Source organism: Castanea sativa, chromosome 4 (assembly GCF_040712315.1).
Source record: "Castanea sativa cultivar Marrone di Chiusa Pesio chromosome 4, ASM4071231v1".
NCBI lineage: Eukaryota > Viridiplantae > Streptophyta > Magnoliopsida > Fagales > Fagaceae > Castanea > Castanea sativa.
Genome location: NC_134016.1, coordinates 16,228,979 through 16,373,157, shown reverse-complemented (window position 1 = coordinate 16,373,157; position 144,179 = coordinate 16,228,979). Strand labels below are relative to the sequence as shown.

General features: G+C 34.5%; 6 protein-coding genes across 11 annotated transcripts in view; 5 read left to right on the top strand and 1 right to left on the bottom strand.

Annotated features, from left to right (window-relative positions):
- LOC142632280 (aspartic proteinase Asp1-like) overlaps window positions 1–7,126 on the top strand; it is an 8,167-nt gene extending 1,041 nt beyond the window's left edge. Inside the window, exons 2-8 of the mRNA XM_075806707.1 lie at window positions 2,680–2,803; window positions 4,251–4,471; window positions 5,468–5,692; window positions 5,797–5,935; window positions 6,303–6,500; window positions 6,602–6,668; window positions 6,770–7,126. Of these exons, the coding sequence (XP_075662822.1) occupies window positions 2,680–2,803; window positions 4,251–4,471; window positions 5,468–5,692; window positions 5,797–5,935; window positions 6,303–6,500; window positions 6,602–6,668; window positions 6,770–6,882 (1,087 nt within the window). The 3' untranslated portion in view covers window positions 6,883–7,126. The remainder of the gene's footprint in view (window positions 1–2,679; window positions 2,804–4,250; window positions 4,472–5,467; window positions 5,693–5,796; window positions 5,936–6,302; window positions 6,501–6,601; window positions 6,669–6,769) is intronic.
- A 23,670-nt stretch (window positions 7,127–30,796) lies between these two features.
- LOC142631875 (aspartic proteinase Asp1-like) lies at window positions 30,797–42,342 on the top strand. Of its 6 annotated transcripts, none has more exons than XM_075806209.1 (9): window positions 30,797–31,209; window positions 33,782–33,900; window positions 34,164–34,281; window positions 34,817–35,037; window positions 40,639–40,863; window positions 40,964–41,102; window positions 41,452–41,652; window positions 41,766–41,835; window positions 41,963–42,342. In XM_075806209.1, the coding sequence occupies exons 2-9, from the start codon at window positions 33,800–33,802 to the stop codon at window positions 42,070–42,072; spliced, it is 1,185 nt and encodes a 394-aa protein (XP_075662324.1). In that variant the 5' UTR covers window positions 30,797–31,209; window positions 33,782–33,799; the 3' UTR covers window positions 42,073–42,342. The 6 variants fall into 6 exon arrangements, with proteins under 6 accessions (XP_075662324.1, XP_075662327.1, XP_075662325.1 ...); XM_075806212.1 differs by having other exon boundaries at window positions 30,846–31,209; window positions 33,785–33,900; XM_075806210.1 differs by having other exon boundaries at window positions 30,846–31,209; window positions 33,765–33,900.
- Window positions 42,343–60,233: 17,891 nt separating this feature from the next.
- LOC142631659 (NAC domain-containing protein 2-like) lies at window positions 60,234–62,660 on the bottom strand. The gene is made up of 3 exons (XM_075805886.1): window positions 62,348–62,660; window positions 61,593–61,867; window positions 60,234–61,194 (listed from the first exon to the last, which is right to left on the bottom strand). Exons 1-3 carry the CDS (start codon window positions 62,505–62,507, stop codon window positions 60,751–60,753), a joined length of 879 nt encoding a protein of 292 aa, XP_075662001.1. The 5' UTR covers window positions 62,508–62,660; the 3' UTR covers window positions 60,234–60,750.
- A 13,421-nt stretch (window positions 62,661–76,081) lies between these two features.
- On the top strand, window positions 76,082–86,738 carry LOC142632527 (beta-galactosidase 6-like). Its single transcript, XM_075806911.1, has 18 exons — window positions 76,082–76,249; window positions 78,839–78,934; window positions 79,009–79,121; window positions 79,920–79,986; window positions 80,678–80,770; window positions 80,862–81,005; window positions 81,180–81,274; window positions 81,732–81,837; window positions 82,000–82,084; window positions 82,168–82,286; window positions 82,404–82,568; window positions 82,970–83,151; window positions 83,269–83,360; window positions 84,156–84,262; window positions 84,347–84,451; window positions 84,682–84,786; window positions 85,411–85,556; window positions 86,621–86,738. Exons 1-18 carry the CDS (start codon window positions 76,082–76,084, stop codon window positions 86,736–86,738), a joined length of 2,106 nt encoding a protein of 701 aa, XP_075663026.1.
- Window positions 86,739–88,394: 1,656 nt separating this feature from the next.
- LOC142632526 (beta-galactosidase 6-like) lies at window positions 88,395–98,665 on the top strand. The gene is made up of 18 exons (XM_075806910.1): window positions 88,395–88,568; window positions 90,883–90,978; window positions 91,130–91,242; window positions 91,936–92,002; window positions 92,497–92,589; window positions 92,676–92,819; window positions 92,953–93,047; window positions 93,436–93,541; window positions 93,684–93,768; window positions 93,838–93,956; window positions 94,073–94,237; window positions 94,795–94,976; window positions 95,103–95,194; window positions 95,729–95,835; window positions 95,925–96,032; window positions 96,226–96,333; window positions 97,220–97,365; window positions 98,548–98,665. Exons 1-18 carry the CDS (start codon window positions 88,395–88,397, stop codon window positions 98,663–98,665), a joined length of 2,118 nt encoding a protein of 705 aa, XP_075663025.1.
- A 7,120-nt stretch (window positions 98,666–105,785) lies between these two features.
- LOC142631601 (beta-galactosidase 6-like) lies at window positions 105,786–142,405 on the top strand. The gene is made up of 18 exons (XM_075805805.1): window positions 105,786–106,023; window positions 108,426–108,521; window positions 108,596–108,708; window positions 128,020–128,086; window positions 131,737–131,829; window positions 131,917–132,060; window positions 132,209–132,303; window positions 132,818–132,923; window positions 133,078–133,162; window positions 133,244–133,362; window positions 133,441–133,602; window positions 134,026–134,207; window positions 134,329–134,420; window positions 134,895–135,004; window positions 135,083–135,190; window positions 135,390–135,497; window positions 140,269–140,414; window positions 142,048–142,405. Exons 1-18 carry the CDS (start codon window positions 105,853–105,855, stop codon window positions 142,166–142,168), a joined length of 2,118 nt encoding a protein of 705 aa, XP_075661920.1. The 5' UTR covers window positions 105,786–105,852; the 3' UTR covers window positions 142,169–142,405.
- The last annotated feature ends 1,774 nt before the right edge of the window (window positions 142,406–144,179 follow it).

The window sequence follows — 144,179 nt, the reverse complement described above, 5'->3', positions numbered from 1 at the left end:
GAATGTGAGAAGAAACAATTAATTCAAGAGGGTGGCAAATGGTGGGAATCTGAAACAGAGTAACAATAGGAATTTGAATTAGAAAATAAAGAATTTTTTTTTAGAAGAATGAAAAAAAATGGGAAAATAAATAAAAAAAGGAAAAAAATAATATGGCCGCTGTTGTGGCTCAATTGGAGTGTAGCAACAATAAATACTACTTTTCACCTTTAGACATATATAAATATAGACTAGTAAGCCAATGTGATGCACAAATAATGTTGTAATGTTTTATGTTAGATGAATTTGAAGAATGTTTTTCATATATTATTGCATAATTACTATATAACTTTGTTAGTAATAAATTTATCATAAGAAGCAACAATTATAAATTGTATGCACATATCCATTATAATTTTTCGGTTTAAGTAATGAGCAATAAAAAAAAATTTGGAAGAATATTGTAGAATAAAAGTTGACATTGAATCTATCTTTCTCTTTCTCCTTAATTATCTTAAAAAAAACACTTATGGCTTTCCAAGATCCCAAACACCCACAGTCAATTACAACCTTTAAAAAACCTCCAAGTCCACAACATTCGACCTCAATATCAAAATCGTAATTGCTATTGTCACTCAAAATACACTTATGGATTTTCACCTTTTGCATTTCTATTCCCTGGTTGTAGCCAACTTATGCGAGTTAGTATTAAATGGAATAACAATGTTGGAGCTAGGTAGGTGTCGTTGAAATATTGAAGGTAAATAATATCATTTCTTGTTTGAGCATATTTGACATGGAATGACATGAAGGGCTATGGGTAGGTGTATATAAAGGAATAGAAATGCAAAAGGTGAAAATAGTTGGTTGAAATGCAAAACGTTTTGTGTGTATATTTAAGGAAGGAAAAACCTTGAATCATTGAATCAAAAGAAACAAAGAATCTTTATTTTTTTCAATTAGAAAATTCTTGAAAAATTGAATCAAATGAAACAAAAAGAAAATATTTAATTTGTTATTATCTTCGATGTGGCACTTGAGGATTTGCAAGGAATGTGCCACATAGCAAAAACTCATACTCTACCATATGCGCCCTTTTTTTAATACATACATACATACATACATATATATATACACACACACACACACTAGTAAGTTGCTCGTGTAATGCATAGATAATTTTGTAATATTTTATGTAAAACGGTTTTGAAAAATGTTGTACATATATTATGAAGAAAAAGTAAACTAAATTAAATTAAAGAAACATATATATATATATATATATATATATATATATATATTGAGAGAGAGAGAGAGAGAGAGAGAGAGAGAGATTAAAAATTAGTTTAGTAGCTTCACTGCACATTTGTAGCATTTTCAAGATAACATTATTTTTTTTTTTTAAAATCATGAAACCAAAAATAAATGCAAAAGAGTAATAGGACCATGAAAATCAACTAATTTGTATTGTGTTAATAGATTGCGTACCATTAAATGAAGGTATACCTGTTAAATTACCGATTGTCCCAAAAGCTTAATACTTCCCCTCACTTGTGGGTTTAAACTTTCCCTTTATAAGTAGGGGCCCAACAAGTGGGAATTTAAAATTTTAAATGGGAGGTAGAGTAAAACCATGGATCGAACTTAGGATCTCCTGCTCTAATACCATGTTAAATTACCGATTGTCCCAAAAGCTTAAACTGTTAGGAAATTGTGAATTTAATCACTTAACCATAAGTCTAACAATACCCAACTATCTCACCATCTTCCATTCATCGATAGTGCGGCATTAAGAAATAGTGTGGGCAAGTGTGTATGCATATGTCTTATAGATTATTTGAAACCATGGTAGAATATGGCTTTACATTGTGCACAAAATATTCTTTCTACTTATATACCCAAAACAAAAACTATCCAACCAAATTCCCCAAAGCTAAATCATTTTTAAGCTCCTATTTTTTTTTTTTTTAAATCTACCTGTAGGGGTTTAGGCAGCTTGATGGTGGTGGGAGACATGTATGATGGAGGTGGGGGCCTCTTAGATTCCTCATTCTCTCTCTTACAAATACTTTGTCAATCTCATGTCTTCTATTTTGGTGATAGTGAAACAATGCGTTTCATTTAACAATCCACAATATTTTCGTGTCTCTCTATCTCTCTAAAGGCCTTATTTAGTTAGTTATTACTATTAGTTCTTAATTAGTCTTAGTATTTTGCTTTTGTTTTTAATACTAAAGCAATGGATATGTTAAAAGACTTGAAGAAGAGATAAATGTGTGGTATAAGCTCGGACAATTAATAAGAGATTAACAAGATAACAGCAAAAATAAGTTAATGTCAACTTTTGGGTAACAACAAAAAAAATTTAAAGAAAAGAGGTAAAAAATGGTTAAATGCAAAATTAGAACGTCACATGGTAGGATCTCATGCACTTTCACATGAGGTCTATTTCTTCATTTCCTCCTATGTGACTTTTGTCGAACTCATTTAAGTTTTGTGCGTGGTACATAGTTCATGATGCGGAACTCTTTTAGGTCATCCTAATCCTAATTGTTTTATTTTATCCTTTTTATTTCTATTTTTTATTGTTTCTATTTTTTTATATATTATATATTTATTTATTTGAATAGAAACAAATATCTTTTTTTATTCTATTTATTTTGTATTATTTATTTGTATTTAACACTTGGATTTTTGTAGGTTCTTTGACGTTACCCTCAACATAGGCCAGCCTTCAAAGCCATACTTTCTTGATCCTGACACCGGTAGTGACCTCACATGGCTCCAGTGTGACTTTAAAGGTCCCTGTCAGCGTTTCACCAAGGTAAATTGCTATGACAAGATCTCTATCTTGTTTTCTTCTAATTTTGTACATTGCCTTTTCTTATAAGCATGCATAATTAAGTTTATTCTCTATGCAGTAATGCTAATGGTTATATTATGGAAAAGAAAAAGGAAAAAGAGAGAGAATATAGTCAAATGACTCATATCATGGAAACATGCATTGTAGCTCCCTGTTAGAAAAAGATGAAACATGACCCTGAAAACATAACTCTAATACCATTTAGAAAAGTTGTGACAGTGACATAGCTTTGATACAATTGTAAAGTGTGAGGAAAAATGAAGAAGAATTTAAAGAAGGCATAGAGAGAGAAAGAGAAAGAGAAAGAATAACAAATTAACGTGATTCAATTTTAGATGTCTACATCCATAGGAGAAAGTCTTTGATGACACATCTTCATAGTTTTGTGTTATAATGAACTCATTGATGGATATCCATGGTATCCTAAAATCCTAGAGTAACAATACTAAACTACAAGTAGAATTATAGTTATTCTGCTTATACTTCAAGACTTTAGGTTGCTTAGCTTATACTCTAAGTAGGATAGATAGTTTGAACCTAGACAACAGACTTGGGATTGTCTAGGATTGCAACTTCATATATTTAACTCTCTCAATCTATGATAATTTAAATAATTAGGGAAAATTAAAAATTTTCACCTTAAACTATATTCTATTTACACTTAACCCCTTGGACCATTGAAATGCATGATTGAGCCCCCCTCTCCCCACCCAAAGTTATAAATAACTCCATTTTAATGCCCCCAACGTCTATTTTGGTGTTAAGTATGACAAAATTAAGTATTAAAAAACCAATTTACCTATCTCTCCAAAACAGAGATAGATGGGTACATTTGTCTTATAATACTAAATTTTGTTAGACTTAACAACAAAACAAATTGCAAGGGGTTATGTGTTATGCAGTTTTTACTTTAGGGGGTCGATAGTGTATTTTGATAGTTCAAGGAGCAAAGTGTAGCATGGATATAGTTTAAGGTTGAAAAATGTAATTTCCCCAAATAATTATCTTGATTCATTGCTTCCACCAACCCAGATATCCCTCATTTCATGTTATTCTAAATCTCGTGTCTTTTCCTAATTTCCTGTCAAATTTTGCCCCTATCATTGCCTTCTCTATGTTTATGCTATCCTCTTTGTTATTAGAAAGTCATGTTATCCTTAAGGCTTTTTGGTTTCTAAAACTCATATATGTTGGTGACAGTAACTAGTATTAATGACAAGGATAAAAAGTAAAAACTGTTACACACACTATTATACACATTTAAAAAAAAAAAAAAAAATTGAAATGGTGAGTTGAAGTTTGAAATCGTGTCTTTAATTTATGATTTCAATTCAAAAATGGGTGTATGACAGTGTTTGTGTAACAAACACTACCCGAATGACAATACGTTAATATGTTTTCTTTGCAGGCACCTCATCCACATTACAAGCCTAGCAACAACCCGGTACTCTGTGGGGATCCTCTTTGTAAATCCTTACACCCTCCTGAATACAAATGTGAAACAACAGAGCAATGTTACTATGAGCTTTGGTTTCAAGATGGCAGTTCAACCAGGGGTGTCCTTGTCAAGGATGCTTTTTCCTTCAACTTTAGAGATGGAAAACAATTGGAACATTCCCTAGCCCTTGGGTTGGTCACTGTGTTTGCTTCCTTGATCTCAATTACTTTTACATGCTCTCGATTCTCAATTTCATTAAACTTGTTTTGAGAGCAATCTAAGAGAAAGAAGCTTTTGAATAGAATTTTTGTAGTAAGCTTTTCATATTGTCTTTTTATGAAAGTTCTTATACGAAGCTGAAAGTTGTGTGAAAGCAGCTTAAGAACAAATTACTCCCAAATGGTGACCAGAATAATTTGAATCACATATTTTCTTTGAGACTTTTACTCCATATGGTAGCAATATTTGCTGAGAACTTCTCTTTTGACCTTTGTAACACTATGATGGTTCTCTTAAACTCCACACCAAAACAAAGAGGGAAAAGAAAGGCTCTTTTCAACTTCTAAAAATCCAGCCGGTACCTGCCTATTTTTTACTATATAGTTGCTGGGACTTCTCATCTTATATATATATATATATATATATATATATATATATATATATATATATATATATATATATAATTGCAAATTTTGTATTTTCTTTTCCTGGTAATGCGGTCCATCAATGGATCAGGCTGTTCATATTTGTCATTTAAGAACCAGAAATGATGAAATTGAAATGAAGCTGGAACTTGAATGTAACTATGTCAGGAGAAAAGCACAAGAAAACTTGTTAAGCTGAAAAGAATGCATTTCGAAGTATGCTGGTCATGTTTTAACATGGTAACCAAGCATTACATACATAAAACTGCATTATTGTCTCATCTAACTAAACTAACCATACCCACTACATTTTTAAGTGGACCTATCCATGATAGGTCACAATCATTATTTGATACTGACATGTAATTTTGTATTGCATATATGCATGGTGATTGTTGATTATAACTAAGTGTTGCTATGGATGAATGAAAAGTGCTCTTATCCCGCTACTCAGGTGTATGATTTGTAATGCATATAAGCATAAATAGTTAGTCATAAGTTGCTTATGCAAACTGTTACTCATGAATTTTTTCTTGTCTGCAGCTGTGGATATAATCAAACTCCTGGTCCCTTTCCAAATCCCAATGACGGTGTACTTGGCCTTGGCAAGGGAAAGTTGAGCATTGTATCGCAGCTTAGTATGGATGGTTTGGTGAGAAATATCATTGGTCATTGTATGAGTGTCCGAGGCGGAGGATATCTCTTTTTTGGGGACGACCATTATGATTCTTCACTTGTGCAGTGGATATCAATGTCAAGTGACCTTCCGTAATTAGCCCCTCTGGATCACTTCTATTCAATTTAAACAGTCCTCGTTATAGTTCTTATTTTTCTCTTATTATAGTAAACACTCTATTTGTGATGTGTGTCAGTGAATATTACTCACCTGGGTGGGTGGAACTCAAATTTGGAGGGCAGCCTACTGGAATTAAAGACTTACTCACAGTGTTTGACAGCGGGAGCTCCTACACCTACCTATATCCTCCGGCTTATGAATCTTTAATTACTTTGGTGAGTGAAAAGCATTCTGAATATTTGTTTTCCAAACTATAGTGTTAAAAATGCACCAGAAATTGTACTCACAATATGGATAAGGCACTGGCACCAGTTTTCTCAAATTATTTCTGAATTGTTTTAAAATTTTCCGAATTACTTGCAAAACTCCTAAATTGCTAAACGATAATAGATGCTTCATTTCCTCTTCCATCATAGTTTATGTTGATCTCAAATTCATTCTTCATTTCTATTTTCCATTCACCAAAGCCTAGGAAATATTTTCCAACATTGGTGTTTTGCTTACCACAAAAATTTCAGAACTACTTGATTTATAGATATACGTTACAGATTTTTTAAAAAAAATTGTGAAATGTATTTGTAGGTGGAGGAAGAATTAATTGGAAAGTCCTTAAAACAAGCATTGGATGATGAGACTCTCCCAATTTGTTGGAAAGGTGAAAGACCTTTCAAAAGCCTAGACGATGTTAGGGAATACTTCAAGCCCATAGCATTGAGCTTCGCCAATGATGAGAAAGATACTCAGTTTGAACTGCCCCCTGAAGCTTATTTAATTATTTCAGTAAGTTCCACCCTAATTCTCTCCCCTTGTTCTTTTCACTTCTGCCTCTGTTTGCAAGTAAATAACATACTTTCAAAACACTAACAAACATACTATTCCAGCACAAGGAAAATGTTTGCTTGGGAATTCTAAATGGAACAGCAGGGAGGAATTTGAACATCATTGGAGGTAATTATTGGTACATATTGAGCACAACCATGAACATAATAATATCAAACATCCAAAACTGAAACCCCCCTTTGGTCCCCTTTGTTTTTGGTTTTTGTAAGACATATCAATGCAAGATAAGGTGGTGATCTACGACAATGAAAAGCAGCGGATTGGATGGGCTCCTGAAAAAAACTGCGATCAGCTTCCAAAATCTAAAAGTACTAGCATTTGATGATAATGTCAACTACTCGTCCATGTCAATCCATCTTTGGTATCATCAAAGAGCACCTAAGCTATGATTTAAAGGAGAATAGACTGAATAGTTGTTGTATGTATCCTCTTTGTATATTATACACACGTAAATATGCCTAAGCAAAGTGTGGGTTTTACCATTTGATATGTATTGGGTATAAACGGTAAAAGGTTATACACAGTTAACATTTAAAAAATATTGCTAATTGCTTAAAAGGAATTCACCTTGTAATACTGCTCTGAGTCCTTTCCTGCAAAATTTCTATTTAAAGAACCAGAAATGTGAAATAATATACAAATTTGTGTGGCAATCATTTCTTAACTTTTAGTTTCTATCATTATGTTATTGTTTTTGTTAGGATATATGTGGAACTTGTTAGAACATATGTTATTGTATATTGGCTAATCCTTTAACAAACGCATTTTACTTGTAATTGGATAGATTTATGATGAGTTTAATACTTCAAGAAATAAGAGTTCAAGTCTAGCATTGAAGCCATGCAAAACTGTCCAAGAAACAAGTGAAGAAAGTGTTATTCATTAAAGCTCGACATATATTATCTATCGAGGTTTAATGCGTGTGCTCGACAGTAGCTCGACAGAAACTGTATCTATCGAGAATTACGAATTTCAGATTTCTAGATCTGTTTTCAAGCATATCCAAGTGTATTTGTGTAGGGTTTCTTTTCTCACAATCCTAAACATATATAAAGATTATTTTAAGGGCCGTCTCAGATGATGCAAAGTGATTATTCATACATATTGTAATCGGAGACAATTTGATCTAGTTCATCATATTTTTTGAAGAAGCTACTACGTCTGTGCGCCAAGTGTTTTGTAACTAAGGAACTTCTTGATCTTCATCATTTGGATGAACTGAAAAATTTTGCAGCCTACATCTTTCTCAAGTTGGTGTGTTAGTTATGTACTGGGATTCGTACGAAGAGTAAGTCACGTACTTGGATCCGTACATCAATTGGTTAGTCACGTACTTGGAGTCATGCATTGAAAGGAGAGATTGTCACTACATTACAAGTCCAATTGTATATTAGGGTAAGTGTTCAACTGTAGGTTGGTATAAAGTACTGAAATTCTTTTACTTGTAACTGTTTGTTTTGATAATAGTGGATTCTCGGGAGTGGTGACCTTAAATTAACCCAATGGGGTTTTGCCTCGGTGGTTTTTCTCATTCATAAACAAATCACCTGTGTCAAATTTATTTTCTGCTGTATTTAGTTATTTGGTGATTTATTTGTGCTACCACGCTTATTGCATGTAATTGAATTTAATTAATTTCACTAGGCTAAATTAATTAATTAAGTTACCAAAGGGGGTCAATACATTCTTGGCTTATCAAGTGGTATCAGAGTGGGCACATTCTGATTAGGGTTAATCTTTGTTGTGTGATTCATGGATCCCTGTTTATCATGGATAGAGGACAATTTCTTATTATACCTCATTTATTTGATGGCACTAGCTATGCATACTGGAAAGTACGAATGAGAGCTTTCTTGCAGTTTTTAGATGAAAAAGTGTGGTAAGCTGTGGAGATTGGTTGGACTAAGCCAAAGGAAGCGCCAGCTGATTGGGATAATGCCAAGCAGAGAATTTCAGTGGTCATCAATGAGGAATTCAATAAGATATCCTCTACTAAAACTGCTAAGGAAGCATAGACCATCCTCCAGACAACCTATGAAGGGACTAAGGCTGTCAAGGATTCAAAGTTTCAAAGGCTTGCTATGAGCTTTGAAGAAATTAAGATGGAGGAGGATAAGTCGTTTGATGAGTTCTATGCTAAGCTGAAGGACATAGTTAACTCTGCCTTTAATCTTGGGGAAACTATTCCCGAATCCAAGGTTGTAAGAAAGGTGCTCAGATCTTTGCATGAGAGATTTCATACCAAGTTCACCGCTATTGGAATCAAAGGACATTGGCAAAATTACTTTGACAGAGCTGGTTGGCAACTTGCAAACCTATGAACTGGGTTTAACTAGATTAGGAAATCAAGTGAGGGAAAGAGCATGACACTAAAGGCCAAAAGCAGTGATACAGATAAGTCCTCTGATGATGAAGATTCCATGATGAAGTCCTACATCACAAGGCAATTCAAGAAGTTCATGAAAAATGCTAATGTGAAAGGCTTCGACAAGGACCATAGGCAATCTAGTTCCTCTCAATTCAAAAGTCAAGATGGAGGAAAAAAGGATGCTAAAGATGGCGGTCTACATTGTTCCCTCCGGACCAAAGTACTTTGGATGTCAAGGTTTTGGACATATGAAACAAGAATGTCCAACTTATTTTAAGACTATTGAGAAAAACAAGGTCCTTGCTGCTACCTTGAGTGACACCAAACCTGATAATGAGTTAGAAGACAATGATAACAAGGGAATCTTGAATGCCTTTACTGCCACAGTAAATCCTACTGAGGGGATTGTTAAAGAGGTGGATGAAAAAGAGGACTTGGTGGAATCTAACTTTGAGAAAATGGATGAACAAGATGACATCCATCCTGGCTATGCGAAGTTGTACAAGGTTCCTGAGAAGCATGAGAAACTATATAGGTTGGCCACCAAGAAGCTCAGTGATATAGAACTAGACCGAGAAGAAAGCTCTACAAAGGTTGATAAAGTTAATCAAACCATTGGAGTACTGCGATTTGAGAACAATTTCTTGGTTGAAAGGACCAAAAAGCTTGAAAAGGAGTCCTTCCAAGATAGAGCTCAATTGGAGAGGACTTCTAGTGCAAAACTCAATGAGATGCTGAGTTCCCAGAAATTTACTTCTAATAGAACCGGTTTGGGTATGATTTCTCTTCTACTCATATTGCTTCTTCTAGTAGTACTGTTTTTGTCTCACCTGCTAATGATGTTAATTCTGAGAACAATGAACTTAAATCTGAAATAGCTAGTGAGAACTTAGACAAAGGTAAATCTATTCTAAGAGCACCCCCTAAGATAGAAAAGAAAGAGACTAGAAACCTTAGGACTAAGAAGGTTAACAACAAAAAGTCTCAACCGAAGAAGCCGCGTCTCTGTTATCACTGTGGAGCTTTAGGGCATACTCTTCCAAATTGCTACAAGTGGTTAGCCACTCAACAAAGTAATAGTATGATCTCATCTGGAAACCAGAATTAGTTTTCATCCTCTTTGGCCCCTCTTGGAGATCTTTTAAAGGCCCTTATGTTCCTTTCGAACTTGAATAGTTTCAATTCTTCCCTTTTACCTCTAGTTCAAGAGTTTGCATAAAGAAAATGTTCTTCCAAGGTGTGAAGGAAAGGTTTTTCCAAGGTGTGGAAGGAAAAATGCTCAAAGTGATTTAGTCACTTTTTTTTTCTTTCTCTCTCCCTCTCCCTCTCCCTCTCCCTCTCCCTCTTTTTGGTTATGCATTACTTGTGTTTTGCTGTTTTTTTTAGCCAGTCTAGTTTTATGCTATGCTTTGTTTTAACATATTTTTGTTTGTTAGTTTTCAGTTTTGCTTTATTTTGTTTTTTATAAAAATAAAAAAAATTTTGAAAAATCAGAAAAATACAAAAATTGTATGTTTTGTGTACTTTGGTACTTGTGTATCTTGGATGGCCATTGAAATAAAGTTTACTAGACTTTGTATTTTTTGTAACTTAGATGAGCATCTCAATGCACAACTAAGTAAATGAGCTTTGTGGCTCATGTTAGTAATGACTATGATTAATTAATCTTTTATAGTTAACACTCATATCACTCTTTTTTACAGGAATGACTAGAAAATCCTAAAAGAAATGCATAAATAACGATCTCACCACTAAAACCTATCAATCATGAAATAACATCGATATGCTTCAGTATAGCAAAATTGTGATGTTTTTAGCTTAACATAATTGAGTATTTCTTTTCTCTCTATATATGCCCGTGCATAATATGCTCAAAAGAAAAATACTTGCAAAGAACAATCAAAAGAAAAAGAATCAAAATGCTTGTAAATATGGTTGCAAGCGTGTTTCTAAGAGATGTGGGAGTTATAGGATGTACCTCGAAGGTGATAGTCTTCATCAAGCAGTTATAATTGTGTGTGAGTTAAATTGATTTTCTCATATCTTAAATTGTCATAATATGAGAAAACTGTACAATCTTACGATGTTTTCACACACAACACGCATATTCTTTGCTACTTTTGATACATGTGTAGGTACAATGTGATTTGGCTATCACAAGGGATACATGTATTAATGAATGTTCACTAAACTGTCTTGACTTGTTTTTGAAATATAAAATTGGTTAGACTTGTTTAGTGTGTGTGTGTGTGCGCGCATGTGTGTGTGTGTTTTGGAATCATGAATGCTTTACATATTTTTGTTGAGAGATGTTTTGAGAGTTTAACATGTTGTTTGGATCTTTGGTTGAGTAGTTTGCTTGATTGCATTCATATCTATGTTTTTCCTCTTTTTGAAAAACTATTTTTTTCAAGCTCGATAGCTTCTCAACGGACCCTTGACAGCTAGCTATCTATCAAGACCCTTGGACTTCTTTTCTCGACAGATCTTATTGCAACTTCGATCCATCGAGCTATCTGGAATTTGTCTTGATAGCTTCTCGACAGATTCTCAATCCATCGAGAAAGTTTATGTCTGGCCGATAGCTTCTAGATAGATGTTCGATCCATCAAGGTATTTTGCCGTTGACGGATTCTCGACAACACCTCGATAGATTCATATCTGTCGAGTTTTAGTGCTCGACAGATCTCGATAAATCCTCGATCCATTGAGACGCGTTTTGTTTAAATTGCTTTAGCGCGAAATCAGATTTCATTTCTCTCGACAGAAATCCTTTTTCTCTCGACCTAAAGACTTTTCTTTCACTATTCACTTTCCCTACTTGGTTTTCGGCCTACTCATTGCTTTTCTCCTCTGGTATGATCTCTCTAACCTTCATTCTTCATGCAATTCAAGCATTTAGACCTAGGTTTTGGTTTTTCTTGAATTGTTTTGGGGTTTTTGAAAATTGTTGAGTTTTCTATGAAATTTTGGGTTGGGTTTTGCTTATTTGATGCTATATGATCATGCATTGCATTCCATTAGCATTTTCACAATGTTTCATGCATTTAGATGCGTGTTTGTATGTTGAAAATTGTGTGCTGTTAGGATTGGATTGGGTTAAACCCATGATACAATTTTTTTTGCACGTCACATGTTCATGCATTGTTCATGCATACATACCCTCTCTTTTCTTCATTTGGTACTCTATTGTGATGATGTTTCTCTTTTTCTCCCTCTCTCTCTCTCTCTCTCTCTCTCTCTCTCTCTCTCTCGCGGATAGATTACGCATGGCTCCTAAGTGCAAATCCATTCCATCTTGCAACCCTCTTTGCTCCTGGACATCTTCTTCTGATCCTACCCCCTCTGACGTTCGGTTCCGTAATGAGAAGGCCTTTAAGGACTTCTTGGAGAAATTTTCTAAACGTGGCATTCATTCGGAGCGCCACGTGATTCTATTGGATTTTTTCAATACTGCTCTTCCCACTGTCATTCATAGTCGGGAATGGGAATCTCTTTATGAGAAACCCTTGAGTTGTCCTATCGTGATCATATAGGAGTTTTACTCCAATATGCACGGTATCAATACCTCCATTCCTCAGTTTGCTATGCATATTAGAGGTACACGTATCGTAGTCACTCTAGATCTTGTATCCGAGATACTACACATTCCGCAAGTAGCGCATTCTGACTACCCCGCTCATCAGCGTCTAAGGACTGTGTCCAAAGATGAGCTCTCTTCTATCTTCTGTGAGAAACCTTCCATATGGGTTGGTCATTAAAGCACCCTCTAGGACTTTGCAAAAGGTTCGAGATTCCTTAACATGGTGATGACTTTTGTTCTTTATCCATTGTCTCACTATAACTCCATTACAGAGCCTTGTGCTCAGATTTTGCTATCCCTCCTTGAGGACCTCTCTATAGACTTTCCCTGTCATTTCATTCTCTCTCTTATCGATGTCTATAGAGATACAGCAACCCAATAAGCTCATCTTTCCATCAGCTATCACGCGGATTCTTCACCATTTTTCTATCCCTCTTTTTGATTCCTCCTTCTATCCTCTTAAAGGAGCCATCAGCGCAGCGTCTGTTCGACTGAGTGAAACCCAGTTTCGACCAAAGAGGCCACTGACCGAGACGACAACTCCTCTAGCCCCTTTCATTCCATCCACTTCCGCTCCTTCTTCTGCGGGTGGTGTGACCCTTGCAGCCATCATGGCACAGCTTGAGCGCATGAATGCTCGCCTTGATACTCTTACTACTGAGTTATATCAAGTGAACACTCATGTGAGCCGTATCGCTCGACGACAGGCTTAAATGGATGGATTTGTTGCTTCTCCTTCTCTAGAGGCTTCTAAGGATGAGGATGCTGATGATGGTATTGCTAATGAGGATGAGAATGCTAGCTCTTTCGATGATGATAAGACGACCTCTTAGTGATGACTTACCCTTTGTTACTCGTGACAAAAAGGGAGAGTAGTTTTGAAATGAAAGTAGTCATGTATTTAAAGGGAGAGTTAGTATATGATCTTTTTGTTAGGGAGAGTGTTTATTTTTTCTTAGGGATGTAGTGAGGATTTATATGTACTTTTCTTTTCTTTATCTAGTTACATTATCCTCTTGTACACAGGTCTTGTGATCATTTTTTTTTTAATAACATACATTATACTTATTTCTCATTTATATATATGATGATGTATGTTGTCTCTCACTTATCTCTCCATGTGTTGTTTATTTTCTCTCTTTATACACATGTTTCTTTATGTATGCAATCTTTTATTTCTATTTCACACTAAGATACCTTGATAAGTTTTGTTTAAAGTGTTTCAAAAAGACAAATTGTCAAAATCTATCATGCCATGAACTCTCTTCTTGCAAAGTTTTTCAAGAGTTTGTGATAGGATTAGATTTTATTATATTCAACAACTGTTTATGAGTTTAGTGATTTATGACTTCTCTCATACTTCGTTTGTTTGTTATGGTTTTGTCATGGATTGCCAAATGAGGAGATTGTTAGGACATATGTGGAACTTGTTAGAACATGTGTTATTGTACATTAGCTAATCCTTTGACAAAACACACTTTACTTATAATTAGGTAGATCTAAGATGGGTTTAATACTTCAAGGAACAAGAGTTCAAGTCTAGTATGAGCCATGCAAAACTGTCCTAGAAACAAGTGAAGAAAGTGTTGTTCATTAAATCTCGACAAATATTATCTATCGAGGTTTAATGCGTGTGTTCGACAGCAGCTCGACAGAAACTGTATCTATCGAGAATTACGAATTTCAGATTTCCAGATTTGTTTTCAAGCAAATCCAAGTATATTTGTGTAAGGTTTCATTTCTCACAACCCTAGAAATATATAAGGATTATTTTAAGGGACGTCTCAGATGATGCAACTTGATGCAAAGTGATTATTCATGTATATTGTAACTGGAGACAATTTACCCTAGTTCATCATATTCTTTGAAGAAGTTACTGCGTATGTGCGTCAAGGGTTTCGTAACCAAAGAGTTTCTTGATCTTCATTGTTTGGATTAATTGAAGAACTTTACAGCCAACATCTTTCTCAAGTTGGTGTGTTAGTCACGTATTGTAATTCGTGCAAAGGAGTAAGTCGTGTACTGGGATTCGCACATAAATTGGTTAATCAAGTACTTGGAGTTGTGCATTGAAAGGAGAGATTGTCACTACATTACAAGTCCAATTGTGTATTGAGGTAAGGGTTCAACTGTAGGTTGGTATAAGGTACTAAGATTTCTTTACTTGTAACCGCTTGTTTTGATAATAGTGGATTCTTGGGAGCGGTGACCTTAAATTCACATGGTGGAGTTTTGCCTCAATAGTTTTCCCTATTCATAAACAAATCACCCGTGTCAAATTTATTTTCCACTGCATTTAGTTATTTGGTGATTTGCTTGTGCTACCACGCTTATTGTATGTAATTGAATCTAATTAATTTCACTTGGCTAAATTAATTGATTAAGTTACCAAATGGGTCAATACATTCTTGGCTTATCAATTTTATCTTTGGTTTTCAAATTCTCTATAAAATGACAAAAATAAAAATTGGTGTTTCACAGAGATGAATGGGCTCACCAATTGGATTCAAGTGGAAGTTCCTTGGTGTATGCTTTTGCTGATGATATATGTTAGGGTTATATTTTCTATGTAATTGGCTAATCATTTGGCAAAACGTACCTTACTTGTAATTGGGTATATCTAACTTAAGTTTAATGTATCAAGAAATATATTGTTCAAACGTATCAAGTGGTTTCATTAAAGATATGAAAGTTAATCCAAGAAACAAGTGAAGAAAAACTATTTCATTAAGTCTTAACACACACTCGACAAATGCTGCTATTGAGGATTAATGGAGAAGCTCGACACAAGCTTGATCTATCGAGATTTGCGATTTTAGAATTTACAAATCTGAAATTTGACCCATGAAGTCTGGTTTGATTGGGGTTTCTTTTCTCACAAATCTAGTCATATGTAAGGCTTATTTTAAAAGTCATTATGTACGGAAATAGAGACCTAGAACTTATATACTCTGTATGAAGCAATTGGGTTTGAACGCTGTGGGGGGCAAAAAGATCCTGATGGGAACGTGGGCCTTTTGGGCCGTGTTAAGGAAGGCCAACCTGATCCTGGGTTTAGAAATTGTTAGTACTATGGGTCGGCCTATACGCCGAGGATCCGAGGATCCAGCCGAGGGTGACCTTATCCTCGGATGAACATTGAAGAACTCGGGATTTCATAGTAAAGATTAGGGGATGACATGGTTAAGGCCAATGGTTAAAAGGGGTGAACCCTAGAACGCCCCAGAAGTACCGATGTTGAAGAAATGTCAAAGATAAAGGCTGCTACCTCCACATTAAAAACCCTGCACCTACCACCACGGCCGCATTTATGGGGAAGTGACACTGAGCAGGTAGAAGAGAAACTTCGTTTACTATTCAAAGGCAACGAGAAGGGAAATATCTAGGCTAAGGGGAGGTGGGGCAATACGTGTACAAAGTGTTCAAAGAGGAGTATTTAAGGAGAAACACGGAATAGAAAGGAGGGGGACTTTTTGTAACCTAAAAAGAAAGAAAAGACTAAGAAAGGGATATAATATAAGAACGGCTCTCGGCTTACGTCGAGAGGCCAGATTTACAATATTCCTTATTGTTTCCAAGTATTCGAAATCCTTAGTTTGTCATTTAATCCCCACATTACTTCTAACACAGGTTTCAAGCCCACACTCTACAAATTCATATTGTTTAAGGCTCGTTGGAGCTGGGCCGTGCTTGTTCTTGGGGCCGAGTGCAATTGTGCACTTAATTGGCGCCGTCGTGTAGGAAATCTAATTAGAAGAGAGGTAGGGATATTATGGCAGGCTTAGGCTCTCACCATGCGAGTCACGGGATCACAACGGAAGATCATTTCCAACGTCTTGAACATCGTAGGGATCGTGAGGAAGCGTCCATACGAATACCGGGTGCTAGCCATACTCGTGGAGGGTAGCACTACCCATGATGAGGGTTCTAAATCCATGCGAGAGGGAAATCAATCGTTTGAAGAGGAAGTTACGCCGCGCGAAGCGTAAGGTTTCCCCGTCCTCGTCTAGTTCTTCCTCGAGAGAAGGATAGGGGAGTTGGGTACGGTTCAAGGTCATGTTCCCCCGCGGCGACATCCTCCGGTGAGGAGGACGGCCAGGCCAACCCGCGGACGTAAGAAGCTTCGTTCTAGGGGCTTAGGCAACGATACCATGAGTAGGGCGTTGCACCAACTCTCTCTAAATCTCCGTTTTCACGGAGGATTGAGAGGAGGCTTCCCGGGAGGTTCACCCGGCCCACCTTTACCATCTATAATGGCCGGGGCCCGTGGAGCATGTGAGTCACTTCACCAAAGGATGGCGGTGCACTCTCACAACGAGACTTTGATGTGTAAAGTCTTCCCCTCCCGGCACCTTGGGACACTGTGGCTATGAGATGGTTTAACGGTCTCGAATCGGGATGCTGTAGGGTCATTTGGGGAGCTAACTAGGGCATTTGCTTCGCGGTTCATTACGTGTAGCGAGTCCTTCGGCCATTGGACTCGTTGCTATCCATGGTCGTAATGAAGGAAGGGGAGACACGAAAGCATACTCAGAACGGATGCGGGAGATGTTTAATGAAATAGACGGCGACTTTGATAAGGTGGCGCTTAATACCTTTAAGGTGGGCCTCCCTGCGATCACGACACGAGAAAGTCTTTGACGAAAAAGCCCGTCCGCCGTGTACGCCGTCTTATGGATCGTATTGATGAATATAAGAGGGTAGAGAGGAAGACCGACGGCGGGGAAAGGAAAGGAGAAGGTTATCCCGCGGGGAGAGAAGGGATTTCGGGTCGGACGAGATATCACAACAAGCGGGGAGGGATTACTTCGGACAATCGGCTCGGCGGCACCCTGAGGGCGCTGTAAATGCGTGTTCGAGAACCGGTGCATCGGTCGTAGAAAAAGTTCGTAAAGAGCCCTTCTTCATATGGCCCGGCAAGATGGCGAGGGGACCTGCTAGAAGAAATCAAAAACCTTTTACGTCGGTACCATCGGGATGTGGGCCACGCTGCGAAGCCCATCGGACCTGTGGAACCATCTAGAGCGGCTCGTCGGTGAGGGAAAGTTAAACGGCACTTGTGTCGGCCCACGGGCAGGGTCGATCAAGTTGGTTCAAACAATCGGAGGAGCAGTTCATCTCGGCGACGGCATTGGGAACAATTAATGTTATCTTCGCGCACACTTTGGTAGGACCGGCTCGGGTCCCGCTAGGGTTATGGCGGTTTCCCATCCGCGGGCCGAGGATGTGGGTAGCGAGCCGAAGAGATTAAAGAGCACTTTACATCTTGGGTTTCTCAGGAGGATAAGGTAGGGACTCTCCGGCCCCGTGACGATGCTGCTTGTGGTTACCCTCGGAATAGGGAACTATGATGTGAGAAGGGTGATGATAGATCGGGGCGGCGGTGCGGATATCATGTACCACGATCTATTTAAAGGGCTAAGATTGGAGTTGGAAGATTTAACCCCTTATGACTCCCCACTTATAAGCTTCGAAGGAAGGGCCGTTATGCGAAGGGACGGATCCGTTTACCGTTCAATCAGGCCAGAAACGGTTGAGGTAGATTTCATTGTGGTTGACGCGTACTCTCCATATACGGCCATCCTCGCCGAGGCCATGGTTGCACGCCTTGGGAGTCTCCTCACCTTACATGTTAAGGTGAAATTCCCCTCGGGGAGCATGTTGAGGAAATCCTCGGCGGCCGGGTAGTGGCTAGGCAATGCATATCGAGCTGCGGTGCTTCGTCGGTCGGAAATTGAGTCATCAACCTTGCCCATCCGGGAGTCATAGCAATTAACGGCTCGGAGGCCACTGGAGCGATGACGGGAGACGAGGCTATTTGTGAGGAGTTAGAGAAGTTTGTAATAACGGATGATCCGAGAGAGGTTTTCCAAGTTGGCATACTTTTGCCACACCGAGAGAAGATGGAGTTGTTGAAATTTCGAAAGATAATTTAGATGTTTTTGCGTGGGACCCCCATGAGGCTCCGGGCGTAGATCGAACTTTATTTGTCATCGTTTAAACGTCAATCCTGCCATTGTTCCGAGGCAGCCACCTCGGCGATCTTCCCGAGAACATTCGAAGGCATGAAGGAAGAGATTCTTAAACTCAAAAGGGCGGGGGCTATCAAAGAGGTTTTCTACCACTGAATGGTTGGCTCATCTTGTTGTTGTTAAGAAGAAGAACGGCAAGTGGAGAGTATGTGTGGACTTTGCTTGTCCGAGACAAGGCTGTCCTAAAGATTCGTTCCCGATGCCACGGATTGATCAGCGGTAGATGCTACTTGTTGGACATCCTCGGATGAGTTTCTTGGACGCCTTCGAGGGTTACCACCAAATTCCGCAGCGTTAGAGGATCGGGGAGAAGGCCCTTTCATTACTCCAACGGGAACTATCATTATAAGGTCGTATGCCATTTGGATTAAAAAATGCGGGGCTACTTATCAAAGAATGATGACCCGAATGTTTGAACGACAGCGGGGAAAACCATCGAAGTGTACGTGGATGATATGGTGGTGAAGAGTAAGACGGTACCTTCACACATGACGGATATCTGGCCGACACCTTCCGGATGCTAAGGAAGTATAAATTGCGCCTTAACGCCTCCAAGTGTTCTTTTGGCGTGGGATACGGGAAGTTCTTGGGATTTATGATTACTCGTAGGGGCGTAGAGGTAAACCTAGTGCAAGTTAAGGCTATTCGAGAATTTGCGGCCGCCTAGGAACCCGAAAGAGATTCGAATTGTTGGAATGATTGCTGCGTTGAATAGATTTATTTCTCGGTCAGGCGATCGGTGTCGTCCTTTCTTTTAGTTGTTGCACAAGTGGAAAGGGTTTCAATGGGCCAGGGAGTAGCGAATTAGCTTTCCAACGGCTTAAGCAATATCTTTCTCGGCCACTGTTTTATCTCGCCACGAAGTGGACGAGGTTTTATTTGCTTATCTGGCCGTGGCTATTCACGCGGTGAGCTTAGTCCTTATAAGGAATGAAAGCGGGGTACAGAGACCGATCTACTACGTTAGTAAGTCCTTGAATGAGGGAGGTGCGCTATACGCCCTTGGAAAAAGCACTTTATTAGTCCACGCCACGCGCAAACTTCCTCATTATTTCCAATCTCATCGTGGTTGTTTTGACCCGATTGCCTCTTAAGTACAATTTGTGTTGCGTAGTGCTGATTACTCTGCGGGGGTGGCAAAATGGGGAACCATTTTGGGAGCCTTTGATGTTAAATACGAGGCCTCGCACGTCGGTAAAGGGACGGAGTCCTCGGCTGATTTGGTGGCGAGTTTGCGAACCATTGTTAGAAGAAACTTCAAAAGAAGCACACATGGGTGAAAAATCGGTTGGTGTGATCACGGACGTATCGCCCTCGGTTTGGAGAGTTTATGTGGATGGGGTTGCTAATCGAAAAGTGCAGTGTTGGACTTGTTCTAATGTCCACGAAGGAATTGTCTTCGAAAAATCTTTGAGATTGGCCTTCTCGGCTACTAATAACGAGGCGAGTATGAAGCGATCTTGGTAGGCATGCAAATGGTACATAAGATGGGTGGCAAGGAAATCCACGTGTTCTCGGACTCTCGGTTAGTGGTCGGCCGAGGTCATGGGAACCATGGAGGCTAGAGACCTCGGAATGCGGGAATATTTGGCCCGGGTCGAAACGCCGGCGGGCGGGTGGACTCCTTTGCCTTAGCTCACGTTTCTAGGAGTGGAAACACTCATGCGATTCCTTGGCTATGTTGGCAACATCCTCGGCTCAAGGTTTACCAAGGGTTATCCTCGTTCGGGATTTGGTAGAACCTTCTCTTGCTTTAGCTAACGCACCTCGCATCCATCTAATAAGGCACTGGTCCTAGTTGGATGGATTCGATCATATCTTTTCTTAAAAATGACATTCTTCCCGAAGCCAAGGCGAGGAAAGCGGAAAAGTTACGTCGAAAGGCGCGCGTTTCTGGTTTGTCCAGGGACCACGAAGCTATACAAACGATCCTTTTCGGGACCGTACTTGTTGTGTGTACAGAATCAACGAAGCATTGTTGGAGGAATTGCATGAGGGAATTTGTGGGAGCCACAGGGGAAGGTCCTTAGCCCATAGAGCCACGACTCGGGGTTATTGGTGACGATATGCGAGAGGGAGGCTCGAGGACTATGCTAGAAAATGTGATCAATGTCGAGGAGGTTCGCCCCAATATCCACCAACCTGGAAGGGTTCTTAACCTACTCTCCGGCCCTTGGCCTTTCGCACGATGGGGCTTGGACATTATAGGGCCATTTCGAAATTTCTTGGCAATAAAAGATGGCTGCTCGTGGGAACGAGACTACTTCACTAAATGGGTTGAAGGCGAGCCCTTAGCCAATATACGAGATGTTGATTCCAAGAAATTTATATGGAAAAATATTGTCACTAGATTCGGAATACCACACACACTCGTCTCGATAATGGTGTCCGGTTCGATAGTAGGGCTTTTAGGAAGTATTGTGGTGACATGGGTATCATAAACGGATATTTCACCCCGGTTACCCTCGAGGAAATGGACAAGCCGCGGCGATTAACAAGGTCGTAGTTAACGGGCTCGAAGAGGTTGGACGATGCGAAAGGCGGATGGGTAGAAGAGCTCCCTCGTATCCGGCGTGGACATATCGGACCACACGCGCGGGTCCCTTTGGAGAGACGCCATTCTCTATGACTTATGGAGCGAGGCGGTGATACCGCTAGAATGCGGTTTTCCTACTTTAAAGACAAGTTCTTTTAGCCCGAGAGAATAACCGGGGACTTCTAGAGAAAGATCTTGATTTACTTGAGGAACGGCGTGAGGCGGCTATGGTCCAATTGGCTTATTATCGGTAGAAGCTAAAACGAGGATATGATGCCCACGTGAAGCTGGAGCCACTTGCACACAGTGATCTTGTATTAAGGAAAGTTGTAGGCAACTTCTAAGAACCCGGCATGGGGTAAGCTAGGACCTAGCAGGAAGGCCACATCGCATTGTTTCGGTAAACGAGGCATAGGGTCGTATAGGCTAGGCGATCTAGACGAACGAATTGTTCACGTCCATGGAATGTAAATAATCTTAGAATGTATTATTATTAATGAAATGAGCTTTTGTCGGTTTGTATTTCAAAGTTATGAGTAGCTCGGCGACGCTCGCAATTATCAATTTTAAGAATCAAACGAAACTTGGTTAAGTGCGGTCCTCGGACCACAAACCTTGTGGAAATTGATGTCTTATCATTTGTTAAATAGAACCTTAGTTATGCCGGGTCCTCGGACCTCCTACTTTGGGTAAATTAACATTTGAAGTTATTGTTCTAAAGAATCAAACGAAACTTGGTTAAGTGCGGTCCTCGGACCACAAACCTTGTGGAAATTGATGTCTTATCATTTGTTAAACGGAGAACCTTAGTTATGCTTAGGGTCCTCGGACCTCCTACTTTGGGAAAATTAACATTTGAAGCTCTTGTTCTTAAGAATCAAACGAAACTTGGTTAAGTGCGGTCCTCGGACCACGAAACCTTGTGGAAATTGATGTCTTGTCATTTGTTAAACAAAACCTTAGTTATGCGGGTCCTCGGACCTCACTACTTTGGGGAAATTAACATTTGAAGCCTCTTGTTCTTAAGAATCAAACGAAACTTGGTTAAGTGCGGTCCCTCGGACCACGAAACCTTGTGAAAATTGATGTCTTATCATTTGTTAAAGCAGAGACCTTAGTTATGCGGGTCCTCGGACCTCCTACTTTGGGAAAATTAACATTTGAAGTTATTGTTCTAAAGAATCAAACGAAACTTGGTTAAGTGCAGTCCTCGGACCACAAACCTTGTGGAAATTGATGTCTTATCATTTGTTAAACGAGAACCTTAGTTATGCTTAGGGTCCTCGGACCTCCTACTTTTGGGAAAATTAACATTTGAAGTTATTGTTCTAAAGAATCAAACGAACTTGGTTAAGTGCGGTCCTCGGACCACAAACCTTGTGGAAATTGATGTCTTATTATTTGTTAAACAGAACCTTAGTTATGCGGGTCCTCGGACCTCCTACTTTGGGAAAATTAACATTTGAAGTTATTGTTCTAAAGAATCAAACGAAACTTGGTTAAGTGCGGTCCTCGGACCACGAAACCTTGTGGAAATTGATGTCTTATCATTTGTTAAAACGGGAATCTTAGTTATGCGGGTCCTCGGACCTCCTACTTTGGGAAAATTAACATTTACAGTTACAATTTTTAAGAATTAAACGAAAGATTGCTTAATATTTATCTTCGGACTACGACTTTGATTAAAGTTAACTTCTGATTGTGTCTGGATGTTAATACGTTACTGTTTATTAACTCGGATCGTAAAGTTAACTTCTGATTGTGTAAGGAATGGTCCTCGGATCTTACATCTTACTAGAAACAGAGCTACGCATTACAAGGGTTTAATCGTTATATGAGGCCCTCTCTTCTTCTTATGAGGCCCTCTCTTCTTCTTAATCGAGGCATTGTTCAAATGAATTAACCATGTCATCTTGTATTAAATCTTTAATAATATACGCATGATTATGCGGAAGTTATAATTGTGCAATCCTTGGAGTTAGATTTTTATACTCTGAGAAAATTTTGATATGACTTAATGGGAAACTTTTGTAATAAGTACAAAAAGAATAAAGTAAAAACAGATACAATCCAAGTGAAAAGTAAACGAAATCGTTCTTCATTAATCAGTTGAGTATGCATTACAATATATAATTCAAAAACAAAAAAAAAATGGAAAAAGAGAAGCCCTAAGCTAAGTCCTAAGGCTGTTGGAGGAGGATCTTCTTTGAGAGGTACTAGTGCCCTCGGTCTTTCTCAACTCCGGGTCAAAGGAGTCATAGCTTTTGCTTTCCTTTATCCATTGTCTTTGTTGGAAGGACGTTGGGTTCCTTGTCTGGTTCGGAAGTCCTTCTCTGCATCCACTCCTCCTTCCTTTTCTTTATTGGAACCGAAGGTTCGTAGGATCGAGGAATTTCTTTGTGGGACCACGGAGGTAGAGCGGGGAGGAGTTGTCTCGGGGATAGGAGTAGCGAGCGGGAGCCTCTTCCAATCTCTGTATTTCTAGGGGAAGCCAAACATTCTCGGACTTCCTCGAAATCCGAAGATTGGGGAACTCCTGCTACGTTTAAAGCTTCCCCCATACTTTTGACGGTATTCACGGCATAAAGCCGCGAACTCCTCTGTCGATTTGCTCTCTGTGGCTGCTACCCCTTCATCGAAACTTGCACAGCTTGGCGGCTTGAAGAGAGTTGGAAGGAGGCGGCTTCTTCCTTCATCGGAAACCGGTTGCTTCTTCGGAATCAGAGCACTCACTTTGAGCTTGGGAGAGTTCTTCATCTCTTTCATGAAGGAGCTTGCCTTTGTCCTTCTATGCGGGTCTTCATGGTCTTGAGTTTGACTCGACCCCATTTTCTCTCTCCTCGGATCAGCCACCTCCAGGGTCGACTTCTCTCATTCGCGGCAAGGGCATTGCCCGAGGACTTCTCGGTTCCATCCTGATTTCGAGCTCGATCTGGCTATTTTCCAAGTGTCTTCAATAAACTTCTCGGCTATGAAGACCTCACTGAATAACTTGTAGTAAAGTATGATGGAGTTAGGAATAATAAGAAACAAACTTACCTATAAATATTATTAAAAGTGGAATCTCCCTAAAAAAGGAGAAAAGAAAAACTTACCAACGCTGAAGTCTCTTTTTAGTGAGAGGAATAGTTGTGGCTGGCCCATCTTTTCCAAGGTCTCCATGTCCTTGGGCGGCGGAAAGAGGGCGTTCCAAGACCTCGGCCGGTGGTGGGCGTGGCCTTGTTGAGCTGCCACCTCTTTGGGCGCGGGGAGATGGGTGCGCCGTCCGGCCTTAGATCGGGGGACCGGGTGGTCGGTGCTCGGCGCACTTCGGCCTCGTCCACTGAATTCCCCGATTTCAACCGAACGGAGCTCTACCCTTGCCCTTGTCCGGCTTCCTGGTGGGCCGGTGGGAGTTGTTGGCGTGGTTTCTTGGGGTCTTTATTAATCGTCCCCTCATTATCCTTCCTCTTCTTCTTGGGATCCTCGGGCGCGGTTTTGGCTCGAATTTGGAGGAGGAGGAGGAGGTAAAGTTGGGGGAACTTGGGACGTCCCCGTTTTCTTTTTCTCTGCAACCTTAGCGACCACATTGGTGAGGAGACCCTCCATTCTTCCCATGTCTTCTTCTAATTCGTCTTCGGGAAGGGCAGCCACGAAACCACTGCAATTCCGGAGGCCTCGGTGGCTTCTTCCTCCTCGTCGGAAAGTACCTGGCGGTTCCCGCGAGGTCTCTCGGTGTCTTCGAGATGGAATTGGTCTATCTCGTCGTCAAGTGTGTGTGAAGAAGACACTGCTCTTGCGAACGACGAGTTGCTTGTGAGTGCACGGCGAGGGGGCTAACGCTATCGGCCGGTTGTACAAAATGGTGTTAGGAGCGTCCAGGGAGGTCACGGTCGTCCAAAAAGTGGGGCCGAGCTACGTTTATCCTCTTTCGTCTTCGGTCGCCCGCAATTATGGCGTTCTCCCATCTCACAGGAAGTCTTTGGAAAGGGGTGTACCCGAGAATAAGGTGAGCAGCCCGGAGTTGTAGGTCTTCACTAACGAACACCTCGGAGCGAAGTACCGGTTTAGATCTGCAACGATATTACGGTGACTCGAGACGAGGACGCACGTGTTGCTTATACGCAAAAAAGACGTCAAAACAAACAAACTTGGTCGGCTTTACATAGATGTTTAACAAATTTAAGTAAGTACGAATACGCATTTACGTGTGTGTGTTAGGAGAAGTTGTGTTGTGGGGAGATTAATCCTACGGCGTCGCACCTGGATCCCCCCGCTCCAGCGGGGCGATGGAAGCCGTCGTGCCGGTTCCCGAGACATGATCAAGTAGTCGTCCTTCATGCCTTTGTTTGATTTGGGCACACGGAGATTAGCCTAACGGTCTTTGGGAATGAGATTTAATGTAATAACCTACTTTAGAAAGTTTATGGGACTCATATAGGAACACGACATCATGCCATGTGAGGTTTAAACCCATACTGCTCGTTTAGAGCATCTACCTACCTAGAACTCTAAAAACGTTTGGGAGGCATTGATCGGGACACAACCGGTGGTTGCGAAGGTACTCCTAGTTACGGGTTTCATTGGAAGGGTCATCCCACCCCTCAGAAAGGCTATCATAGGAATGATAACCTCTCCCTCTTTCCTAGAGCCGGCCACGGCTATTGCGGGCGGTATTTTAGTCCTACATCGGCAGGAATACGGTATTTGGCCACTAAAGCCTTCCATCCCCGGCGGCGGTATCAACTAGACACTTAAACTTACCCATTGGAAAAGAACGAAAGGTTAAACTCTAAAGGGGAGAGTGTTTACGAAGACGGCCGAGGAGCGTATCCGAGGAGAAAAGGGTTAAGAATAGAGAGAGCAAGAACTTACAAAGTTGAAGGTACGATTTCCACGGTTTTCTTTGGTAAAGGATGATTGTTGGTGTTTTGATGGGATTGATCACGAGGAATTAAATGAAGGCGCGAGGTTCCGAAGCGTCACGACGTGCGAAAAGGCGGCCCGAAATTATATTTGTCCCGCCTAAAATTTCGTGGAGTAATGAGGGCGTTGGATGCCCGTCTCTCATAGTTGAACGTGAGGGACAAAGTGTAGCGATTATTAAATACGCGCGTTGTTCAAAATAAAACCGCCAAATGGCATGCGGGACGCGAAACGATTTCCACGCGTGCCATTACTCACAAAATGATTGGAGTAGGTTCTCGTCGGATCAAAACCCTATTTTTCTCCTCGGACGTTGAAAATTAGAGTTTTGAGGGGCTATTGTGGGGGGCAAAAAGATACGATGGGAACGTGGGCCTTTTGGGCCGTGTTAAGGAAAGGCCGACATGATCTTGGGTTTAGAAATTGTTAGTACTATGGGTCGGCCCATACGCCGAGGGGATCCGAGGATCCGGTAGAGGTGACCTTATCCTCGGATGAACATTGAAGAACTCGGGATTTCATAGTAAAGATTAGGGGATGACATGGTTAAGGCCAATGGTTAAAAGGGGTGAACCCTAGAACGCCCCGAAGCAGGTGTTGAAGAAATGTCAAAGATAAAGGCTGCTACCTCCACATTAAAAACCACCGCACCTACCACACGCATTTATGGGGAAGTGACACACGAACGATGAAGAGAAACTTAGGTTACTATTCAAAGGCACTGAGAAGGGAAATATCTAGGCTAAGGGGGAGGTGGGGCAACACGTGTACAAAGTGTTCAAAAGAGGAGTATTTAAGGAGAAACCTGGAATAGAAAAGAGGGGGACTTTTTGTAACCTAAAAAGAAAGAAAAGACTAAGAAAGGGATATAATATAAGAACAGCTCTCGGCTTACGTCCGAGGAGGCCAATTTACAACATTCCTTATTGTTTCCAAGTATTCGAAATCCTTAGTTTGTCATTTAATCCCCACATACTTCTAACCTGGGTTTCAAGCCCACACTCTACAAATTCATATTGTTTAAGGCTCATTGGGCCTGGGCCCGTAACTGTTCTTGGGGCCAGGTGCAATTGTGCACTTACAAACGCCATAGGATCTTATAACCAAGTGATTCCTGATCTTCATTATCGATGAAGTGAAGAACTTTCAGTCAAAAACAATCATTCAAGTTGTTGGAGTTAGTCATGGATCGGGATCTGTGCCAAGGAGTTAGTCATAGATTGAAGATTTGTGCAACAAAGGAAAGAATGTTACTATAATATCAAGTTCAATTGAGTATTGGAGCAAATGATCAACTGTAGGTTGGTATTTTGGGATAGGCCAGGGTAGTTGTAAGATTCATCATACTCATAACTACTTAATTATTGATTAGTGGATTTTTAGGAGTGATGACTTTAAATTCACCCGGTGGGGTTTTTGCCTTGCGAGAGGTTTTCCCTATTTGTCAACAAATCACCATGTCAATTTAATTTCTGCTGTATTTAGTGTATTTGGTGATTTGTTGGTGCCTCCACGATTTACATGTAAATTGACATAATTAATTAATTTGGGTAATTAAATTAATTAACTAGGGTCAATCTATTTTAACCCAAAAATATAGTTTTAGTAAATGAAACTAGAGGTGAAGTTGATGTCAAGCTAATGCTAGGTTGGGAGGATGAAGATAGAGGATAGAGTAACTAATGATTTTCCATGATTTGTGTTTAGCAAGAGCGATGAGGAAAAAATGGTAGAAAGAGGAGAATGTACGTTTTTAGATTCCTGTAAACTAGATTTTTAAACCTAATTAATTAACCAAGTGAATACTTATATTTATTATTCAAATCTAGGTTAAAACAAAATAATCATATAATGTAAAGCAGCAGAAAATATAAAGAACACAAAAATTTGATGACCTAGGAAAACCAAACCGATAAAAAATCTGGGGAGGATTTAGCCTAGCTATCCTCAAGGTAAAAAGCAAACCCACTAGAAAGAATTGAAGTTTGTACAATAAGACTTAGACTACTAACACCCTATTGCTACCTCAAGTAGAAAACTTACTACCACGACCACGTGAAAACTTCGAGTCCACGGACTACTTCTTTCTTTGATCTGCAGCAACCACAAGTTCTCCTACTTGCGAATCTTGATCTTCTTGAATGTTCTTTATGTAGCAACTGAAACAACCATTAAGTTCTTGATGTGAATCTTGATCTTAATAGTTCAAAGTGTGTGTATGAAGGTAAACACCTTTAGATCTCACAAAAGATTAAACACACAACACATCAAAGACTTTAGAGAGCTTTTCTTCTATCTCTAAAAAGCCTTTTTACAACGTCCTTAGGGTTTCCTTTATATACTAGAAGAAGTAGATCTGAAACCCTAATCCTTAATGGGCTTGAACTACTGTTTGGGCCAAACTTAAAATTTTGCAGAAAATTCTTAATCCACAATTCTCGATTGATCGAGTCTATTCTTCAATCGATCGAGCCTTGCAGAAATAGAACATTAGTTTCCTGAAATTACTTACATTAAACCAAATTTTGAGCAAGTCTAAACCTAGACTAAATGTTTTGATTATAATTTGCCAACATAATACATATTGAAGTTCTAATACATTAGTTCCTAATTTCTTAAAATCTAACAGAGAAGAAGGAAGAAAATATGAAAAGAGTACTTGTAATTTTTTTTTTCTTTTCCACCATAAACCATTTTTGATGAAAATGATAATATCAAATATCAAGAGGATGAGTTGTAGTAAATTAGTATAAAGTACAGACACATCACTTCTCATCCTCCCTCCCATTTCCTCTTCTCCTTAAGGAAATATTAAAAGGGGCAGATGCAATTGGATTATCATCATACTTCACCTCCCCCATTTCTATCCTACCAAATATTTAAAATAAAATAAAATATATAAAAAAGCACACAATCTATCCTTCATTTTTCTTCCTGCCCTCTCCATTCCTTGCATTTTCTTTACGTACCAAATGAAAATGAATTTTGTATAATTAATTAAAAAATGGCTCTAATTGTCAATTCAGTGAATTAAGTAGGTGTTAGAAACGTATTGCTTTGAAGTCATCTTTTATTTATATGTTTTTGCTCTTGTATATACTACAGCTACAAACTCTCTTTTTTTACTTTGCACAAAGCAATTAATTGAGATCGTCTCTACAAACATGTCAGAATGAAACATTTTTTTTGTCTAAGTTAAATCAATCTCGCTTGTTTAAGACCTTAGCTTTTGACTTGGGCATTGCACATCTGGAAATTGAGCTTGATTCTTAGTAGTGGCCCAGCTTAGTAGGATGAATGCAGGTGGCTAATTCAGAAGTTTGAGTAATCACACCTCCAACATGTTTACAAGGAAATCGATAGATGTGCAGGTACTCTAGCTAAAGCTCGATGCAGTCAACAGCTGGATTTCCCGCCAGCTAGGGGTGACATTCGTATTCGTGTGTTGGGTTCATGTCGTGTCGAGTCATGAATATTAGACTATATGGGTTAACCCTAATCCAACATCTTTATTAAACGGGTCAAGATTTCTTAACCCTAACACAATCCATTTATTAAACGAGTCAGTCATGTCGACCTGTTTATAAAAAAAAAAAGTATTAAACAAATTGATATGATTTATTCAAAACCAAATAAATAAATATTTTAATATAAAATTTAGAACTAGCAAGTAACTGCATCACAAATGATAATTCAAAACTAAAACATATCTCAATATTACATATAATCAATTATAATATGTCAAAGAAAATAAAACCATAACAATTAATAAGTTTATATGCTTAGAGTTTAAAAGGTATAGTGGTAAAATTTCATTTAATTAAACGGGTCAAATAGGTCAAACGGGTTCCATGTAATAGACACTAACCCAACCCATTTATTAAATGGGTTTGTCATGTCAACCCAAATATGACACGAATCAATTAAGTTTCAACCCATAACTTACTGATTTCGTGTTATGTCGTGTTGGGTTCGCGGGTCGTGTCCAATGTTGCCACCCCTACCACCAACACAAGTGCTTGCCAATTGCGAGTTGTGACCCCTAATTTTGATTGTTCAAATGGTAATTCTTGTTGCACACAGTTTATTACACATTACCATACACACTAGATATCGTGTCATCAGTTCAAATTGTAAAGCGGTGAAAACATGATTTCACAATTTGAATTGAAAGTGTATTACACCATGTAATAATCATTAGTTTATTATCCCGGTTCAAATTCTACTTTTTTTTTTTAAATTATTTTATATAAAGAAGTGGTGTCCTAATCTTTTGGTTAGACTATTACACTCCATGGTCATGAGAGGTAGTTATAAAACCTATATCAACTCGGCTGGTTGGACTATTGATCTAATGAACTGATACTTAGGCTGATCTAATTGTTTAATTGGACTACTTCTGCAATTTAACTTGTAATATCTAGAGGGTATTTTGCAATCGGTGTAACCTAGGCGGGTTGTTTTCACCAAACCAATTTTTTTTTAATTTAAAACAAAATTACCTTTATAGGTCCATTTTGCACGTTTATGTACGAGGAGCATAACGAAAATAGATGTATTTTATAATGAGTTGAAGAACAAAGGATATCATACTGTTTCTGGACTTTCAATGAAGATAAAGCTTAGAACGTAATCCATGAGAGCAACTAATGAGATATATAATATGCATAAAATGTGACTTTAGAGTTTGAGATATGATTTTGTTACTGTCATTTTAAGTAATGTGATAGGATTTTATTTAACAAAAATTTTATGACACCCTCTTATTTTATGTTTTCTACTGTTGCTACCTGTGAAATGTGGGTACTTTTTTTTCTAATAAATTTTAATAACCAATAATCGAATTCCTAGACCTAGTTTGAGTTTAACAACCACCGAATCCAATAGTATAGTTAATGGAATTTGAAAATTTCGAGTTTACGGTAGTTTTTCAAGTCCATTAAACGCAGCACTCGGGTGTCCTTTGGATTAACGTTTGATGTTATTTCCCTTCTAACAAAAGAAATTTAAAACAAAAAACAAAACAAGACAAAAAATGCCAAGCCCTTTGGGCTGTGGCTGCCTACCGGGGTTTGTCAATCAGCAAGTAGTTTTGGATTCTGACAACCCAAACAACATTGCACCATATCGAGCAGATAGCACACGCCAGCACAGGAGAGGAGGGCACGACCTCACTTGAACAGGATCTGAGCGTGATTAACGGTCCTGAAGCCTCTCTGATTGAGGTACTAGTTGGGATGGTCGCATGCCTGTCTGACGGGCTCCAAAAAACTTCTTTTTGACTACTCTTCACAATTTACACAGTGAGTTTTTGAACTTGTTTTTTTTTTCCACAATTTACAGTGAGTTTTTGAACTTATTTTTTTTGAAGAATTTTTGGGGGCAGATTTATCTTAAAGATTGCAAATGCACACAAGGTGTTTGATGAAAGTCCAAAGTGATGTTTTGTCAAATTTTTTTTATTTATTTATAAATTACAACGTAAATAAGTTGCTTGATAAAATTCCTGAGTGATGATTTCTGTAAGTCCTAAATCCTAATACATGAAAGAGTGGTTAGTAGGAAGAGAAATAAAGATACGGATGCTGAGTTGTTGTTTTGATGGGTTTCAATAAATTATTTGGATATTTTGATTTTGTTGTTGTTCTTGCTGAAAGAGTAATTGAATTGTTTTTAGGTGGGTTCTTATTTTTGGTTTATTCGTTGTTTATGAATTATGACATGCGTGTTAGTTGTATTAGTTTTATTTTTATTTTTATCTATATGCTAAGATTTGGATTTTGTGAAATTTAAACTAGGGTGCTTGGTGTGTTATTCTTATTCTACTTTGACTGGTTTGAACATAGCCTGGCTCTTGTTTTGGTGAAAATGCATGATTAGAAAATATGTCATCGGGACGGTTCATCACCAAATTATGTTAAACAGCTAACGAAATTAGATCTCATATACCAAGGTAATTTGTAGGCTAGCATGCATTTGGGAGACAATAGCAGTAGTTAGCATGCGTTAGAAATGATTTAGTAAAGTAGCATCTCGAGTTTTATTGGCTTGAGTTCAATATGAAACTCGAGTCTCAAAGACTTGAGTTCCACTTGCTGATCTAGAGGTTTTTTGCCACATAGATCTCGAGTCTTATAGACTCAAGTTTGTAAAAAGTAAACCTGAGTCTATAGGACTCGATTTCTATAAATGAAGATCTAGAAGACAAAAGAAGAAGAATAGATGAACAGAGGACCAGATCAGGAAGGAAGGAAGAAGAAGAAGTTGAGGAGAGGAAGAAGAACAGAGGGCCAGATCGGGCAGGAAGTTGAAGAATCAGATCTGAAGGAAGAAGAAAAGAACTAAGGAAGAAGAAGAAGAAGAGGTTTGTTCGTGGAATGTGAAGAATGGGGAACTCGAGTTTTAAATACTCGATTTTCACGAGGATTTTTTTCCCCATCAGACTGCCTACACATGCAACTCGAGTCTTAGAAACTCGAGTTCAACCTTTGAACTCGAGTTCAACCTTTGAACTCGAGTTTCAGAGTCTCGAGATGCTAGTTTGCTATATTGTTTTGCATACATGACAACTAATTAAAATATTTCAAAAATAATGTTAAATGCAAAAAAAATTCCTCATATACCTTTACATAAGGTTCATTTGGAATTTGGTAGGAATAATGCTTTACATAGAAGGTATCACAAAAACTGCCATAGCAAAACTGCAACAAACCTTAGATGCCAGAATTTTGAAAGCCCTCTTTGATTGGATCGATTCTCTGTAGCTGAGATTGCTCAAGAGTTGACTCACTTGGCCTGAAAGAGCTGACCGTAACTGAGGCGTTGTGACAGGAGCTGAAAGAGCTGCCCTGACCTTGGGTCAATTGCCAGGAACTTACTTGAACCAACAAGGACTGAAGTGTCAGAAGAGAAAAGACGGGCATGTGGCAGCTAGTGATTTTTCTGCTGAAGTAGAGGCTTTGAGAAGATGGCTGGACAGTGATGCTTCATGTTAGACTATCTAAGCTTGCCCACTGCAATTCTTACACAACCATTCTCTTTTGTCCAGTGCAATATTCTTACCCCAACCCTTTTCTTCTGTTTAGCATTCAGAAGTGGCTGCAACAACATTGAAATCTTTGTTCTTTCTTTCTTTTTCGATTCTACAAATTGTTTCTACCATTCTTTCAGTGAGAAGGGGGGAAGTGGAAGACATTGTCAATACATTTTTTATTCCTTCATTAAATCTTATGTATCTTGTAGTCTGCAACCACATAATACTGTCATCCTGTTGTGTAGACATAGACAATCATGGATTTACCAAATATTTTCATCCCATTAGAAAGAATGCAGTGCATATAAATTCACTTCAATCAAAATTTAATATTACTTTATAATTCTTCTTAACACCAATTTTATGATTTATCATCTTGTTGTGTTTGTTTAGGAAAGTCTGATGTCATCTTTTATGATAGTGAAATGAATTTAATGGAGCCTCTTACTTTTGTCTATTGTTTACTGAAAGAAAAAAATTTGCTCAAATCAGTATTCACCTTCCACAATGCGTGATTTCCTTTTCACATTAGAAAACTAAAACTAAGTAGGAAAATAATAAAAGAAAAATTTTGAATATCCATCACCTTTTCTTTTTTCTCTGTGTTTACCAGTTTGATATTCTCATTGTTGGATTTCTTAAAAAAATAAAATTGCAAAGGTTACTTTGTTTTACCATTCAATTTCTATGTGATATGTTAAAATGCATTAGACTATTCTGTTTATCCTCACTCCTCATGGTTATCAGCTTCATAATTTGAACAGCAGAGGCAGAATAAGAGGATGTCTATGCTGCCAGTATTAGCGCAAGTGACATTACTGATGCTTAACCGAGTTGGGTCCTCAATTTTGTTTCCTCTTCATGGGAACGTGTATCCTATTGGGTATGTATTCTTGTATAGTATATAATATATTATTCTTACCCACTTGTACATTTTATGGATCACCAAAATATATATATGTGTGTGTGTATATATATAAAATATTCTGTATTCACCTTCTACAATGCATGCTTTCCATTTTAAGGTATATTTCTAAAAATAAGGAGGAAAAGGATAAAAGAATTTAATATTTAAATTACCAGTTTGATATGTCCAAACCCATTGGATATATAATGTGTTGAATCTAACACTTCGATTTTTTTCAGGTTCTATAGTGTTACCCTCAACATAGGCCAGCCGTCAAAGCCTTACTTTCTTGACCCTGACACTGGTAGCGACCTCACATGGCTCCAGTGTGACGCTCCCTGTGTCCAATGCACTGAGGTAAATCACTGTCACAAAATCTCTATGTTGTTTTCTTCTAATTTGTACATTGCTTTCTCTGAAGCTCTGCTTATTGTTATATCATGAAAAGAAAACAAGAGAGAATATACTAATATAGTTATATCATGCTATAACTTTCATGTAGCTCCAAATCATAGCCACTTTGAATAATTTTTCTGATGCATTGCTTGGTATCCCTCCTGCACTGTCATGATATTCTAAATCTTGGTTATTTTTCCTGTCAAATTGTGCCACTACCACTGTCCCCTGTATTTTATTTAGAAACTCATATTGTCCTAAATGCTATGTATATAGTATATCTGTTTGCCACAGCATATTTTCAAATTATTCAGCTTATTTGGGTTATGTAAAACTTATTAAAACTCTAATTTTCTTTTGATACAACTATATTTTTTCTAAACTTATAGTTTTCTTCTCACACAATAAACTGATGAAAATAAGCTTTCTCATACAAACACAGTTACAAGTAACAAACTGTTCATGACAATGTGATAACTTCTTTTTTTCTTTGCAGACACCTCATCCACTTTACAGGCCCAGCAAAAACCTGGTACCTTGTAAGGACCCTCTTTGTAAATCCTTGCACCTGCACGGATGCAAATGTGAAACACCAGAGCAATGTGAATATGAGGTTCAGTATGCAGATGGCGGTTCATCTTTTGGTGTCCTTGTCAAGGATGCGTTTTCCTTCAACTTTATAAATGGAGAACAATTGAAACCTCATCTAGCCCTTGGGTTGGTGACTTTGCTCATCTCAATTACATTTACGAACTCTCAATTTCTGGAAATTGTTTTCAAACCAATCTAAGATAATTATGCTTTTGAATTGAATTGTTGCAGTAAGCTTTTCATATTAAAGTTTTGTAATTTTTCTCATACTAATTTGCAAATTGTCATGTCAAAGCAGCCTAAGAACAAATTGCTTCCAAATGATGATGAGAATATTTGAATCACATGTTGTCTTTGGGACTTTTACTTCCATATGGTAGCAATATTAACTGAGAACTTCTCCTTTGACCTCTGTAACACAATGGTGACTCTTTTCAACTCCACACCAAGTGACTGACCCGAGAGGCAAGGCCCAGAATGGGCTTTCTTTTCATCGTGGAGTGGGTGTGCGTAGTCTCCATATTCAGAGTGCGAGGGAGGTGGGCGAGTGTTCTAAGCCACCGATGAAGCTATCGGCTTTATCGGTGATGCCTGAGGGTGCGTCGGCTGGGTTACCGCCGGCATCTACCCTTGGTTCTTCTTCGGAGCATCTCGTCTCAAACCCATCAAGAGAGTTGGGTGCTCCGGTGACCGAAACTCCATCGGCGCTACGGTGCAGCTCCGCCGCGGTCTCTCTCGACTCCGGTAAGGCTGTTCCTCCCTTGGACACCCTCTTCGATGCTGTGGATTCTCATGACCTGGCGGTTTGCTCGCCGTCGGTGGTGCGTGAGGCGCCGATTCTGAAAGGTGTATCGCCGATCCTTGATCAATTTCCTTGGGTGATTCAAAATCGTTTCTCTCCTCTCTCAGAGCTGGGTAATGGGATTGATGAAGGGTTTGTGGAAGGGGTAGAACATGAGGGTCAGTGGGAGACCAGTGTAGTGTATGACCATAGCTGTGGTAGTGGAGAGAAAGATTATGGGGTGATGAAGTGTGACCCTTTGTCTTCATGGGATCCTAATGAAATCAGAGATTTGGTGCTGGTTCAGAATTCTGCAGAAGGACCTCAAGTCACAGAGTCAGGGACACCTTCTAATTGGGTGTCCCAGCTGATGAAAAATTTCTGTAACCTGGTGGGGTTCCCTATTGTGAAACATGAGGATCAATGTCTGGCTTTGTTTCGCCTTTTGGAGCAGGAGTGTCTTAAGGTGGTTGTTGAGGGGGTGCCCAAGCAACCAGCAAACTCAGGGTCACGTGGACTCAGGGAACTTAAGGGGCTTATCTCTAATGTTAACTACGATGGGGTATCTTCTAGGAGCAAGAGCAGAGTCTCTTTGACTGCTGCAGGGGTTGTTGGTAGTTGTAAATGAGTTTACGACTACTCTCTTGGAATGTAAGGGGGCTTAACAATCCCCGGAAGAGAGAGGTTTGTAAGAATCTCCTAAAGGAATGGAAGTGTGATATTGTATGTCTTCAAGAAACTAAAGCATCTTCTTCTGATGCTACCTTTGTTCGAAGTTTGTGGGGAAGTCCTTTCACTGATTGGGCTGTTTTGGATGCTGTGCAGACTTCTAGTGGGATTTTGTTGATTTGGGATAAGAGGGTTTTTGAGAAATTGGATGTTATTGCCGGTCAGTTTTCTATCAGTGTCTTATTGAGAGGTGTGGTGGACGACTTTGTTTGGGCTTGTACAGGTGTGTATGGTCCCCATGAGGATGGGCAGCGTGTTACCTTGTGGGAGGAGTTATCACAGCTGCGTGTCAGATGGCCCATGGCATGGTGCTTAGTAGGTGATTTCAATATCATTAGGTTCCCAAGTGAAAGACTTGGTTGTGAGTCGTTTTGCTATGTTTGCTTTTTCTGGACTTTATAGAGAGGAATTCCTTAGTTGACTTACCTCTAGAGGGTGCTTCATTTACTTGGTTCGAGATTCTGGCCTTCCCTCTATGTCTAGAATTGATAGGGTTTTGGCTTCCCTAGGTGGTGGATCATTTCGAGAATGTTTCTCAAAGTGGTGCTTCCTCGTTATTTCGACCATTGCCCTCTTTTGTTGGAAGCCGGAAGCCTTTGTACGTAGGGGGCGTAGTGCTTTTAAATTTGAAAACATGTGGTTGAAAGTTGAGGGTTTTGTTGATAGAGTGCAGCAATGGTGGAACGGGTATAGTTTTGTGGGTTTACCAAGTTTTATCTTGGCTCAAAAATTGAAGGCTTTGAAAGCAGATTTAAAAAAGTGGAACAAGGAGGAATTTGGTGACTTGGCACTCAAAAAAAAAAATTTGCTGACTGAATTGAGGGGTCTTGATGTTAGAGAGGAGCTGCAAGATCTCTCGAATGAGGATCACCTTTATCGTATTCATCTCAAAGCTGACATAGAACAGTTGGCTTCTCTTGAGGAAATTTCCTGGAGACAAAAATCTCGTGCTTTGTATGTGAAGGAGGGGGATAAGAATACTCGCTTCTTTCATAGATTAGCAAACTCTCATAGAAATGCTAATCATATTAAGAGGATTGAGGTGGATGGTGTCCTTTATGAGGTTGAGGCAGATGTGCGCTCTCAGATAGTCCGTTTCTATCAGGGGTTGTATGAGGAATCTGAATTGGGTCGCCCTTCTATGGATGGATTAGATTTTGCTTGCATAGAAGAGGAGGAGAGGTTGTCCCTAGAGAAGGCGTTCTCAAAGGAGGAAGTTTTACACGTCTTAAGGGAGCTGGAGGGAGATAAAGCCCCTGGTCCTGATGGGTTCACCTTGGCTTTCTTTCAAAATTGTTGGAGTGTGGTGGAAAAGGATGTCATGGCTTTCTTTGAATTCTTTCATCGTCATTCTGGGTTTGAACGGTCTTTGAATGCTTCTTTTCTCATTTTAATTCCTAAAAAGAGTAATGCTGTTAACATTAAAGATTTTCGGCCTATCAGTTTAGTGGGCAGTGTGTACAAGTTGTTGTCCAAGGTTTTGGCTAATAGGTTAAGGGTGGTTTTGGATAAACTCATCTCTGAGACTCAGAATTCGTTTGTTGGGGGGAGGCAGATTTTGGATTCTGTGCTCATTGCAAATGAGTGTCTGGATAGTAGGTTGAAGAGTCGGTTACCGGGTGTGGTTTGCAAGCTTGATATTGAAAAAGCTTATGACCATGTTAATTGGGAGGCCTTGTTTTATTTGTTGGACCGGATGGGGTTTGGGTCGAAATGGAGGGGGTGGATTAAGGCTTGTGTTTCTTCTGTCCGTTTCTCTGTCTTGGTAAATGGCTCCCCTGAAGGCTTTTTTGAAAGCTCCCGTGGGTTGAGACAAGGAGACCCGTTATCCCCGCTTCTTTTTCTCTTGATTATGGAGGTTTTAAGCAGAATTTTGAAGAAGACAGAGGAGAATAACCTTATTCGGGGGTTTCATGTGGGAGCAGTAAATTTTGTTGGTGTTCAGATCTCCCATTTGTTGTTTGCGGACGACACTATCTTATTTTGTGATGCCTCTAGGGATCAGTTGCTCTCCATAAGATTGGCGATGTCTTGTTTTCAAGCTTTTACGGGTTTGAAGGTGAATGTTGGGAAAAGTGAGATTGTTCCTGTGGGGGAGGTGAGTAATATAGATGCATTGGCTAGCATTCTTCAGTGTAGAGTGGGGAGCTTGCCTATGAAATATCTGGGGATGCCTTTGGGAACTTCTTTTAAGACTGCTTCGATTTGGAACCCTATTTTGGAAATGATGGAGAAGAGACTCTCAGGGTGGAAACGTCTTTACTTATCTAAGGGTGGTAGGCTCACTTTACTAAAAAGTACTCTATCGAGTCTTCCTACGTACTTTTTATCTCTCTTCACTATCCCTAAAGGCGTGGGTCGCTAGAATGGAAAGGATTCAGGAGGAACTTTCTTTGGGGGTCATTGAGGGGAGTTTCAAATATCCTTTGGTGGCTTGGGATAAAGTGTGTTCTCTGTTAAATTGGGGGAAATTTGGGGATAAGGAGTGTGGCGTCGTTTAACCAAGCTCTCTTAGGGAAATGGTTGTGGCGCTTTGGGCAAGAAGTTACTCATCTCTGGCGGAGAGTTATCTCCACTAAATATGGTGAGGGTCAAGGGGGGTGGTGTACCAAAGTATGCAGGAGGACCCACGGTTATAGCCTTTGGAGAAGCATACATGAAGGGTGGGAGAGTTTTTCTAAGCACCTATCGTTTGTAGTGGGTGAAGGCACTTGCATCTGCTTCTGGCATGATAGGTGGATTGGGGATTATATCCTAAAAGATCTCTACCCTGAGCTCTATGTGTGTTCAGTTGCCAAGGATGCTTGCATTTCTGAAGTTTTGTGGCTTCCGGAAGGAGGTTCTACTAGAGTGTGGAATTTAAGGTTTTTTAGAGCCTTTGAAGATTGGGAGCTTGTTGCTTCTTTTTCTCTTCTTCACTTTATCCAACCTCATATCCCCTGGGGATAGGAGGGATTTTTCTTTGTTGGCGGCTCAAAGGCAATGGTATGTTCGACACTGCTCTTATTACCAAGCTGTCAAGGGGTTCCTCGGATTTTTGTTTCCTTGGAAGGGTATTTGGAAACCAAAGGTTCCTAAGCGAGTAGCTTTATTCTTGTGGACAGCCGCTCATGGTCGGAGTCTCACTTTGGATAATCTCATGATTAGGGGTCTGCGTCCTTTGGCAAATCGGTGTTGTATGTGTTGTTGTGATTGGGAGTCGGTTGACCATCTTCTTCTTCATTGTACGCTTGTTCTCATTCATTATGGTCTCTTATGCTTCGTGCTTTTGGTATCCACTGGGTTATGCCTAGATCAGTGTCGGGGTTGTTATCTTGTTGGCATCAGTGGTTAGGGAAGCACAACTCGAATATTTGGAATTTGATTCCAGGGTGTTTATTGTGGATTATTTGGTTGGAACGAAATCGTCGCTCCTTTGAGAACATGGAGAAGACATTGGATGAGTTAAAGGTGTTATGTCAGAGAAGCCTTTTCGAGTGGTCTCGTTGTTGGGGTTTTACGGATTCTCCGTCTCTTTCAGAGTTTATGTTTTCCCTTAGAGGTTCCTTCCCTTAGTTTTCTTTCTTTGTATCTTTCTGTTCATCATCATGAACATCATGTACTACTTTTCCTATTAATATTACTTCTTTGATTACCTATCAAAAAAAAAAAAAAAAAAAATGAGGCAGGTACCTGCCTTCTTTTCTTTCTTTTTTTTTACCAAATAGTTGCTTGGAATATATGTATTTGAGAGAGAGAGAGAGATGTAATTCAGCAGTTAGTTGCAAATTCTGTATTTCGTTTCCTGGAAATGCAACCCATCAATGGATCAGGCTGTTCATATTTGTAATTTAAGAAGCAGAAATGGTGAAATAAAAAGCACAAGAAAACTTGTTAAGATGAAAAGAGTGCATTCCAAAGTATGCAGTTCATTTTTAACATGGCAACCAAGCATTACTCTATACTGAATTACTTCTCATCTAACTTAACTGACCATTCCCACTACATTTTTAAGTCAAACCATCTGTGATAGATCACAATCCTTATTTGATGCTAATTTGTAATTCAGAATTGCATATTTGCGTGTGACTTTTGATTATAACCAAGTGTCTCTAGTGCTGGATAAAAAGTGCCCTTATTATGCTCTCAGGTGTATGATATGTGATGTATATAAGTACAAATGGTTAGTCATGAGTTGCACTGTTATTTATGTGCTCTAAAATTCTTCTTGCCTACAGATGTGGATATGATCAAAGTCCTGGTCCCTTTCCTCATCCCTTTGACGGAGTACTTGGCCTTGGCAAAGGAAAGTCCAGCATTGTATCACAGCTTAGTAAGCAGGGTTTGGTGCAAAATGTCATTGGTCATTGTTTAAGTCTCCAAGGTGGAGGATATCTCTTCTTTGGGGATGACCTTTATGATTCTTCACGTGTTCTGTGGACATCAATGTCTCGTGATCATCCGTAATTACTCATTCTGGATCCCCTCTATTCAATTTCAACAGTCCTCATTATAGTTCTTATTTTCTTCTCATTATTGCAAACACTCTTTGTGAAACGTCAGTGAACATTATTCACCCGGGTTTGCGGAACTCATATTTGGAGGGAAGACTACTGGAATTATAAACTTACTCACAGTTTTTGACAGTGGAAGCTCCTACACCTACCTAAATTCTCCTGCTTATCAAGCTTTAATTTCTTTGGTGAGTGAAAAGCATTCTGATAGTGTTTTAAAATGCGGCCAGCATTTTTACTAATAAGATGGATTTTCCTCAAATTATTTCTGAATTGTTTTAAGAATTGTTAAATTACTTGCAAAATTCCTGAATTACTAAAATTACAATAGATACTTCCTTTCCTCTTCCATCATAGTTCTCTTGTATTCAAATTCGTTCTTTATTTCCATTTTCCATTCACCAAATCGTTGCAAAATTTTGATACTGTCATTATTTTGCTTACTACAAAACTTTTAGAACTTCTTGATTTAAAGATTTACACTACAGATTCAAAAAAAAAAAAAAAAAAGTTATAGAATGTCATATGTATTTGTAGGTGAAGAAGGAATTAACTGGAAAGCCCTTAAGAGAAGCATTGGATGACAAGACTCTCCCACTCTGTTGGAAAGGTCAAAGACCATTCAAAAGCCTACAAGATGTCAGGAAATACTTCAAGCCCTTAGCATTGAGCTTCACCAATGGTGGGAAGGGTAAAACTCAGTTTGAACTGCCCCCTGAAGCTTATTTAATAATATCAGTAAGTCCCATGCTTGTTTTCTCCCCATGTGCTTTTCATTTGAATCATTTCTGACTCAGTTGCAAGTAGATTAGGCTCTTTGTATCAAAACATTTACAAACTTACTATTCCAGCGCAACGGAAATGTTTGCTTGGGAATTCTAGATGGAACAGAAGCAGGGCAGGATGTGAACATCATTGGAGGTAATTGTTTGTACATACTGAACATCGTGGGGCACAATCATGAACATAGTATCAAGCATACCATGCTGAACAATACTTCCCCCCCCTTACCAAATATTCTGGTCCGCTTTGTTTTGTGTTTTTGCAGACATATCAATGCAAGATAAGGTGGTGATCTACAACAACGAAAAACAGTTAATTGGATGGATGCCTGCAAACTGCAATCGGCTTCCAAAGTCTAAAACTACTAGCTTTTGAAGATAATGTCAACTTCTCATCCATGTCAATCTGTCTTTGTTATCGTCAAAGAGCTCCTTAGCTACAATATATAGAAGAATAGTCATTGTATCCTCTCTGCATATTACACTCGTAAATATGCCTATAAGCTGTGTGCTTTGTATTCCTATTTGATATGTATATGGTAGAAACTGTAAGAGGTTATATACTGTGGCGGCTGCAGGAATTCTTTCTAGGGTCAATAAGAAACTTAAATTATATATAATTTAATAAAAGAAAAATTACAGTAAACTCACTTGTGGTTAGACCCGTTTTCACCTTGCTTATCCATTGTTTAAAACTTAACAATTTGCCCACATGAGGTAATTTTTGTTATAGATTTGTTATCCACCTCTCCCTTTGTCGTTAGAAAAACATACTTTTAAGGAAAAACAAACATAACAAAAATAAAATAAAATAAAAGTTAAGGTTTTTGATTGCTTAAGAACTTCTATGAGAACAAATTTTCTCAATGCAAAATGAATTTTTAACCAAGCCCCATGTTAAACAAAAGATATATTAAAGCAAATAACAACAAAAACAAAAATAAGGACAAGGACAGCGACAGCGTTGTCAAAACTGGCCTCTCCTGGTTTCTTCCTCAACCTAGTTTCTCAATTCCATAGTCTTCACCATCACTCCTAGACCCAAAAGTTGAACTCGAATTCAAATTCAAATCCGCACCACTTTCCCAAACCCCACTTCCTTCCAATCCCATCAAACGTGCTTTGAGTTTTTTCTTATACTCAACGATCACACACCCCATATGAAACAAACATTGCACCATGTATCCAACAACCCAACACCACCAACCCGACCCCAATAAATGCAAAGTTCCAAAGCATATCCAAAACCAAAATCGACTTCGAGTATGCTCAGTCGCTCTGCCTCTCCTCCAACTGCTTCACCGCGTTCTCCCTCACCCGAACTGACAGCTTTCTAGTGGCGCCGCACAAAGGCGATAGCATGCGCATGATGCTCGACCCACAAGTGGATTTACTAAATTTCTTTGAAGATTTTTTTGGGTATTTTTTGTTTTCAAGTTCTGAGGTTATTCTTTTCTCTTGAAGTCCCGTAGATTTTCTGAGACTCGTGGGTTGCTGTGGTTCTAAGTGTTCTTATGGTGGAGAAATCTCGGAGATCTGTGGAGACTCCTAGGTTGCTTGGTGCTGACAATCGGGATTCTTATTGGAGATCTTGAAAGACAAGCACAAAGAGCTGTGTATGAGGCAGCTAATTGGGTTGGTGAGAGAAGCCAATCTCCACTTTGTTTTCATAGAAGACCCTACCTTTTTTATTTTCGTTATGTTTGTTTTTCCCTAAAAATATATTTTTTTAACGGCAAAGAGAGAGGCAGGTAGCAGATCCCTAATGGAAGTTACCTGAGGTGAGCAAAGTGTTAAATTTTAAACCACATGTATGCAAAGTGAAAACAGGCCTAACCACAGGTGGGTTTACTGTAATTTTCCCTTTTTACCCCTTAATAAAAAGAGAACTTGAATATATGGAAATCACAAAAAAAAAAAAAAAAAAAAATCTAATATGTGAAATTTTACAATTACCATTTACAAGGTTTCAATAGTTGCATGATACCTTCTATGCTTCTTACCAGCTACATCTCATTCAATCTACACTACCAAACAATCATTCTTTTATTTAACAGTTCAACTCAACTTTGACAACTTATTTCCTTTTTGGTCATTGTAATCATAATTTTCACTATCGTATGATACATAACAGAAAGTTTTGTATCTTAGGGTGAATTTGTTTTAGCGTTTTCAAACTATGCTTTTTGAAAAAGTGACGATTTTAAAAAAGTGCTGTATAAATTTGGGCTTTTTTAGAAAGTATTGTTTGGTAAAAATTGTCAAAAAGTATTTTTTGAAAAAGTGGCGGTTTTAAAAAGTGCGGTATGAAGTTGAATTTTTTTAAAATAAAGTTCTTGGTGAAAATTGTCAAAAAGTACGTTTTTTAAAAAGAGGAGCGTTTGGCCAACACTTATAAAAGTAGCGGTTTGAGTTGTAAATTACCAAAAATGACAATATATATATATATAGATAATTCTTTGTTTTAACTACCTCTCTTGATGCAAGTTATAGACACAACATTTTTACAAAAATTTCACAATAAAGTCTTTGAAAAAGCCACTTTGGGACAACGCATGATGACAATAATTTACCAAACACGCATTTTGGGTTTTAGGCATGGAAAGTGGAAACACGTGTTTTAGGCTCTGAAAGTGGAATCAAACACACACTTAAAGGCGTTTCGTAAGTGCTCATAAATCATACGATACATAGGTGCATATTCTATGAATCATTTGAATTATACGATACATAGACATGTAAGTCTAAAATGAGGTTTTATTTGATTTAAAATAGTTGTTAGACTTTTTCTTTTTAAGGGAAATGTTAACAAATGCCCTAAGGGTATTGGATTATGAACCATTTTAAAAAAAAAATTTATGGAAAAGCGATAAAATAATTAATTTTTTGACAGCTTTTTATATTTTCCATGAAAGTGGTGTTAAAACTTTTTAAATATGATTTATTAACAATTGCCCTTAAGGCACCTGTTAACATGACCCATTTTTCAATACAAAATTTTTGGGATACTTATTTGAGTCCAATAAAATAACATGTCCATGAGTTTTTCTCCCTTTTCTCTTTCCCCTACAAAATTTGAACTACACACTTGACACTTCACTTTTATATTTGCAAATTTCATTTTTACACTACAAATAATGTATTAAATGAATATATAATTATTTTAATTTTTCCTATTATTGTTATTAGTCTTTTGTTCCATGACACTAAGGACGTACGACATTCCTATTATTGTTATTAGTCTAAGAAGCTAGAATGCGAAGAATAAATATAAAGAATAAATGAACAAGAAAAGGGATAGTAAATGTTGATGATGATAAAGAAAATGTAGATAAAGAAATAATTTTGCAAGATAATGAACATGATGAAAATATTGATTTAGATGATTTTTTTTTTTTTTTTTTTGAGCAGAAGATTTAGATGAATCTTTTTTTTTTTTTTTTGCTAAACAGATGAAGTTTATTAGGCAAGATGGCGAAAATAAATTATTATTTAGACTCATATATAACGTATTATCACTAGTTGGAAAATCAAACACAGGCAATCGGATTACCTACGCCGCGTACATAGTACTACTTCCCACGATCGGGATGCCAACTATCACCACCTATTTGTAGGAGTAATTAATTATCAGCCACAAAAGAATTGTCACCCACATGTGCACAAACACAGACAAGGATTGCCTGACCCCACATACTAGAATATTTGGTAGTATTTTGGTGTATATGTAGACCTACAATTGAATTGAGCAACACGGATACAGCTGTAAACCAATTAAGCTGTCAAACAAACTTTCATGAACTTGCTCATCAAATTTTGAATGCTGAAAATCTCTCTCTCTCTCTCTCTCTCTCTCTCTGGGTTGTTATATTCTATTTGATAAATCATAATGCCAAAGAAAAGAATAAGGAATCGTTGTATCTACCAAATAGACCAGATAAATGGTTTTTTTAATGTGAGTTCTTATTAGTTTAACTGGTAAAATTTTTAATGGTTAAATGAGAGACCTAAAATTCAATCTCATTTACACCAAAGACCGATTGGTGTGTTAGTTTGATGATAAATAGCTATCATTAAAAGCGAACGTCATAGATTGAAATTCTCTAAAAAAATATTTTTTTAATAGTAATTATAAATATCAATATATTAAATCTAGGGATGAAAAATCTTGTCACCACGACACCACCCTAAACACAAAAAAGCACTAGTTTGGTCCTTCATCACCCCAAGTAACTCATTAAACACTGCTTGATAAAATTATACCTATAGAAAACCAAACAAGAAATGCTAAAAGTACTGTCAATTTTACTATAAAAGGTTTATAAATTTATATGATAGTATATAAAAAATCAATTTTTTTTTTATAGCAAATGAGATTAGATCCCCCAATAGTCCTAATTGTAAATGATGAATTATTATTATTGTTGTTGTTATTATTATTATTATTATTATGTCAGTGTTTTATATTGAAATACCCCTTGAAATCACCAAATTGACCCCATATTTCACCAAAGTTACTAGAATGCTCCAAGAACACTAAAATGACCAAAATGTCCATGAGCACTGTAGTTAAAGTTTGTTCTTATGCTAAAGCTAGGTAGCTTAGAGCATCAGCATTCATTTTTCTTAATTCTATCCTATTTTACCATCAAAAAGCTACTTTATTATTTATACCATACCATTTTTCAACATACCCAACATCAAAACTTTTATTCTTCCACTCTACTCTTTAAAATAATATATCTACCCAATAAATTAATATATTTCATTCTCTCCCATCTCTCTCCTCTCTCTGATTCTTAACTCTCTTCCTCTGTCTCTCTTCCACTGAAACCACGAGCACCTCCACCTCCACTTGCTTCACTGCCCATCACCCACCACCGCCAAAACAAAACCCACAAATAACCAACAAAAACCCAGCAAAATCTCACACCGATCTCCAACAATAACCAACAAAATCTCACACCGCCAAAACAAAAACCCACAAATAACCAACAATAACCAACACCGATCTCCATGACGAACAAAAACCCAGCAAAAACACCGATCTCCACATCCCATGATCTCCATGCCCAACGGCGATCTCCACATCCCACACCCAACGCCGATCTCTACGCCCAACACCGATCACCACGCCCATCGCCGATCACCACACCACAGCAAACCCACTTCCACTGTCAACCCAATTGCCACAACTCCACCAATCTCCAAAGAAATCCAAGAAATCGTGGCCTACCCAGCGAAAAAACCCAGCCACCACCACGCAAAACCACCACGGCATCAGCTAGCAACCACTACCCAATCACAGTACCCACCACCATTCCAACCACCAAAACCCACGCCGACAACCACCAAGAAAAACCCACGCCGATCCGAACCCATGCAACCCACGGCAAACCCAAACAAAACTCACGGCAAACCCACAACCCAACGCCGATCTCTGCACCACACCCAAATACCGATCTCCGCGCCAAACCCCAAACGCCGATCTCACGCCACCACACTGATCTGCAACGAGAGAGAGAAGAGAAATAATGAGTGGATGTGGCTTGCCATGGCCGGTGACAGTGGGTCAGGCCATGGTGTGGTGGCTGGGTTGAGTCTGAAGAGAGGAGAGCAGAATGAGAGAGAGAGAAGGAAGATAGAGAAATGAACGGAAAAATGAGGAAGAGAGGAGAGAGGAGAGAGACAATTAAATACTAATTTTTAAAAATACAATTGAGCTACAGTAGCATCTTATTAATAAGATGCTACTGTAGCTCAATTGTAAATTTTTTTACAATTCTGATAGTTTACAATTTTCATTGCTGGGTGTTTTTGGCTCTAATGGCAAAATATTCCTTACATTTCCCATTTACCATTTTCAATGCTGATGCTCTTATGTGCTTATGCAATTTAATTATTTTGTAATAAATTTATTGCTTTCCTAGAATGAAGTGTTATAGATAACTTAACATGCCTCGGGCAAATGGTGTCCCTAGCCTAAGCGGTAATACCGTTTTAGATTAATAGAAATGGACGACAAGTTCTTTGCATGCATAAGTGATTTAAGCCATGGAGTCATGCTAAGGGTCTTAAAATGTATCAAAATATTTGTTATTACATAAATGAATAAACTATGTATATCATATGATATATTTCATTATGATGCGGATCATCAAAGACGAGTGTGTGGTGCTCATAGAGAGACAACGATGCCAAAGGATTCTATATATAGACTATGATTATCCTCAACTCGTGTATGTTTAGACTCAAAGTCTCACACATACGTATGTTGCACACCGCACTAGGGATGAAATTGGTCAGTTTCGGTCGGGGTGAAGGGACATTTTCCCGCTGAACCAAAATTTTCATTTTTTCCATATTTGGCATCAAAGTCGAATTTTAGGGAAGGACACTAAACTGAACTAACTGGATTTCAATCAGTTCAATTTGGTCAGCTTTCCGTTTCTACTAATTTCTTAGAAACCATATAGATCAAAGGAAAGAAAAACTTATTTCCTTTTATTTTCCCACATTTTCTCAACACCCAAATACCAAAGAAAAGAAAAACCTATTTCCCTTTATTTTCCTAAATTTTCTCAGCACTCAAACGCCAAGTACCAAGCAACACAACAACAACTACAACAAAACATTCAAAATCATGTATTTTTAGCAAACAACCAACACAAAAGCATGAAACACGTGTCCTTACCACAAAGCTACAAGTACAATCTTGAAATAATCTGTATATATTGATATTTAGCCTCCATTTGGATACCAACGAAAATGGAAAATATATCATTATTCAGCTTATTTTTGCTACTATTCATGGACTCCACTGCACTTTTTGTACTATTCATGGGCCCCATTGTACCATCTCAGCTAATTTTTACTTTTATTTACAGTACTTTCAGTAATAAGTTTTCAATTTCAGTAAAATAAGCAGTATTCAAATAGATCCTTAATACATATCGGTCAGTTTTGTGCAGTTCAATTTAATATTTTCTGAATCTAAGATTAAGCCTAATTGATAAAAAATTGGAAAAACTTAGATTTGGTTCGAGCCTGTTGTCCATTTGGTTTGTCGGTTTTTATATTTAATCCCTAAACCACACAAGATGCTATGGCGCGCCCTAATACACCATACGCAAAATGTTGATGATGGATTTGTACGCGTAAACACCAACTCTACATGTTTTCCACCGCGAAAATAAGGCGAAACTCTAATTGATTTTTGTAGCAAAAATTTCATTCCAACAATGCATGGTGACAATATAAATAAGATAAACCCTCACTCCTTCCCCGTAGAAAACGAAAAACAATTTTCTGATTTATTTTCCAAGGGTAGTTACAACAAAGTTAGCTAAAAAGGGGCAACGATGTCATACAAGCATTGTGGGGTGCCTAAACTTCTCCACGTGTAATTAAACTTCCAAACTCATATTGCTGGTTTTAGACATGGTTTTGATTTACACTTAATATGAGGTGATTTGTGACTTCCCCTTTGCCCTAGATTTGGTAGTTCAATTCAATTAGACATAGGTACGTAACTCATCACATAGAATTGTACTGATAGTTGGCAATTTCATAAATCCTGAGATTCCACACTTCCCATCAATTCAATCTCCATGTACACACGCAAAGTCATGTGAGGAATCAATCTCCATGTACACAAGAAAGGGAAATTTTGGGTATTAAAACTCATCAAGAAGGGAATAAGGCAAGAAAACTTTAACATAAGATTTTACTTGTAATTAGGCAGATGTAGGATGGGTTTAATACTTCCAGGAACAAGAGTTCAAGTTTAGTATTGAAGCCATGAATATCTGTCCAAGAAACAAATGAAGAAGTGTCAATTTTCTCCTTCTGTTACAATTAAGATTCCTAATGCTAGTGACAGTGCCTACTCTTATTTTCATGATGAAGTTTGCTTCTATGAGGCTAGCTTCGTTAGTGGCCTGAAGTTTTCCTATTCATCCCTTTATTAGAGAGTTATTCCTTTGTCTAAAACTCGCTCTTGCTTAGCTTGTCCCCAACTCATGGAGAATGGTGTATGGTGATGTGGATGTCTGCCAATGAAGGTGATATCCTTAGGGTTAGGGTTAGGGTTAGGGCTATCCATGGGTCGGTCTGAGTTGGGTTTATGCCCAACCCAGAACCGGCTTGACAGAATCAGGTGGTGGAAAATCTCACCCGTAGCCAACCGACGGAGTAGACAAGTCGGGCGAATTATACCTTCATGGGTGGCGGACGGGTCGGTCGACATCATAGGTCTAAGAAAACATCAAGAAAATGGCGAGGAAATTGCGAGAAAACGGTGAGAAAAACCCACATCTGAGGAAAATCTCATCGAAATCTATGAGATTTCACTAGATCTAGCGAAAATCTCACCGAATTTGATGAGATTTCGCCATATCCAGTCAAAATCTCACTGGATCTACGTGAAATATCGACAAAATCTAGGTTTTTTAGCCAAGATCTAAAAATTTTGCCGAAATCTAGGTTTTTTTTTTGCCAGAGTCTAGAAAATTTTCGTTAGAATTTGGGTTTTTCGCTGGAATCTGGGTTTTTGTTAGTCAGTTCAGGTTTTTTGGGTTTTGGGGGGAGGGAAACCAAAACCAACTCACCAGATTCGGTTTCTGGTGGAGAAGACCCGCCACTGATTGCCGAAGTAATCAGGTCGGCCGGTGTCGAATCGGATCCGATTGGTTTCTTTGAGTGGGTCGAGTCTTCGGATGGGTTTGGACAGCCCTACTTAGGGTAGAAGAATTCTTACATCTTTATCATTTAGGACAGGTCCGAGCTTCCTGGTTATTGGGAATTTAAACCTTGGGACAAAATTCAAGGTTAGTTTTTGATTCCCCTACTTCCCTTTGCGAGTGGAAAACTAACTTCTTCTTCTTTATGTCTGGTGATGGTTGGGAAACCACTCTAAGTGAAAATTCAGAAGATGCTCCCAAATTGCTTCATAGGTAGGGCACTCTTATGTTTGGTGCGTCCTTCATTTTCTTTTGTTTTTGTGTGTGTGTGTGTGTGTGCGCGTGTATGCATCTGCGTATGCATGTGCTTGTTACGGACATAAGAGGTTTGGAGTTGCTACCTAGTTTTTGCAATGGTCTAGGAACCATATATATAATGTCCTCTCGAGGAAAGACCTTTGATCTTACTACCAAATTATGAGTTCAGAGTTTAGGTATGCTCTTGAGAAGGTGTTAGGCACCCAAGATCGCCCAACCCTAAGGTTGGCCTCCCATCATCGTGTCTTATATCTTAACCCTATAAAAAACTAATTCAACACATGTATTCTAAACTCACACACACACAGACACACACACTAATCATGCATCTAACACATAACATGACATCTTTACCCTAGACAAGCATACTTATCTATCCACAAAGCAAAAGAGAGCTAAACACACATAAGAAAACCCTAGGATTCATCTAACATGTGAAAACCCTATCAATCATCTAAACAAGGCAGTAGCCCAAACATGGCAGCAAGCATTAACATATTACAAACCCTAATCATACATTTAAGCATGTTCCATCATATCATCAAAGTAAAATCACAACATAAATGCATGGGCATTTCTAATGCATGACTTACCCTTTACTTACCTTTCAGCAACACAACACCTATGGCATTGATGCATGGACATGTGAATGAATGGCATAGCATCAAAAGCAAGAAACAAACATAAAAACCCTAATCTAAACATGTTAAAGACAACAAGCATATAAGACAAAGGCACAAATATGTATGAATATATGAAAAGGCTTTAAAAAGGGGCAAAGCATGTGAAACAAACCAAGCAAACAACATGAGAATTTGGATTAGGGTTTCTGGGCAAGTGCCTATGTACGCAACCAGAGGCCTGCGTATGCAAGATTTAACCTGTATACACATGCTGATGACATGCGTGAGTGGGACTTGTTCAAGAACCCTAACCCAGAAACTCGAACAGAAAATAGAGCACAAACAAAAAACCCTAATTCTAACTATCTAGCATGCTCAGACCACAACAGAATTATAAAACTAACCTAAGCAAACATATAAAAACCTAAACTATGCAAAGAAGTAGGATTAAAACTAAAAAGAAAGACAGAAAATAAAAAAAGAAAGAAAGAAAGAATACTTTAAAGCAAAAACTCCTAGGCTTGAATTTTTGACCATTCTCCTCAGTCAAATCTATCACAATTCAATAAAACAGTGATTAGAAACTTTAAATTCAAAGGATTGGGGCCAGAAAATGTCTCAATCAAATAAAAATTACTTGAGAATGTTTTGTAAAAAACTTCTTTTTGATTCATTATTTTCTAGTGAATCTTAGGTTTTTCTCGTGGGATTTCTTTGAAAATGTACCATATAAAGCTTTTTATAGTAGAAAAAATAGGGTTTAGAACGGCTCCTAGACGATGTGAAATTCATTCCAAACATCAGCCATTATTGCAAAAAACTTACCTTTCTTATGTTTCTGAAACCCTAGCTACGTACGCAAGCTTTAACCCATGTATGCAGGCCGCAATCCACATATGTAGGCCGAGAGCCACTTTGGTCATTTTATTTCCAAAAATAGATTTTTGCTAATTTAAAAGGTTACATTTTCCATTTTAACACTCCTTAAGTCAATTTGATATCTAATTGGACTCTAAACTAGCCTTGGGCCTTAGAGTTTGAGCATCATTGGGGAACGGGAGTCCAAATCGTAAGGGGTACAACATGAGGTGTCTACACTTGTTATTTCTCAACCTTGTGAAAATTCTTTACATATATGTAGGGTCAGTTCATCCTCATCTGAAAAAAAGATATCACCATCGACTGAAGAATGCCAGGGGATATATTAAGAGCGTCTCTGATTTTTATGAACTCATATCTCCTCAATCTCCTTTTCTTCACTTTCTTGGACCTAAACCTTCTAATTACATCCAAAAAAACATTGAGGTTGTTAAAAAGAGTGAGCATATAGATCTTTGCAAATATCACGTTGCCTTTGGGTACCTTCCCTTTCTGATCATCCCCCCCTTTTTTTAGGAATGATGACTAGATTTAGCAAACGAAAATTGGTTGAAGTCTAGGAGAAAAAGGCCAAGATGGGGTTGAGGGAGGGTCTCTTATTAAAAAAATGCCGTAAAGACGATGAATCATCCAAGGGGAAAGATCCTGTGGTTACTTCCCCCATTTTTCAGCCTACCTTCCTACGTCTTACTTCACCCACATCGTCAATAGAAATGATTACGCCTGTTAATGAGGTGACCTGAAGCAGAGGGTAAAATTGGGCAGTGGTTGGCACTTTTTGGGACGATGTTGATTGTGTTGTGGTAAAGGCCCACGATGCCATTTTTGTTGAGGACTTGAAACCACCGACGACAAAACTTTCAACTGAACTGGTGTCTTCTCATGTTCACAAGGTTATACAGGTATGCTCTTTACTCTTGTGGTATGTTTGCATGAAGGTTTTTATTTTGATTTCTTTTAAAATTTTATGCTCAAGGTGTTGGGTGAATCCTTGTGTCTTTCTGCAAAATGCTTGGACAATGAGGAAAAGTACGTAGTTGCCTAGTCCAAGGTGGATGCACTTTCTACTGAGAATGAAGTGTTAAAGGCTAAGGTTATGTCTCTTTCTAACGAGGTGAATTAGGCTCAGGATTGTGTGAAAATTCTAGAGCAGGATGTGAAGACTGAGAAGGCTTTCTCTGAGCTGAAAGATTTGCAGATTGAAGATGCTGAACTTATTCTTCAAAAAGCTGACTTTAAGGCATTTGAAAAGTTTAAGAAGTCTGACGCATATTCTGATAAGCTGTGTGACTATTATGTGGAAGGTTTTGAACTTTTTTGCAAGTACATGGTTGAACATCATCCAGGTTTAGACTTTTCTACTCTTGACATGGAGGCGGTTGAGAAGGAGATTCTGGTGAATCATCCTTCAATTGATGGGGCAGTTGGTAATGTAGATGACAGAATGGAAGATGATTTTGTTGTCACTGTTGAGGCTCTAGTGGATCCGTCTCCTTCTAATCCTGCTTGAAACAATTCTTTTTATATCTAGCTTTTGAAAAACAATTCTTTAGCGTAGTTTTTTTGTTGAGCAAGTTTATATTTCCTACTTTTAGTCTCTAAGAAACAATCTCTTGGGCCCACTTGTTTTGAGCATGTTTATTTTATTTTCTTCGGCAGTATTTTGCTTCATGTTCGAATATTTTGACGCTATATTTCTTAATTTCTTCATCCTTGACGTGTTAAATTTCCACCATTTTTGTGGTCATTATGTTATGCTTTCAACCATTTTTGTGGTCATCATGTATCAATGACAGATTAGTTATGTGTTAATAACTTTTTAGGTCATGTATTAATGACGATTTTGTTATGTATTAATAACTTTTTAGGTCATGTATTAATGACAATTCATTATGTGTTAATAACTTTTAAGTCATGTATTAATGACGGATTCGTTATGTATTAATAACTTTTTAGGTCATGTATTAATGACGATTAAGTTATGTATTAATAACTTTTTAGGTCATGTATTAATGACGAATTCGTTATGTATTAATAACTTTGTAGGTCATGTGTTAATGACAACTAAGTCACGTATTAATAACTTTTTAGGTGATGTATTAATGATAATTTGTTATGTATTAATAACTTTTTAGGTCATGTATTAATGACGATTTGTTATGTATTAATAACTTTTTAAGTAATGTATTAATGACGATTAAGTTATGTATTAATAACTTTTTAAGTCATGTAGTAATGATGAATTCATTATGTATTAATAACTTTTTAAGTCATGTAGTAATGACGAATTCGTTATGTATTAATAACTTTTTAGGTCATGTATTAATGACAATTTCGTTATGTATTAACAACTTTTTAGATCATGTATTAATGACAAATTAGTTATGTATTAATAACTTAGGTCACCACCGCACACCCTTAGTGTGATGATCACTCGACAAGTATAAGTGCTTGTGGGGTGTGGGGGGCAAGGGCCCAGATTCAAGTCTCCAGGAGGGAGCTTCACACACATATACACTTAGATTAGGCTAGAGTAGAATTCTATCTTGTATAAAAAAAAAATAACTTAGGTCATATATTAATAACTTTTTAGGTCATGTATTAATGACGATTAAGGTATGTATTAATAACTTTTTAGGTCATGTATTAATAACGATTAAGTTATGCATTAATAACTTTTTAGGTCAATAGTGACGTTTGATAACAGTAATGATTGTTTTTGGTCACATGGCTAAAAGAAAAAATAATGACAATGGTATCTGCTGAATAATACTGTTCTTCATGCTATATTTGTGAATGATAGAAATCCTGGCTAAAATGGGAAATAACAGAAATGGAAATACACTTAAAGTGAAAATGAAAATTCTTCAAAGTTTCTTACTAATAGTACTTTTCTAAGTACTTTATGTCTCATGGACGAGCATAACTTCATAAGGTCCTCCCCATGTTAGCCCCAATTTTCCTTGAATATAACTTTTTGGGAGATTTTGAGGGTCCACCTACTACTAACTCGTTTGCTATCATTCTTATTTCACCTATGGGAGCCTTGGTATTGTCTGTCTCTTGCTCTTGATTCTTTTCGTTTCTCTGCTGTTGTCTGTATGAATCCGTCTTTCGCACGAATTTTTGCAGCTTTCCTTGACGAATCAAGGTCTCTATTTGTGTTTTTTAAGTTTCTGCATTCATCGGTGCAATGTCCGTGATCTTGATGAAACTTCCAATACTTGCTTTTATCTCTGCCTTCTGCCAGAGTCAATACAAGGTAAGGCCATTGCAAAGACGATTCATCTTTTATTTGCATTAACACCTATTCAATAGGTATTATCAAAGGGGTAAAATTAGTAAACCTTGACCTTTAATTTGGAAGGTTTCTCTTTCCATTCGAAGTCTGCTTTAGGCTTTGTGTTTCCTTCTTCTTCTCAAGGTGATGGTTTGTTCTTTCGTCTATCTTCCTTTTACAGGTCATTTCTTTCACAATTACTGCATCTTCTGTGTTCATACACTTCTGGCCTTTGTGAAGTAGCTCTGCTACCGACTTTGCTGGGCTTTTGGCGATTGAAAAGAGAAAGTCTCCACGTAACAAACCTGCTTGGAAGGTTGTTGGGATAACTTGGTCTTTTGTTTCGTCCACCTATAGCAGCTCCTTATTGAAGCGAGTGACATATTGCCTCAAAGATTCTTCTGTTCCTTGCTGAATGTTGAGAAGATGCCTAGTTAGCTTCTTGTGTCACTGTACTCTGATGAAATGATGAACAAAACTCCCGCCGAGTTGTTCAAAGTTTGCAATAGTACTTGAAGGTATTTCGCTAAACTAGACTTTGGCTACCCCCTTTAGTGTAGTTGGAAAGGCTCTACACATTACTTCATTCGAAGTCATCAGCATGTGCATTAAATTTTTGAAGGACTCGATGTGGTCCAAAGGATCTTTTGAACCGTCATATGACTCGAGTTGAGGGAGGCGAAGCTTTGGTGGAAGAGGACGATTCAACACCTCAATGGTGAATGGTGAATCTGTTCTCCAAGTCATCCCCTCTAGGTTCTCTATGACTTTTTCTTTCATGGCATTCCTAAGTTCATCCATCTCTCTCCTCTTGCTACGAAGTTCACTTTCCATCCTAGATGAATTTTCTTCTAAAACTCTTGCTTTCCTATGATTCAATGGATTAGCCGTCTCCTCGTCATTGTTGTTCTTCTATCTTTCTTCAATTCTTTGATCACTTTGGGCTTTGGCTATCTGCCTTAGCTCTGAATTTTGCTATGTTAGTTCATCGACACTTGCTGTTAGTGCTTGAATTTGTTGTGCTACTTGAGTGGAATCCATTTGGTATCAAGATGAATTCTTTTGTAAAGAAAAGGGAAACAATATGGCTTTGGAAATACTTCCCACAGATGGCGCCAAACTAATGATGCAGAAAATTGTTAGTTGAGTTCTCGTCTATATAGATGGACAATGAGGATGGATTTATCCATAGACAAACTTGCAATAAGATATGAAATAGAGAAAAAGAAATACACCGGTGTGGTGTTTTCCAAAAACCCTCCGATGATTAAGTTAGAATGAAATTCAATTGATGTATATCGCAAAAGAATTCAACTTGGGAGTAGTTTTAGGGATGAGAATTGTGTACCTTTTGGTTCTGTTTCTCTTTGGATTTATAGCCATCTTGTCTTTAATGAGCAACGGATCAATGCATTCATTCTCATTTGTAATGGTTAATACGTTACAAACTGATGTTTTGATTTGTGTAACGTCTTCTTTTCGTTGCTCCATCTGTTACTCTTTGGCATAAATGCATAACGTATCTTGGGTTCATCCATTATGACTGACAAAGCCATTAGAATTTGGACTTAGTAATGAATAATTGTGAAAGTTGTAACTTAAAAAAAAACAAAATTATAATCATCAAAAATCAAAATTGTAATACAAATAAATGACTATGAACTATAAATTTAACCAGAAGAGTTTGATGCTCTTTAACCAAGCACTAAGAAAGTTGTGATAGACCAAAAATGTATTAACCCCTTTGGTAAAATTAATCAATTAATTAACCAAGTGAATTAATTAGATTCAATTAATTCATCTTTCTTTTTTAGAGTATAGAGCACCCTTAAAGCTTTAAAAGGGGATTTTTTAAGGAGAGACCTTATAAGCATCGTTTTGTTCAAATGAAAATAAACCGTTTTAAGCTCACTAGATCGAACTTCCCCCTTACCTAACATCCTCGACAAGATTTGGGGAAAACTCACCGATCGATGAATCTACAGAAAAAGAAAAACCAGAATATTCCTAAAGGGAAGATTTCGCCCCACAAAAAAACCAACTTGGGGACATCCCCCACCACAGAGACAAGAAAACCATACAAACGAGCAAAAAAGAAGGAAATAGAATGGCAATCTAGCTTAACCAAAGAACAGTCCTCCATAAAAATGAAGAGAAAGAAGAAGTTTTGAAGAAAAGACTTACCATAATCTCTAGAAGCAATAGGGAGGAGCGGAGCTCCAAAAAATAGACACAAAGAGAAAATGAAATAAAAAGAGGGAAAGAGGGAAAACCAAAAAGAAAAAATTTGATGAAAAAACATGCGTGGGAAACCCGAGAGGCGGCTCCTTGGTATGACGAGGCAATCTCAGCCTTACATGTGTCACGAGGACAGACGAAACGTCATCTCACAATAAATACGAGTACACGGAAAATGAAGAGATGAAATTTCTTTTATTCCTATCTTGTCACATAGACAAAGACATGAATAAGGGGCAACTGATAATTGCTGTCAGGTTAAGTAGCTTAACCCCGGTTAATTAATTCAATTATTCAAGTTGATTAATTAAGTCAAATTACATGTAAATTATGGAGGCACCAACAAATCATCAAATAACTAATATGTAATGAAAAATAAAGAACTCAGTGATTTGTTGACGAATGGGGAAAACCTCTCGCAAGGAAGAAACCCACCGGGTGAATTTAAGGTCACCATTTCCAAGAATCCACTAAACAATAATTAATTAGTTACAAGTATAATGAATCTTATCACCACCCGAACCTATCCCAAAATACAAACCTATAGTTGAACCTTCACTCCAATACCCAATTAGACTTAATCTTGCAGTAGCCTTCTATCCTTTGTTGCATAAATCTCCAATCTGTGACTAAATCCTTTGCACATATCCCAGTACGTGACTAACTCCAGCAACTTGAATGAATGTTGTTAGCTGCAAAGCTCTTCACTTCATCAGCAATGAAGATCAGGAAGCACTTAGTTACAAAACCCTACGATGTACAAACGCAGTAACTTCTCATAAAAAAAATAAGTTCTTGGTCTTTGTCTCTGTCTCTGTCTATGACGGCTGTTAAAATAAGTTTTATATATGTCTAGGGTTGTGAGAAAAGAAACCCTAAACAAATACATCAATATAAGCGAATTTCAAATATGGAAATTCTAAAATCGTAATTCTCGATAGATTGAGCATGTGTCGAGATATGTATCAAGCTTCATTTAATTCTTGATACCAACTATCTATTGGGCTTTAGTAAAACAATTTTTCTTTACTTGTTTTTTGGATCAATCTTCATGTCTTTAATACTACTACTTGATATGTATCAAACCAACTTAGATCTACCTAACTTACAAGTAAAGTGCGTTTAATCAAAGGATTAGCCAATTACATATATAATATGACCCTAACAAGTCCAAATTCTAACGGCTTCGTTAGTCATAATGGACGAACCCAAGATACGTTACTCATTTATGGTGTGCATTTATGCGTAAAAGTAACAGACGAAGTAACAAGAAAGAAGACGTTACACAAATCAAAGCATCAGTTTGTAACATATTAACCGTTATAAATGAGAATGAATTCAGAGATTCGTCGTTCATTAAAGACAAGATGGCTATAAAGCCAGAGAGGAATAGAACTAAAAGGTACACAATTCTCATCCCAAAAACTACTCCCAAGTTTTTTTTTTTTTTTTTTTTGGCGATATACTTTAATTAAATTTAAATTCCATTCTAACTTAATAGTTAGAGAGTTTTTGGCAAACACCACGCCAGCAAGGTTGTCGACCATACCTACTGATGCAATAACCAATAGGCTATGCTCCTTTGTTGTGTCATTCTTGAATTTAATATCTTATTTATTTACAATTTAGAGTATAGTTTTCCTATTTATTATATTATCCCTCTCAATCTATTATTATTTGATAATTTTATAAGAGGTTCAAGAACTATACTTTTTACATGTGAATATACAATTTATTAATTTATACTGAAAATGATTTTATTTTAGATGATTTTTTTATTTGAAAGATTACTAACACAATTTTTTGACACTTGTTTATGCTTTATTATTTTCTATTAACCTTATAAAAATGGTGAAAATTCATTTGAAAGTGGTTTAATTTTTTTAGACATTTTTAGTAAAAATTTGTTAAGGTGTCATTTTAATACCTTTATTTGTATTTTATTATTATTAAATTAATTATGATATCATCACAGTTCGACCTCGGTTGAATTTCAATCTAACCTTAAAAACCTTGAGCCTCTTCTTTTTTTCAATTCGTTAAACGGTCCTAGTTATGTAATTAGCCATTTAACTAATTTGGCCTATATCATCAATTGTTTCCTTATTCATAGGTGCAAGCTAAATCCTACTTCTGCTCTTGCCTGATGTCCTTTTAGTGTGTACTGGTCCTGTTTCTTTTAATGAAGTTATTTCCTTTGGTAAAAAAAAAAAATTTCTGGAATTCTAGTCATCATATGTTATTGTCGTTCCACATGACAAACATGGGCATTTACTGTTAAGAAAATATGTGGTTGACATTCTACGCCATAATTGCTACAACAACCCAACAATATCCAATAAAGATATTGAAATTAAACTTAGCCAAAAGATAAAACTTAAGACTTACGTCAACATTCTACAAGACATTTTCTCCAAATTTGAAAATTATAAACAAATTGTCAACGCTGGTATGCTTGATTATAGAGGGATCTTCGCCATGTTCAGACGCCTTAAGCCCCAAAATTCCAACTACCAAATAAAAAAAAAACTTTTTGACATTTTTTCATAAACTGTAATATATTTTACATTGGGTTATGAAAAAATTCAGCTACAATAAGAAAAATGCAAGAATTTCCTACATGGGTACCTATTAACACAAGGAAAATCTAACACAAGCCGTTGTTGGATTACCTACACCTTCTACATAATACTACTTCAGATTGTCCACCAGAAGATCAAATAATTGAGATGCCAATTATGACCACCAGTATATAGCATGCCTGTTTTTCTCTGTCTCACTTTGATCCAAAGCTCCACTTCGATGAATTGCTTGCTAAATTATAGGACTAAGCATAATCCTCATAAGAACCCAAAAAGAATTGTCTCCCACATGTGCACGAACACAGACAAAGATTGCCTGAGCCCACACATGCTGAAGTATTTGGTAGTATTTTGGTGTATATAATAGGCCTACAATGAATTAAATATTGTTTGGGTCCACAAAAGTGTTCCCATTTAAAGTCTTTTTTTTTTTCTCGTTTTTTGACCAATCGATTAAAGTGGCTTTTGTAGATACATGAACATGTCCTGCAAAGGTGAGAGCTGGTCCGTTGGGTACTGAAGTTGTGGGCCAAAAGGGTCCTCAGTGAAGCCATCCATGTAATTGTACTGAAAATAATCAAACACATTGTCTATGTCATTGTCGTTCCATTTTGGCTCACTTTGGACCTCCTTCTCCCATGTAACTTCCGGGGACACCACTTGCTCCGAGCAACTCGTATCCGTGTGCAACACCGGCACCGAATCCGAAGTGTCCATGTGTAAATGGTCATGGCTGATCATTGCTTGTGTCACTGTTGTGTTCTGCCCAGACACCATGATTTTTGGTTTTTGCTCCTCCTCCATTTCTGCGAACTTTTCCATTTTTGGGTCCAATGGTTGATATTTCTCTAGTGTGCCTTTCTTGTTGTAGATTCGACATAAGACCCAGTCATCAAGCTGCAATACAAAATAAATTTTGTCAAACTTAGCCATTAAGCTCTCAATTTTATTGAACATTATATAAAGTTTGAATTGATATGGTTAGGTGTAAGGCAACCTAAAAATATCGTTATTGCACCTAACCCAATAAAATAGTCCATCCATATGAAATATCAAATAAAATAAAAGTTTACTCAGGCTCATTCTGTGGGCCATAATGTGCATATACTATTCCATTTAGGCCAATAATTTTGTAAAACGAATAAAAAATAATTTTCTTTGATAAAAGCATAGGTCATGGATGATGAACATGGATTCGAGTACATTATGAAGAAAATGTTTATTTTATGAACAAATTTGACTCGTATCAAAACCAGTAAAATTTTCAAAAATTGCAGATTAATACAAGTACATACCCTCAAGTTATTCTTTTTGCCAGCAGATCGATCCACATTTGCAAGACGATATTCATGCATGATCCAATTGGTTTTGATTCCTCTAGGGGCTTTGCCAGCATAGAAAACAAGTGCTTTCTTAATACCCAATGGTTTGGGCTTTCCAATGGGCTTGTCAGCTCCGGTTGCCTTCCAATATCCGGTTCCAGCCGCCCGGTTTGGCCTTGAACCGTTTGGATATTTTCTATCCCTTGGGGAAAAGAAGTACCACTCCTTTTCGCCATAAAGAGCCATTTCTGCAAAAAAAAATACCAACAAGAACCAAAAAAAATCAGAACCACCCAAATTATATTTCAAGAAGTTCTATCTAGATTCTAGACCCAGATGTAGGTTTTTTTTTTTATATATATATATATAATATCCACAACAAAAACGAATAGAAAGTGAAAATTTTGCAGCTTTTTTCTGATTTCTAACAATATATCAAGTGGGAAAATTAAGAAGAAACTGAAGAAATTCAATTAAAGTTTTTCCAAATTCAGCAAACCCATTTCTCAAAACTGAAAATAATATCCAAAATTTGAAATATTGGTTAGAAAATTCAACACCCACCCCCCATCCAAAAAAAAAAGTTGATCTGTTTTCCAATTTCAGAAAAGAACAATTTTAAGAAAATTGAAGTGAGATTAAGCAGACCCATGTCCCAAAACTGTACCCAAAAAAAAAATCACATATTTGATTGGTAAAAGAAAGAAGAATCTGGAAATTAAGGTTACCTGGAAGCTGCCATGGATCATACTTGTAAAGATCAATCTCCCTAATAATAGGAACAGCAAGAGGCAGAGAAGCACATTTCCTACACAAATAATGATTCACCAACTCCTCATCTGTTGGGTGAAATCTGAACCCAGGTGGTAACTCTAACTCACTCGACATTTCCAATTAACTTTTCTTTTTTTCTTTTCTTCTCCTCAAGCTTGAATCAAACTAGGCCTCTCTCTCTCTCTCTCTCTCTGTGTGTTCTTGTTCTTCTTCTTGTTCTTCTTGGTTGAATACAGACACTGCTTGAATGAAACACGAAGCATATACGAGGTACACAATGACTTATATATAGAAGAGAGCAAAAAGGAACCCGAAGAGGAATAAGCACGTGGGGGTGAGTTGCAAGGTCGTATCTAGAACTGAAAAACGTGCTGACCGCAGCCAGGGAGAGAGGGAGTAATTACAACTACACGCGTCGACGGTCTAATGGGCTCTCGACACGTGTGCATGTACCACCTTTGTCTTTTACCCTTCTGTCACTGCTTCCGTCACCTGTTTTGTCTTTTTGTTATAGTTAAAGTCGGCGGCTCAGCTGAACGGCCCTTGGAGATCGTTGACGGTCGGGTCAGCACTAGACCCTTGCCCTCCAAGGTTACTATAGTTTGTGATCCCATGTAATGTAAGAAGTGAACACTAATCACTCTGTGCTTACACTAAAGGAGAATTTAGGGGAGTTATTGCAATTGAGACTACTTGTAATCACTTATAAATCAAGATTTATTTAATAGATATTTTATTTAAACATATACTCAAACAATTTAATCAAATTAAACTCATACAATTATTTTGTAGTAATGTTACATACCCAACAATATAATTATATTTATATATTTATAGTAATCCAATCAAATTCACTTTTCATTATCACTAACAATCAAACAACTCAGTAATAGGTGAAATTTTTTGTCAAAAAGGTTATATCTATAGCGTTGCTACTTACACACAAAATAGCTAATTAAATTATAATTGGGGTTATTTGTAATCTTATAAACTCAAGATTTAGTTGCAATTGAGATTTTTCATAGTCACTTATAAAACAAGATTTACCTAGTAGACATACACTCAAAAACAATCTAATCAAATTAAATCCATGCAATTTGTAGTAATGTTATATGCACAACATTATCATTAATGCATTTATAGCAATCCAACCAAATTCACTTTTTAATATCACACATCATCATTGCTTACACGTAAAAGAACTAATTAAATTACAATTGGGTTTATTTGTAATCTTATAAACTCAAAATTTATCTACTAAATATATCAATGCGCACTAAGGGTGTCATTTAAGGTTAGCATTCATGTCAAGTTAAGGGTATTCAACTCGAACCCAACTCATTTAATTGAAAAATTATTAGGTACTCTTAGAGTATTATAAATGCGTACTCTCCTCTCTCACATAAATAGTGATTCCACCATGAATTTATTAGCGGAACCCACCATTCATGTGAGATGAGAGAGTACGTATTTATGGTACTCCGGGAGTACACAATAATTTCCCTATTTAATAATCATGCCATAGCTCCTCAACCCTAACTTGACCTATTAATGAAATAGGTTGATACGACATGACCTATTTAACACACTTGTTAAACGAGTTGTGTTAGGTTGACACAAATGTGACACGACTCATTTCAACTTGCTTAATATTAAGCAGATTGGATTGACACAAATTCGATCCATTTAACCTGCTTCAAAAAAGCAACAGATTAATATTGTTATAAATTTAATACAAACTCAAAACATCAAATACTTAAAACATATTGTCCAAAAGTTCAAAATAAAATCAAAGTACTTAATAAATATTAAGTCCATAATGTAATACCATCCATCGAGAAATAAGTTCTTTACATTCCAAAAAAAATGCATATACTTCAACTCGAAATCAAAATAACATTGTGTGTGTGTGTGTGTGTGTATATATATATATAACATCTTTTTAAAGTACTTATATGAAGTTTTGAGATCCAAGGTTTGTAAAGTTTCAACTAACAATTATATACTTATAAGTTTATGTAATTATTTACTTTTATTTTTAAGTTAAAAATATAGGTTGGACATAAAAAGTATTTGACAAATTTAAAATAAATAAATTGTTTATTTGTTATACAAGTTAAATGAGTTGTGTTAAACGACTTATTTCAAATTAACACAAATAAATTGACATATTAAACGTGTTTATTGTAAGTTATGCGTGTTAATCAGACACATTTTTTATTGTATTATTTTCGAGTCGATCCGTTTATAACTCGAACTTGCCAAAACCCTAATAAAAAAAAACCTATGCCATATTTGGGGCTAATACTGTCAAACATTGACACCCTTAATGTACATCATCAAAACATACACTCAAACAAATTAATCTAATTAATCCATACAACTTAATGGCAATGGTAACATTACAACAAAATTGTTGAGTTGGTATTCAATTACTAACAAAAATAACTAAAGTTCATGAATCCATCAGTTTTTCATGACCGAAAAGCTCCATAATGGTGTCAGTAGCATTACAGTACAATTTGGGATACCCCATGCTATGGAGTCACCAGGTGTTGTTTCGTACTTTCCTATCACGAAATGTGGACTCTATTGGTAATAGTAGTGTAAATAAAAGAGGGTGTTTGTAGAGGATTGGAGAACATTACACGGTGGATTTGAATCACACGTCACCACACAAACGTCATCTCTCTGCTGGATCATATACTAGTTGCTATCTATATCTACCAACCAAATTCTTTCTAAATTTGAGAGTCCAATTATTTTTAATCACGATTTTCTTGTTTGGGCAAGAAATTGAAATTTCGATTGGTCTAGTAAAGACTAATTCTAATAATTCCTAAAAATAAATGGTGGTCGCAAATAATAGTATGAAATGGGAGATTGGTGTTTATCAAAAAAAAAGAAATGGGAGATTGGTCTGCTTGTGTGGGCCATGTTTGCTTTGAAAATTCAAGTCTCATCTCTCATGTCCCCTTCATGTCCCCTGCTTCTATTTCTCTTTAATTTAATGATAATTTGAAAAATACTTAATGGCCTATGTTAACATAAAATTAAAATAATTTGAATATTTCTAGACCCTGGGTACTTTAGTTATTTAAATGATTTATAGATTATTGTTATCTTGATCGATTGGGTAAGGACCGTAAGGTAACCTTATAAGGTAACCCTCACTTATGTTTGGTACTAGTATTATCTTATTGATTATTTCAGCATACAATAATAATAAATAAAAATGTTTAGTAAAGAATTAATATTCATAGTAAAGAACTGGGGATGAACTTCTTTTACCACTTCATTTGGAATGATTCTGTTCTGTGAGTTGTGTTCACATTGAGATAAGTAACTATTGAGTATGAACTGTTATTAATCATGTATCTTTATTGGAAAAGTTCATTGGTTTAACAATTATTTTTAGAAATTTTTTATTAGAATTTTTTTTTTCATAAATGTGGTATTATTATTATACACCTTTGAAGTGATTATTACTTCATACAAACAAGTTCTTATAAGGGTAGAGGCAAGGGTTGAGGATAAAGTATTTCTTTTCAAAAGAGAACTTTACACACACGCGCACGCGCACACACACACATATATATGCTTAAATTAAGTTAGATTATGATTTATATCTCAAAAAAAAAATGAAAATGGTATTAAAAATTTCATAAAATGGTCTATTAACAAATACCCTAAAAGCACCAGTTAGACAGACCCATATTTTATTATTGCATATATTTTAACTTTTATCAATTATACCAAGAGTGTTTTAGTCTCACTGCCATGGTTTGATATTTCCGACAAAAACATTCAAGGTTTAAATTTTCACTTCCATTATAATTATTGAATTTAAAAAAAAAAATTTATCAGTTACCATTTCATTTATATATGTAAATCACGTCGAAAAACAAACTCTTTTACATATGATTTTGGTCATTAAGCCTCACAAGTCTTCTTGTGTTGAGGAACAATTTTATAGTACTTCATTTTATTCTTACTTAAAAGTTATTGTAAAAGTGTAGTAGACGTGACATTTTTCTTATATTATCGTTTATTTCGGCTTATATTATTATAAAATTAATATACAACGAAAGAGCTGGGTGGACTTCCTAACTTTTTCGTTCCTAATGATTCCGCGTAAGATGTGTTCACATTGACATTATGATTTTGTGATAAGCAGTCAAAGAGTAGTTTGTAAATGAATAAATTAAAAAATAAAAAAAAATTTCTTCGGAACAAAATCTCTTTATTTGAAATTCTCACCAACTCTTCTAAATTTCGTCATAATTCTCTTGAGTTGTTACAACTTACAAGAACACATTTCGGCACCACATGCTTCACGTATATATCATACCTAGTAACAATAATTTTTATTAATCTCATCGTCGATCGTTTGAGTCAATAAAACAAAAGCCAGACAATCAATTGAAATGCGACACAGATAACAAATCTTTTCTAGTTGTTACGAACACTATTCTATATTAAAAAAAATTATTAAAAAAAAAATACAATTGCTTTGTTCTCTAGTCATGCCTTCTATTTTCTATTGATTAGTTAGCTTGATTAAGCTCATTTTGACTAGTATTTTGTAATACAGGACATGGCAGAACATTCCTCTCTTAGAGCATTCTTCTAATTAAATTAATAATATTTGAATTTATCTTGGGAATTAAATTTCATTTTTCTCATCCGCCCTCCTAAATTTTGTCATGATTTCTCTTTAGTTGTTTTATATTTTTATGAATAATTTGATTTAAACTTTAGATATTTTTATTAAAAACACCAAAAAATGCCATTTTAGGTACAAGACTTTTAGCTTTTTTATTTAATAAAACGTACAATGCATGCATTGCATATAATTATTATTGATGTTGTCATGACCTTCATCATCATATATAATTAGTGATATTTAGGAAATAAATTAAAATAAAGTAAAAGCTAGAAGTTATTGTGACGTGGATGATAATAATTCTTTTCTAGTTGTTACAATCACACGTTTTGGTGGGTTTCAGTTATCTTAATTAATAAAATTTTTAATGATTAAATAAGAAATTTGGGGTTCTCAATCTTCTACCTATACTAAAAATTGATTAGTGTCTTAATTTGATGATAAAGAACTTCCATTAAAAGGTCATATTAAAACTTTCTCATATAAAAAAAATAAATAAAAAAAAAGACCGCACGCCTTAAACGCATAGATCTACATCATCCCTTAAGTCATTAGAAGTATTACTATGCATAAATTGATTATTATGAAAACGAGATGTGGACTAATTCATATATAGATTTCCTCATCACTCCCTTATTGGTTAAGCATAGATTAATAAATTAAACTCAGTTTGACCAGCAGTTTGAAAAGAAAGGGACATGGCAGAACATTCCAGTCTTATTAAAAGGATAAAAACAAAAACAAAAACATAACAAGGTGGAAACCTCGTCCCAAACTTTTTAGTGTTTTGCGTGTGACGTGGTGCATGACATATACACGTAGATAATTGCAGATAAGGATGGTGAATATAATTGATAATGGAAGCTACTCGGAGATTGCCGACCTGGACAGCTTAATTAAAAGCTTTTTAGCTCAAAATTCATTTCAATCAATTAATCTACCTTGTGTAGGATTTATCTGGACAATACAACCTTTTCAGGACCCCATCTTGTAGGGACCTTTTTTTATTTTCTCGAATCCACTTTTTACAATTTGGCCAACTTGGATTGTGTTCCTTTTTGAAAGAGATAGGACTTAAATTTCACCCTTTCAATCTTATCTTATTTTATATTAAATAAAAAAATATAAATACAAAGGGTAGTATTTGTTACCCACACTGTTTTTTTTTTTTTTTTAAAAAAAACAATTTGAAATAGTGAATTAAAGAGACTTAATTGGTAAAAAATTTTATAGTCAAATAAGAGATTTTGAATTCAATCTCCCACCTACATAAAAAAAATCAGTTAATGCATTGGTCAATAATAAAAAAGAATCATCAGAAAAGAGTTATGATTTAAATTTCATCACTTCAATCTTATCTTATATTAAATAAAGAAATATAAATGATAGTATTTGTTACACGGTTTTTTAAAATTGAAATAGTGAGTTGAAGACACTTTATAAAATAGTAGTTTTTAATTAACTTAATTAGTAAAATTTCTTATAATTAAATAAGAAATTTTAGATTTAATCCCATCTTACATTCAAAAAAAACCAATTATTACCTTAATTTTATAATAAAAAACAATTGTTAGAAATCCACGACATTAATCCTCTCTTCAACTCACAATTCCAGCTAAACAAAAAAAAGTGTGTAAAACAGTTTTTTATCCTAAAACAAAGTCAATTGCGGCAAAAAGCTATTGGTTAAATTTAACAATAAAATATTGGGCGGGTGAACCAATTTTGAATGTAAAAGTCTTTTCTCTTGTTCTCTTCCCCTTTGAAAGTTATATCCCATTATTCTATTATTATACTCCTTTGTGCTCCAACTTCAGTCCCATTAAAGGCCGCCGTTTTGTGAATGAATATGATAACACGAATGAAATTATGGATGAATGTTGCTGGAAAATATCAACATCATTACCTTGTCAACTAGATAAATAGTAAAGGTCCAAGTGAAATGAACACATGGACACTGTCCTTTTAAACACTTTCTGCGAAGCTTCTTCATAGTTCATGCAAGCTGTCAACATTGACCATATATAACTTCGGCTCCAAGCATCACGCATATTTATCTATGCATTTATGAGATTTGTTTGGGCTGAGGCTTGGTCAAGGTCCACAGTCCACACTAGAAACTGAGGTCTGTCAGAAATTCACTTTAAACTACCAGACATTAATCTGGTAAAAGCTGGGCCTAAGGACATGCCCTTATCTTATATGTACATTTTAGGTAAAGAAACAACCCATTCAAAAACATTGGGCAATTCTCTAAAAGCCTTTTTGAATAGGAAGTCAAAATGAGATTTTAAAAGTATTTAAATTACCGTATTCGTTTGGAACTATTGTAACGTGTCAAATAATATCAGAATATTCATATTGCCATAAATTATTGTAATTGTAATATGATTACCTTATAAGATGATGGCAATAATATTATATTATATTACTTATCCACAGGGATGACCCAAAAAAAAGCCCTCCTTCCGTAACTTAAACGACCAAGACATTGACCAAAATATTATTCAGACTTCCAAAAATATCAAAATACTCAAGAAACCACTAAAATAAACAAAAATGCCCCTAAAACCACCAAAAATGATTTTTTTTTTTATTTTAAATATACTCTTTGTAACCTTCATGTTGACATGACACCTCCAAAATTACCAAAATTGCCCTCAAACCACCAAAATACATTGACACTTCTAAAATGACCAAAATACCCCTAAAAACACTTATATAACCAAAATACCCTCAAAATGTGCTAAATACCTAAAAATTTTTCAAAATGACCAAAATACCTCAAAACTTCCAAAATGACATAAATATGCCCAAAACCTAAAAAATGTCCAATGTACTTGAAACATTCAGAATGGCAAAAATACTCATGAAAAACCCTAAAAATACCACAATACCACTAAACCAGCATAATGACCAAAATACCCCTAAAACTTCCAAATTGTTAAACTAAATACTTTTTTTTTTCTTGTTTGGGGGGGAGGGGTTATTTTGGTGGCTTCGATGGTATTTTCAGGCTTTCAACCATTTAAATTAAGTTAGGGGTGTTTTGCTAAGTTGGGGGGGGGGGGGTCTTTATATTGCATTTCATTTGCCCCTTGTTTTACATGCAAATATTCTAAATTTTAAATATATATATATTAATTAAAATGGGATCATAGGAATGTTAATTTTAAACTAATATTCCCCAGTTGAATTTGGGATTAATTACTTTTATGAGTCTAAAGTCAAAATTACCAAAATGTCCTTTGTCAACCATACTTTGATAGAATTGACTGAAGGTCAAACAAACTAAAAATTTCACTTAAGCACCAATTTTCATCATTTTATACCAAAATCCATATTTCTAAATACTATCTTCAACCTCAAGTTTGACTACAGTTAACCCAAGTTTGACAAATATTTAACCGTTTAATTAAGAAAAATACAAGCTTTTATTGAAGAAAATTGAATTCCTTTTAAAATGACTAAAGTCTCCAATCAAGTGCACAAAGTAACTCGAAATTAGAAAAGCTAGGAAAACTAGGCAGGAAAAAAGATGGAGAAGTGTTAAATTTGGGGCACAAGGCCAGGCCCAGACTAACCTTGTGCCTGGCACTGCGTACCCAGAGTTAGTTTGAACTTGACAGTTATGCCCAAGTTTACTCAAGCAATAGTCCTCCTACTTGATTTTTAGAGCTGAACAACCATGGAATAGCCTATAGAACCCTCCAAAATACCCAGATTTGTTTTGGAGAAACTCATTTCTATTCATTTCCAAACTTTAAGGGTATAATTCTCTTTCTCTCTCTTTTTTTTCCCTGGTTCTCACAATCATTTTGCTGCTTGAATAAAATATTTGTATAAAAGTGATGTCGTGTTACATGATTTATTACAAAATGGGTGTTGTCATGCATTTTTGGAGTAGGATTTTACTTTCAAATTTCAGTGCTATAAATAACATGCTCCAACCCGCATCTTCATGGATAATGAATTATGGCTACACGCTTGTCGATTGATACTTTGCTTGTAGAATGGAATTTTGTGAATGTGTACGTAGGAATGAAATGCCCATAAATGTATATTGAGTTGTGGGCATTGTCCGAGGACATTTAGTAGTCCGAGAACAAGTAGATATTAGCGAAAAAGTATAAATCAGTGAATTATGGAGGGAATCTGGTCGTGAGGGTTTGGGAAGGTAGTTCGAGGAGAAATGCCTTATCGGTTTAGCCAGAGTAGAGGTCAGAAGGGTATATTTGCCATCGAGAGTAATACTTTGGATGATTCTACTAGTAAAGACAAACATCAGGAGAGAATAGGAAAAAGGGAAACTGTGAAATATTTAAGAGAAATCTACTACCACTGCATTAAATACTATGTAGCTAACTCCTTGACCACATTAATGTGGAGGTGATATCTGAATAGTAATATTCAGCCTTACTGCAGCTACCCATGAAGACTTTAGGAAGGTGTTAATGGGACAAGTATCAAAACCAGCAATCTGGCCTACATGTGGAGAGTTGAGATGAAGTGGTGAGGGTGAATATAAAGAAGGAAATCCTCATTACAAGGGGATCATCAGATAATTTAGGAACAAAAAAATCACTATATACTCAAGAATTATAATAGTGTTTAAGTCTGAAAGAAATATATAAGAACTACCATCATCAGACTTTGTCGAAGAGAATTTTCTTTGCATTAAACCTTTTATCTTTCAATTATCATCTAGCCTACTGCTATTATTGTCTAATACCTTAAGTTCAGTTTCTAGTCCACTCTTTACAAATTTATTGTTTTGGGCTCATTGGGCCTTAGTCTTTTTCACTTTTGGGCTGTCCAAGCCAAACATGTCCTTACAGTGTCTATTGCATTAATTTAAAAATAATTATGTATATCAAATCTTCCCTTCCCCTGTTCTATCAAATTAAAAAAAAAAAAATGATATGGTAGGACATTATTGATGGGTGTATAGACATGATTTTACGCCAAATTCTTATTAAATTTTAACTTTATACTATCATAAATAATTATATTCTACTGTAAATTCTACATAAATTTTGAATAGCCAAGAGCTTAACTAATTGACATTTCTTAATGTTTCAACACCTCTTTTTTTTTTTTTTTTTTTAATTCAAATTTCCAACCTGACATAATTAAATACTCTAAAATTTGCTTCCATTCCTTTACTAAGCCTACATAAAGCAGTTAGCAACAAGTTGCTTTACTTTTCCAAGGGTGTACATCAGTCGGGTAGACCTTTTTTGGCTTTTTTTTTTTTTTTCGAGAGAAGTCAGTTGAGTAGACTTGAATTTGACAATATTAAAGTGGATACAACTCCTAGCTACCCCGTTTGCGTAAGATATTTTTTACCAAATTGAAATTTGCTTTTTTTTTTTTTTTAATAGAAGAAAATTGAAATTTTCTTAAAGCATCTATGAAAAGTATTTTGAGATATACTTTTCCAAGGGAAGCACCCCATGTTGGACTAATTTTAACTAGTATATATAGTACTGTTTTTTTTGGTTAACTATTTCTCTAAAAAATGATTTGTAATCAAATGTTACTCCACGTTTTAAATATGGAGCTCCAGTTTTTGAACTTTGTCCTATTCTATTAATAAGCATTTTGAGAAACTATGAGATTAGTATTCCTTCTATTTTGGCGAAAGAAATAGAATTAAAAAAATTGTAATATTGCTTTTTGCTGTTATACACCAACCTAATTAGAGATTTTAATCTTTTTTTTAAATAAATGTAAAAAGGGAAAAAATAATGAAAATAACATTGAGTTTAGAATGCAAGACAATAAAAGGATTTTATTCTATTACAATATTTATTTTATCGTTTAAATCTTGAAGATGCCTTGAGTTTAGAATGCAAGACAATACAAGGAAGTACAATTAGGCTTGAATAAATTAGAAGTGCATAGGACTGGGCTTAATATAAAATGAAATGCATGAGATAGCTGCTAGCAATAGCAATTGACGACAAAATTAAGGAGGTCGGAGGACAACTAACATGGTCAAAGGATGGCTACACTGGTGGTAGAGGATTCTTACTATGGCCACTAGATGCCTTTAAATAGAGGAGCAGTTACAGGAGCTATTAGCATGGAAAGCGTTACAGGAACCAAAAGGAATTGACAGACACAACATTGTGATGATGTGCATAAGCAAGTTAATGGTCTTTCGGGTATGTTTGTGTGATGCTCCAATTTGATTGATTGTATGATATGTGTGGGTGTCTGATGAGTCCCACATCGGGTATTTACAGCAAGGTTACCGATACCGTACCGGTACCGGCCGTACCGGCCGGTACATACCGTACCGGCCAATGCACCGGTACCGGTACACTTTTATTTTGTACTAGAAAAAATACCGGCCGTACCGGCCATACCGGCCAATTTCGGGCAATACCGGCCGGTACAGAAAAAAGCTTTTTTTTTTTTTTTTTTTTTTAGTTTTGTAATTTTTGAATTTTGTAAGGGCATAATGGTAACTTATTTAGATTAACTTATTAGTATTATTTGTTTTCTTAGTATGCAATGAACAACTAAGCTTTCTATTTTTTATATTGTGTTTTTTTTTTCCTTTTAATTTATACTAAAGTCTAAAATTATGAATAATTTGTTCTGAATTGAGGTAATATTTTATGATAAACTTTTATATTTACTATAATATAAGTGAAATATTAAATGCTTATAAACATGGTTCTAGAGATTTTGGTGTGTATGTGTGTGTATATATAAAATAGCGGTAAACCCGAAACGGTACACCGGTATTGACCGGTATCCGAAATATATTGTACCGGTGGCCAAACCGGTACAGCCTCCGGTACGGTATTGCCTTCCTTGATTTACAGGGTAGATTTGATCTTTATAAACAACTACAAGAAATTTCAATAGTGACTAGTCCTTTTGAGTTCTAGTACAAATGTAACTAGCGTTTTTCTTTAGGTCGTTACATATGATATTAGAGTCGGCCTAGTAACCCTGTGTGGGATTAGAGATACTACCTCATAAAATGGGTCCCAACGAGGACGTTAGAGATTTAAGTGGGAGAGATATTGTAATGCCCAAATTTGATTGATTGTGTGATGTGTGTGGGTGTGTGATGAGTGACTAGTCCTTTTGAGGTATAACGCAGATAGAGAGAGAGAGCCAAAATATACTAGATTTAGTACATCTTTGTCACATTTCCTTTCCTCCTTTTATTTCATTTGTTTGTCTTTTTTTTTTCTTTTTTTTTTTTGTGTATTAGTGTTCGATTTAAATTGGTTCATGTCAAAGCGGGTTGAGTCATTTTAACATGATTAATAAGTGACTAGTTTTGGGTTGACTTGCTTAACACTCAATCAAGCCAAAATTGCTTGATTCATATAAATTAATGTCATTTTTATGATTTAGAATATATAACTTTTTCTTTCTAAGGAATTTTCATTGTTATATAGATAAATTCATCATTGAAAGTGTAATTTCTCCAAAAATTTTAACCAAAACAAAGAAAAAAAAATTGTTTTCTTTTATCTTTCTTATAGATTGTGTATTTCTAATTTAGATGAAACTTTATGTATTGCAATAAGAACTTTTAGATTGTGTGCTATTAGTACTTTGATTGAAGTTATGATCTTCTAAAGAAAATAATTGAGGTTATGAATTTGATTTGTGTAAAACTTAATTGTTCATACTCAATATATATATATAGGGTTGAATTCAAGTTATATTTGGTGTAACTCTAAGTAATGTTACACCACCCAATAACTTGTTATAGAATTCAAATTTTGAAAATCCCACCGTTGGATTACATGTTCTATATGTTCTTAACATTCATGTCAATTGGATGTTATTTACTATTTAATCCATAACTTATCTTTTATGCATTATTGTAAAATACAAAAAGTTGAATTTAAATAATTGATTGATGATATGACTATTAATCTTTGATCACTTTGAAATTTTGCAAGTATGAAGAATATATGAAGATAATGTAATCTAACGGTAGATTCATCTAACATTCCATTTCATTGAACTTTCCATTTATGTCAAATTTTTGCTAGTTAATTATCATATTTTAATAGGATAGATGAATTTATTATTATTGTGTATTAATTATCTTGTTATACTAATTATCATGAAATAGTATAAGCTTTTACCATGTGACACATTCTTTAAGATTCTCTTCATTTAGGCTTCCACCAAAGTAAAATTTTTTATGTTAAATTATTAGTTAATTCAATGTGCTAATGAGGTAAATGCATGTATTAATTATCTATAGGTGTGCAATTGTATATGTAGTAAAAAGAATTAATTTGGTAATTTTATAAATTTTCCTAAGTAAAGTTTGCATTTATATCAAATTATTAGATCACTCAATGTGTTCATGGGGTAAATGCATATATTAATAATTTATAAGTGCTACGTCCACAACATTTTTACAACATTTTCACAACAAATCATAGGTAGTTAGTTATTATTGGTTCAAATTTGAACTTAGCACTAAGATTACTTTTTTGCCCCAACAATAACAACCAGTAACAACCTGCCACTTAAGATTTGTTTTAAAAATGTTGTAAAAATATTGTGAACATATTATTTCTCTTAATAATTTATAAGTGTGCAATAATTATATCTATAATAAAAAGAATTAATATGGTTATTTTTATAAATTTTTCTAAGTAAAGTTTGCATTTATATCAAATTAAAATTCACTCAATGTGCTAATGGGGTAAATGCACATATTAATTATTTATAGGTGTCTAATAATTGTTTATATGATAAAAAGAATTTAGCACATTAATTATTCCTAATGTAGCGGACCCCAAATATCCTACTCATCTACATTGATCTAATCTATCTGCTCACCTTGCTCTCAGAATAAATAATCAGTCTTCTCATGTTTCTTTATCATCCCAACTTGTTAAGACACCTAGCTAAGAGCTTCTCAAACATTCTAGATTCTTTGAGATACACAAAATTTTATATTTGTAGTGAGAGACCTAGAGAGGGTAGTGAACGAGCTTAGAAACCAAACCAGATTGGCCTTGAGATGGGGTGGTGGTTGAGGCTGTGTTGGGGTCTTTTGGTGGTCATAATGCTGGAAGGTGGCCATGCTGATGGAAGAGAAGTCACATACGATGGAAGATCTCTCATCATTAATGGGCAGAGACAAATTCTTCTTTCGGGTTCAATTCACTATCCTCGTAGCACTCCTCAGGTATCATTAAAATCATTATCATCTTCTTCGGATATTTAATTCATTAGAAGAAGATGATTATAATATATTTCTGGAATACAATATATAATACCAGATCTTCTTTTATAAATAATGAATTCCATCATAAATTTGATTCTCCAATATGAATTCCATTATATAAATATATATATATATATATATATATATATATATATATATATATATATATATATATATGAATTTATCTATTAGGATCTAGTTTTTTTTTTTTTTTTAATGGAATTATTAGGATCTAGTTGAATCACTAATATGTGAGAGAAAAATGTATTGCTAAAATAGTAAATTATTACAAATTTTATTACAAATGTTGTATGGAATGTATGTTTAATTAATAGACTTTAATAACATAATAAATGAGCATAATAACAATTTTCTTAACAAATAATGCTGCTTGGCAACCATTTTCTGTGTAAAGCGAAAAAAGGTTCAACTTTCTAGCGTAAATCATTTGTCTCCCATTGGCCATTAGTCCATTACATCACGGATAGCAGCAGTATTTTCAAACATTTAGCTGATATTTGTTTTTACCTGCTGCATGTTTGTCGGGTTTATTGAAGTTCTTCATATACTCATATGTTGGGAGAGAGAAAGAAGTAGTATAAAAAGGATAACTATAGGGACTGCGAAGTGTGAACTCTAATGCTCTGTTTGTTTTGCTGAAAAACTTTCTGTAAAGATAGTTTTTCACATTTTTCAGTGTTTGGTAGCACAAAAAAAAACTGGTCAACGGAAAACTATCTTTAGTCAATGGAAAATCCTAATAAAAATAATGCTTTTTTTTTTATAGCTTGTTTTCCAAAAAATTTTTTTGGAAAACAATCTCTATCTCACAGTACGCTCTCTCACTCTCACTCATTCTCTTTTCCCTTTTCTTTTTCTTTCCTCACACCCTCACTATCACTCACTCTGGTCTCTCCTCTTTCATAGATCTCTCTCCATATTTCTCTTCCCCTTTATAACAGTTCTTTGAGTAGATTTTTTTTTTCTCTCATTGCTTAGTAATTATTTTATTCTTCTCTACCAACTTGCAAAAGAGAACATATTTGCAGCAGTAATTATTCATTCCTCTCTACCAAAATCTCAATTTTTTACTTTGAATTTCAGACTTGATTTTATTTTTTTCTCTAAGAAACTTTTGGTTTGATGGATTCCATGTATAAGTTTTTTTTTGCACATAAAAAATAAAAAAGAAGAAAGAATGAATGAATGAAGTAAAAGACGAAAATTTTAAACATAGTACCTATATGGCTCTAAATTACTTTTACATAGCATAATCTTTTTTGTTGATAGATACATTATGCAGATATTATGTAGTGATGATATATTATGTAGATACATTATATAAATACATAATTTTGAGTAATATTAAAGACTTCTGGTTGACCATAGTAGACAATTAGTGTACTAGCAAAAAGAGTAGACAATGAAAAGTTATTGTTATTTTGTACTTATTAAAGATGTATTCTCTTGTCAATTTTATGTATATAGACAAATGGTTAATATATATATATATATATATATATATATATATATATATATATAAATGTGTGTGTGTGTGTGTGTGGACGTTCCTGTCCATATATATAAGTAAAATGAGTGGTAGAGATCATGAAAATTTGATAACCAATTTTTATTGTATCTATTGTCAAAATTTTAGTATGAAAACCAAATTCATCCTTGGTTTTTTTTTTTTTTTAATATTGATTACATTAGTTAGTTTACATAATACGCATATTTTAAATTACACAAGAAATATAAAAAACAAAAATAAAAATTTGCATACCTAACACCAGAAAACATTCTCAAGCTCATTTTCAAGGTCGTTACCAAACACTGGAAAATGATATAGTTTTCTAGAAAATGCTCTTTGGAAAATGAACCATTTTCCAGAAAATGTTGATGCTAAAACAAACAGAGCGTAAAATAATAATAAATTCTTAGGCTAATTAACGAGGTCCATGGGGAAATTATATACTATATATATATATATATATATATATATATATATATATTAATATTTATTCTATTTTATTATATAATACAATAAATGTATTTAAAAATTATATAAATAAATAGTTAATAAATAGGATGGTTTTTTAAACCAAAACCAAAACCCTCTTGATATAAATTTTTTTTTTTATAATTACAATTTCAAAATGATTTTTTATGTAAATAAACCCCTAATAGATAAATAATATAATGAATATGTTATTTTATTTTGAATTTTCTTGCATTCAAATATTGCTTAATATATACAAGAATGAATTGTTATTTTGCAAATTGATCTCAAATACTATATATATATATATATGTGTGTGTGTGTATGATTACAATATTAGCCAAAAGTCTTGTAGTTTAACTTATTGTTACCTCTTCATAATTCCAGTGTAAACATTTAGGGATAAATTTTTTTTCCCATATTATAACTGTCGAATTGTAAAAATAAAAATAAAAACAAAGAAAACAAATTCAACCACAAATGATTTTTTAATTCACCATGACTAAACATGAGGAATATCTAAGAAGGGAAATTATATCATTTTGGAGCAGATGTGGCCATCTTTGATAGCTAAAGCCAAGGAAGGAGGATTGGATGTTATACAAACCTATGTGTTTTGGAACCTTCACGAACCCAATCCTGGTCAAGTTAGTTAAACCCTCTCTTCTCTCTCTCTCTCTCTCTCTCTCTCTCTCTAATGTGGAAATTTTGTGTTGCACAGTATGTTTTCAGTGGAAATTATGATCTGGTGCAATTCATCAAGGAAATCCAGAAGCAAGGGTTGTATGTTTCCCTTAGGATTGGACCTTTCATTGAAAGTGAATGGAATTATGGGTATGTATGTAGATTGATTCTCATTCCATGACCTCCACGAACTATCCCTACTTGCATTACAAGCATTATTAGGTTAAAAAATTATTGTTATCCAAGAAAACAAAGTTAGTTTTCTTTGCAAAGTAAATTTTTATTATCAATTTTTCATCATAATCGTTGCTATTATTACTTATTAGAGTTGACCAATTACAAGAATAGAAAGGTCCACTTGTAAATATTAATTTACAAACTAGTAAACGACCTCATAATAAATAGTTTTACATCATCAGTGCCCTTATTTTTCACATGGAGAATGCAAAAGTTACAAACTTTTTTACAAAATTTGTGTTGTGGTTATATGCTTAAAATTAATTTGACAAGAAAATATAAAGTAGATCTGATTGGTACTGAAAAATGTTTTAATTTAGGCTATACTAATCGTTTTTATAGAGAACATATTTTATATTAATAAAATTATGGCGAAATGATCAAATTTACATTTTCCTAACAATTTAAGTTTTTGAAAAATATGGTAGTTTATCATTATATGAAAACATTTAAAGCATGTCTCCACATTATTGTATATGCACTTCTTTCATTCTTCTGTGACCATCTTATTTGAAATTTACAAACGATATGTACTATTTTTTTTAATAAAAAAATCCTAAATTTCCTTTGTATACCCAATAAAATTCTATGATAGTTTCAATATAATTTCTCAAACATATTTTTTGTTATAATTATTATCTTTAAATGGATTATAATTTACTCTCACAAATATTGCATTAAATATATTACTTAAGAGTGTTTGGGTTGTAGAGGGTTTCCATTTTGGTTGCATGACGTCCCTGACATCGTTTATCGATCAGACAATGAGCCATTTAAGGTACAATTCTCTCTCTCTCTCTCTCTCTCTCTCTCTCTCCACCATATTCACAAGGGGCGATTAATTAGTAGGAAGTTAAAATTTTTAATCTAGTAGCTACTTGATAAAATCATAAGTCCCACTTTATGTTTTGTAATTGATTTTACAATATTTTTAGTGGATGCAAGTATAGAAAAAAAAAATTCAAATCTCTTGAATTTTATACATGGGACTAATTTTTTTTTTTTAAATTTTAATTTCCAAATTTCAGTGGGGACAAGTTCCTCCACTCAATATGACTTCTGCCTAGGGACATGTTTAGTTTTGATAACATGACACCATTTGTACAGATTGATAAGATGTTACTTTCTTTCTTTTTTTCTTTTAAGAGAAATATATATGTACACTTACTTAAATGCAAAATATCCCATTTTTCAAAATTGAAACGCATTGTATTGACTATTAAAATACAAAAGAAAGTTATCTTTTCTGAAAATAACTAAATTCAATGCAACTGTGTTAAAATTTAATTAGAATTTACTGCAAATTGTGCCTAAGTTATATCCTTCTTTCAAATAGCAAGGCTCTAAGGCTACTTTGAAGTCTAAAAATTTTTCACATTCTTGCATTTGATGTATTGCTAAAGTTTGTATATAAACTGCACTAATTCGATATATAGGTAATTGACAATTAAAATGATTTCATTTTGTAGTTCTATATGCAAAATTTTACCACAAAAATAGTGAACTTGATGAAGTCAGAGGGTTTATATGCCTCACAAGGAGGTCCCATCATTCTGTCACAGGTACTATACCATATTCTACTAGTGAATTTGTAATAAATTCTTTACTGCGTATATTTTCTCACATGAAATGTGCTAATTAATGCTGGTATAGATTGAGAATGAATATCAAAACATTGAACCAGCATTCCACGAAAAAGGACCACCTTATGTTCTTTGGGCAGCTAAAATGGCAGTTGGGCTCCAAACAGGTGTGCCATGGGTCATGTGCAAGCAACAGGATGCTCCTGATCCAGTGGTCAGTACTTATCAACTAAGACTACCAGTTTTAGTACTAGTTTTACGTAGGAATCTAACATTCTTAATTGAAAATGCTTTCTTTGTTATATTCTAATTTCTATGATTGCACTGATTCATTATGGACCTTTTTCTTTTTTGGTTTGTATTTTCATTTGACAAATTAAACATGCAGATTAATGCATGCAACGGGTTCAGATGTGGAGAAACTTTTGCAGGACCCAATTCACCAAACAAGCCATCAATATGGACAGAAAATTGGACATCTAAGTACGATCAAATCATTGCATTGTTCTTCTTCTTCTTTTTCTTCTTTTTTAATAATATTATTATTATTATTCAGGGCAGGAAATTTAAGCAAATGTTACATTTCATTCAATTCCCTAGAGGAGTGTAAAAGAAACAGGAACATAAATTCATAATACAAACACACATACACATAAATAGATTAATGCAACAAGATTTCAGCGAGTAGAAATGGAAGACATTGCAATTCACCAAACAAGATTTCAAAAAAGTTTCGTACCATGGAGATAGAGTGCTGGATCATGCTTGTGGTTGTAAGATGAATCTAAGTTAATGATTTCCACTCCCCCTTTTTATTATACTGTAATTGAAAACTTCTACTAAGTTAATTGAATTAGTTATTAACAATATTGTTATGAATGAGAACAATATGATTCTTAGTAATTTTAAGAGCCAACTAATTGTAGTTTTTCTTTTAAAGCTATCAAGTATATGGTAAGGAGCCAATCATAAGGTCTGCCGAAGACATTGCATTTCATGTAGCACTTTTTATTGCAAGAAATGGAAGCTTTGTAAATTATTACATGGTATGGTATTTTAATCCTAACGTTCATTAACTAATGCAATTATATTTCCACCTGAATATAAATATTTTCGTTTAAATTTTCACTTATGCAAACTATGTAACCATTTTAGTTATCTGAAACCTAATCATACCATGTCTAATACCACACTCCATATCTATCTAGTACCATGGTGGAACAAATTTTGGGAGAACAAGCTCTTCATATGTCATAACAGCTTATTATGATCAAGCTCCTCTTGATGAATATGGTGAGTAGCAAAAGTTCCTAAGCTTCTTAATCTTAATTAGAAGAACAAAACAATTAATAATCCACTACTTTTAATAATTTTAGGACTAATTAGGCAACCAAAGTGGGGGCATCTTAAGGAGTTGCATGCTGCAATTAAATTGTGCTCTACAACTTTGCTACAAGGAACACAAACAAAATTTCCTTTAGGTACACAGCAAGAGGTAATTTACCAAAATTCTTTTTATGTTTTCTCATATCACTGAATGTACTTAAAGATGAAATTTACAACATAATATTATAGTAACAATTATTTTTGTTTCTTTCTTTTAACTAATTAGGCCATTTTTTTCGAAGAAAATACTGGAGGCTGTTCGGCATTTCTAATAAACAATGATACAAATAATAATACTATTGTCCAATTTCGAAAAACTTCATTCCAATTGCCTCCAAAGTCGATCAGTATTCTACCAGACTGTAAAAAAGTAGCTTTCAATACGGCAATGGTAAGTTATATATAATATATATAACAATGCTCTCTGCAGATGACCATTATACATATTTTTAATCCTACAAGAATTAATACCAAATTGTTGACATATTAAGTAGAGCAATAATTATAGTTTTGAGCTCATGACATTTTATTCATTAATTACAAATCGTACACACTTAATTTTTTAAACAAATTCCTAGCCATTTAAAAAAAAAAAAAAAGAACAAAAAATTATGTTTAATTATGCCTCAAATTATTGTTTTGACAAGACCAATGGTTGTATAATTTATGCTGTTTAGAATTTAATCGATATCTTGCGAGTTTACAATCATTTGACATGTAGAAAGTGCAGATATATTGTTGTCCTTATTTTGATCATTTGGCTAAAGTTCCATTTTCTCTTATCTTGAATAGGTGAACATAAAGTTTAATAACAGGATCATGACACCAGTACAAACTTTTGATTCAGCTAATTGCTGGAAAGAATTCAACGATTTCATCGTCAACTTCAGAGATACATCACTAAAATCAAATGGATTGCTTGAGCAAACAAGTACAACCAAAGACAAATCGGATTATCTTTGGTATACTATTAGGTAAATATATCTCTCATTGAATTTTACCAGCTTCAACCATATTCATACGTTCACTTCTTTGCATCATCCTACTGACATTTATAATGAATTTTAATGAATTTTTCTGTTGAACTACAGCTTTCAACCCAATTCGCCTTGCACTAATCCAATACTTCATGTTGAATCTAGTGCACATGTTGCCCATGCATTTTTGAACAACATATTCGCAGGTACGTTATAAGTCGAAGGCAACCACTAAATTGTTTAATTATCCCTCAAATTATTAAATTCAAACTTCTTGAAAAAATGACAGTAATTACCTTTATTATCAATACTGGTTGTTAAACTCATGCGATACACCAAAACCAATTATATATAAAATTTTAAATTTATATTAAATTTATGGTGCAAAAATCTCATTCAAACTCATAAAATAAATTTCTCTAAAATAAAATACTCATAAAATAAATTTTAGGTAATATATAAGATATTACGACTAATAGTCAACCATGAAACGTTAACAAGAATCAATTCTTTTCAAAAAATTGTTTCTAATTTCTACAAGAAGTGAATGTGATGAATATACAAACAATTGAAAAGATATGTTTTTTTTTTTTGTTTTTTTTTGTTTTTTAAAAGAAGTAAACAATTAATAGGGCATAGTATGCTAATGCATCATAACATAACGGAGATCAATAAAAGATTAACAATGCTTTAGTTTTATATTATAGATAGATATAGATTAATATATATATATATATATATATATATATATTTATTTATTTATTGGTGTGAATCACAAGTTTTTTTTACATAATGAGGGATTAACTAAATTAACAAAAAATAAAAAATTTCTTCTAACACGTTGAACCCAAAACTCCCTCCTTTTTAAAACTGTTGGATTATATGATATATGTTTATATATACTAAGTTTAAAAAAATATAAATTGAAGCCTTTGATTAAACATTCAAGAATTTGTGTTTCAAGCTATTTACCCTCACCTATTATGTTTGTTTGTATTCAGGCTCTGCAAATGGAAGATTTAGGGAGAGCTTCAAGTTGGATATTCCAATACAGTTAAATAATGGAATGAATAATATTTCTATACTCAGCGTTATGGTTGGGCTACAGGTAATGATTTTTGTAATTTTTTTGTTTAAAATTTATATTTATATGTTACTTCAAAAATAAAATCGCGTTTGTGCTTGTGTAAAGGATTCTGGAGCTTTTCTTGAAAGAAAAGTGGCTGGCTTAACAACAGTGGCAATCCAATGCACCGAAAAAGTGTTTGATTTAACTAACAATAAATGGGGATATAAGGTTAGCACTTTTATCTTGGATTAATCTACCATCATTATTTAGTAAAATAAAAATAATAAGACTAATCTACTACCATTTAGAGCCTTCTGAACCATATTTAATTACCAAAAAAATATTTATATTGAACATAGTTGCGTAATATTTGTCCTATAGGATAATTTGCTAAGAATGGATAAGAGAGATTGATTTGTTTATTTATTTATTTAAATTCTATTCTTTAATCATTACAGGTTGGACTACTTGGAGAGGACTTGAAAACATATGAAGAAGGAAATTTGGGAAATGTAGTGTGGAATAATGGAATTTCCCCCAATCAAAGATTTACTTGGTACAAGGTAAGTAACTCTACGGTTTATGTATGTAATACAAAAGGTCATGTAAGATTAAAAAAAAAAATGCTGAAGAATCCAAAAACGGTTTTGTAAATACAAGAGAACACATCAACGAAGAAAAAAGGTTGCAATTATAAAGGTTTAAATTCATTCCTGCATAAAATTTATTGATAATGTTTCCTCTAAGTCCATTTAGGAATCTCATCCTTAACATTTAAGTGATCATATGTGTGTATTTTAATGGTATCACCTATTTAATTATTTAAACAAGTTATATGACAATTACACAGATTATTATTATTATTATTATTATTATTATTATTATTATTATTATTATTATTATTACTACAAAGATCATATGATTAAAATATATATACATACATACATACATATATATATATATATATATATTTATTTATTTGAACTAGTTTGACTGAATTGTTATATTAATATATATGTTGTCAATCATTTTAAGTCTTTCTATTTATCTTTTAAGTCAAAAGAATTGTTAATTTCCTGTGAGAGTACATAATTAATAATTAGTACATTTGTTCTTTCCTCTATAATATTTAATATGCTTGTATAGTTGATCGATACGTGTAATAATGTAAATTGATAATTTTGCAGACGCTTTTCGATGCACCTATGGGAAATGACCCTTTAGCCTTAAACCTTAGTTCGATGGGCAAAGGTGAAACCTGGGTTAATGGACAAAGCATCGGTCGCTATTGGAGTTCTTACCATGACGAAAAAGGCAATCCATCACAAATAATGTATGTAGCCATCATAGCTATCCACATTAGTTTTGTATTTCAGAATAATAAACACCAAACAGAAAAAAGAAACAAAAACTTTCATACACACACAAGAACAAGATAGAGAATTCCCAAAAAATATTTTTGTAATAAATAAATAAATAAAATAGAATTGCAATGCTTCAGAATCATAGAATAGCAAAGGTCTTAGTCAAAGTTTAGGCTTTTAGAATGAGGAAAAATATATGAAAATTTTTATATTTTTGTCATGCATGTATTATGTAATGTATGTAAATTGTAGTCTCACCTATATATATATAGATCTAGGTGTCATTTGGCTTTTTCTTCTTTCAAGATCCTTGTGGTCTCTTGTCTTAAGTCATGGTGTCATTCAAGCTTTCACAAATTTTTTAAAACTGTTTCAATTGCAACCAAAGACAATGGGAAAAAAAAAGAAAAAAGAAAAAAAAGAAGAACAACAAAAGTAGTATAAGTTCTTCACAACCACCCATTTAATTATACATCTAAAATATGTGAATTTTTAACTTTATAGTTAGTTAAACAAGCACGTAGCGCATGATTGAACTTGTTGCCGTGCATGAGTACTGGCCGTAGAATTCAACTTCCAGTTGTTACTACATACCTATACCATATACAAATTTAGTCATCTTCTATAAAATTGAAACCTATTGTAATTTGTTTTTGTAAATTTTTTTTTTTTTTGTCTTACATAATTTCAATGTAGTGTAAATTTATAAAGAGTTATGTTATGTTTATAACATTTATACAATAAATCTTAAATGAGAAACTGTTATTAGTAGATAAAAGAATAAAGTCAATGGTGTACTTAGATTAAAATTAGTAATAGTATGCCATCTAGAATCTATTGTGAAATTATTATCAAAATATTATGGACAAAACATTACTCATTTATATATTAAATTTAGCAAAGATTATTCTCTTTCAGCTAATGCATATAGGACTAGAAAGGCGAACGGACAACTATACATACATACACACATTCATTAGACCAATATACTAATCTACATATTTAATTTCCTTTTGTTTAAATCTTTTTCCAGGTATCATGTGCCCCGATCGTTCCTCAAACCTTCTGGAAATCTTTTAGTTTTGCTTGAAGAAACTGTTGGCAATCCTCTTCAGATTTCCTTAAACACCGTGTCAATCACGAATGTATAGGAACATATATTTACTGTCACTTCCTTTGGTTTTCATTCGAAGCTAGCTTTTTACTTAAATTGTCTACTGTTACTCAACTTTATTTCAAATAATCTAATTTTTAATTTTTGAAAGTAAATTAGTTTTTAGCTTTTTATCTCAATTTATTCAAATAACTAGTAGAAAAAGGAAAAAAAGAAAAGAAAAAAAAAGAAGCAATTCTGAAGAGCTTAAATTGGGAAAATGGATCCCAAAATCGAAAGATATGCAAAAAATAGAGTGAGATGTGGCTTGTGGTCAATGTAGAAAAGATTGTTAAAAATTCCAACTTTTGTTGGACGATCAAAAGTCCATACATAGTCAACTCTCAATGCAAAGGGAGAACCACTATTCCTTAAAGCACAGCCAAATAATTTAGTAATTCCATTACGGAGTGTAATTTTGCATACCAATATGCCATTATTAATACCACTAGTTGCAGATCCATGTTATGGGTGAAAATATATAATTATTTTGAGATGTATGTATAATTTATTTTCTAAATTTTATTAGAGATAGTTTCTTTTATCTAAAAGTTAAACGACTTCTAAAAACAGTTTTTATCTTTTCATTTTTACTAATATACGAGTTAAAGGTGTTTTTTTTTTTTTTTGAGAGAGAGTTTCAAATCTATGACGTCCACTCCTGATGATAGTTCTTTATCATCAAATCAAGACACCAATCAGTTTTTTGTGTAGGCGGAGATTGAACCCCAAATCTCTTATACAACCATCAGAAACTTTACCAGTTAACTGGAACCTACTGCAAGTTAAAGGTGTTAGTCTAATCTCAAGTGCAGTTTATCATCAAATCAAGATACCAATCAGTTTTTGGTGTAGGCAGGAATTGAACCTCAGATCTCTTATACAACAATCAGAAACTTTACCAGTTAACTGGAACCTACTACAAGTTAAAAGTGTTAGTCTAATCTCAAGTGCAGTTTATTTATTTATTATTTTTCTCGATAGTTTAAAAACCCCCAATTTAACGTGCAAAACAAATTTGGGGTATGACTTTTTGGGAAGAGAAAGACATTCATATATCAAAAATAAATTAAAAAAAGTACGTAGTTCACACATGACACATTTCTAAAAGGAAAATGGAAGTAGAATTACTATGATATCCTTTGCATTCCAAACGTTTTTGTTAATATCGTAGACAGTTGAGAAAGAGCGGAAGCAAGAGATAAAAAGAGAACATGCAAGTGTGACACGAGTAAAGTGTTAGTCACAACGATCCGAATTAATAGGGTTTATATATAGGAAGTAGGAACGGTAAAGTCTAGGGTAACCCTACAATTGAGCCGCTTGGGCCATTACAAAATAATTCAATATTAAACTATTTCAAACATTTATATCTGATATATTTGAGCTATATTCTTGCCATATTTTCCTCGTTAACAATGGATACACATTGCCATATTTTCCTCGATAAAAATGGATACAGATAGACTGACAGTGAAATGAAAGAATACTAGAATAGCACATTTGACCCTAATATTCCACTCACATTTATCCATAAGCTAACCTACTCTTTAAATACAAATAATCGTGCTTCTCATTTTTCCTTAACGTCCCAATTATTTCTTCAAATAGCAACCTAGAGAGAGAGAGAGCAGCAAAGCAGGTTGGGGTTGAGATGGGGTGGAGGTGGAGACTGTATTGGGGACTTGTGGTGGTCATAATGATGGAAGTTGGTGGTGGCCATGCTAAAGGAGGAGGAGTCACATATGATGGAAGATCTCTCATCATCGATGGGAAGAGAAAAATTCTATTTTCGGGTTCAATTCACTATCCTCGTAGCACTCCTCAGGTAAATGGCATTCGTCAAAATTATTTTCCCTATTGTTCTGATGGATAATCTATCAAAAATATATCTTTGACAAAAGAAAAAATTGTCACATTTGCTCTAAACGTTCGTTCTTTGTGGAAACTTTCTATTTTTTTTTCTAAGAAATGAAACTTTCTCATTTTGGTTGTGTTAAAACTTGCCTAATTATGCGTTAAAAAAAACTAACTAACTAACTAACTAACTTTAGATAATTATGTTGCTGAAAATGGTGGGTTTTCTCTTAGGAATTGCCAAATATTTAATCCGGGCTAATGACTAGCTAGGAAGCCGTTTGAGAGGGACCTAACTGATTATCCAGTTCTATCTTTTAGTGTGTATACTTTGTATATTTGTTAGAAATTTTTTATTGGATAAAAAAATTGATTTTTATTTTTATTTTTTTATATTCCTACTAAAAGTAGTATCAAATTTTTCCAAAAAAATTTGTCAAATAACAAATGTCTATATAGTTATCATCATGTGAGAGGAAGAAGTATTGAATGAAAATGCTGAAGTTTCTATAAATTTTACTACAGCTTTAGCAATAAATATGATTTGTGAACTTTAACACCGTAACAAATGAATATAAGACTTGTTTTTGTTTTTGTTTTTGTTTGTTTTTTCCTTACGTTTTTGTTTTTGTGACTATTGACATATTAGTTTTTAATACTTATATTCTAAAATTCAAGTATCCTAAGTATTACTTAGGGTGCGTTTGAATTTCAATTATAAGTTGGTTTATTGTTTTTTTTTCCCTACTACTTGTAGGTGTTACGTGAGTTTCTTATTTATTTTATTTAGTTTTTATCTTTAATTTATAGTACTTTCAATAAAAAAATTTTAGTAAAAAGTTAGATATTTTATTTCCAAACAAACACTTAGTATTGAATAATTAGTTGGATTAGTGCAACCTGTGCATTATATCTCAATTAATGGAAATTTGACTGTGATAGAATTTTAAATTTTAATTAAGGTACAAAACATTGTTTGTACTTTGAAATCTAAAAAAAAAAAAAGTAAATTACAAATTACACCCCTAAAATTTGAGGGTATTTGTATTTTTCACCCTGAAATTTCTGAATACAAATTTTATACTCTAAAATTAGTAAGTGTTTGGATTTTACACTCTGACGTTTTAGAAATTAGATTTTATTCTTTAAAGTTTGGAGGTATTTGGATTTTATACTCTCAAATTCAAAAACTTTCGGGTGTAAAATTCAAATGCTCCCAAATTTTAGGAGATAAAATTCAAATTTAGAAACATTAGGGTGTAAAATTCAGATACTCTCAAATTTAGGGGGTAAAATCTAAACTCTAAAACTTTAAAGTGTAAAATTCAAACACTCTCAAACTTTAGGGGTGTAATTTATAATTTACCCAAAAGAAAATTAGTTGAACAAGAGAGGCATGACCATGTATAGAAAAGAAAAAAAAAAGAGTGTGATGTGAAGCTAAAAACGTTTCTTGCGAAACTGAGATCACACAATTTTCATTTTCTGCTTAAGTGAGGTGGCTGGCCAGCATCAAGAAGATGACATAAATTATTTGTGACATTTTACTTTTCTTTTCTTTTAATCTTTATTACCTTTAAAGATTCCCAGTGCTGGAAAAAAAGAACATATTCTTCCGAACCAACTAGTTCCCTCTTTACTAACAATTTTCTCCTTTGGGATAGTCCACATGAAATATAGCCCGAGCAGATCATTTGTCTCCTACTGCATCACAGATTGCACGAGCACTTTGTTTTCTCTACTTGTTTGATTTATTGATATTTAGAGTGAGAAAATTTGAATCTCGAATGTTTTCATAAACATTCAAAAATAATAAAAAGTGTCAACTAATTAATTTACAAGGCTCTTGACAGTAAGAGTATTTTCAAACATTTCAATTATAATTTTTTCTCACTTCGCATTTGTTGTGTTTATTGAAGTTCCTTAAATAATCAAATGTTGGTGAGAGAAAAGAAAAGAAAAATGCAACTTAATTATATGGTCATGTGTAGAGGGGGAGTAGTGTAATTTTGTTCTATTAATTTTGGATAAAAGGATAACTATAGGGAATGCAACTCTAAAATAATAGCAAATTCTTTTGCTAATTTATGAAGTCCATGGGAAAATTATGAACTTTATATGTGACTATAATCTTAGCCATAGTAGGATTACTATGGTCAAGTCTAGGTAGGGAATCTACCTTTCCTTGGATCCCTCCTACACTTATATATACAAACGGTTTTTTAATTTATCATGACTAAACATGAGGATTATCTAAGAAGGAAGATTATATAATTTTGAAGCAGATGTGGCCATCTTTAATAGCTAAAGCCAAGAAAGGAGGATTGGACGTTATTCAAACCTATGTATTTTGGAACCTTCACGAACCCCAACCTGGTCAGGTTAAACCCTTTTCTCTTCTCTCATATAAGAATCCTCTACATTTGAAATTGATTCATTTCATGATTAGGTTTTAATATTATAAATATAGAATGTCATAAAGCTCATAATCTTATATCTCACTCTCTTTTGTTGGCATTTTGTGTTGTATAGTATGACTTCAAAGAAAGATACGATTTGGTGCGATTCATCAAGAAAATCCAGGCACAAGGGATGTACGTTTGCCTTAGGATTGGACCTTTCATTGAGAGTGAATGGAATTATGGGTATGTATCTATAATCCACAATATATTAAAAATTATAGGCGTTCGACTTTTAGTATTATGTTGCACAAGCTTTTAAGGCCTTACAATTTACAATTCATTATTATAATATATTTATTATTTAAATTTAGATTATATTTTGTTTTTAAACCATCAATTAGAATCTTAACATATTATATCTTCTTTAAATGTAAGAATATATAATTTCATATATAAAAATAATCATAATAAATGTCTAATATTAAAATATATAATTCTATAGACAAACACCATTATAATAAATGTCTATTAATAACTATCATAGTTATTGAGTTTATTATTTAGACAAAAATAAAAGCGAGAAAAAAAATCTAAATTATAGTTAAATGATTAAATTTAATTTTTTATTAATAATGTAACTCTTTGGACATATGGTAGTATATTATGATATGAAAGCGAGAGAAGTATGTCTCCTCTTTATCATTTATGGACTTCTTTCATTCTTATATCTAATTGAAATTTACAAATGATATGTACTTTTTTTGTTTAAATTCTAAATTACCTTTGTATGCCCAATAAATTTTCATATGATACTATCAATTTAAAATTTCAAAAATCTATTTGTTGTTGTTATAATCTTAAAATGAGTTATATTTGACTCTCAAGAGTCATGAGTATTGTATTAATCTTTTACTTAAAAGAGTGTTTGAGTTGTAGGGGGTTTCCGTTTTGGTTACATGATGTTCCTGGCATTGTTTATCGATCAGACAATGAGCCGTTTAAGGTATACCTCTCTCTCTCTCAATGGGTGATTAGTAGGATAATCTAGTAGCTCGATTAAAAAAAAAAAATCAATTCTCTTGAATTATATACATAAGTGATAGGACTGAATTGTTTTCCTACTTTCTGTGGGACAATTTCCCCTACTCAATATGAATTAATTCTTTCAAGGAAAAATACTTAAATGCGGTATGTTAAGTTTTTCAATTAAATTTACCCATTATCTTGATCAATAAAATACAAACAATATTTTTATAAAAGAAAAGTACTAACATTTAACTGGAAAATCTAATATATTCTACCTAAGAAATTGCATCTATATCTTACCCCTTTTTTTTTCAAATAGCAAGGCTCTAAGGTTACTTTAAGGTCTAAAAATTTTCCAAATTCTTGCATTTGATGTCATGCCAAAGTTCGTATACAAAGTGCATTGATTTGATATATTGATACTTGAATATTAAAATAATTTCGTTTTTGTTGGTTTATTCCATTTTGTAGTTTTACATGCAAAATTTTACCACAAAAATAGTGAACTTGATGAAGTCAGAGGGTTTATATGCCTCGCAAGGAGGTCCCATCATTTTGTCACAGGTACTATACCTTCTCTTACCAGTGAATTTATAATAAATTCTTTATTGCATATAATTTCTCACATGAAATATGTTATGTTGGTATAGATTGAGAATGAATATCAAAACATTGAAGCTGCATTCCACGAAAAAGGACCCCCTTATGTTCGTTGGGCAACTAAAATGGCGGTTGGACTCAAAACTGGTGTACCATGGGTGATGTGTAAGCAAACTGATGCTCTTGATCCAGTGGTCAGTACTAGTTTTACATATATATGAATCTAACCTGCTTATTTTAAAATGTTTTATTTGTTAAATTTTAAGATTGCAGTGATGCATTTTGGACCATGTTTTGTATTTTCATTTATAAAAATTAAACATGCAGATTAATACATGCAATGGGTTGACATGTGGAGAAACTTTTCAAGGACCCAATTCACCAAACAAGCCATCACTATGGACAGAAAATTGGACATCTAAGTATGATAAAATCATTGAACTGTTCTTCTTCTTTTTAATGTTTTTATTCTTAGGGAAAGGAGTCTAAGTAAATGTTACATATATTTCATTCGCTTTAAAGAATAGTATCCTATAAGAAATTAATGGCTAGCTTTAAAAGTTTGGAACTATGGTGGTAATGACAGTTGAAATGGTTGCTTGGTACTAGCCAGCAAGAAGAGTATATAAATATATGGTATCATACTTTCCAAGATGAATCTAAGTTAATGATTTCCAAGGCCCTTCCCTTTTTTATAATATCGTAATAGAAAACTTCTGCGCTATATATTTTAACTGAATTTGTCAAAAGCAATGATTCTTAGTCTTTTTAAGAGTCAACTAATTAACTGTAATTAACTTTCTTTTGAAGTTATCAAGTATATGGTACGAAGCCATACCCAAGGTCTGCAGAAAACATTGCATTTCATGTAGCACTTTTTATTGCAAGAAATGGAAGCTATGTAAATTATTACATGGTATGGTATTTTAATTATAATGTGCATTAACTAGTGCAATTATATTTCAATATGAATATATTTTATTTTATTTTCACTTATGCAAACTAAATAACCCTAATCATATCATGTCTAATATGGCACTCCATCTCCATATATCTAGTACCATGGTGGAACAAATTTTGGGAGAACAAGCTCTGCATATATCATAACAGCCTATTATGATCAAGCTCCTCTTGATGAATATGGTGAGTAGCAAAAGTTCCAATGCTTTTTAATTATACGAATATAATAATTAATACTTTTAATAATTTTAGGACTCATAAGGCAACCTAAGTGGGGCCATCTTAAGGAGTTGCACGCTGTAATTAAATTGTGCTCTACAACTTTACTGCATGGAGTACGAAGAAGTTTTTCTTTAGGTGAAAAGCAAGAGGTAATGTGCCAAAATTCTTTTTATGTTTTCTCATATCACTGAATGTACTTAAAGATGAAACTTACAATATAATACTATATTAACAATTAATTTGTTTCTTTCTTTTAATTAATTAGGCCGTTGTTTTCGAAGGAAAGAAAGAAGGTTGTGCGGCATTTCTGATAAACAATGATACACATAATAATGCTGTTGTCCAATTTCAAAATATTTCATTCAAATTGCTTCCAAAGTCGATCAGTATTCTTCCAGATTGTAAAAAAATGACTTTCAATACGGCACAGGTAAGTTATAATGTAACAATGTTTTCTGTAGTTGACAATTAATTTTACATATTTTTAATCCTACATTCTAACTGTTAGGACAAGAAATACCAAGTTGTTGATTCATTGGGTAGAGCAATAACTATAGTTTTGAGCTCATAACATTTTACTAATTAATTACAAATCCTACACTTAATTTTTTTTAACAAATTTCTAGCAAAACTTTGTTTTAAATTTTGAAAAAATACATTTATATTCAAATATGCCTCAAATTCTTGTTTTGACAAGACCAATATTTGTATATATAATCTATTGTAGGAAATTTGTTGTTTAGAATTTAATCACTATCTTGCAAGTTTACAATAAGTAGGCATATAAAAAGGGTATATATATATTCAATTATGCTTTAGGCCTCAAATTCTTGTTTTGATAATTCCAATATTTGTATAATTTATGTTGTTTAGAATTTAATTGATGTCTTACGAGTTTACAGTCACTAGACATATATAAAGTATAGATTTTTTTTTTCTTTATTTTGATGGCGAGCTTAAGTTCCATGTTTTTCTTATATTGAATAGGCGAACATAAAGCATAATAACAGAATTATAATACCAGTACAAACTTTTGATTCATCTAATCAATGGAAAGAATTCAAAGATGTCATCGTGAACTTCAAAGATACATCACTAAAATCAAAGAGATTACTTGAGCAAACAAGTACAACCAAAGACAAATCTGATTATCTTTGGCATACTCTTAGGTAAATTCATCTCTCATAGATCATTAAATTTTACCAGCTTTAACCATATTCATACATTCTCTTCTTTGCATCAACCTAATGACATTCATAAAGAATTAATGGATTTTGATTTTCTGTTGAATACAGATTTCAAAACAATTTGCCTTGCACTAAACCAATACTGCATGTTGAATCTCTTGCACATGTTGCAAGTGCTTTTTTGAACAACATATACATAGGTAGGTTACTTCTTTTATATATATATATATATATATATATATATATATATATATATATATATATATATATATATATATATATATATATATATATATATATATAATGCATAGGTAGTTTACTTAAATTCAAACTTCTTGTTCACCTCAAAATATATATAATCAAACATCTTGGAAAATGACATCAACTTTATTATTAACATTATTATTATTATTATTTGTGTGAATGACAAGAGTTTCCTACATAATAAGGGATATAATTAATAATTATAATCACTAATATATATATATATATATATATATATATATATATATATATATATATATATATATATTCTAACATGTTGAACTGGAGCATCCTCCTTTTAATGATTGAAATGCACGAAATATAAGATTTAAAATTGTTGGATTATATTATATATGTTTATGTATACTATGTTTTAAAAAAAAATATTTGAAGCCTTTGATTAAAATTCAAGAATTTTTTAGTTTCAAGCTAGTTAATTAACCTCACCTATTATGTTTGGTTGTATTCAGGTTCTGCAAATGGAAAATTTAGGCAGGGCTTCTCGATGGATATTCCAGTTATGTTAAATAAGGGAATGAATAATATTTCTATACTCAGCATTATGGTTGGCCTACAGGTAATGATTTTGTAACTTTATTTCTTTAAAATTTATATTTATATATATGATAGCTCTAAAAAAAAAAATTGTTTGTGCTTTGTGTAAAGGATTCGGGAGCTTATCTTGAAAGAAAAGTAACTGGCTTAACAACAGTGGAAATTCAATGCAACAAAAAAGTGTTGTATGATTTTCAAAACTATGAATGGGGATATAAGGTTAGTGTTTTTATCTTGAATTAATCTACCACTATTTATAGACTTTTGAACCATGTTTAATTATAAAAAATAAGAATAAAAAGTACATTGAACATGACTGCGTAATATTTGTTCTATGGGATAATGTGCTAAGATTGGATAAGAGATATTGATTTATTGTTATTATTTAAACTCAATTCATTAATCATTACAGGTTGGACTACTTGGAGAGGCATTGAAAATATATAAAGAAACAAAATTGGGAGATGCAGTCTGGAGTAAAAAACGAATTTCTACCAATCAAATACTTACTTGGTACAAGGTAAACTGTACAATTTATGTATGTAATGACAAAAGCTCATGTAAGATTTAAAAAAAAAAAAAAAATATATATATATATATATATATATATATATATATATATATATATATATATATATGCGCTAAAGTATCCAACAATGGTTTTACAAATAGAAGAGAACACAGGAAAAATAGGGTACGTAGCAACTAGCGATTATATAGGTTTAAATTCATTCATACATAAAGTTTTTATAATGTTTCCCCTTAAGTCCATTTAGGAATCTCATCTACTAACAATCAAATGATCATCATTTGTGTGTATTTTACTAGTATAACTCATTGAGTAATTTAAATAAATCATATGACAAGTACATAGATCATATATATGAATAAAGTATAGATGGATGATTATTTGAATGGTTACAAAAAAAACTCCCATCAGTTTGTGGAAAAATTGTGTTTATTTAGCAGTAAGGTTTTAGTTGACATTTTTTTTGATACATTGATATTTGGGATTACGAAGATTTGAATTCTGAATGTTTCGATTGGAAATACCAGAAAGTGTCAACCGACTTACAATGCTTTTAACAAGTTTTTTAAGTTTTCATTCACCTTAAGTCTACATGCACACACCCCAATGTCAATTTAAGTTTTCTCATATACTTATAAATCATATGGTTAAATAGTAGGTAGATCAAATCTGATCATCCTCACTTCAATGTTAATCATTTTATGTCTTTTTATTATCTCTTAAATTATAGGAATCTGTGAGAATACATTATAATCAGTATATTTGTTTTTCACTATAATATTTATTATGCTTGTATAGTAAATATTAATTATAAGAATTCGTTTTTCACTTCAATGTTAATCTACACGTGTAAACATACAAATCTATAATTTTGCAGATATTTTTTAATGCACCAAAGGGAAATGACCCTATCGCCTTAAACATGACTTCAATGGGAAAAGGTGAAACTTGGGTTAACGGACAAAGCATTGGTCGCTATTGGATTTCTTTCCATGACTCCGAAGGCAAACCATCACAAATAATGTATGTAGCCATTAGCTATCCACGTTAGTTTTATATTTGCAAATAATAAACATAAAACAGATAAAATAAAAACTGATGTACGTACACACATAAGAAGAGAATTCCCTAAAAACATATTTGGGGAAAACCTAAATCCAAAAAACACCCGTGGGATTTCAATTCTTTCTTATAACTCCATGAGATTTTCATATTTGCCAAATTGATCTCTATGACTAATTTTGTTAGTTTTTATGGATAAAAAAATGAAATCATGTAACCATCACTTGAGCAATGATACGAATCAATTGCTGAGTCCTCTTAACATGATTTTTCTATCCGAAAAAGTTAACGAAAGTTAGTATCAGAGGTTAATTTGGCAAAAATGAAAACCATAGAGAGTTACAAGGAAGAACTAAAACTTCATGGGGGTGTTTTTGTATTTTATAAATAATAAAACAGAAAGGTAAGAAATAATTGCAATACTTCAAAACCATAAAACAGCAAGTGCCTTAGTTAGAGTTTAGGCTACGTACGTAGCCATGGTCTTATGGTCACAGGTAATTTAGAAAGAGTAAAAATATAAGAAAATTGTTATATTTTTTACTTGTATGATAACTTATGTAAATTATTGTCTCACATATAAATCTAGGTGTCATTTGGCTTATACTTCTTTCAATATCATCGTGGTCACTTGCCCTAGGTCACGGTGTCATCCATGCTCACACAATTACTTAATTTGTTTCAATATCGCAACCAGAGACAATTGAAAAAAAAAAAAAAAAAAAAATTAGTACAAGTCCTTCACAAGCAACCATTTAATTCTACTTCTAAATATGTGGATTATGACTTTATTGTTAGTTAAACAAGGTAGCGTATGATTGACTTGTTGCAATGCATTGCAAGCTGTAGGATTCAATTACTTCCAATTGTTACTACTAACCTATACCATATACAATTTTAGTCATCGTCTACAAAATTGAAAGTTGTTGTTAATTTATTTTTTTTGGTCATATATAATTTCAACGTAGTATAAATTTATAAATCAAGTTTAGCAAAGATAATTCTTTTTAAGCTAGTGCATATATATGTAGAACAAGACAAGATGAACAGTCAAACTATACATGCACACACACATTCATTAGACCTATATAAATCTACATATGTAATTTCCTTTCTTTTTTTTTTTTTTTAATGTTTTGCTAGGTATCATATGCCCAGATCATTCCTTAAAGCTTCAGGAAATCTTTTAGTTTTGCTTGAAGAAGCTGGTGGCAACCCTCTTCAGATTTCCTTAAATACCGTGTCAATCACCAATGCATAGGAATATATATATCTTGCTATCACTTCCCTCAGTTATTTCATAGAGAAAACAGAAAATTTGCTAAGAACATTTTGAGTAGAATTTATGATGTAAATCCCAACACATTGAGTTCATTTGAATAATGGGAAAGGTTCAAAATTGTGTTCATAACGTATTTCTTAAAAAGTGTGACATGACATTCAAGTTGCATTGTTGGAGGACATTTTGGTTTCTCAGCCATGTGTCAAATAAAATAGGCTATAGATCTCTACACCCAAATTCAAAATGAGAGTTGAGTTCACTATTCATTTTGACACCTGAAAGTGGAGAAGGTGATAAGGGTGTGAAGGAGCGGTGCACTTTGAGGATCAACACAAAAACTATGACTTATAGAACACCATCAACATGAAATATTCTTTAAAAAGAATATGAACCACTTTCATAACTTAAAAGATTGTGGCATTGGTGTCGATGAAGTAAATAGAGAACTATGTTTGTGCATCCACACACTGGGTTTTTATAAGAGAAAACTATATTTGGATAGAATGGCATAAATGAGCTTGATGAAATGTAGATATGTAGGTTGATTAATGCTTTGCATTGGTTAAAACTCCTAAATTTCGTAGAAATAATTTCAACATTGAGAGGCTTAAAAAGTTGTTTGAAATTTGTAATTATCTTAGTTTTCAAACCTGGACCAAATTATCCGGTCCGATTGGGTTATAGTGAACCAACTATCAAGCCGGTTTCAATAAATTCTTTGAACCGGAAGTCGAACCATTGAACCAAAAGCTTTTTATTTTTGAGAGAGATTCAATTTATGGCATCTACTCCAAAACACCAATCAGTTTTTGGTGTAGGCGGGGATTAAACCCCAGATTTCTTATACAATCATCAGAAACTTTACCAGTTGAGCTAACTGTAACTCACCAAGAGCTTTTTATTTTGATAACCAATAGACCACTCATTTTTATTGTGACTATGACAAATAATGCACTATATATATATATATATATATATATATGTATATATTATATAGACACACATACATTTTCTAAATGATTAATAGTGCTTAATTTCATTTTTATTATATCACCCCTCTCTCATCTCTCTCATTAAACGTATCATTACCCACATTTGTAAGGTTTGATATTGATAAGGGGTTTATCACTTGCTCCGCGACACTGACTGTCGTATGTAGTTTTGGTGTTGACCTGTGAGTATATTCTCTTATCTCACCACCCTTCCCTTATATATTTGTGTGTGTGTGTGTGTGTATTTATCAAATAAAAATTAAACATATCATTAGATTTTATTTACTAAGTTTATTTGTGAATATGAATTCTTTTGAAGGTGAAAGTGGTATTTATGAATATATTTAAAAATGGTTTCTTATTTTAGATTTAAATGCTTTCTACTTGAAGGACTACTTTCTTTTTCTTTTTTTTTGGTAAATTGCAAATTACACCCTTTGAAGTTTGGAGTTGATTGAATTTTACACATCAATGTTTCAGAAACTTGATTTTATACCTTGAGGTTTAGTTCCATTAGCAATTCACCCCTCATGGTTAATTTTTACTGTTAATTAACATATCACCATACTGACATATTTTATTTTTACCAAATTAACCTGAAAACTAAGTAGTTTCGGTGATGGCCAAGTTAAAAGCTGGCACAATTAAAAATACATAGTTTCATGCTTAATCTTAGAACACAATCCTCTAGCCTAAACGTCACCGTTCAGGCCAAACTCTAAAACAAAAAACAAAGAACCACAAAGAAGATCTTTGACGATTTGACATCCCTAACCCATAACCCATGAACCCAGACCTCCCTAACCCATACCCCATGACCAAGGTAAAAGCTGGCACAATCAAAACTCGTCTTGGTCCCAAAAACTAGTCCAACATATTTATTATAAGAGCTGAAATTAGAAGCTTTTTACGTTGAAATTGAAAACCATGGTAGCTAGCTCTAGGTTGGGACAACAAAGATTGTAAAGAAGAAGAAGGAAGATGCACAGAGAGAGGAGAATAAAAAAAGACCAATAGTGTTCATGTAGCCAGTTTATTTTCGTTCTTTATTTTTGATTTCTTTGTGTCTCACTTTGTTTCTTTGTTTTTGATCTCTAGTTTTGCATCTTTTTTAATTGTTTGTTTTCTAGGTTCTTTTGTATTTCATTAAACACTGGTTTATCCTCCTTATTTTATTATATTATATTTCTTGTCTTTGTACGTTATTTCCCCTTGTCAAGTTTACAATTTAATATCATTACCTCTTGTTTGTTTCCTCAGTTCATCGTTCTATGTTATTCTATTGTCCTAGTTTATAGTTTTGTGTAGAGCGGTGTAGCCCTCTGTATGGTTAGGGAGATCTGGGTTTATGGGATATAGGTTAAGGAGGTCAGATCCTCAGAGGTCTTCTTCGTAGTTCTCTCTACGTGTGTAAGTCATCCTTCTCTTTGTTGAGTTTTTTATTTTATAATCTGAATCAGTGACTGACACAAATCTTGATTTTTATTATTTGCAGGGCGATTTCATTTTTGTATTTGTATATACCACCTCTGTTGAATTATGAGAGGTGAAGATACAAAAAGGAATATATACCTGCTAAAGGTCTAGCACGTGAAGTCGCAACAGCCAGTCCTGGAATTATCATCAATGTCTTATCATCAATTTCAATTCCCAGTAAATCCAAATCTAACACAATCATCCGAATCTAACTCTTTGAAAACCAATCCACATTTGGTCCTTTCAAGTGTCCGAATTTGATCCAACTCTTGGGTCGTGCCCATTGACCTCTTGGACTGCATTGGTCTCTTAGGTTAGGCCCAAACTGAAATAAAGTTCTCAGTATTCAATTGTTGGGCTTTTATTTTTGTGGGCTTGCTACTAGGAGCTTAGACCCAATCCATTTGAGCAGACTTCTCTCTAAGTTTGGCTTGAACGGTGATGTTTAAGCTAGAGGTTTGTGCTTTATGTTTAGGCATGAAACTCCGTAGTTTTGATTGTGCCAACTTTTAACTTGGGGTCCGTTTAGATAGAATTTATTGCTGAAAACTGAAAACACTGTAGCAAAATAATTTTTAAATGTGTAAAAAATTACTGTTTACCCTTTTTTACTGTTCATATGCCTTAGTGCACTGTTCATGCCCCATGAACAGTGCACTAAGCGCTGGTCTTTAAAAAAAAAAAAAAAAAAAAACCGGAAAGCTCTGGACGCAGACGCAAAACATGGTATCCAAACCCTCTCTTGGTCATCACTGAAACTATGTAGTTTTGAGGTTGATTTAATAAAAATAAAACATGTCAGCATGGTGATGTGTCAGTTAACGGCAAAAACTAACCGTGAGGTGAATTGCTAACAAAACCAAACTTTAGAGTGTAAAATTCAATCAACCCCAAACTTCAGGGGTGTAATTTGCAATTATCATTTTTTTAATGCATGTTTATGAATTATTAATTTCTATTAACCTTAAAGATTGTACAAATACAAAAAAAAAAAAAAAAAAATCATTTTAAAGTTGTTTTAATTTATTCATAATTTTTAGTCAATTTTTTCATTTTTTATAAATTTAATATCTTTATTTATTTTTTTAATTAATTACTAAATCAATTATGATACCATTGCGGTTCAACCTCAATTGAACCTCGGTCCAACCTCAATCGAACCTCAGTCCAACCTTAAAAACCTTGAACCTCTTCCTTTACAAATTCTTTAAAAAGTTTGAACATGAAATTCATGATAGTTATCCTTAAATAATCAAAAATCAAGTGAAAAATGCTCAAATTTTGAAATTTGAGCCAAAAGTCAAAACAATTGGTATGCCAACCGAAACCTTCAAAGAGGAGGAAGTTCCGATTTGTACTTGCATACTGGACCCCCAGTGCCGACCGGCACTTTAGCCCAATAAATTCAAGATTTCAATTTTTCGTACTCTTTCAACTTGAACTTCAGTTTAAATGTGCCAAATGGCAAACATGAGTTCAAAACAATGCCTAGATAACAGGATGGGAGGGATTCAAGTTTCCCACCCATTCTCCTAAACAAGCATTCATCACCCAAAAAAGGGGATCCAATATCCCTTACTTCAATGAGCTTCACCAAATTAATCTTAGCATTCTCACATACCATTTCTACAATCATCTTTCAAACACTACAATATTTTACACAACACCGCAAACACAACTTCCTCAAACACTAAAATGGAAGATCTATGGGTCGATCCAAGGAGAAAAGAGCAACAAGGTAGTCTACATTCTTGAAGGTAATCAGCCACCAAATCACTTGAAAAAACTCGTGCATGCATGTAAATTTCTAATCCTGATTTGGTTTCCATATAATCATTTGGATGAAAGCGTGATATCTGCAGATTTGTGTTAATTTACATGCTCGTGTCTTTAACAATATGATCGTGCATATTAGGATTAGATTTAATTCTTTTTTCTTTTTTTTGAAAATTAGATTTAATTCTTTTGAAATTCACATGATGGGAAGAATTGATTTCTTGCATTGCATAGCATGACAACATGTTTGAATAGGTGCATAACATGCTATAGTCATTAATTTCCCAAATATCGAATTTTTGGATGGGGCAAAATGGTGCCTAACACCTCCCATTTCATAACATAGCTTTCAAGCTTGGATCTTAAATTCGAATATCATTCCTTATCATTGTAATTTTGATTGTTTTAAATTGTAACTAGGAAGCAAAGTGATGTAATTTTGCCCTATTTATGGTGTATTTTTAAATTAATTCAATATAGATGTATTTAATGAAGATTTTCCTATTTTTTATTTTAATAAAATAAATTAAGACTTTTTTTTTTTGAGAATCCAGTCAAAGACATTTTATTAAGGCAAGCTAGCTTGTAAGGCAAAGTCTTTACCTTTAATGACTGTCTGGATAGACACTGTACCGCCAGACCTTGTTTTAGTTCTTCAGGCAGAAATAAATTAAGACTTCATTGTAAAACTCTCAATTTAGGGGATAACATAGATCTTCTTAAGTAATCACTACACACTATATAAATATGAACCTATTAAAAAAAAAAGAGCATTTCTTTGGGAAAAAAATTTGGTATCCTCACAGAGATTATGGATAACGATATAAGGTGGTCGAAGGACAACTACTACAGTTGGAGGATGATAGCATCAGTGACCAATGGATGACTTCATTGCCCAGAGGACAATTGCACTGAAGACCTGGAGGACATTGAGAGAGGAATAGTGACTTAAGAATGGCATACACAAGATGAATGTTGGCAATAGTATTAGTCAACAATAAACAATGGCCAAAAGATGTCCAATAACCAAAAGAGAACAACCGTAGAGTTGTGCATGGGTTAGGTTGGAGCATTTTTTCAACTCAACCTGTGCTTGTCAAATTAAGGAATGTCCAACTTAATCTAATCTGTCGCATGTAGAAACCAAACCAATTCAACCCACGAGGGTCAAGAATTGGGTTGGGTCTAGTTGGTGAGTTATAATTACATTTTTCATGCCAAAATATATCAAACTACAAAATTAAAATAAATGTCCCAAAAAACACTCATATATATGTTGGTTTGGGTCAAATGAGTTGAAAAAACTATCTACCCAAACTCAAACTAACACGAGACTCTAAATAAAATTTAAACCCAATCCATACAAAAACCAACCCAAAATATTGTGTTAGGTTGGGTTGGTTTTGTTGGGTTGGTGGGTCGGATATGCACACCCCTGATTAGAAGACAATGGTAGAGAAAAGGATTTGGAAAGCATAAAGGCACCAATAGAAATAATTTTGTGATAAAATACATGTGCCAGTTGGTGGCCTTTAAGAAGACTTTCACATGGATTGGGCTTAAAAAGAATGAGTGATGGTCAATTGGTCTTATTTAAGAGCTTAAAATATAAAAAATGATCCCAAAATCGAAAAAATTTCACCCCAAAAAAAAAAAAAAGAGTGAGAAGTGGCTAGTTTGTATAGAAAAGGTGACTGAAAATTATCAAATTTTTGTTCAACGGTCAAACTCAACTAAAAATGCAAAATTTTAAGGAGAAACCGTTTCTTAAGGTACAGCCAAATATTTTCTCAAAAAAAAAAAAAAGTACAACCAAATAATTAAGTGCCACTGTAGCTTAATAGGTTGTCACATAGGAGTGTAATTTTTCAAACCAAACATGCCGGTGGTAATACAATTAGTTTTCCTTCAATGTAGGGCTAAATAATTACTAGTGCATACGACTTAAAGATCATAGCCTAGCCCAAAGTGAGTTATTTAGTTAATAATTCAACCCAAAAAAAGTGGTCCAGTCCAGCACCCCAAATCCAATAGTAGGGGTGGATTGGTTAGAGGGCCCACAGGCAAAGTGCTTGGTGTTCTTCTGTTCAGCCACCTCTTCCTTTCCAAGCTTTAATGAAGCCCAGACATGGCAAACCCAACTTGACGTGCAAAACAAAGTCGGGATGTGCCCCTTTGGGCAGAGAAAGATACTCATCAAATAATTTACCATTTTATTATAAGAGTTTTTTTTTTTTTTTTTGCAATGTTTGTGGATTTCACACTCATTTTTGTTTCAACTTTATTTTAAATAATTTAAGTTTTAGCCTTTTGAAAATAAGCCAATTTTTAGCTTTTATAAAAATAAAATAAGCAATTTCCAATTGGATACGTAGATGTGTTTAGAATTAGTTATAAGTTGGATTTTTTTTTTTTTTACCTTTTATATACAGTTTTTTATAATCTTACTTTTTCTTACTTTTTCAAAGCACGTTATACTTTAATGTATTCTCAACAAAAATATTTTTCTAATAAAAATTTAAATAAGTGGTTTTCAAACAGATAATCAGAAAAGTGAAATTACTATGGTATCCTTTGTGTTTTAAAAGTTATTTTGGCATTTTTTCTATTGGAGCTATTACCTTTTTTTCATTGGGAAATTAAGTTATTTTGGCATGTCCTATTGGAGCTATTACCATATTTTCCTAGGTAACACCGGAGGTCTGAGAGAATAGCACATTTGACCCCAATATCATATCCCAATCACATGTATCTATCTGCTCAGTGCTCACCTACGCTCACTATAAATAATTTATTTCCTCATGTTTCCTTAACGTCGCAACTTCTTAAAAAACTATCCTAGCTATAGAGAGAGAGAGAGAGAGTGGATAGTGAAACTGTGAAAGTGAAAGAGCTTAGAGGCAAAACCTGGTTAGGCTTGAGATGGGTTGGTGGTGGAGACTGTATTGGGGGCTTGTGGTGGTCACAATGATGGAATGCGGTGGCCATGCTGAAGGAGGAGAAGTCACTTACGATGGAAGGTCTCTTATCATTGATGGGCAGAGAAAAATGCTCTTTTCGGGTTCAATTCACTATCCTCGTAGCACTCCTCAGGTAATAATATAAATGACGTTCTTCACAATTGTATTGCCTATTCTTCTTATAGCATTTTCGTTTTGCTTCGAGAGTCCTTTTAGAACATTTGTTAAGGCACTATTTTGTCAAAAATATCAGTTTTTTTTTTTTAATATTTCCTAAATTTAGACATATATTTGCCCTTACATATTTTGTAACCTTTTGTTGTGTGCTTTTGGGTTTGGGTAGAGATTAAAAATAAAAATTATTTCACTATTTAATTTATTTTTATTATTATTTATGAGTTCTACGATATTTTTTGACACTATTTATAGACTTTACTATACTATTTCAACTAACTTTTATCTTTCTCTACAATACTTTTATTGATAATTTTTCAATTTCAACAAAATAAGCGGTATCCAAACGTACCCTTAATCTGAGTTTTGATTTTAGTCTGAGTTCCCGAGGCCTTTATGCATCTGTTAATGGCCTTAATCAAGGCGTAGCTAGCTAGCTAGAAGTCCAAGTTCCAGCTGTTTGTTCAGAAACCATTAGCTCGCCCAGTTCTACAGCTATTTTTCCTAATAAATAAATGACATTCAACACAATTACACATGCATTCGAATGCTCGTGCATGAATAAAATGGTTGACTAAAACACTTTCTAGTCATTTTAATAAGGAGTACCTAGATAATGAATCTAGACTAGGGTCGGTGATATATAATTTTTATTTACATTTTAATTTTAAATTATTGCATGAATATTATAAATCCTAATTATATTCTATGTAATGTATACAAAAATATATCAATAAAATAAAATTTCAATAATCTTAAAACCATTAAGATAATTGATATGCCAAAAGTTTTATAGGTTAACTAGTTGGTATTTTTTAATATTTCGAAGCTTCATTGGGTAACACTTCTTAATATTATTAATTAAATGTCTTCTTACTTTCAACTATCGAATTTAAAAGATAAAAAAAAAAAAAAGTATGACTGTTTATTAAATGAAATCTTATTTAGATTCTGTGTAATGCATACAATAATGTATTGCTAAAAGAGGATAGCGTGGAGCTTAATTTGTTTCTTACAGAAAAATGAGATCAAGCATGAAGAATATGACATGATTTTTTTTGGCCTTCATTTTTTTTTTCCTTTAAGTTTTCTCGTGCTTGCCACTCAAAAAAAAAAACCCTCTTCCTAACCAACTTGTTCCCTCTTTCCTATCCTTTTTTTTTTTGAAACAAGCAATGCTGCTTGGGAAGTGGGAACCATTTTCTCTGTAAAGCACAAAAGATATTAACCTTATATATATAGCCCAGCTCAAGAATCACATCATTTAATTTGTTTCCTATTGGGTATTGCATCACGGGTAGCAGGAGTACTGTCAAACATTTCGATGATATTTCATTTTCCTTCCACATGTTTGTCCTGTTTATTGAAGTACATCATGTACTCATGTCCGATAAAAACAAAAACCAGGAGTCATATGCAGAGGGGGAGTAGTGTAATCTTTTTTTCTTTTTCTTTTTTTTTGAAAGGATCACTGTTGGGAAATAGGAACTCTAAAATAAGATCAAGTGTGCGTTTGGTACAAGTTGAAAATTTCAGTTTATTTGCAATTTTAATTTATTTTTATTACTATTTATAGATCTCACTGCACTTTTTGATACTATTTATAAATCTCACTGTACTATTTAGCTAACTTTTACCTTTTTTATCCTTACAGTTTCAAACTTTTAATCTACTCTGATCATATTGTTCAATTTTGCTCCTATTGTCACTTAATCATGTCTAGCTATCTGTTAAGTGCCAGGGTGAAACATACATATATATATATATATATATATATATATGTATATATATGTACGTATGTAACTCCAAATTTGAGGATGCAAAATCAAAACAATCGCAAACATATAGTATGTAGGTAAAACCAAAACAAATACAAACATGTATCATTGGCATTGATGGGGTTCAAAATAACGTGATTTAGAATGAAAAACAATGCGCTTTTGAGCTTAGTTGACACTTAATGAATATCTCATCGTGGTGCATGATGGAAAAACTTAGGTGCATGATGGAAAATTTTAATTCCAAAAAATATGTAACGTTAAGGATGTTAATTAAGGTATGAAATCTAAACTTTACAACTTTAAGAGAAAAAAAAAATCAAAATATCATAAACGTTAAGGGTGCAAATTGTAATTTAGTCCTAAAATAATAATAAAAACTTCGTCTAATAAATGAAGCCCATGAGGAAATATATATGTGACATCAATGTTAGCCTTACTAATTGTCAATTTACAGATTCTCAAAAAAAAAAAAAAAAAATCAATTTACAACATACACAAATGTTTTTTTAAGAAAAAAAAAATTATGATGACAAACACATACGAGATTGTATCTAAGAAGGAAAATTGTAATTTGGAGTAGATGTGGCCATCTTTGATAGCTAAAGCTAAGGAAGGAGGATTGGATGTCATTCAAACTTATGTGTTTTGGAACCTTCACGAGCCCCAACCTGGTCAGGTTAGTCAAACCCCTCTCTATCTCTCTCTCTCTCTCTCTCTCTCTCTCTCATGTGAGGATTTTGTGTTCCGCAGTATGATTTCAGTGGAAGATATAATCTACTGCAATTCATCAAGGAGATCCAAGCACAGGGGTTATATGCTTGCCTTAGGATTGGACCTTTCATTGAGAGTGAATGGAATTATGGGTACGTACCTAGATTAGTTTTCATTTGTTTCTTTCAAGTTTCAATCCAAGAAAAATATCCTACCGGCATTGCAAAAATTGTTAGATTATGAAAAATTATTATTTTTCTTTGCCAATTAGATTGTTATTATCATTAACGGTTGCCATTATTAGAAGGACAAAATTGGACTACAAACTAGTTTATAATCAATGGTTACAACTTCACCCAATATTTTTTTATTTGATATGAATTTTGATAAATCTACCATTAGATTACGATTTCTTCTTATATTCTCCGTGCTTACAAAATTTTTAGAAGATTAAAAATCTATAGTTATGCCATCAAATTTCAAAATTTTGTAGTATAAAATTATGGATAAAAGATAAGTTTATGAATTGAATAATAATTAACATTCGATTAACATGAAATTTGACATGCGTGTTAAGAATATAAAAAACACGCAATCCTACGAGTAGATTTTCAAAATATATAGTTATGTTAATTGTTTTGGGGTGAATTTTAGTCATTGGCTACAACCAAGTTAATTTGTAGCCAAACTTTCTCCTTATTAGAGTAGACCAATTTTAAATACCAAACAAAGGGCTTTACAGTCGTTTTTCACACACACACAAATATATATATATATATATATATATATATATATATATATATATATATATCTTTCCAAAAAATTAAATCCGCATCATAAATAATTTTACACCACAATTGTCCTTATTTTTTATGTTATATAATATATTTTTTCTTTTATTTTTTATACATCATAAGTTGGAAAAGGGAACACAAGAAAGTACTCGCCAACCTAAGAGCGTTCATTTTCTTCCTTTTCTTTTAAGTTTTTGTGTAACATCTATAATTTTCAGATTATATAAGTCCATGCATTAATAATAATAAAAAATTAAAAACTCTAGCTCACCAATAAGCCATATTTACTTTTCAATAATATTCAACAATTAATATTTAATTTAGGAATTATAAAATATTTAAAGAGGAGGATAATTGTGGTCAAAATTATATAATAAGAAAATACTAATTAAGTAGGTCTTATCGGTACTGTAAAAATGTTTTAGGTTATAATAGTCATTTTTATAGAAAAATAGATGTTATAATGTTATAACATAGATGTTAGAAAAATAGATGTTATAATATATATATATATATATATATATATATATATATATATATATATATATATATATATTAATGGGTAAAACTTAGAGAAAGTTCAATTAGAACTTGAAATTAGAATTCAATTTTGCTCCATGTGTTACTTAAGTTTGTGTCATATATCCACTTAAGTTTTTTAATTTTTGTGCCAAGTGAGTTAATGAATGCAAAATACTAAGTATCCAATATTAATCAACTATAAAAATTATAAAAAAAAAAAACTAATCACATATACTCAATAAAAATCACCACACAATAAAAATCACAGCGTGTTCTAGCTTATTAAAAATCAGAAGAAAAAAAAAATGATCATAAGCAGTATTAAATTTAGGTAGGAATTTTAATATGTGATTAATTACGTTTTCTTTTAAAAAAATAATTTGGCTAATTATTTATATGTTTATGATAAAAATTGTGCTTAATTTTAAATGCATCTATACATATACATTAATGCTTGTATTACATGCTATTTTTTGAAATAATTTGACTAATTATTTATATTTATATTATATATATATATATATGTGTGTGTGTGTGTGTGTGTGTGTGCGTGTGTATTAATAGGTAAAGTTTTGAGAAAATTCAATCACAATCCAATTTTGCACTATGTGTCTAAATTTATGTGGGGACGACACTATAATTATCCACTTAATTTTGTGTCATGTGTCCACTTAAATTTTTTAGTCTTTATGCCAAGTGAATTAATGAGTGCAAAATACTAAGAATTTAATATTAATGAACTATAAAATGTTTTTAAAAAAATCAATCACATAAAAATCACCACACAACAAAAATCACTGCATATTCTATCTTAATAAAAATTAGAAAAAAAAAATTATAAGTAGTATTAAATTTAGGTGAGAATTTTAATATGTGACTAATTATGTTTACTATAAAAATAATAATTTGACTAATTATTAATATATATATATATATATATATATATATATATATATATATATATATTAGAATTTGAAACTAGAATCCAATTTTGCTCCATGTGTCTAAATTTATGTGGGGTCACCCCATAATTATCCACTTAAGTTTGTGCCAAGTGTCCACTTAAGTTTTTTAGTCTTTGTGCTAAGTGAGTTAATGAGAAAAAAATACTAAGAATTTGATATTAATGAACTATAACATTAAAAAAAAAAAAAATCACATATACTCAATAAAAATCATCACACAACAAAAGTCGCTGCATATTCTATCTTATTAAAAATTAGAAAAAAAAAATGATCATTAGTAATGTAAGGGTGAAGGGCCCATATAAGGATATTGGGTCATGGATCTCGCCCGAGAACATCATATAGTTCGAGGATAGATAAACGTTAATGAAGACAGGTAGGTTGTTAAACCAAAGAAGATGTCAAGTCACAGTAAACGAGTGATGTTGTTTGAGGAGCTACCCTTCCTCGAACGGTAGGTTAAAGGCTTGAAGTCCTACCATCCATGAAGCCCTAGGCAATGGGCAACCATGCTTGGGAGGATAAGCTTCAGTGAGGGGTGAGTCACCATAGAGATGAGAAAGATTTGGGCATAAAGCTGCTACCACCGCAGTGAATGCTTTGCATCTAACCTCCTGGCCGCATTAATGTGGAAGTAATACCTGAACAGTAGTTTCCAGCCTTACAGCTACCCACAGAGATTTCAGGAAAGTGCTGATGGGACAAATATCGAGAAAATTAGTAATCTGATCTACACGTGGAGGGCTGGGATGAAAGAAGAGACGGGCATATAAAAGGGAAGAACCCCATGACAGAAGGGGGCATCTGAGATTGAACAAGAGTAAATAATATTGTGTAAGAAAGAACTTGAACATTTTTATAAGTCCAAGAAAAACATATATATAACAACAAACCTTCCTCTGACTTAACCGAGGAGCATCTTTCTTTATCTAAACTATATGTCTTGCACGTTCTAACATTAACTAGCCCATCATCTAATTCATTGAACGTTCAATATGAGGCCCACTCTCTAACAAATTCATTATTTTGGGCTCCTTGGGCCATTGGCTATACCTTTTGAGTTGTAGCGTGAATCATGTCCTTACAATTGGCGTCATCTGTGGGAATTTGAATTTTCTTGAGCGTGTTCAATTATGGTGGGTTTAGGACCAAACTGGGAAGATTCCGTAAGATCCTAACTTCAAGATCATTTTGTTAATCTTGAGCGAATGAGAGACCGTGAGGTTAGTGTACACACTACCCATACCAACAGGGGTCATTCTAGGAGTGGGAGCCATGTATCTCATGGAGAAGATACCAAACACATGCAGCTGGAGATTGATCATTTAAGAAGGAAGTTGTACCATAAGCAAAGGAGAGGGACTCCCTTCAGCTCGGGGTCTCAGTTTGATGACGATGATAGTTATAGACCTAAATCAAGGATGCCCCCCAGTGAGTCTTTCTTTTGTGATGAAGATCGCCATCATAGGCGAAGGAGTAGAAGCCTGGCCTACAGGGGCTTGGGAAATGATGTTATGAGCAGGACTTTACACCAAATTTCAAAATCACCGTTTTCCCGGAGGATTCAGAAGGGAAGACTTCCTTGGCGGTTTACTTAGCCAACATTTACCATGTATAATGGAAAGACGAATCCAGTGGAGCATGTTAGTCACTTTAACCAGAGAATGACCATCCATTCCTAGAATGAGGCCTTGATATGTAAGGTATTCTCTTCCAGTTTGGGACCAGTGGCGATGAGGTGGTTTGATGGTTTGAAAGAAGGATCAATTGGCTCTTTTCAAGAGTTTACCAGAGCCTTTGGGGCCTGGTTTGTCACTTGTAGTAGGGTGCCTCGTCCCCTAGACTCCTTATTGTCTATGACTATGCAAAAAGGGGAAACTTTGAAGACACACTTTGATAGATACTAGGAGATATTTAACGAGATAGAGGGAAATTTTGATGATGTAGCAATAAGGACATTTAAGGTCGGTCTGCCTGCTAAGCATGATTTGGGGAAGTCTTTGACGAGGAAACCTGCCCGAAGTGTATGTCAACTCATGGATCGAATTAATGAGTATAAACGGGTTGAGTAGGATCAGCAACAAGGAAAGGGGAAGGCAAAGGTAGTTCCCCAAGACCGAAGAGATTTTAGATCAAAGATGTATAACAACAATTGACCCATGAGAAATTTTGCTGGACATACTGGGCCTGTTGCCGCCTAGACGATCAACACTGTGTTTAGAGAGCTTGTACATCAAATCCTGGAGAAGATAAAGAACGAGCCCGATTTTAAGTGGCCAAATAAGATGGGAGGAGACCCCATGAAATGAAATCAAAGTTTTCATTGTCAGTACCATCAAGACCGAGGACACACTACAGAGGACTATAGGACTTTGCTTGACCACTTGGAACAGCTGGTAAAACTTGGGAAGTTGAAGTAGTTCTTGTATTAGCCCATTACCAGAGAGACACCTCTTCAAGGCCACCCTTAGGTATTATTAGTGTTATCCTTGCTGCCCCAAGACGGACTATCTCATTTCCATCAGGGGTTATGTCCATAGTAAGGTCATAAGGTGAAGATTTGATCCCAAACTCTAAGAGTGGAAAGATGGAGGTCCGACCAGCTCTATGCTTCTCTGACAAGGATAAAGTTGGAACCCTTCAACCAAATGACAATGCCTTGGTGGTCACCCTCCAAATAGGGGGGTATGATGTGAAAAGAGTCTTGGTGGATCAAGACAGTGGCGTAGAGATCATGTATCCTAACCAGTACAAGGGTCTTAAGTTGAAGCCTGAGGATATGGCTAGCTATGATTCCCCTCTGGTGGAGTTTGATGGAAAGACAGTTATCCCAAGGGGCTAGATTAGACTACCCATTCAAGCAAAATCGGAAGTTGTGAAGGTAGATTTCATCCTGGTGGATGCATATTCACCCTATACAGCTATCATGGCAAGACCCTGGCTTCATGCCATGTGGGCTATTTCTTCCACCCTACACTTGAAGGTGAGCTATCCCTTAGGGGACCAGGTCGAGGAGTTGGTTGGAAGTCAGGATATGGCCAAACAATGTTTAGTTATGGCAATCAGACATCAATCTGAAGGAGAATCCTCATCCTTCATTGAAAGGGACTTGTAGCTACCAAAGGAGACAGTGATTTCCTCAAACGCTATGGCGGAGGGGGCAAGGTGCGAAGAGTTAGAGAAAATCACCATTGATGATGATGAAGAAAGGTACTTTCAGGTGGAAGTTCAGTTGCCTCCTCGGGAGAAGGAAGGGTTGGTTTCTTTCCTCCGGATGATGTGTTTGCGTGGAATTCTTATGAAGCTCTTAGGGTGGATCCAAATTTCATTTGTCATCATTTGAATGTGAACCCTTCTACCATCCCTAAGAAACAACTACCTCGGCGTTTTTCTAAAGAACATTCTAATGCTGTCAAGAAAGAAGTGGTGAAGCTTAAGCGTGCAGGGGCAATAAAAGAGGTTTTTTACCCAGAATGGTTGTCCAATACAGTAGTAGTAAAGAATAAGAATAGGAAATGGTGAATATGTGTGGACTTCACAGATTTGAACAAAACTTGCCCCAAGGATCCTTTCCCCATACCTCGGATAGACTAGTTGGTGGACGCGACGGTTAGACATCCTTAGATGAGCTTTCTAGATGCTTTTCAGGGGTACCATCAGATACCCTTGGCCGTAGCTGATCATGAGAAGACCTCTTTTGTAACACCCACTGGGAATTACCATTACAGGTTGATGCCATTTTGGTTAAAGAATGCTGGGTCTACATACCAGAAGATGATGACTAGAATATTCGAATCCCAACTTAGTAAGAATATTGAAGTCTACATAGATGACATGGTGGTGAAGAGCAAGGCAAAGGTTGAGCATGTAAATGACCTTGGAAGCATTTTTGAGGTGTTGAGAAAACATAAGTTACACCTTAATGCTTCTAAGTGCTTCTTTTGCGTCGAATCAAGCAAGTTTTTGGGCTATATGGTCACCCATCGAGGAATTGAGGTTAACCCTGATCAGATTACGGTAACCAACGCTTTACAACCTCCTTAGAATCCTAAAGAGGTCCAGAAGTTGACAAGAATGACTGCAGCCTTGAACATATTTATCTCTCAGTCTGTAGACAGGTATAGACCTTTCTTCTAGTTTTTGCATAAGTGGAAAGGGTTTGAGTGGAACGAAGAATGTGCCTGAGCCTTTCAAAAATTAAAGGATTACTTTTCTAAGCAACCCATTATGTTCTGACCTGAGGAGGAAAAGGTCTTGTTTACCTACATTGATGTGGCTTCCTATGCAGTTAGTTTGGTGTTGATAAGGGTAGAGAATGGAATATAGCGGCCAATCTATTATGTGAGCAAGTCATTGCATGAGGCAGAAGTCCTGTATTTGCCTTTGGAGAAAGCCATTCTGGCCATGATGCATGCTACACGAAAACTCCCTCACTATTTTCAGGCTCACACAATGGTAGTTTTAACTCAACTCCCATTGTAGTCGTTGTTCCGTAAGGCTGATTATACAGGGAGGATTGCCAAGTGGGGAAGATTTTGGGGGCATTTGACATTAATGTCATTTCTTTACAAGGGCCTTCATCTTGGAAGTTGTATGTTGATAGGGCAGCCAACCAAAGGGGATTTGGAGTGGGGCTAGTTATGGTGTCCCCGAACAAGATGACCATAGAGAAATCTATAAGGTTAGGCTTCTCAGCCATGAACAATGAGGCCGAGTATGAGGCTCTATTGATAAGGATTGCTATGGTTTAGAAGATGGGATGAAATGTTGTAGAAGTGTTCTTGGACTCAAGGTTGGTTGTAGGGCAGGTGAAAGGAGAATTGGAAGCTAGAGATTTGAGAATGCAAGGGTATTTGAATTAAGTTCAGCATTTATAGTCAAGTTTTGAGTTTTTCACTATACAACAAATTTCGAGGAGTAGAAATACACATGTTGATTCTCTGGAAATTTTGGCAACCTCCTCTAGACAAGACTTACCTCGAGTTATACTTCTTGAGGATTTGCATAAGCCCACCAAGGAAAGGAAGGAAAAGGTCCAAGTTCACCAAATCTTGGTCGGACCTAGCTGGATGGATCCTTTGGTCTTGTTTCTCAGAGAAGGCACTTTGCCTTGTAAGAAGGGCGAGGCAGATAAAGTACGAAGGAAAGCTCCTCGTTTCTAGTTGTCCAAGGAGCAAAAGTTGTACAAGCGTTCCTTCTCTGGACTATACTTGCTCTGTGTCCATCTTGAGGTAGTAAAGCCACTTTTTGAAGAGTTACATGAGGGAATTTGTGGAAGCCATACAGGGGAAAGTCACTATCACATAAAGCCCTCACTTAAGGGTATTGGTGGCCTAGTATGCAGAAAGAGACACAAGAGTATATAAAGAAGTGTGATCAGTACCAGAATTTGCTCCAAATATTCATCAGCCTGGGGGTGTGCTTAATCCCTTGTCTAGTCCATGGCCATTTGCTCAGTGGGGTTTAGATATTATAGGACCATTTCCTAAGGCTATGGGAAGCCGAAGATGGCTTCTGGTCGGAACTAATTATTTCACAAAGTGGGTGAAAGTCGAACCATTATCCAATATTGGGGATTTGGATGCAAAGAAGTTTGTGTGGAAAACTTAGTTACTTAGTTTGGGATTCCTCACACCCTCATTTCTGATAATGGGTTCCAGTTTGACAGTAAAGCCTTCAGGAGATACTACTGTGAGTTAGGCATTAGGAATAGGGATTAAACTTCGGTTTATCCACAGGGAAATGAGCAGACCAAGGCAGTCAACAAAGCTATAGTGAATGAACTTAAGAAGAGGTTGGACTAGGCAAAGGGTAGATGAGTAGAAGAGCTGCCACATATTCTTTGGACCTATTGGACTACTCTTCGTCGATCAACAGGGAAAACACCCTTCTCAATGACTTACGGGACCGAGATAGTGATCCCTTTAGAGATTGAGTTCCCAACACTAAGGACGAGCATGTTCACCCCTAATAACAATGATAAGTTACTAGGGAGAAGTCTAGATTTGGTCAATGAACGAAGGGAAGCAGCCATGGTCCAACTGACATATTATTAGTAGAAGCTTAGGCAAGGATATGATACGAAGGTGAGGGAAAGGCCTTTAGCCCCAGGAGACTTGGTATTGAGAAAGGTCATGGGCACTGCGAAGAACCCTTCTTGGGGAAAGTTGGGACCCAATTGGGAGGGGTCATACCATATCACCTCAATGGCTGGTATATGTGCTTCCTTTTTGGAAGATTTAGATGAAAATATTGTACCACGCCCATGAAATGTGAATAACCTACGAAGGTACTATTATTAATAAAAGGCATTCCTGTCATATTTTTATTTCTATTGTTATATACAGTGTTCTTTATTTATCTAAGTATTAAACAGAATCTTGGTCATGCCTGATTCCTCGGACCACATACCTTGAGTAAATTAATACTTCATATTCATCTAAGTGTTAAACAGAACTTTGGTCATGTCTGGTTCATCGGACCACATACCTTGGGTAAATTAATACTTCTTGTTTATCTAAGTGTTAAATAGAACCTTGGTCATGCCTAGTTCCTTGGACCATATACTTTGGATAAATTAATACTTCTTATTCATCTAAGTGTTAAACAGAACCTTGGTCATGTTTGTTCCTCGGACCACATACCTTGGGTAAATTAATGCTTCTTATTCATTTAAGTGTTAAACAGAACCTTGGTCATGCCTGATTCCTCGAACCACATACCTTAGGTAAAGTAATACCTCTTATTCTTCTAGATGTTAAACAGAACTTTAGTCATGCCTAGTTCCTCAGACCACATACCTTGAGTAAATTAATACTTCCCTAGTTATCTGAGCGTTAAACAAAACCTCGGTCATGCCTGGTTCCTCAGACCATATACCTTGGGTAAATTAATATTTTTCTACAATGTTAAGTACTAAACAGAATCCCGGTCATGTCTAGTTCCTTGGACCATATACCTTGGGTAAATTAGTACTTGATCTATCTGCAATGGATAACCAAGACTCTTGTTATAATAACTTGACTGAAGAAATGCCCATGAGCATCACTTAAAGCATTTGCAAGTATATCCATGAAATGTTATTAGGTAAAAAATCTGATTTTGTGGGGCCGTGCTCCTCAGACCAAATGCCTTGAATAAATCAATGCTTAACAAAGTGTGTTTTTAAGTTAGATTGCAAAGTGTTAAGTGTTAGTTGCCTGGAAAGTTAATTTATTACGTTACCAATTGCATGAAATGTAATGGTTCGATTGCAAGTTTTATAGACATCTGTCTAGGTTAAGGGCAAAGTTGTATTTTGATCAAAAGAAGTTGTAAGTTATGCCTACATAAGTTAAACAGAGGTTATAAGCGAAATAATGTTTTGTTTCACATAAACACAATGAAATATAAAGGAACTTAACAACTTTTCATTAGATAAAGCCTTGAAAAGGCATAGAAAGTACATGTTTAAAAACAAAAAATAATAAATACATATAAAAGTAATACTTAAAAAGAAAAAACTACAAAGTATAAGTAGAGTCATAAGTGGTCTTGGGAGGAGGAGGATTGGCCTTCACTGCAGTCTAAGCAGGCACCTCTGGCACTTTTGTCTGAGCTACACCCTTGCCCTTAGGGTCCTCCATGGTCTAAGCTACACCCTTGCCCTTAGGGTCCTTCTTGGCAGTAAAAGGAAGTGTGGCCAGTACCAATACTTGGCTTTGGATGCTCCCTTCTCCTTGGAGGGATCCTTGGGCACATGTGGAAGCTTAGCTGGCTCCTTATCCTTCTCAACTGCACGAGTTTGGTCAGCCTCTTTAGGAGGAATGGTTAAAGTTGGGAGAGTACCGGTGGAGGCAGCTTGGCTCGGCTCTAGAGTTTTGGGATCAACCTCGGCATGGGGGCTTGAGGGGCTAGCTACTCTAAGGGCTAGGGGATAGAAGGCATTTTTTGCCCTCCTTGATGTGGAAGAAGCATCTACCCTAGCTTGGTCTAATACTTCATTCCACACTTAGAGGCAGTAGCCTATGCAAACCCTAGTGACTTGGGCTCTAAGAGTCTCCTCAGTTTCTGTCACCCCAACATCATACCTTTCCTGCTCGGCCTTAACAGTAGCTTCCTCAGCCTCCTGCAGTTGGCGCCGGTTCTATGCTTGCCTCTCAGCTCCCTCTAGAGCTGCCTCGGCACTCTTCCTATCCCGGTTTGCCTTAGTCAACTTGATGTTGAGGTATTGAATCCTCTGCTTTGCCAAATTAAATGCGTCGACGGCAGCTATACATCGTGCCTCATCCTCTTTCATGTGCTTGTGGGCATTATCTACCCACTCCTCGGCGAAATGCGCCGCTTGGATCGCCTTCAAAAAAAGAGAGAAAGAAGGTAAGTCAAATTCTTTAAGTGCGAGAACAGTACAAGTACTATGTAAAAATAAAAAGTAAAAAAGAAAGACAGGAAAAAAGACTTACCAAGGCTAAATCCCTTTTCAGGGTTAGAAGCAGTTCATGTTTCTTAAATGTCCTTAGGTCAGCCATGTCTTGAGGTAGCAGTAGTGGATGCTCCAAGGCATTGGCCACATAGCCTACCTTCCCCTTCTAGAAGTCCTTGATAGAGAAGTCTAAGGGAAGGGGGGCTCCATTCAGTATCAAGGGCGGATCCCAGATTTGGACCCTAGGACGATGATCACGTCCTCTCTCCGCAATTGCCCCCTCACTTGAGGATCTCGTCTGTGCCCCCTTAGCTATATTTGCCCCTTTGTGGGGCTCAAGCTCCTTGAAGGGGGTGACCTCTCCCTCCTCAGCCACATTCTTGCCCTTCCCATCCCGTTTTCTTTTCTTGTCTACATTTTCAAGCTGGGAAGTGTGGGTAAGAAAAGGAGTAGGAGGTTGAGTCTGATAGTCACATCAAGGACCGACCCTTCTGCATGAGCTTCGAGGAGGGCAAGTAGGTTTGGCTTTGGCTTCCTATATAGCACCATAGTGTCAGGTATATCGAGGGTTTCCTAGAGCTGCTGACTTGTGTGGGTAAAAGATGGTTGAAGGTAGTGCTTGAAGGCTCTGGAGATTAGGGCTGGTAAAAAACTTGGAAATCCTCCTCGAAATTTGAAACCTCCACTATGTTGACTGCTTCTTCAAGAACCAGATGGGAGGAGGTTGCCTCTTCCTCGGCGCTGCGCTAGGAAGGTAATTCTACTAGTTGAGTATCTTCAGGAAAAGGACTAAAGAGGAAGCTGGGTGCTGCGATATTGATTTGTTGCAATCGAGGATCCTTCGCCTTGATCACGTACTTGGGAGCTTAGAAGCTAGTGGATATGGGTGTGTAGCCGAGGATGACGTGAGCCACTCGTAGTTGTCCATCGATATGGACAAAAATCTTAGACTGCAGTATCCTCATCAAGTTAGGCTCGTTGACAAGATTAAGGTTTAAGACTGTGGAATACTTATCTGCAAATTCACCAAGAACAAAGATAAGGTTAAAATAAGACATCCTTAAATAAAGAAGAACAAGTTTACAAATTAGGAAAGAAAAAGGGAAAATACAAAATAAATAGGTTGTCAGTGAGAAAAGGGGTATTGTTAAACTTGTAAGCCTAAACCTAAGCACCCCACCTAGTGTCCCGTCTCATGTTGGGCAATGAAGTCCATCATGTCATTCCCCTGAGATAATTAGGAAGTCTTTTTCCATATCTTTGTTAGTATCGGGGAGGCACGATATGAGCCTAACTTCGGGGACCCTAGTTTTTAGGTAATATCCTTGACCTCTGAGTTTTTGACAGTTGTAAACCCAATTAACGTCATGATGAGTGAGGTTTACACCCATCTTCTCGTTAAAGGCATCTACACTACCTAGTATCCTAAACACATTAGGGGCACACTGGGTCGGATAGAGCCTGTGGGCAATCAAATAATCTTTCGCCACTCTACCTATGGGAATTCTCATTCCCCCCTCTATAGAAGCAATCATAGGGATTACTACCTCCTCTTCCGATCTCAAGGCATGCCATTCCCCTTGATGGCAATACCGGATCGAAACCCCAGCCAGAATGTGGTAACGGGCTTTAAAGTTCTCTATGCCCTCCGGGGTATTTACTAACTTAGTAAATCTACCCATTAGAGGAGTGAGTGGGGAAGATTGAACGGATAGGGTGAAAAATGAAGGGCCGAGGAAGAAAAGGTCCTAAGAACGAGAAGATAGGCTAAAGGTTACTTACAAAAATGTAGAATAGCACCTTGGACTGAGTCTTGGGAGTTGAAGATTCAAAAAGTGGAACATCCAGAATCTTCAGTTAATTTATATAGGGGTGGGAAAAGTAAGGAAGAGAATTCCTGCTCAAATCCCCATAAAGTCTCTTTACCGTAGGATCTTCATCACACAGTAGAACATGGGGGACAAGACGCTGTGTGGAATAAATGCTAATGTGTCCCGGATGCTAAAGCGTTAGGAGCGTGCTCCTTTGCAGGTGAAAAGATGCCTACACATGAGGAAGTGATGTGAGTGTGGGAGGTACAACTGCCAAAGATCAAAATCCCACTTTTCCCCAAGGAGAGAAATAGCAGGATTTTGAGGAGCTATTATAGGGGTGAAGGGCCCATATAAGGATATTGGGCTGTGGGACTCACCTGAGGACATCAAATAGTCCAAGGACAGATAAATGTTGACAAAGATAGGTAGATTATTAAACCAAAGAAGAAGGCAAGTCACAGTAAACGAGTGATGTTGTCCGAGGAGCTACCCCTCCTCGGACGGCAGGTTAGAGGGCTAAAATCCAACAATCTATGAAGCGCTAGGCAATGGGCAACCATGCTTGGGAGGATAAGTTTCAGTGAGGGGTGAGTCACCATAGAGATGAGAAAGACCTGGGAATAAAGATGCTACCATCACATTAAATACTCTGCATCTAACCTCCTAGCTGCATTAATGTGGAAGTGATACTTGAACAGTAGTTTTCAACTTTACAGCTACCCACAGAGATTTCAGGAAGGTGCTGATGGGACAAGTATCAAGATGATTAGTAATCTGATCTACATGACATAATGGGGCATTTGAGATTGAACAAGAGTAAATAGTACTATGTAAGAAAGAACTTGAACATTTGTATAAGTCCAAGAAAAACATATATATAAGAATAGACCTTCCTCGAACTTGATCGAGGAGCATCCTTCTTTAATTAAACAATATGTCTTTCATGTTCTGACATTAACTAGCTCATCATCTAACTCATTGAACGTTCAATATGAGGCTTACTCTCTAACAAATTCATTGTTTTGGGCTCTTTGGACCATTGTCTATACCTTTTGGGCTGTGGCGCAAATCATGTCCTTACAAGTAGTATTAAATTTAGGTGAGAATTTTAATATGTAACTAATTATGTTTACTTTAAAAAAATTATTTGACTAATTATTTATATTTCTATAATATATATATATATATATATATATATATATATATATATATATATATATATAGAGGTAAAGCTTAGAGAAAGTTAAATTAGAATTTGAAATTAGAATCCAATTTTGCTCTATGTGTCTAAATTTATATAGGGGTCACACCATAATTATTCTCTTAAGTTTGTGTCATGTGTCCACTTAAGTTTTTTAGTCTTTGTGCTAAGTGAGTTAATGAGTGCAAAATACTAAGAATTTAATATTAATGAATTATAAAATTTAAAAAAAAAATGCAATCACATATATTCAATAAAAATCATCACACAACAAAAATCACTGCATATTCTATCTTATTAAAAATTAGAAAAAAATGAGCATAAGTAGTATTAAATTTAGGTGAGAATTTTAATATGTGACTAATTATGTTTATTTAAAAAAAATTGACTAATTATTTATATTTCTATAATATATATATATATATATATATATATATATATATATATATATATATATATATATATATATATATAGGTAAAGCTTAGAGAGAGTTAAATTAGAATTTGAAATTAAAATCCAATTTTGCTCCACGTGTCTAAATTTATATAGGGACCACACCATAGTTATCCACTTAAGTTTGCATCATGTGTTTACTTAAGTTTTTTAATCTTTGTACCAAGTGAGTTAATGAGTGCAAAATACTAAGAATCTAATATTAATGAATTATAAAATTAAAAATAAAATAAAATAAAAACCAATCACATATACTCAATAAAAATCACCACACACCACCACACACCACCGCATACCCTTGGTGCGATCGTCACTTCACAAGTATAAGTGCTTGTGGAGTATGGGGTGTAAGGGCCGGGGTTCAAGTCTCCAGGTGGGAGTTTCACACATATACACTTAGATTAGGCTAGAGTAGAATTCTATCTTGTAAAAAAAAAAAAATCACCACACAACAAAAATCATCGCATGTTCTATCTTATTAAAAATTAGAAAAAAAAAAATCTTAAGTAGTATTAAATTAGGATAGGAATTTAAATATGTAACTAAATACGTTTACTTTAAAAATAATAATTTGACTAATTATTTATATTTCTATGATAAAAATTGTGTTTAATTTTAAATGTATCTATATGTATGCATTAATACACGTGTTACATGCTTTTTTTAAAAAATAATTTGACTAATCATTTATATATTTTTATAATAAAAATTGTGTTTAATTTTAAATGCATCCATATGTTTGCTTGAGTTACATGCTAGTTAAGTGTAGAAATTGAATTTCAATTAAAGTTTAACTTTACACCACATGTCCTATCTAATCTAAGTTTTTTAATTTTTGTACCAAATGAGTTAATATAGTGTAAAAAATGAGGAGTCTAATATAAATAAACCATAAAAAATGTAATCAAATATTAGTAAGCCATTTTTTTTATATAAAATTAAAGGAAGAGTTTGAATGATTTTATATTGGCGAGCCCTTTTTTTTTTTTTTTTTTTGTATCAGTGAAAACAATTCAAATTTATAAGTCGTTTGTGTAATATACCATAACTATGTATGATCCATTACTAACTAGGTAATATATATATATAACCAAAATTTAGAGAAAATTCAATTAGAATCAAAATTGGATTTTGCTTTTGTTAGCTTTCCATAGAAATTAAATTGTTTAGATTTTCACTCTAATGAGCATATTTTTTTATACTATTTCTATTCAGATATTTTGTATGCAAAGATATTGAACGTAACAAACTATAAATGAACTGAACGATCTCATGCTCTTATTCTCGTTCAATTTAGGAGATACTATTTGACCAATTTATTATTTTATTTTGTGTTGTATTTAGTAGAATTTCACAGACAATAATTGTGAATTGATGTTATATATGTACTATCCAGTAGTAATTTTCAAAATTATATACATCATAGCAATAGCAATGTAATGAAAAACTTGGCGGAACCAATCTCATGAAAATTGTAAAGAAAAACTATTTTAGTACCTCCAAAAGTCCTAGTTGAACTATGTCCTATGTGTTTAATAATACAAATTAACATCAATAGCACCACTATAATTTATCATTCCTGTGCGTAAGCACGGGTTACATAGTAGTTATATTTAAAGAGTAAATTCATATTTTTATAGTTTAACTTTAATTTTTTGAAAAGTTATTGTTTATTGTAAGAGATTAAATTCAATAAGAATGTAGTGTAAGATGCCACATTTACACCCAATGTCAATACCCCACATCAGATATTAACAAATAAAAGATTAGGCCCAACCACATAGAACTTAAAGGTGGCAAAATTAACGCAAACTCATTTACTCATCCAAACCCATCCACTTAAACCCACCCAACTATTAATTGGGTTAAATGGGTATTAACTCAATTAAACTCAATTAACATTAATGTTAATTAGGTTTTAACTGGGTATCTAATTAGACTCAATTATGACCCAAGTATCATTTCTATAAATCACCCAACTCCAACTCTAAAATACCCTAAAACTACTAAAAAGGCCAAAATACCCATAAAACTTGAAAAATTGCCAAAATATCCCCCTAAACCTAGAAAATGACATAAATACCCCCCTAAACCTAGAAAAGACCAAAATACCTCCTAAACCTAAAAATGACTTAAATACCTCCAAAACCTAAAAAATGACCGAAATACCCCTGAAACCTAAAATTACCTTAAACCTCTAGAATGACCTAAATAGCTCTAAACCTCTAAAATGACAATAATACCCCTCAAAATATCTAAAATGATCGAAATACCACTAAACCTATAAGATGAACAAAATACACCCAAATCCTTTAAAATTACCAAAATATAGATTTGGGGTATTTTGGATGTTTCGAGGGTATTTTTGTCAAATTAAAGGTTCTAAGAGTATTTCGGTCATTTTGTAGGTTTTGAGGGAATGTTGGTTATTTTTTAGGTTTAAGGGGTATTTTGTTAGTTTTTAGATTTTTTGGATATTTTGGTTATTTTCTAGGTTTCGGAGATATTTCAATCGTTTTTTAGGTTTCGAGGGTATTTCGGTCATTTTTTAGATTTTGGGGTATTTCGGTCATTTTTTAAATTTTGGAGGCATTTTGGTCTTTTTTTTTTTTAGGTTTAGGGTGTATTTTTATCATCTTATAGGTTTAAGGGGCATTTGTTATTTTTTAGGTTTCGGGGGTATTTCAGTCATATTCTAGGTTTTAGGAGGTATTTCGGTCATTTTTTAGGTTTAGGTGGTATTTTGGTTATTTTTTAGGTTTCAGGGGTATTTTAGTCATTTTTAGGTTTTGGAGTTATTTTAGTCATTTTTTAGGTTTCGAGAGTATTTTGGTCATTTTTTAGGTTTCGAGGGTATTTTAGTCATTTTTAGGTTTCGAGAATCAATTTTTAAATTTAGGGGGTATTTTGATCAATTTTTAGATTTCAGTGGTATTTTGGTCATTTTTTAGATTTCGGGTTTATTTTGATAATTTTTTAGGTTTTAGGGGTGATGATGCTCGAAAATCAGTAGGCTGGAATACTTCGAGCTATGGTGATGGTTTATGGACCTCAAAGGAAAGAAAGGACTGTCAAGGATCTTCCGATAGTTATGGGAAATCTGTCAATCATAGAGCTTACCTTCATTGAGTAAGGCTTGATCCTTTTATAGAGAGTTAGAAGTGGGTTTACTTGTTCAAATCCACTATCATCATGGGAGATGTGTGGAAATAATGGAGAAAATGGAGTGAATTTCAGTGAATCTCCCCCCCCCCCCCCGCACGTTTTGGAATGATTGATCATGTTTTGATTGTGTAAATTTTTCTTAGAGAATTCTTCTGAAATTCACTAAGTGTTGTTTGGTCATCCATACCCTTATAAGCTATGGACAATCACCTTTGGTTGTTCATATCCTTTGCAAGCCATGGTTGACCATCCTAATTTAGACGGTTGTAATATTGATGGAGGGATCTTATTCATCTTTTAAGGTGCTTCTATTGGGCTTCTTTTATTATAAAACCATTCAGACGTGATTTGGTCATGGATGACCATCATGGATGAACTTAGTTTTATTTGGACCCCATCAGGAGGTATTTTGGTCATTTTCTAAGTTTAAGGGGGTATCTTGGTCATTTTCTAAGTTTAAGGGGTATCTTGGTCATTTTTTTAATTTTGGGGATATTTCGGTCATTTTTTAGGTTATGAGGGTATTTTGGTCAATTTTTAGGCTTTGGGTATATTTTGGTCATTTTTTAGGCTTCAGAAGTATTTTGGTAATTTTTAGTGGTTTTTGAGTATATTTGGTCTTTTTTAAGTTTAGGGGGTACTTTAGTAATTTTAAAAGATTTTAGGAGTACTTTGGTCATTTTCAAATTTTAGAGGCATTTTGGTAATTTTGATTATTGGGTAATTAGGTGGGTTGGGATTTGCCTATAATAATAGGGTTAGGTTCGATTTAAGTTAAAAGTAATTAGTTAAATGACAACAAATAGGTAAATGAATTTTATGTATCTAACTCAATTATCCCTACTCCAAACTCACCCATTTGACACTCCTTAATTGAACCAATGAACCATTCTCCCTTTTAACACTGTTACACAGACAATTAAAAACCCAAACTTCTTCTAGTACATGCCGTTGAGCCAAGAAGCTACCACCGGAGATGTCGTGCCAAGAAGCATCCAACAACGCGACCAGTGACTGTAAAAGACTCAAAAGGCCTCTCCATCAAGTATCAACCTTGAAGATATTTCACAAGAACCTAAAGACATTCTGTGAAGGAAACTACTAGATAATATATTGTTGTATTCATGGCTAAACACGTTTTTTTTTTTTTTAATTCCATCAATTTTATAGTAATAATCTTACTTTAACAAGGCCCAGAAATTTGTAACCATTAAATTTAAAGGTGTCAGCTGTGTAGAAAATATGAACTCAAAAGTAAGAGAACAACTATATTAGCTCATAGCGTTGACAGACAGTAGTGGGGCTGGAGTCATCGCGTCTTCTTCGGCTTCTCTCCATCACTGGCAGAATCTCATTTTAAACAGTTCTGGGCTTTGCATGCCTGGGTTTCACTTTTCTTATATTATTAATCAGTATTACTTTTAGTTCCTCATAATGTTGAGGGTGTGATAGTGTGTGGTAGTATTAAGAGCCTGTTTGGTAATGTTGTTTAAAGAATCATTTTTGTTATTTAAACAATTCATCACATATATTCATAGAACTTTTTCATTTATATATTTCTACAACAGTTAAACAACGATATTAAAAATCTCTTACCAAACGGGCCCTTAATCTTTTATTTTCAAAAATCTAACGTGGCACATTATCATTAGAGGGTGTAAAAGTAACATTTTACTCCACATTCTTATTAAATTTATTATTATTATTATTATTATTATTATTATTATTATTATTATGTGATTTGAACATGTGTTCTTCAATTTGAACCCTCCCTCCACTTTGTCTTATAAGAAATGATAAAAGTTAGGTATAGTACCTTAAATGTTGTTCTTTAGGTTCCCCTCTTAAGATTCAGTTATGTGATTATTTAATTAAAAAATACACTTCTATTCCACAAGAAAAAAATTCACATAATAGAATCTTAAAAGGCGAACTCAAGAAATAGTACATAAGTATTATACCTAATTCTTGCCCTATAAGAAATATTTACTTGAAATTTACTAATAATATGTACCAGTACCAATCCTTTTTGTTTTTTAAATTCCATATTACCTTTGTTCACCCAATAAGTTTCTAAGATACTCTCAATTTAATTTCTGAAACATTTGTTAATTGTTATTATCATCTTGAAATGGATTATATTGTAGGGGGTTTCCGTTTTGGTTGCATGATATCCCTGGCATTGTTTATCGATCAGACAATGAGCCGTTCAAGGTACTGAGCATACCTCTCTCTTTGTCTTTGATTTTTTATTTTTTAAATCAAATGTTTAACATGATATTTTGAAATCATAAGAAGTCCCACTTTCTAAAGTTTTTTAATTGTTTAATTTTACAAAAACTTTTGCGGATGCAACGGTAGGAAATTCTTTGTTTGAAAGTTTTACTTTAGATTCCTTTTGTCAATAATGCGAATTAATAAACAATTAAATTACTCAACCCAATACGGTTATTATACTTTGAATGAAACAACGACGGCCACAATATAAACCAAATATGAATACACAGATCTGGTAATGAAGAAAAAGTTAATGGAGAATCAACAATAAAGGAAAGAAAAAAAAAAAAAACACTACAATGTAGCTAGGGTAGCTACCTTTACCTTAAGGAAATCCATTGTATTAAGAGAAGTTTTACAATCAAAGTCATAATCATGATCTTAGAGTACTATACTTGGAAGATAAGCTTATTGTTGTGACCCTACACCAGTTCTAGACCTTCTGAACTCTTCTATATGAATCTCTTATCATGGATCTAGTTCATGATCACAATCAGACCCTTTAACGGTCTCCAAGAAGCCCTTTTGAAATTTTGATATCTACAGTAGCAATACTGAGATTATAGAGCAAGCGACTTCAACTCTTGTTCATCAAAATAGTAACTTTGTTGTGAATTTGGAATTTTGAATTCAGAGTTTATCCATTCTAGATTTAGGATTTCTTTGTTATAGTGCACATCAGTATTCCCTCTAAAACATCTTTTTGTTTAGTCATGCTTAAAACAAGTCTTTTTATACCTTTGTATGTAGGCACAAAAACATAGGCAATACAAAATTTAATGAAACGTGCTAGATTCTCTTTTCAAGATTATCTATCGATCAAGCTTCAATTAAAGCTCAAATAAAATTCTTCTTTCAATAGATCAAGCAATAGTCGAATTGTTCAGAATCACATGTTTCATCGATGCTCTTGATCTACCATATTTTGAGTTTCAATAAATAAATATATATATATATATATGCACACACACTTGGGTACAATTTCCCCCACTTTAATACTCTGCCTGTGTCCATCCCTAGAATTGACATTGTGACACCAATTGAACATTTGAACCAATAGATTGATAAGATGTTACGCTTCACTTTCAAATGGAAAGGTTTTGAGGCACTCCAAAACTAGGCCTGTGCGGAGTTAAATAACGTGCTAGGAAGATGGGCCGGAGAATCTTAGGCCGAGGAAGTGAACCCTCCGAGCCCAAGAAGGGCCACCAATCTTGTGCTCACCTCTCCTCAGAACTACAGCCCAAGGTGCATCACACTCCTACGGTCCTGGTCCGAGTCTAGGAATAGAACAAAAAGGGTTAGGAACAAAGAGTCAAGCAAAGTAAGAAGTCATGCATTACTGCAACATTTATGGTCTGTTTGAATGTTTAAAAAAGGAGAGAGAAGAGTAAAGGGAAGAAGAGTAATTCAATTACTTTGTTTGGAAGTTTTTTAAGGAAGAAAGGGGAGGAGTTTGGAGGGATTTAGAGAGATTTTAACTACCTCTAACCCTTTATTTTTAATTCCCCTAAATTAGAAAGATTTGGAAGGAGAGTAGAATATATAAATTATTGACCAAATAAATTACTTAATTTATCCTTATTATATTAACAAAATTACAATGTTTTGTAACTTTAAAAAAAAAAAAAAAAATTTATAACCCACAAATTTCTCTCAAGCTCTCTCAGCTCTGTAACCCACAGATTTTTTGTCCTCACACACACTCAGTGCCTTTGTTTATAAAATTGAACACACCGTATTCCTAATTCTTGTTTGATTCTCTGGAAAAATTTTCTCTACCTCCTTCTTTTTCCGCTTTGTATTGCATTTTGTTTGATCTTTCGCTTCCAAGGTCTCTGTTTCACTCCGATCTAACAACTCTTGCTATAAGGAGGTAATTTTTCACATATATGAATTTTTTTTAAAAATTTCGTCTGAATATACACTTCCAAATTTAGTTTTCACCTAATTTTTTATTTCTTCGTTGTTAATAACTCTGTACAGGTACGCGTTTGACTATAATGTAGTTGAAGCTCTTTGTTCAAACTTCTCTTTGAATTTTCCCCCAGATTTTTAATTAATTTCTCTTAGAATAATATTTTGTTGATTTTTCAGTAAACAAACAAACCAAACATTTTTTTTCTTATTTTAATTATTATCAATTAAGGATGGTTTTTTTTAGTATAATAAAAAAGTAGAAAAAATATTTAATCATAGACCAATGTTGATTATTTAATTCACATCAGAAAAAAAAAATATTGCATGCTATAGTCATAATTATTTAATCTAATGAATTAATCATAGACCAATGTTGCAAGTCCATTTTCAAATAGGAGTAAATTTGTCTATTTAAATCATTTTCTCTTTTTTTCATCATAATGTTTAAAACATCCAAACAAGAGGAAGAGCTAATTACTCCCTTCCCTCATACTAATTTTAAAAACATCCAAACAAGGTGGAGGATAACCATTCCCCTCTACTCTTCTCCCCACTACTCTCCTCCCTCTGCTCTCCTCCCTCTCTAAACTTCCAAACAGGCCATTAGGGTCCGTTTGATTGAAGTGATAGAAAAGTAGGAAGATAAAAAATTGTAGGAGGATGAAAAAATTGAAAATTAGAAAAGATTTAATTTTCCCTCATTAATGTTTGGTTGGAGGGATGGAAAAGTAGAGAGATAGAAACCTTTTTTGTTTGATTGAAATAACAAATGAGAGGTTAGAAAATGAAGTTGATATAAATTTATCATTATGTCCTTACTAAATATATAAACAAAAAGTTACACATTTTTTAATTAAAAAATTTTGTATGAACACTTCAAAAAAATTTATTTATAAAATAAGCAAATGACAAAAGGATAAAAAAAAAAAAAAAAACAGATAAAAATTAAAAAAGAAAAAGTAAAAAAAAAAGTGAGATTAGCACCCAAAAAAAAACCAAAAACCAAAAACCAAAACCAAAGTACTTAAGAAATGGAAGAACTTTATCCAAAAATAATAATAAATAAATAAAGAAAAGCAAAAAAAAAAAAAAAGACAAAAAGTTGGACGATGGCACTTTTGTCATTCATCAATAACATGTGTTTTCATGCATGTCTTCTTTTCATTTCAGGAGGACAAATTTTTTGTGAGCCCGAGTAAAAAATGCATAGGGCCCACCCAAAAGATTTTCTCTCCTTCCCTTCTTACCAAACAATACTCATTCTTATTTTCTCTCTTTTATTTCTCATCAACCCTATTCTACCTCCAACCAAACACACCCTTAATGAACTCACATATTTGATCTCAATTTTCACCCACCACAAGACTACTTTGATATTTGCAAAATTTCCACATTCTTCCTTTTGAGATCATACTAAATTTCATACATATGTTAAAGCGCCATTAACATTAAGAAGATGACACATGTCCTTGTATTGCACATGACTTTTTAAACCAAAATTAAGTAATACAATTATTTTAAGTGAGTTATGTCACATGTGTATAAGTGCATTGCACGGATACAATTAAGTTTGTAGTTAAATCTTGTCCTTTCTCATATTGGTACTTAAACAATTAAAATGATTTCCTTTTTTTTTTTTTTTTTTGGTTGGTGACTCCATTTTGTAGTTCTACATGCAAAATTTTACCACAAAAATAGTGAACTTAATGAAGTCAGAGGGTTTATATGCCTCACAAGGAGGTCCCATCATACTGTCACAGGTTCTGTACCTTCTCTTACTAGTTAATTTTGAATCAGTTCTTTGCTTCATATAATCTCACTTGAAATATGCTAATGCTGGTATATAGATTGAGAATGAATATCAAAACATTGAACGAGCATTCCTTGAAAAAGGGCCCTCTTATGTTCGTTGGGCAGCCAAAATGGCAGTTGATCTTCAAACAGGAGTACCATGGGTCATGTGCAAGCAAACTGATGCTCCTGATCCAGTGGTTAGTTTTGCTTCTCAACTAAAACCACTAGTTGTACTTAGAAACTAACCTACTAATTTTAAAATGTTCTTTTTGCTATATTGTAAGATTCAACTGATTGCATAATGGACCATGTTTTGCTTGTTCATTTAACAAATTAAACATGCAGATTAATACATGCAACGGGATGAGATGTGGAGAAACTTTTGGAGGACCCAACTCACCAAATAAGCCATCATTGTGGACAGAGAATTGGACTTCTTAGTATGATCAAATTTCTGCATTGTTCCATTTTTTAAGGGCAGGGGGTTTAAGTAAATATTACATTCCATTCAATTTTCTAGAGGAGTGAAAAGGAGCATTAATTCAGCTAGTGGAAGCATTCTTGGGTTCAAATTTCACTGATAAGAATCAACAAAAAATCATGTTTGATACAAAAATAAAGTATGTGAAGGTTTTAGCAACTGTATTAGTAAGTCTTTATAGAATAGTATCTCATAAGAAACTAATTTCTAGCTTCAAAAGTTTGGTACTAGGGAGATAATGAAAGTTAAAATGGTTGCTTAGGAGTGATGGTATCAATCTGAACCAGACTTAGAGGAGGGTACTGGAGCATCCTTATGGCTGTAAGATGAATCCAAGTCAATGATTTCGCAAAAGCTTTTTATCGTAATAGAAAACTTGTACTAGATTGATTAACAATGTTTGAATGAATGAGAATAAAATGACTATTAATCATTCTAAGAGTAAACTAACTGTACTTAATTTTCTCTTGAAGCTATCAAGTATATGGAGGGAAGACATACATAAGGTCTGCTGAAGACATTGCATTTCAAGTAGCACTTTTTATTGCAAGAAATGGAAGCTATGTAAATTATTACATGGTATAGTATTTTAGTTATAATTCTCATCAACTACTGCTATCATATTTCTATCTGAATATATTTTCATTTAAATTTTAGTGTTTGAAATTACATAAGCCTTTTAGTTATCTTAAACTAATCATGTCAATGTCTAAAATTACATTCCTTATCTTAGTACCATGGTGGAACAAATTTTGGGAGAACAAGCTCTGCATATATCATAACAGCTTATTATGATCAAGCTCCTCTTGATGAATATGGTGAGTAGCATGAGTTCCTATGCTTCTAAAATTAGACGAATAAAGTAGTAATTAATATTCCACAACTTTTAATAATTTTAGGACTATTAAGGCAGCCTAAGTGGGGACATCTTAAGGAGTTGCATGGTGCAATTAAATTGTGCTCTACAACTTTGCTGCAAGGAGCACAAACCAACTTTTCTTTAGGTCAACAACAAGAGGTAATGTGACAAAAGTCTTATGTTTTCTCATTTATCACTGATTAACAATTATTTCTTTCTTTCTTTCTTTAAACTTAGGCCATTGTTTTCCAAGAAGAGAATGGAGGTTGTGCAGCATTTCTTATAAACAATGCTAAGCAGAATGCTACTGTACAATTTCAAAATCTATTTCTTGAATTGTTTCCGAAGTCAATCAGTATTCTACCAGATTGTAAAAATATAACCTTTAGTTCAGCAAAGGTAATTTATAACTTACAATGTAACAATGTTTTTTGTAGTTTTATACATGTTTATAATCCTACATTCTAACAGTTAGAACAAGAAATACTAAATTGTCTACTTATTAAGTAGAGCAATAACTACAATTTTGAGCTCATAACATTTTATTAATTAATTACAAACTGTACAAGCTTAATTTTTTTTATTTATCAAATTTCTAGCAAATATTGTTTGAGTTTTGAAAATATCATTTATATTTTAATATGCCTTGATTCCCTTGTTTTGAAAAGACCCATATTTGTCAAATTTATTGTTGGAAATTTGATTTTTAGAATTTAATTGATTTCTTGAGAGTTTACAATTATTTGGCTTATATAAAGTCTTCACCCCCCCCCCCCTTTTTATTTTCTTCTGATGGCAGGCTAAAACTCTTATCTTAAATAGGTTAATACGGTGTTTAATGAAAGAATCATGAAATCAGCACAAACTTTTGATTCAATTAGTAGCTGGGAAGAATTTAAAGATGTCATCGTGAATTTCGAAGATGCATCATTAAAATCAAATGAATTACTTGAGCACACAAATACAACCAAAGACAAATCTGATTATCTTTGGTATACTCTTAGGTAAATTCGTTTCTCATTGAATTTTACTAGCATATATGAACAATATGTGTGCCTTCTCTTCATTGCATCAACTTAATGACAGTTGTAAGAATTGATGGAGTGTTTTTTTGTTGCAACACAGGTTTGAACACACTTTGTCTTGCACTAAACCAATACTTCATGCTCAATCTTTTGCACATGTTGCGCATGCCTTTTTGAACGACATATATATAGGTAAGTTATTCAATTCAAACATCTTGGAAAAGAGACAATTCCTTCTTTCTTTCTTTTTTCTTTTGGGTGTAAATCACAAATTTTTCTGTACATAATGAAGATATAGCCAAATTCTACTTAATATATATGACTAAATTTAAATATAACCCATTGATCCAACCCACCCTAACTTGACTCACGTGAGTCGGGTTGAGTTGGTTTCTACACATATGATAAGTTAAGAATTTCTCAACCCAACATGCTCAAATTGGGTTGAAAAAAATCTTTCAATCCGACCCAACTCGACACATGCAAACCCTTACTTTTAACGAAAAGAAGTCTCCAAATATAAGGTTTTAAGATTGTTGGATTATATCATATTTGTTTATGCTAGGTTAAAATAAAAGAATTGAAGCCTTTGATTTAACATTATTCAAGAATTTTTGAGTTTCAACTAGTAACTTGCACCTATTATGCTTGGTCGTATTCATGCAGGTGCTGCAAATGGAAGTTCTAATGTGAAGAACTTCCTGATGAACATTCCAATTAAGTTAAATGATGGGATGAATAATATTTCTATACTCAGCGTTATGGTTGGGTTACCGGTAATAATTTTATATAATTACTTTCTTTCTTTTAAATTTTCATTCAGAAATTGATATTTCTTTGGTGCTTGTGTAAAGGATTCAGGATCTTTCCTTGAAAGAAGAGTGACTGGTTTAACAACAGTGGCAATTCAATGCAACGGAAATGAGTTTTATAATTTTACAAACTTTGAATGGGGATATAAGGTTTGCTCTTATATCTTGATTAATCTATATACCACTATTAATTTTAAAGAAAAAAAAATTTTAATATTTTTTTTACCATATTTAATTGTAAAAAGATATTTATATTGAACATGACTGTGCAATATTATTGCTAAAGAATGATGTACTAAGAATTAATAAGAGATACCATTAATTAAATTATACTCTTTAATCATTACAGGTTGGACTGCTAGGAGAAGAGTTACGAATATATAGAGAAGAAAACTTGGGAGATGTAGAGTGGAGCAAAAATGGAATCTCCACCAATCAAACACTTACTTGGTACAAGGTATGTAACCGTACACTTCATGTATATGTAATGACAAAATTTTCATGTAAGATATTAAAAAATAATAATGTTGAAGAATTATGTAGAAAACAACAACTTTTGCAGAAACAAAAACAATACATCAGAACCCTTTAAAACAAACAAAAACAACCTACTGCAGAAACAACAATACCAGACCTATTCTGCAGAAACAACAATTATGTAGAAAAACAAAACAATTTCTGCAGAAACAAATAATTATGCAGAAATACATTAGACATGCAGAAAGCAATCAGATCACTATCAATTGCTTGATTGAGCAGCTACCAAATGTTGATACTCCTGCAGAAAACCAAGTGCTCCATCAAGAATGGACTTGGGGTGAATTTGGATATGTCCAAAATAATATTTATTTCGAGCATTCCAAATTGCCCAAGGCGTCACGGCCCATGTTTCCAACTCTTGTTGAGAAAGTTTGTCCACCAACCTTCTAAATAGCATGAAGATATCTTGAGCAACATTTGAACATTTTTGAAGTTTTCCTCGGCAAAGGGTCCAAACATTTTGTGCAAGAGGACATTCCCAAAGCAAATGGGCTGTGGATTCCAAATGCTGGCAGCAAATTTCACATCTTGGGTTAATATTGATCTTTCAACAATGTAAGTTATCCCAGGCTGGCAAAATATTTAAGCATGCCCTCCATACAAACATTCGTACTTTAGGCGATACATTCAAGCTCCACAATCTCCTCCAGATTCCACGGTCTACCACCATACTAAAGTGTTCAACCCGTTGCTGCTGCCCCATCCGAAGTGCAACCTGATATGCAGTTTTTACAGAGAAGCATTGAGACCTATTTTCCTTCCAGGCCAATTAGTCTCTTGAGGACAGCCTTGATAGTGGCCCTTGCAAAATTTCCATGCGTGTCTTATAAGCAAAGAGATCAAACACCTTCTCTCTATCCCATTGTCCGGGGGCACCATCAATCAAATCCTTCACCAACAGATTAGGCCTGACCTCTCCCAAAAAAATTGGTTTATGCGTCAACCATTTATGAGTTGAAACTTTAATATAGCTTCCATCCCCTACCTGCCACTGTGAGCCTTCCTTAATAAGGTCTCTAGCTGCCAAAAGACTTCTCCATACATATAAAGGATTGCTGCCAATCTCTGCATCCATAAGGAATAATTTGGAAAATATCTTGATTTGTATACCCGGTAGAACAAAGAGTGAGTATTAATGAATTAAACGCCAAGCTTGTTTAGCTAACATAGCCAAATTAAAAGCTTGTATGTCTCTAACTCCCTTTTAGTACAAAGTTTTTTCCAATTGATCCAATAGATCTTCTTTTCGTCCTTTGATTGACCCCACCAATATTTAGCCACTATGGAGTTGAAAGCATCACATAAAGCCCTTGGGATTTTAAAAATACTCATAAAGTAGGAATGGCATGAACTACCATTTTGATTAAGATCTCTTGACCTGCTTCGGAAATATATTTTTCTTTCCATTCCAACACTCTATTTGTAATTTTTTCTCGTAGATCCTTAAAGGTATTAACCTTAAATTGTCCCCCAACCATTGGGAAACCAAGATACCTCTCACAATCCTCCATAATTATTGCACCCAACAATGCCTGTATATCCTGCTTTACCTCTAATCTTATGTTTTTGCTAAAAAAGATGGAGGTCTTCTGTCTATTAATAGCTTGACCTGATGCCGACTCATAGCATTCAAGCAAATTCATAAGATGATGACATTCCTCCATAGTAGCTTGACAGAAAATAAAGCTACCATTTACAAATAGAAGATGAGAAATACATACCCCATTTGTACATGATAAAATTCCATGAAGACTGTGATTCCATTGCCTTCCTAATTAGAGACAAGAGGCCTTCCACACATTATAGGAATAAGTATGAGAATAGAGGATAACAAAACCTTTTGGCTCACCATTATTAAGCACCGAATAAGAAGTAGTAGTCACTATTTCCATTGCTAGATGTACCCATCGGGCATCAATACCCAATTTTAGCTTAATATGTCTCAAAAATTCTCATTCAACCCGATCATATGCCTTGCTAATATCCAGTTTAATAGCCATCTATCCTTTCTTCCCTGTTCTTTTATTCCTCATCCTATGTAATACTTCACATGCTACAGTAGTATTATCAGTTATTAAGTGATTAGGAACAAAAGCACTTTGTGAATCTGATATAACATTGGGCAAGATAAGTTTTAGCCGATTGGCTAATACTTTTGAAACAACTCTAGATACAACATTGCCTAAACTGATAGGCTGATAATTAGAGACATTTTTTAGATAATTCTTCTTGGGTATTAGAACAATATGCGTGTAATTAAACTTATGGAGCATATGACCAGAATTCAAGACAAACAACACTGCTTTAGTTAAATCATTGCCTACAACATGCCAGTATTTTTGGAAAAAGAAAGGAGACATACCATCTGGCCCGGGTGATTTGGATGGGTGCATGTGAAAAAGAGCTCGCTTAACCTCATCAGGTGTATATGGTTGAAGTAGTGTTTGATTCATATCAGAAGTAACCACTCTATCCATTGAGTTCAGAACAAGATTCAGATTAGTGGTGTTAAGGACATATTTTATGTAGTTGGCTAATCGTTTAACAAAATGTACTTTACTTGTATTTGGGTAGATCTAGGATGTGTTTAATACTTCAAAGAACATGTTGTTCAAGTTTAGTATTAAAGCCATAAAGATTGGACCAAGAAACAAGTGAAGAAAATGCGTTCACTAAAACTGGACAGATAGCTTGACACCTGTGGACACCTACGGATAGCTGCTCAACAAATAGCTATCTATCGAGGTTTAATAAGGCTCAACATCTGCTATCTATCGAGGTTATGGGAATTCAGATTTTCAGATTTGATTTTCGGCCCATATTTATGTATTTGTAGGGTTTCTTTTCTCACAACCCTAGACAAATATAAGGCTTATTTTAGAGGCCGTCACGTAAGAGACTTCAAGGAGAACATATGCAAAAGGTGACCGAAGCCTTATTCTCTCTGAAAGAAGCTACTGCGTCTTTGCACCTTAGGGTTTTGTAACCAAGTGCTTCTTAATCTTCAATATTGATGAAGTGAAGAACTTTGCAACCAACATTCTTCTTTCTCAAGTTGGTGAGTGAGTTACGTACTGTGATTCGTGCAAAGGAGTTAGTCACGTACTGGAATCTGTGTATCAAATGGTGGCATTCATATATTGAAGAGTTCAGAGGTTCTGAAGCGGTAGAAGGTTTCTGCTGTGAGTTCATCTACGGGGATTATAGAGTCTAGGGGTAAAGGTTTTGTACTAGATCTGAAGCTTCTTTTTACTATAGTGGACTGTTTTTCGAGAAAGTTTCCCCCCAGGTTTTTTATTATGAAACTGGTTGGTTTCATTGGTTTTCCTAGGTCATCATATCTTGTTTTATTTATTTTTCTACTACACTTATATTTGACATGATAATGATGTTTGTTTGTTTTAATAAGTTTTATGCATAATAAATCTAATTAACAACTTGGGTTTACAACTTGTTAATTCTATTAACTGGGGTCTAAATTTCCTAACAAGTGGGATTACCAGAAGTGAATAATTTTTTGAAGTAATTTTTGGCCACCCTTGCAACATCATCTTCTGCATTACACCATCTCCCTTGATCATCCAATAAACTTGAGATGTGATTTTTTTTCTACGTCTCTAACTTGTTTTCTGATGAAAATACTTTGTGTTTTTATCCCCTGCAAGTAACCAAATTGATCTAGATCTCTGCCTCCAAAATAATTCCTCTTGTAATAATAAAGCATTTATCTTATCCTTCACTTTCTGGATCACATCAAGATTATCTGCATTATTCATCACCGTAAAATGCTCTAATTCCAATTTCTTCTCTTCTAGCTTTGTCTTCAAGCTTCTCAATTGTCTACTCCATCCAACCAAAGACATACGGCTTTTCTTAATTTTTTCAAATAATCAATACATCGAGCTACCCATGGGTATTGCACCATTCCAAGCTTCACATTTCGGATGCGTTGCCCACTTCTCTTCAAATCTCTCGGGAACTTTTTTTCTGCATGTCACTTGTGTATCCACACTAGTTGTAAGCATTATTGGATCATGATCAGAATAGGATGCTTGAAGATGGGTAACCTTGCACTTGGGACAAAGCCCTCCATTCAATTGTAGCACATGCTCTGTTTAGCCTCTCTTGAACAAAGGCCTCTCTCGGTCTTCCATTCCTCCATGTGAATATATTGCCATAGAAGCCAAGATCAACTAATCCACACTGCAGCAAAACACTCCGGAACTCCTCCATTAATCTGCTTGACCTTGGAATTCTCCCTTGTTTCTCATTAGAGGATAAAATTTCATTATAATCACCAATGCACAACCGTGGTAATTAACTTCTAGACTACAAATTTCTCAAATATCCCCAAGATTCTTGTTTACGATGTTTCTCCGATCTCCCATAAAAGCCAGTAATTCTCCATGGTGAATTTGGGTCAGTCATAACATGTGCATCAATATGATTGAGAGAATAGGTCTGAACATGTAAATCAACTTCTTGTTTCCATAACATGGCTAAACCACCAGCTCTTCAAACACATAGGACTGCAAGCATAGAATGATACTGTAGTTTAGCTTAAATTCTTCGCATCTCATCTACTATTTGTTTGTTTCTCATCAATTTATTTGTTTTTTTTTTACTCTATAATCTCAAATATGCTATATAGTTTATTAGTGTAATATTGTGAATTGATAATTTTGCAGATAAGTTTCGATGCACCTTTGGGAAATGACCCTGTAGCCTTAAACCTTAGTTCAATGGGGAAAGGTGAAGCTTGGGTTAATGGACAAAGCATTGGTCGCTATTGGATTTCTTTCCATGACTACCAAGGCAACCCATCACAAATAATGTATGTAGCCTATAGCTATCCACAGTAATTTTTATTTATTTATTTGAGAATAATTAATTAAACACTAAAGGGAGAAAAGAAATAAAAAACAAAAAACAATGTACATTCACGAACAAGAAAGTTAATTTACCCCAAAAAATATATTGGTATAAAAGAGAGTTTTTCTGGACTTCAAAACTGTAGTATAGCAAATTCCTTAGTTGAAGTTTAGATTACATAGCCATGATCTTATGGTCACAGACAATTAAGAAAGAGGAAAAATACAAGAATATTTTTTTCATATATAGTAAATTATGTAAATTGTAGTCTGTAAGATAGATATAGGTGATATTTTGCTTATGCTTCCTTCAAGATCACTATGGTCATACAATTATACAGTCCATTTCAATTGCAATTAGAGGCATGCATTGGTCGAGTTGAATTGAGTTGGAGGGTTTTTTCCAACCCAATCAAAGCACGTCGAGTTGAGAAATTTCCAATCCATCACCTATGTAAAAACCAACTCAACCCGGCCCACATGGATCAGGTGAGGTTGGGTTGAATAAATGGATTGTGCTTACATGTTTCAATAAATGTAAATAATTGAATTTTCATTAATTATTTAATCAATTTTTTCAATAAATTATTACAATTCACATAATAGACTTAAATTATGTAGTAAATTTTCTAGTTCATCAAAACTAATTCTCAAATTATCAAAATAAATCTAACTAAAAAAATTAAAATAAATGTATTAAAATAAACTTATATATGTGGGGTGGGTTGAGTTGGATCAAACAGGTTGAAAACCTATTAACCCAAATTCAACCCACCAATTCACTAAAATCAACCTGAAGCATTGAGTTGGGTAGGGAAGGGTTAGGTTGGTTTGCTCAAGTTGGTGGATTGGATGCACACTCTTAATTTCAACCAAAACAATGGATATATATATATATATTAATTACAAGTTATTCACAACCTCCCATTTAATTATATTTCTAAAATATGTGAATTTTAGAGTGATGTAAGCAATAATAAAAATTTTACTATATATATCATAATCAAAATAATGCATCATCAATCATAATGAATAATTTAAATTAACATTCATTTGTTATCTTTTGTGGTGATACTAATCACATTCATTACTACGTCAGTTTTTAAGTTTTTTTTTTTTTTAGTTAAATTTATAATATTTTCAACAATTATTCGTGAATCTTAATTTTATCATTTTTAAACAAGGTCGCATATCATTGAACTTGTTGTTACGATGACATACACAATTTCAATATATTATAAATTTATAAACCAAGTTTAGCAGGGATCATTCTCTTTCAGCTAGTACATATAGGACTAGATTACTGGACAGACTACTATACATGCAAAAATTAGACCAATATAAATCCACATATATATATAGGGTCTGTTTGAGATCCGCTTATTTTGTTAAAACTGAAATTTTTTTGCTGAAAGTACTGTAAATAAATGTAAAAGTTAACTGAAATAGTATAGTGTGACTCATAAATAATACCAAAAAATGCAATAAGAACCATGAATAGTAGCAAAAATAAGTTGAATAATAAAATAAACTGGTTTTTTAATTTTTGCCAAACACATACGTAATATCCTATTTATGCTTTTTTTGTTTTGCTAGGTATCATGTGCCGCGATCGTTCCTGAAAACTTCTGGAAATCTTTTGGTTTTGCTTGAAGAAGCTGGTGGCAACCCTCTTCAAATTTCCTTGAACACCGTGACAATCATCAACACACAATAACTTACATCTTACAATGACTTCCCTCAATGATTTAATAGAGAAAAGATAGATATAGATATTATCAGGGATTAAACGAATTACAAGTCGTTTTTTACAAAGTGATAATATCATAGGCTAACAAATCTTTGTCCTAATAATCTGGAATTAGCATTTTGAATAGAATTCATGATGTAAATCCCTTCAAATACTTCATTTAAACAATAAGAAAAGGTCGAATAGTTTTTTTTTTTGCTAAACAATAAGAAAAGGTCGAATAGTTAGTGTTCAGAACGTGTTACTTATATATCTTATAAAGTGTAACATGTCACTCAAAGAAAAAGTTTATAAATTTTGACAATTTTTATTTCTTATTTGAAAGTCAAGTAGATACAAATATCAGCATTTAGAAAGAAAAAAAATAAGAATAGAAGTATCACTTTAGTAAAATCAAAGGACTACTTAAAAAAATAAAAAATGTATCCAACCTGTATTATATGTTTGGTTAGATAATGATCGGCTTTAATATACTGGTGCATGTTCATGAATTCATTATGATTTTTTTTCCCATAATTTCATAATCATTGATCGTTCACTTTTTCTTATATTCCCATGTTTGTTTGTTTCCTTTTATCACACTTCCTATACGACACTGTTAAACAAAGATTACAATCCAAATTAGATTAGAATATCAGTCAAATTGCAAAGTACATTCTTGAAATTTGGAGTTGGTTCAATTTTACACCTTGAAATTTGACAAATTTGATTTTACACTCTAAAAGTTGGTTCTATTAGCAAAAACACACCACGGTTAGTTTTGATGGTCAAGTAAGACATTATCATGCTGACATTTTTTTTTTTTGTTGTCAAACCAATCCCAAAAACGGTGTTGTTTCGCCCAGAAATCAAAACATAAATTCAACATATTTACATGACACTATTTCATAAACACAAATTCAAAAATGTACTACTTAACTAAATAACTTTGTCAAGGTGTTTTTTTTTTTTTTTTTTGCCTAAAATTTTGCTCAAAATTTGTGCTATTTGGCCCATGAACCCAGCTAGATGAACCCAAAACTCAGTGTCTTATCATGATCGTTCACCCATCAGCTTGACCAAATTAGGTCCACAACGGCTGTGACGTCAATATTGGTGAGTTCTCTTTCTTTTTTGTTTCTCTTCTATTTCACTACTTCAATTCTAACTTCCTTAGGTCCTCACTCACACACAGACATAGAGAGACTCAGATATATAGAGAGAGGGCTGCATTTTCCAGCTTTGACAATGGAGGCGCCTCCATTTGTTTCTTCTTATTCTTCGTTGCCGTTTGTAGACATCGCATTTTGCACCCCTTGTGGACATAAGGGGTCTCGGAGTTGCCACCTAGTTTTTGCAATGGTCTAGGAATCATATATATAGCGTCCTTTCGAGGAAAGACCTTTGATCTTACTATTAGAGTATGAGTTCGGAGTTTAGGTACGCTCTTGGAAAAGTGTAAGGTACCCAAGATCACCTGACCCTAATGTTGGCCTCTTATCGTTGTGTCTCATGTCTTAACCCTATTAAAAACTAATTCAACATTTTATATACAAACTCACACACACACACACTAACATGCATCTAACATACAACATGGCATCTTTCATCCAAAACAACACATCTATCCATAAAGCAATAAAGAGCCAAACACATATAAGAAACCCTAGCATGTGAAACCCTATCATGTATCAAACAAAGCAACCACCCAAGCATGGCAATAACATATCATTAATAGCAAGCAAATCATATTATAGACAAGGCATTAACTTCATACACATATACTAAAGGAGGATTAAACAAACAACATGCATGTTCATGTGAATGCATGACTTACCCTACTTATCTTGTAGCATCTCAACACCTATGGCATCATGAATGATCATGTGAATGCATGTTCATGGCATCAAAGTATGAAACAAACATAGAACCCTAATCTAAGCATGTTAAAGACAAACAAGTATACAGGACAGAGGTCCACATACTTATAAACATGTGG

What these genes read in the sequence shown, in the direction of transcription:
- LOC142632527 (XM_075806911.1), top strand. Translation starts at nt 76,082, where the DNA reads ATGGGGTGGTGGTTGAGGCTGTGTTGGGGTCTTTTGGTGGTCATAATG. An exon ending in ACGAACCCAATCCTGGTCAA is followed by an intron (nt 78,935 to 79,008) that starts GTTAGTTAAACC and finishes TGTGTTGCACAG; the next exon opens with TATGTTTTCAGTGGAAATTA. An exon ending in CTTTAGGTACACAGCAAGAG is followed by an intron (nt 82,287 to 82,403) that starts GTAATTTACCAA and finishes TTAACTAATTAG; the next exon opens with GCCATTTTTTTCGAAGAAAA.
- LOC142631875 (XM_075806209.1), top strand. Translation starts at nt 33,800, where the DNA reads ATGTCTATGCTGCCAGTATTAGCGCAAGTGACATTACTGATGCTTAAC. An exon ending in CCTGTGTCCAATGCACTGAG is followed by an intron (nt 34,282 to 34,816) that starts GTAAATCACTGT and finishes TTTTCTTTGCAG; the next exon opens with ACACCTCATCCACTTTACAG. An exon ending in AAGCTTATTTAATAATATCA is followed by an intron (nt 41,653 to 41,765) that starts GTAAGTCCCATG and finishes TTACTATTCCAG; the next exon opens with CGCAACGGAAATGTTTGCTT.
- LOC142631659 (XM_075805886.1), bottom strand. Translation starts at nt 62,507, where the DNA reads ATGTCGAGTGAGTTAGAGTTACCACCTGGGTTCAGATTTCACCCAACA. An exon ending in TGATCCATGGCAGCTTCCAG is followed by an intron (nt 61,868 to 62,347) that starts GTAACCTTAATT and finishes TTTTTTTTGCAG; the next exon opens with AAATGGCTCTTTATGGCGAA. An exon ending in GCAAAAAGAATAACTTGAGG is followed by an intron (nt 61,195 to 61,592) that starts GTATGTACTTGT and finishes TTTGTATTGCAG; the next exon opens with CTTGATGACTGGGTCTTATG.
- LOC142631601 (XM_075805805.1), top strand. Translation starts at nt 105,853, where the DNA reads ATGGGTTGGTGGTGGAGACTGTATTGGGGGCTTGTGGTGGTCACAATG. An exon ending in ATCCTCGTAGCACTCCTCAG is followed by an intron (nt 106,024 to 108,425) that starts GTAATAATATAA and finishes AATTTGGAGTAG; the next exon opens with ATGTGGCCATCTTTGATAGC. An exon ending in TAACCTTTAGTTCAGCAAAG is followed by an intron (nt 133,603 to 134,025) that starts GTAATTTATAAC and finishes TATCTTAAATAG; the next exon opens with GTTAATACGGTGTTTAATGA.
- LOC142632526 (XM_075806910.1), top strand. Translation starts at nt 88,395, where the DNA reads ATGGGGTGGAGGTGGAGACTGTATTGGGGACTTGTGGTGGTCATAATG. An exon ending in CAGACAATGAGCCGTTTAAG is followed by an intron (nt 92,003 to 92,496) that starts GTATACCTCTCT and finishes TCCATTTTGTAG; the next exon opens with TTTTACATGCAAAATTTTAC. An exon ending in GCTATGTAAATTATTACATG is followed by an intron (nt 93,542 to 93,683) that starts GTATGGTATTTT and finishes CCATATATCTAG; the next exon opens with TACCATGGTGGAACAAATTT.